The sequence below is a fragment of the Phocoena sinus genome, chromosome 2 (genome assembly GCF_008692025.1).
Source record: "Phocoena sinus isolate mPhoSin1 chromosome 2, mPhoSin1.pri, whole genome shotgun sequence".
NCBI classification, from domain to species: domain Eukaryota; kingdom Metazoa; phylum Chordata; class Mammalia; order Artiodactyla; family Phocoenidae; genus Phocoena; species Phocoena sinus.
In genome coordinates this window covers 26,310,553-26,454,731 of record NC_045764.1, presented here as the reverse complement: position 1 = coordinate 26,454,731, position 144,179 = coordinate 26,310,553, and the positions used below count along the sequence as shown (strand labels likewise).

The 144,179-nt window shown below is 37.5% G+C and overlaps 1 pseudogene; it reads left to right on the top strand.

Moving 5' to 3' along the window:
- The first annotated feature begins 47,055 nt into the window (after nt 1-47,055).
- LOC116748528 lies at nt 47,056-136,678 on the top strand (annotated as a pseudogene).
- The last annotated feature ends 7,501 nt before the right edge of the window (nt 136,679-144,179 follow it).

Sequence of the window (144,179 nt, the reverse complement as noted above, 5' to 3'; positions counted from 1 at the left end):
GGTACAAAATTCTATAGGTTTAGAGATAATGACAACGGACCCAATTTATATAATCCTGTATAACATCAAGGGAACTCTTAAGTTCTATTTTGTTAATAAGTAGAAGCTAAAAGGTGAAAACAGTTTCACATATTTTCATGTCCAGCAGTCTAAATAAAACCTAAAGGAAAGATTGATCTGTGCTTTATGTTCTTCCCCCACCTTTCTCAATGTCCCTAACAGAATTGATTTATTTGAACATCTAGTTTTTAAAAGAACAGTTTCTAGCAAAGCTTATGTCTATAGTAACCTTTGGCAGTTTGTCATTTAAAAGGCATGGTAACCCTTGACCAACAGATTTTACAACTGTTTATCTTTCTTTGAACCTTACACACATTGAACCCAATTTGCTGAGTAGGTGTGTTTTTCCCTTGTTCATGTTTTTAACACATTTTGGAAGCTGCTTTACTTCTTATGGTATGCTAAATGCTGCCTTTCGTGGTGTTAAAATAATAGAGTTTCCCCAAACAACTATATTATTTTTCATCACATAGTTTACATCGCATTATTTCAAGTCCTTTTTCCCATCCTAGTTTACCAATCCTGAGTTTGAGCTGCATAGCTGAGCCAGCCTTAGGCAGGTTGCAAATTGCACACCAAAAGCACCTGGGCCCAAGGTCACCGCTGACTGCAGGACCTCTGATTCATTCCTCACTGCAACAGCAGGGCCTGGGAACTCCTGCATTCACTCCAGGTCTTGACAGAGACTAAAGTAAGGGGTTCTTTCCAAGCATGCCATGATTCCAAAAACTTTTGTGCATTCCTAAAATGTTGAACTGTTTGAAAAGGCTCAATAAAGAATGAAAAATCTACACGCACAAAAGCTAGCATTAGTTTGGAAAGACAGAACATTCCAGGGCTGTCCTGTTTCTGACTCCAGTTATTGGGAAATCTATGCCTCGTCATGGGAGTAATTTTTCTTTGCCTTGCTCCCCGCCTCTCCAGCTCCTAGTCTTGAGTTATATACAGCTTGAGTTATATACGGCTTTGGTCATGGACTCAGAGAGACTCCATTACTGCAGACCCACACAGGCCTCTGAGGCAGAAGTTACCACTAGCTGGGTCTTCCCTCCCTTATAACATTTAGTTTTTCTGTTCTTCTATAACGTACATGGAAGAAAGTTGGAGGAGAGTATCTGTTTTCACATTTTACACATAGCAAAGTATGATGAATGGCTGAGGTATTTAAGTTCACATAATAGTTATCAGCCATTCAAGGTATACGGTGTCTTGACTTTCTATTTAATTCCTCACTAGACCATATTGGTTAAAAAAGACTCTATCATATGTTTTCAAATCATTAAACTCAGAAAAAAATTAAAATATCCCAAAAAAAATACTTGTAATTGTACACAGGAGATTCAACTGGCTACCAGAGTTTTAAATGCTTACTTGGATATTTTTGGCCATGTGTGAATATAAATTACATGCAAACATAGTCTTTGTCATCAGAGTGAAATAGCTTATTATGACTAGGAGTACTGAACTAACTTGTTACATTTATTTTATTTTGTATTTTGAAGTTGATGTTAATATGAATGTTGGAATATAAGCGTCCTTGTAATTGGATTACCAGACTATCTGAGTATTAAAAAAGATGTGAAAAAATTGCTTCCAGTTCTGTTAGGTTCAAAAAGATTTATTGAGATCCTGAAATATCAGACTTGCCAAAGGGGAGAATCATCTTCCAAAACTCATCTTTCTTTCTAAATTTGGTTGTCCAAAATCACTGCATTTACTGCAATTAATAAAAAATCTCTGGCAAGGCATAAGAGTGTTCCTGATGAAAGCTGCAAGTGCTCTCTCCCCAAAAGACTTGGAATGACACTAAATTAATATGAGGGAGGAAAGGAAGAATTAATTAGTACATGATAGCAGAGCATTAGGATGTTGATTTTATTAGTCAGGACCAGCGTTAGCCGAGTTTACTTTATAAACCTCAACCGTATCCTTCCCAGGTTCGTTCTCATCACCACCATAAATTGTATATATATTAACTGATAATAATTTGTCAGAAACAAACATAAGGGGCTCTTAGTCAGATGGTGACAAAAGTGTGGATGTGTATATTTCCTGTTATTAAAATGACCAGAGGAATATAACAGTGATGGGAGAAATTGCATCAGCATAGAAAAATGAAGTTCCCTAACATAAGCAAATGAAAATAGACACAAAGCAGGGCTCATAATATTATTGCCAGACATAGTAGTGTTCAAGGCAATAAACTTGAAAGGAATAATGAGGACTATTTTCTCTTGATAAATGTTACAATGCACATGAAATGTGGGGGTTTTTTGGTATAACTAGATTTTATTTTTCCTATATTGCCGATTTTATAATTCTGATTAAATAGAATAAATGCTGACCTGAATACGTTTTATGTGTAATATTCAGCTAAAATGAGTTTTATGTGGAATATTCTGGTGCTTTAATGCCCCCCTTTTTTGGAGGAATGGGTAATATTATTTTTTACAGGTGCAGAAGTAGGTGGTAGTGAGTAAGACCATTGAACTAAAGGAACTATGTACATGTTAGTCATTCACTCCACCCCTTCACAGGTACGGAACAATGGGTTTTGTTAAACTGTATCACATAAACGCATACAGAAATCTATTTAATTGTTACTAGCAAACTTTATTGGGTCAATAAAATTGGAAAAATCTGAGAAAATCATAAATTGTTGTGCTAAAAGGGCATGTATAAAAAATGTAGAGCAAAATATTTATAAATGCAAGGATAATATAGGACAATTTAAGCTACAAAATAATTAATGACAGTGATGAATTATAACTAATAAAATAAAACAACTATCCATGAGTCTCTCCTGATGTAAATAATCAAATAAATAAATAAATAGGAGAGAAGGGAAACTTTGCCTTACAGTATAATTCCACATATAAATAGAGAAGGAATGTGAAAATGGAAAATCACCATTTACAAACACCACACAATCAAATTTGTTTCAAGCAAAGATGATCATAGATGCTAAAATTAGTGGGCAAAAGTCTGAAGAGACACAGAGTATTTCCATACTCTAAAAATGTCACTACACAAGATACGTTTTAATAACAAAGGGAGAAATTAAAGTCGTATTTTATCCAAGTTACCATAGTGAACATTATAAGAAATGAGAGATATCAATGCCCATACCTCGTGATGTGAGGCACTGAGAAGGGTACACAGTCTGTGATATTCTGGCAAAAACATGCTTAACCTGAATTTAATCAGAATGAAACATCAGACAAACCTAACCAGAGGGGCATTCTAGAATATAACTGGCCGGTGCACTTCAAAGTGTCCAAGTCCTGAAACACAAATGAAGGCTGATCAGCTTTCCCCGACTGGAGGAGATTAAAGACCCAAACAACTAATAGGAACAGGGGTATGGGATCATCTCCTGGAGTAACAACAAAAAAAGAGCAACAGTTTGATAACTGACAAATTCAAATAATGTCTGTAGATTAGTGGATAGAATCTTATTGATGTGTTACTCATAATTAAAGCAACCTCATACATTCATGCCGATATTCTCATAATATAATCGTATGATACACAGATGTAGCATTAGAAGTAATTTTAAGCCCTCTTCCACAAGAGAAACCAATACATTGAAAAACCTTACTCCTGTTCTTGGACAAGTTCAAGTCTTGTGGGTCTGTTTCTCTACCTCAGTATGGGATCAATAACATAAATTTCTTGTTTTCAGTTTCAAATATATAAAAATAAGTGCCAAAGGAAGTTCTTGTAACGCAGTAGCACTCAAAAATGATAGTAGGGAGCGTCCCTGGTGGCGCAGTTGTTCAGAGTCCGCCTGCCGATGCAGGGGACGCAGGTTCGTGCCCCGGTCTGGGAAGATCCCACATGCCGCGGAGCGGCTGGGCCCGTGAGCCATGGCCACTGAGCCTGCGCGTCTGGAGCCTGTGCTCCGCAACGGGAGAGGCCACAACAGTGAGAGACTCGCGTGCCGCAAAAAAAAAAAAAATGATAGTAGTCTCTTCATTTTTTCTCCTATTTATTATATTATAAATCCTGATACCTCAATTTTAACCTACAACCGCTTATGAGATCTTCTTGACAGTCAATTATTATTGAGAGACTGAATATGCAAATGAACAATGGCCAGACCACACATGACAACAGAAGTCTGACCCACAACCTCTGCAGAAAATCACTCCAGGACTCCCAGACAGGGATGACGGCTGCCATCCATCATGTTTTTGCCACCATCTCAGGACCAACCAGAGAAAACCAATGTGCTCCTTCAATAGTCACATACTTCCTTTTCCTTCCTTTATTGTGATCTTAGACTATTTTCTACAATTAAGTCTATGTAGAGCATCAAATCCTACGTAGAGCATCCTACGTAGCATCAAAATCCTATGTAGAGCATCAAATAATGCACACAATTTTTGACTGTTCTCACATTAAAAAATATTTAATCTTTCATTTGCCTGTGGTTGTTTCCCCCCACCGTTTCTAAAGACAAATTTTTCCCGTAAAACTATACCTCCGAGAAATCTGATGATGCTGGCATAGTGTTCTGGACTCTTGCTGTGGCACCACGGCCAGCAGGATGCTCCTTTATTAAAAAATGTAGAGCTCACTTGCCAGCCACTCTCATAGCCAGAAGATCGAAAGCAAGATATTTTTAAACACAGGTTTTTATGAGACATGTATTTTATGGAATTACATTAAGACCAAATAATAAGAAAATCACTATGATGCTCTGAGCATGGTGTAGATTATCCTGGCTCTGGTTGTGCCATTCTGTTGGCTTGACAGTACCACCCTGTGCATGTAAATATATGCAATGGTCTGTGGAGGCACCATGTGGCTTGGCATGCCAGTTATCACTCTTCCCCCACAAGACGTCTTATCTGGAAAGGTCACTATGGCAGGAGATGGGCAATTGGTGGGAATCTATGGTAGAAGAAGACTTCACGAATCTTTCTCCAACTTTACAGCCTCCTCCTAGCACACAGCAACCTCTCCACAGACAGAACAAACAGCAGGTACTTAACAGGACCCATCTGAAAAGCTGGCCTTAGTTTGGTTTTTGGTAGGATTAACCTAGATGTAAGCTTATGTTCCTGTTCCTCATTTGGGATTTTGTATGTAAACTTAGAAACAACTTCAAAAATGTTCATTTACATAGAGGTCAGATTTGTTGGATTTTTCAACCAGTTCTAGATTGCAATATCAACTCCCCTCAACTTGTGATTTTCCTCTCCATTCTGCCTTCTTGAACGGTCATCCAGTTCACAGAGAATCATATCTTGGATTGTTTTTTTCTCTTTCTCATTGTCCAAATCTAGGTCCTATGTACATTCTTCTTCCTACTCTTTGCCTCCACTGCATTACTTACATTCACTGGGGACTAAATTTTACCAAGCATGGTCCAAAGTGCTGGAGATACGAAGATACACAATCCCTGCTATTCATAGTATCACAGTTCAGTCAGGAAGGTAGGCAAGGAAAGCAGCACCTACAGAGAAGAAGAACGGGGTCAAGGTGTACATAGGAGTGGAGCATTACTCAGATGGTGGGGACGTGTGGTCAGGCAGGTTTCCTGGAAGAGAGGCAGCTGAGATGAGCGTTAAAGGGTCAGTAAAGGATGGGGCAGAGCCAGCTGCAAGGAGAGGGACCTGCGTGTGCACTCAGGGCCCGCACTTAGAAAGGACCCCTGCTTGGCTTAATGCTCAGATGTCATCATCTTGAAATTCTTAGTCATTTTTGGCCAAGAGGCCCCACATTTTCATTTTGCATTCGGCTCTACAGATTATGTGTCTAGTTCAGGAATGAGGGAATACACATGGAAAGGCACAGAGGCATCAAAGAGCATGGTAAGCTGAGGCGTGGCAGTGGTTCAGTGTGACTGCAGGGAGGTGTTGGGGGGGCCTGACTAGGCAAAAGTCTGGTGAATAAGAGGAGAACCTAAGGTGAGGGCGGGCCACACTGACGGAGTGAGAAGAGGGCTGCACTAAGCTCCAGAGAGAATTTCCGTGTAAAGAGATAACAGAGGTAGAGACATCTGCAGAGGAGATAAAGGAAGTGTGGCCAGAGAATAGGGAAGGAATAGGAAGTGGAGAATTGGTGAAGTGAGACAAATGAATTTGGTCTCACTTGAGAATTTGGGTTTGCCATATGGAGGATATTGAACAAGAGTGGACATAATTATAGGAGTAATGAAGAAAGGTTTCAGTGGGTTCATGGCTATGCTGACGAAAAGGAAGAGATTAGAGAGGGCAATGTTAGTATTACAGAAGAGGAAGGGAAGGGAGTGATGATGGAGCAAGTTCCCAGGAAACAAGGCAGAGAGTCCTCGTCCCCTTGGACCTAGATTACAGGAGGGGAATCCCACTAGCATCTCCCCAGCATTAGCCCATATGTACATCTCTGACAGAATGGCCTCATCCAAAGCCACATTCAGTGGTGACTCCTCTGTCATGGCACTAACTGGCTCCCTTGACTCTTTACGTCTCTACTTTCCTCATCTCAGCATAATTTTTATCCATCCTTCACACTGAGCCCTTCCAAAGACTCTTCCTAAATGATGAATTTTTCTCACGACTCTTATTGTAACTGTTACCCATACTTCATAATCAACTAGAGTGAACTATCCCTAATGTACTGCATTTCTGCTGTGCCCACTAATCCTTCTGAGAAAAAACACACCATGTTTCTTTAGTCATCCTTAAGTTCTTCTGTGTCAGGCAACCTACCATCTTTCTTGTTAACACGGTTCAGAAACTGCATCAAGGTGCCCCGGGGAGCAAGCCAACTCGTGGGGGCACCGCAATATATTTTAAAACTTTTGAAGGAAACACAGAGATACTTGACATCTGTCAAACACTGCTAAGATACTAGCTTCAATAATTAGTGGTTTCAACATGAGATCACACTATATTACTTTCAGTAATGTCACATCTTTGCAAAGCAGAGGTTTGGGTGCTTGCTGTGAAAAAAGCATGTGCAGTGAAAATCAATGCAGATCGAGAAATGAGGATTAAGAAATTGTGCAATGCCCAACAGGTGTACATTTTCTAGTACTGAGTAATGGTAGTCATTTAACTATAAAATAAAACTATTATTTATCTTTCAACTTACGTGTATTATTTTTTCCAATGGCCACTAAGTTGTTAAGACATAAACACTTAATAAGATTTTTGGACTCAGCTACTTAGTAAACGGAACTGTGTTTATTTTGGAATAGGGTAATGCAGACAGAGACACCAAGGCAATGTGTGGATTGACCAAGCTTGAGGATCTCTGCCCTGTGTTTTTAGACTAGGGACCCAGACTGAAGCCAACTGTGGCTCTCTGGCCAGCAGTCCGCAGTGGATCTGCTATGAGATCACAGTCCAACAGTGGAGAGAGCTGCTGAAACCAATCAATCCCAGCAGGTCTGCTCTCCATAGGAGAGTCCACATGAAATGCACAGATGAGGACCCCGTAGTGGAATTGCCTTGGGATAGAGTGGGATCAGAAACCATGGTGGAGAAGCAGGAGGCAGCGAGTGTTTGGACTGTAGCCCTGCCTGTAACTAACCCACCTTCAGGACTGAGCACCAAAAAAGGAAGGAGCTGGCCATTCCACAGTGGGGCAGACCAGTCAGGGACAGGGAGAGACAGGGAAAGACTGACCCCTAGGAGCAGCCTGTGTAAGCTGTTTCATTACAGCTGCCCTTTTACTCTGTGTGTGGACAGATGATGCCCCAGGTCCAGACCATGAAAGTGTCTTCTTATGTTTCTTTATAAATCTTTACATCCTTATACTAACTCCTCCCAACACATAGATCTGCTGTAGCTAGTGTGTTCTTGACCTTTGCAGTCCTTAAGAGCCTAATTATCATCTTAGCACTTCGTATGTGTTGTTTGTTCCTTTAGTTGTTTTATATGTACTTTAAATTTCCTAAATTAAAGTTTTTGTTATCAGGAGACCTATTTTTATGTAAAACTCACAATATTAGCCACATATTTTTTTATTATAAAATATGATTTAACGTATAGCAGGCTGTGTACTTTTGAACCTTATCAATTCTGCTGCATTATTTTAAACATAAGAAAAATCGTGTCACTAAAAGTAAAACAAAAAGGCCAAGATGATATATAATGAGTCACATGACCACAATTCAGCCTTAAGGCTTTGATTCCAAAGCAGAGATTCCACTGCGCCATGGCGTTAAATGTGCCTACGGAGTTGTCGCTAATTGAGCCTTAACCTCCGTCAAAGGTATCAACTAAAATCCTCTTAACTGAATGTAACATTATGTAATGCAGTGTAGAATTTGGTAAACGTGTCTTAGCCCAATAACACTCCATCCCATAAAATTAACGTTTCAATTGTAATACAAATTAAAATATTAATCTTAAGAGGTATTTGCTCAGCATGGTTCCTAGAGCATTACCTGTTAAAGTATGTATTGAGTCCCAGGGAGATCTACCAAGGGAAAATACCAGTTAAGTATCTTCTCTTTGCCAAACTTATCAAAATTTTTTATGATTCTCTGTTATTAAAATATATATATATATATACACACACACATATATGTTTTCATTTTGTACGTTAACAAATCTTGTCATCTAGAATTTTTTGCTAGTTTGCTTATCATCTGCTCCATTATGTGTTCTTGTAGTCTGTGTATTCTTCAGAGAGGTTATTTTTCTTTAGAAACTCCATTGTCTGGTGGTGAAATGTATTATCCCCCATATTGTGGGAGCCAGATATTCACCAACCAGAGATCACTCATGATTAATGACACTCAGATCTGAAGAATGTTGGCTTTGCTTATTGGGCTCTTACGCTACTTGTGTAATTCACATTGTGTGTCCTGAGGGAGGGGAAGGCAAAGGCTGTATGAACATTTATGAAGACATAAATATATCTGTTCTTGTAGAACTGTTTCCATTTATGTAGACTGGTATATATTTTAGATATCCATTTAATGTCTAATCATTGCAATAGTCTGTGAAACATCTTTCTTACATAGGCAGCTACGCATATTTGTTTCCATCTTGTGACTATATTGCTTAATTCTCTAAAATGTCTCAGGGTTGCGTTGTCAGAATACTGTGAGACTCATGTAATTTAAGTCATGTGTAAGGAACACGTTTTCTAACATGCGCTCAAGATGGATTTGTAGTTCAGCATGAAAACACAAATATTTATCATTTTTCTTCCTCCATACTCTCTAGGTGAAATTTTTTTCTCATGGTTTTTAAATTAAAAAATTCCTTACAGCTCTGTTAAAAAATGTAATCACTAGTTCTGCATAGGGCAAATAACCACGATTTATATTATGTTACCATGGATTGGTCACATTTTCCAATTTATTGATTTAATTATTTTCATTTCTAAACAAACTGGCCTGAGATTGAAACTTGATGATAATTTAAATGTAGTACATGCTGGGTGTTCACTAAGAGGATTGTAGTTTTTTGATCAAAATATTTTATATTAATGTATGGTTTTGACACAGTTTATTTGTTTAACAAGTATTTATTGAGTACTCATCTTGTGTAAAGCCCTGCAGAAGCGTGCCCTAGAAAATGAGTAAAACCTAAACCTTACCTTCAAGAGAGATTAAAGATTCATTGTGAAAATCAGCAGATACATAAAAACATACACAAGATTGAATAATGGCATGGAGACCGGGGCACAAAAGGAAAATGTTGTGTGTGATTGAGTGAAAGGGGATTCTGTGTCTACCAAGCTCTGAATTATAGCATCATTTAGACTATGGAATAAAATATATGTGTAATATAATATAGTGTATATGCATATATGTGAAATAATGTTTATATAATATTATGTATGTATATTTTAGTTAAGATAAAAGTTTAAAGTTATCAAAATTCTACTATTCTACCAAAAATTGGGTTAATAATTTTATATATTTCATTCCAGCCTTTCTCCTATGAATTTAAGTTTTACACAATTGTAATTGAAGGCAAAATGTAACTGTAATTCTTTAAAAACTATCATTGGTATAGTGTAAACATTTGCACAATGTTACATTTCTTCATAACCATCATTTTGAATGAGAGCATAACATTTTTCTTCCAGAGGATGTACTATATTTTTTCTAATTTTCTTCTACTATTATTTATTTTGGTTGTTTATAGAAGTTCACTCTTTTATATAGCTGGTTTTGAAATACATAGTCATGCATATAGTTTTGTCCCCTCTCAGTTTAAAGCCTTTCCTTAGAAGAAGTTCCAAAAAGTGGGACAAATGTTATACAAACTATTATTGAAGTGTCACTCTTAAGCTGTGTGCTATCCTTTACATCTTTGTGTCATTTAGAACGTTTTCATAGCAGAAGAATTTCAAGGAAACCTACCAAAGCCAAAATATGTATTTATGCTGGTAGATTTTCAGGGCAATGGTTCAGAACTGAGGGGTTTATACTGTGACATAAATTTACTCCCTAAAGAGGGCATTGTAAGTGAGCACTATAATTTTATGAATAGATTCATCTCATCATGCAATTTTTATTATACTTTTAATATGTATAATGTTACATTTTTCTTTGGATGTCAGCATTATTACATGAATTTAAAAGTTCTGTGCTTTGAATTTTTAGAGTGAACATTTCAGTTCGTGTATTCACCTTTTTTTAATAAAAAGCTTCTTAAAAGCTTTTCTACAGCTGAAAATAATGAAATCCTTTCATAAAATTAAAGTGTGCAAATTCATTGGTAATATAAATAATTATTCTGCAGATGACAATGCGTAGAATCTTGTCTTCTTAAATTCCAGGTGTTTCTGAGCCTTACTTTCATCAGGTTAAACTCTTCGTAATTTAGAGTCAAATTTGCAAAGATAAAGCAAGTGGTTCCTCCTTGCAAACAAGTATATAATGAACCCTTATTTCAAATTTATACAGAGCTTTTGGCTACTAGGTAACTTTCAGGGTCACTTATATTAACATCAGGGAATTCCATTCTCCATACTTTCATCCCTGGCACAGTGACCTTGTCACCAGGTGGCTTCCTGTAGAGAGGTGAGCAGAGACACCTTCTCAGTATCATTCAAGGACATGTTAAAGGTCTTAGAGCAAAAGTGGCCTATTTTTTCATGACGACATCAGTATGATCAAAGAATATGATTTATTTTTCTCATTAAGTACATTACCCTATGAATACTTCAATTGAGTTTCCATTAGTTGATTTGAATCATTAAATGTAAACTACAAGAAAAATTATTCTTTTAAAGCTCATTTATTTAAATTTTTAATAATCTGTCAATGCTTCCCTTCAATTTCAGATATTAACCCTTAACATTCATAAACTGAGGATGATTAGCATTTTCTTTAGAAGGGAACCACTCACACCACCATTTAGATATTTTACTTATATAAAGTATTTTACCTAATTAAGTGCTTACTCATTAGCAATTATTCAGATGTCTCCAAATTTTTATAAATAATGCATTAATGACAAATGTAATTATTTCAATTAAAAAATAAAACCAATTCTGACATTGGTTCCCTAGTCATTTTCTTGGTTCTAAAGTGGCTCCAAATCTCCTTTAAAAAATTTTTTTTGTGTGTATTTAATATATACATACTATCAATGACCAAAACAACCAGAAGAACATTATTTTTACTTTGTTTTTTTCTGATTGAAATATAAAGTAGGTATGCGATGTGGAGTTTACATGTTGGTAAATTCAGCATGTTTCTCATATTTCCCTTGTTCCTTACAGAGTATGTCCACAGTTTGGAGGTTGGTCTGCTCTGAGCTTCTTTTATTCCTTTGAAGGCATGAGGCAGGGAGGGGACATGAGTGTTTATAGTGTCACCGTAAAAGTTTTCCACTTAAATTATGCAATTGAGGACATGTGATTATAATTTCTGCCATTACCAATCTACTTACACGTCGCTTTCAGCTATTTCAAATCCAGCTCCTCTTTGTTTCAGTCCCTGCTGCCCGGCCTAGCCAATCAAAAGTCCAGTGAAGGAGGTGTGGCCATGGGCTCTGTGCCCAGGACAGAACTATTTAAATAAATATGTGAATGAATCAATGAGTGAATGAATGGGAAAATGAATTGATATCCAGGAAAAGCAGATTTCAGAGAAAGGAAAATTATCAGGGATAAAGATGGGAATTACATAATGATCAAGGAGTCAGTTCTCTAAGAAGACATAACCATCATTAATATGTATGTGCATTTGAGAGACGTCAAAATACGTGAGGCAAAAACTGATTGAACTGCAAAAAGAAATACAGGAATCCACTATCCTAGGTGGAGACCTCGATACCCCTCTGTCAGTAATCAGCAACTCCGGCAGCCAGCATATCAGTGAGGACATAGCTGAACTCAACAACACCATGAATCAACTGGTTCTAATCAACATTGTTAGAATACTTCATCCAGCAATAGCAGATGACATATTCTTCCAAAGCTCACATGGAACATGTACCAAAATAGACCAGATACTAGACTATAAAACAGGCCTTAACAAATTAGAAGAGTATTAATTATACAAAGAATGTTCTCAGACCAATGTGGAATTAAACTAGAAATCAGTGACAAAAAGATAGCTAGAGAATACCAAAACATTTGGAGATTAAAAAACACACTTGTAAATAACACATGGGTCAAAGAAGAAATCCCAAGAGAAATTTGTAATGTTCTGAATTAAATGTAATTGAAAATACAGCTTATGAAAATATATGGGATACAGCAAAAAAGCAGAACTTAGAAGGAAATTTATGGCATTGAGTGCATATATTAGAAAAGAAGATCTAAAATTCAATAATCTAAGCTTCTACATTCGGAAAGTAGAAATAGAAGAGCAAACTAAATACAGCACAAGCAGAAGAAACTGAAGAAAAATTACAGCAGAAATAAATGGAACTTAAAACAGCTTTATTCATTTATAACAGCTTTATAATTAAAAAATTGGAAGCAAATAAGATGTTCGTGAATGGGTAGTTGGATAAACAGAATGTGGTACATCTATGCAATGGAATATTATTCAGTAATAAAATAAATGAGTTATCAAGCCATAAGAAGACACAGAAAAACCTTAAATCCACATTGCTAGTCTAAGAATACAGTATGAAGATCCATATGTGGTAGGATTCCAACTATATGACAATCTGGAAAGGCGTAACCATGAAGATCAGGGGTTGTCAGGGGCTGGGGGAAGGAGGGATGAGTAGGCTAAACAGAGGCAGCTTTAGGGGAGTAAATTTATCCTGTATGATGTTATAAAGGTGGATATATGGCATTTGTCAAAACTCCTACAACTCTACGACACAAAAAGTGAACCTTAACTATTTATGGACTTTGGTCAATGAAAAAGTATCAGTATTGCTTCCTCAGTTTCAGCAAAGGCACTGCACTCATACAAGATGTAATAATCAGAGAGACTTTGTCAGGGATGGGGGAGATTATATGGGAACTCATTTTGTTTTCTGTACAGTTTTTCTGCTAAAACTGCTCTAGAAAATAGTCTTTTTAAAATACTCATTGAACTCTACCCTTAAATGGGTGCATTTTATGCTTTTAAAATTTTACTACAAAAAAAAAGGTGGTGTAAACACTTGAAAAAAATGAATAATGACTGAATAAACTTTGACCAATTCTGTATAGCTCTTCTCTCAGTAACATTTTTACACTATTTCTTAATAATCACAGGCTTTTTGGTGAGGGGCGTGGGCGGGGGACAGGAATATGGAAAGGTTGATATATAGAGTGTAAAAGAAACTAGAACAAAGATGGATAGGAGCCGTACAAAAATTTTAAGTAAAAATTAGCTGCAGTTAAATAAAGAGAAAAAAACTATACACTTCACAGCACTCTAAAGGATTTGTCAGATTTTGAAATAAAATCTCAGTGTGGAAATGTAAGGAATAATTAATACTACTAATTTAAGCAATAACTATATCAGAAGATGCAGTTAAACATTCAGAAAATAGAAGTATATCTCAAGTGAGAAACAACCGGATGAACTTCTCACTGGAAGTAGTTACAGGAGCAGTGAGTGTGAGTTTGGGAATAGAAGTGCTGGATTCCTTTCTCATACCACAGTTTACGAAGTAGATTTGAAAATTGTTCAAAATCTCTGAGACTCAGTTTCTTATCCATACAAGGGGGATAGTAGTAGTACTTGCTCTTAGAGACATTTGAAGATTAAATGACATATAAAACATTTGACACATCTCTTATTTTAGTACAAAGTCAGTAAGATGTGTTATTATTAGTAGTAATATATTATCAGGAGTATTTCTTTTAATATGTTCCCCTACCCCTGAGATTTCAGGAAAGAAAGGATGAACCTTGTAGAAGTGATTAGCAAGGTCTTAAGACATGTGTATCAGTAGTGATTATAATGCAATTGGCATACTAGGTTTATAACACTGAGTTTTTCTGTCAGTTGTTCCACTTGAACTTGACCAGCATGATTTTTAAGAACAATGATTTCTCATCAAATTGCAGACAGTCATGATTTTTAGTTATTTATATTCAATGACACCTTAAATACTATAATATATACATTTAATTTCAGACTTATAGAAACTTTTTAAGAATAGTACAAAGAATTCCAAAAACAAAAAACACAAAAAAGCAAACAAAAAAAGAATAGTACAAAGAATTTCCAAACACCTTTCACTCCAAGTCTCCAAATGTTAACATATTACTACAATTGCTTCATCCATTTCCCCTTCTCTCTCTACACATATGTGTGCATATTATTTTTCTGAATTGTCTAAGAGGAAGTGGCATATATGATGATCCTTCTTCCCTAAATAATTCACTATATATCACCTGAACACAAGAGATTCTTTCTCAAAACCACAGTATAGTCATCAAATTCAGGAAATTAGCATTGATACAGTAATACTACTAATACACAGACTAGTCCAGCTTTGGCTAATTGTCCCTGCAAAGTCCTTTATAAACAAATAAAATCCAAGATGATTGGTTTCATTCAGTTGTCACGTCTCTTATGCATCACTTAATTTGGAAAAGTTGCCAAGTCTTTATATATTTCAATATACTGATGTTTTACAAGGATATTAGGCAATTATTTGTAACACGCCCCTCAATTTGGGTTTATCTGATGTTTTCTCATGGTTAGATTCAATTTACATATAGGCTTTTGGCAGGAACACCAAAGAAATGGTACTGAGTTTTGCTCAGTGCATGAATGTAAACACGTCACATAGGTTTTTCTTGTTGGATGAGATACTTTATGTAAAGAACTGGGAAAGCATTCCTTACATGTAAATATGATAGCTACTGCTTTTTTCTTCTAGGTTTTATTTCACATTTATGTAGAAATTTCATTCTTTCACATATCAGTCACAGACACATACTCTTCTATTGTATATTGCATGAGAATTTTATGTTCATATTTTATTTCAGTTGTAATGAAAGAATATGATTAGAGAGAATGAAAAAAAAAAGTATGTTTCAATCCAATTATTCCATTCACCTTCCTGTTTCTCAGGACAAATGTTTCTGCTTCATTGAAGTCACAGATTTCAAACTGAATCTAAAACAACTCCCACTGAATTTGCTCTGTTGGTGTTTAGACATCTTGTTTTCCTTATCTTTACTCTGGTTGATCAAGATATTTCAATACTATATTTTCAGAATGAACTGTAGTTAAAAAGCGTTTATCTTTTGGGCTTTATGTTAATTCCGCAATCGCATGTAATCCCGTATTAGAATTGCAATTTGAATATTGCTATTTAAGGTATGTTGAACTCCTTCATAATGTGGATGGGCACATAAAACATGTATATGCACATTACAACAAAACTGATATACTAATTAGGTTTAAAAAATGTTATATGTTAATGATACAGATAGTAAAAAATAGTCTTACCATTTTTATAGTAGAAGCCCGATTAAGACATTTGGAGTCAATGAGAGAATCTAGAACAAATGCAAGACACATTTTCAGTGTTCAATATATATATTTCAAATACATAAGCAAATAAATTACATAGTTAATCATGTTTAATTTCAATTGAGCAATAATTTTTCATGGACTGCAGCCAGGAAAATATTCCATAAGAAGAGATGTTGAGAATAGTACACGCTGACATTAGCAAACTCACTAAGAACATATAATTTTAAAAACTTTTAATCTTGATTTTTTTCTATTAGTTTATACATTCTTTTAAGGCAAGAACACCTTTTTATTCCACATTTATAGGAAAAATGTAGAAAGTATGAACTCACATTTGTTAATAAGGTTATCATAGAGGATTATTTGATAGCTGGGAGCTTTACACAAAAATAAAGATTCACCATACTAGATCTAGGTATTTCAACTATGGCATTTTTTAGATTTCCATTTTTTTATTCTTTAAGAGTTTTTATCGTGAGCTTCTAATACAATTACAACCTTAGTAATCTGGGCAAAGCATATCTATGTTTCTACTTCATCTATTTACATATCAATACTTAAAAACAATTTAAATGTCTCTTGTGTTATTATGCCTAGAAAACAGACATTGAAATTAAAGTGCGCCTTGTTTTTCAAGTAAAACTGACACAAGTCTTACCAAGTTCTTAATTTTCTCTGAGTGAGTTAAAAATGCCACAGCACATAAAATCATGTGAAATTTGGACATAATGGCTAATACATAATTTAATATTTTTTTCATTAGAAATCAACTTTCATTTTAAATTTCTCTTTTACTGGAAGGAAATACTATTCTCTGGCTTCCCTGGAATAGCCTGCTGGTTCTGGCCATGGATGAAATCTTGAAACTCCAATTAAAATTCAGTCACTCAATTGTGAGATTGGAGGAAAAGTCCAACATTTGCTCCTGTTTCCAGTGGCAAATTCCATCCTTAATTGTCCTGATCTTTTCTTGACTTGTGACTCAATATTCAAATCATACACCATATTTTTAAAATGTAAATTTCTGTAGTCATCCTATTTTAAACTATCTTTATAATGAACCAAGTACGAGTTTTAAAAATCTGTACTGTGTGGAGAAAGCCACTATCATGTTTTGACAAGAAAGTAATGAAACAATTTAACTGTTCATTTTGTAGTTGATTCATTGAGAAAATCAACACACTGGCAGGCTTTCCATAGCCGATTAAATGCCACAGCACATAAAATCATGTGAAATTTGGACATAATGTCTAATACATAATTTAATATATATCATCTCCAATTCCATGCTTCATCGTGTTTGTTATGAATTGATAACGCTTGTATTTAAATGGGCTTCCTTTTTTTTTTTTTTTTTTCGGTACGCGGGCCTCTCACTGTTGTGGCCTCTCCCGTTGCGGAGCACAGGCTCCGGACGCGCAGGCTCAGCGGTCATGGCTCACGGGCCCAGCCGCTCCGCGGCATGCGGGATCCCCCCGGACTGGGGCACGAACCCAGGTCCCCTGCCTCCTCGGCAGACGGACCCTCAACCACTGCGCCACCAGGGAAGCCTTAAATGGGCTTCTTTTTAGAAACTCTGTTGGAATCATGAATCACAATTGAGTATTTTTCTTATCAGAGCATCAGAGTAGTTGATGGTCAATATCCTCAATCTCCAGTCCAACTTCAGGCAAAAGTCATGTGACAGGAAGTACTATTAAAAATAGCATATTTAACTATCTGCTTCCAAACAAGGACAGAGCCAAATTACCGCAAAGATGGTTATGTTCTTTATGCTTTTTGTGAAAAAAGAAAAACATTTGTTAGTGTTTTGAACTAATAGTTAACATAGTTTTGAAAGATTTTTACACCAACCAATGTAATACTTTCTTGAAAATTAAGCATGTTGCTCAGTTTAGTTCTCAATAAACAAAAGGAAATAAAAAATCCGTTTCATCTGAACAATTATTTTCAATAGTAAAATCTACCAGCCTCTCCATATTGAAGCATCTTTTTGTTCCCCTCCCTTTTTTTCTGCCAGGCTTTTCCCCTCTGGCGTCCACTCGAAGTTTCTCTATATTTCTAGCATTGTCCAAAACCTAAGAGTCTTCCCCAAATATCCTCCCTTTGAATAAATGCCTCCAACCACACACTGAAGAACTATTTCACATTGTATTACCTCAAGTACTTGGTAATCAAATGCAAGCCTCATAGCCCCTCTTAGTTTTGTCTATGGGACTAGAACTAGAAGGTACTGGAGAAAGTTGTGGTGGTCTCACACAACTCACTGTACATATTAGAGTCAAAATCCATATAGATTGGTTCTTGAACTTTACTCCACCTGCAGCTCAGGAATACACCAGTAAAAACTCTAGTGTTCGTAATAGTCATCAGTTTACATATGGCAGGAAATTCCCAGATGCTGTTTTACAAAGGAAGCACAATTAGAGTACATTCCTTACATCATGGGCAAAACTGTTTACCTAGGATTAGTTGTTGAAAACAAAGCATTTTTTGATCTTGTATAAAATAAGTGTGCTGCCTTAGAAGGATGTGGTGTTAAGCACGATACAGATGTTAGGGAATGAGGGCAACCACAGAGCTCAGAACACTGCAGACATTTGCACTCGTGGATAACGTCTCTGATTTGACTGGCCGCATAACTTTTATTTATGTTTGCTCTCTTGAAATAATTTGATTTTTAGTTTTTAGATTTTCCTAATACACTTCCACTAAATTGAGACAGATTTGGAGGAAGAAACCATCCCCAGTTAACCTGTGGCTCCTTAGCTGTTGATACAGGATCTGGTAGCCAGTAGGTACTCAATACTTGGTGATTCCAGGAATAAAATGCATTTTAAATACACTAAAATGGTTTTTTTTCTAAAATCATGATAAAATATTCCCAAAATTTTTTAAAGGTCGCATTTTTTGGTAAAGCATGCTGTAAAAATGTATGCACGATGTGTGAATTCCATTTGTTTATTTGTAAGCATCAGAGTTTTGAAAAACTCATTTCTAGATCTTCATGAAGTCTTCAGTCAGACTTTGTTTGGCACACGCTTGGTGTCTGCATTCAGATGTGGCCATAAAATAGCCGTGCACAACCTCCACCAGCACTGCCATCAGCTAATTGCCACTTCAATCAGCCACCTGTCCCCCCAGAAGCTGAGCCAGCATAAATGGATGCTGGCAAATAAAACATGAAATTTCCTGAAGAGCCACAACAAGCAGGAGACATGTCCCTAGACCCAAATCATGTGGGTCTCATCAAAGCATAGCGTAGAATCATGAAACAGTAATAACAATGCAATATTAGCTCTGAAATCTAAATACAGTCTATTGCCTGTCAAGTAGACACACAATTTAAAAGGTAACATTTACTATTGTTAAATAAATATCAAGCATTAACAAAGTAAAATTAGCAGATTGAAACTCAAATAACAATTTTAAAACAAAAATTCTTTGGAAACGTTAAGCTTACATTAAATGGATGAATAAATGCAAACATGCATGAGATGTGAGGAAAAAAAATGAATCCATCATATGAGCATTTAATATATGCCCAGAATGTAGAATATAATGCCCTTAATTCCAAAGTAGTATTAGCATCTCTGTTAATGCTTTCTAAAAAACAAGCAAATATGTTACCTTGTATGAATTATTCAGACGATATTATAATAAGTTTTATCCTGATGGCAGGAAGAAACACCTTAGATTTCACAACCACTTATAATCATGACTCAAAATCTTAATGCTATCCTAAAGGCACAATCGTTTGAATGGCCAATTATCCACGTGTAGAATTTCTCTTTATCCCTCTCACCAGCTCAAACTTCAGCATCCCAAAAGAGTACTTCACAGAATGGAATGCCCTAAAATGAGATATTCTGCCTATGTTTTAGGGGTCACTTAATGGCTTTGCAAAAAGTACTTTTGACTCTGAACTATTTTTGCCTTATGTGCTGATCTTAAATTTTACCATTTTAAAATGGGAAACACTTGTGTTTTTAAAAAATCTCCAAATTTTCACTGGTGAAAGTCACAAGATTCTAAAGTCAATTATTTTGAATAGTTTAATTTTTTAATTTGTATTTATTTCATTTAAGTTGTTTTATTAAAAATGGGCAAATGTAATGTGTTTCTGGTAGTAAAATGGATGATCAGTAATATTCTTTTAATTTAATTTTGACCAACACACATTACAACTTCTGAGTTTTTTCCTCTGGAATTGCAGAATTATGGCTCCCTTTATATAGTGTTTTTTATAGTGTTTAACCTTATACAGCAAACAGTATCTCTCATGAGTTGCATATTCTTTAGTTGCTTTATGTAGAAATGGGACTAAAAACACCTATGTCACTGGATGTAGAGAGACAAATTTTAAAAAGATAAAACAGCTGACTGTTTAAAAAAGAATTCGATTTCTCACTCCCTTACTTTTTTAGTTGAAGGATGTATATTGGAAATCAGTGCAGATGAAGTCTTTCTAGAATAGCATCATATGAAAAAACAAGAAAAAATGAGCTTCCCTAATATTAATGAACATCAGTAGAGTGCGTATTATTTTAACCAGTCATTGTTCAGAATGGTTTACCTTAAATGCCTTTTTAGTCTTCAGAGCCTCCCTATGAGATAGATATTAACACTGTCGCATTTTACAGAAGAGACAAACGAGGGACAAAGAGAAAAGACGGGCCCGAAGCCACAGAACTGGATTCGAACCAAGGGGCCTGGAGGCAGGGCCATGGATGCAGCACCTCCTCATCTCGATACTGACTGGACGTCCAAGATAAGGAAAGTATCTCTGTTTCAAAATGTTGAGGAAAATCATGAGAATCGGAATCAGCGTTTCCTTCTCGACAGTTCACCATTCAGTTGTGGTTCCTTTTGTACTAATCCAGGCAACATTGCTTTCCAGTTAGTATCATGCCATGGATTCCGAAAGATCAAAGCATTTCAGAAATTCTGAAGCCCCATAGCAATGTAATCTCCTAGGAGAGGGATGGCCAGGGACAGCCTGAAAATTCAAGCAACCCCGCTGGGAAAAAATGAGAAATGATTACACTGGGCACAGGGGAAATGCCTTTGGCCAAAGTATTTCGTGTATACACAAAGGACAGATTACACCGCCTATTGCTCCGTCCAAAGCAGCACTCGCTGAGACACTCAGCTTCTCCACTTAGATGAGATGAAGAGCTGAGTGAACTCAGCTGGAAGCGAGGCCATTGGTTCCAGATGGTGTAGACAGTTCAGTCCTGGCGCTCCTGAGGCAGTGGCAGCGCACAGGGTTTACTCCAGGAGAAGCAGTAGGTGTTTGCCAGGGCGACCTTTACTTCTTTGGTGTATGAACAAAAAGCACATCAATTTCAGGAACTATCTCTGCTAACAAAGCAGAGCACAGACTTGGGGTGATTATCTGCGCAATCAAGCTGAAAAAGTATGCCTTTTACTCAAAGATGGGTTATTTTGAGCCCCGTCTTTAATAATCTGTTCAATTGCTTTGCTAAATTATTTCACTTCTCTGTAGAGCAAGCATTAAGAAGTTATTTGCTTGCTTGAGGGGTGTGTGTGTGTGTATGTGTGTGTGTGTGTCTGTTGAATGGTAGATGCGTCCCTATACTGAGTCTGGGTGCACTGTGAACATCAGGATGAATTGTGCCCCGGCCCTCTGGGCTGTAAGTCCTTAGAGACAGAGCCACAGGCCAGAAGAAGGACTGCCATGCTGCCCCCCATGTGGTGTTGCTGCCGCCACCTGTGTGACGACCTCTTGTGGTCACCAAGCACATGGTTACAACCACTGTGTGTGGGTTTGTTTTTTTTAGCTGTTTGTTTGCATTTTTAGTTTTTCAGCTTTACTGGGGTAGAAGTGACAAAATTGTAATATATTTATAGTGTACATCATAGTGATTTGATATATATATATACATGAAGGGATTCCCACCATCCGGTTAATTAACACATCCATCACTTCATATATTTATCCCTTATTTTGTTGAGAACATTTAAGTTCTACTATCAGCAAATTTTAATTTTACTATACAGTGTTATCTACAATGGTCCCCTGTTATACAGTAGATCTGTTTTGTAGCATTGTTTTTTAATTGAAGTATAGTTGATGTACAGTAATATTATATAAGTTGCAGGTATACAATATAGTGATTCACAATTTTTAAATGTTATACTACATTTATAGTTATTATAAAATATTGGCTATATTCCCTATGTTATACTATATATCCTTGTAGCTTATTTTATATCTAATAGTTTGTACCTCTTAATTCCTCCACCCCTATATTGCCCTTCCCCCCTTCCCACTGGTAACCACTAGTTTGTTCTTTATATCTATGAGTCTATGAATCTGCTTCTTTTCTGTTATATTCACTTGTTTGTTGCATTATTTTAGATTTCACATATAAGTGATACCATACAGTATTTGTCTTTCTCTGTCTGACATATTTCACTTAGCATAATGCCCTCCAAGTCCATCCATGTTGTTGCAAATCCCAAAATTTCATTCTTTTTTATGGCTGAGTAATATTCCATTCTGTGTGTGTGTGTGTGTGTGTGTAGCTTCTTTACCCATTCACCTGTTGATAGACACTTAGGTTGCTTCCATATCTTGGCTAATGTGAATAATGTTGCTGTGAACTTTGGGGTGCATGTATCTCTTCAAATTGGTATTTTGGGGTTTTGGTTTTTGTTTTTTAAAAATATATTTCTTAGGAAATGGAAGGAATACTTCATGCCCTGATGGAGGTGTATTTCTTGCTATGAGGGGAGTTTAAACAGTGACTATAAGAGCTTCAGTGAAGAGAAGTAAACATCCGCTTGGAGGGCTGGAAAACTGACTTCCCTAGTCTGTTCTGATTCCTAGATCTCTATTTCTGTACTTTCTGTTGGCAATATGCATATTAGTGCTACAATTTTTAGACGCCAGAGCAATAGTTTGGAGATTGATCATATTACGGCAGGTAGGATAAAAGGCCATGTAGCCACACCTTGACTGGAAAATTTGTTTGAAATTAATCACAGAACTTTTTTTTTTTTTTTTTTTTTTAACATCTTTATTGGGGTATAATTGCTTTACAATGGTGTGTTAGTTTCTGCTTTATAACAAAGTGAATCAGCTATACATATACATATGTTCCCATATGTCTTCCCTCTTGCGTCTCCCTCCCTCCCACTCTCCCCATCCCACCCTTCCAGGCTGTCACAAAGCACCGAGCTAATATCCCTGTGCCTTGCGGCTGCTTCCCCCCAGCTATCTACCTTACTACGTTTGTTAGTGTGTATATGTCCATGACTCTCTCTCGCCCTGTCAAAACTCACCCCTCCCCCTCCCCATACCCTCAAGTCCGTTCTCCAGTAGGTCTGCGTCTTTATTCCTATCTTACCCCTAGGTTCTTCATGACATTTTTTTCCCTTAAATTCCATATATATGTGTTAGCATACGGTATTTGTCTTTTTCTTTCTGACTTACTTCACTCTGTATGACAGACTCTAGGTCTATCCATCTCATTACAAATAGCTCAATTTCATTTCTTTTTAAGGCTGAGTAATATTCCATTGTGTATATGTGCCACATCTTCTTTATCCATTCATCCGATGATGGGCGCTTAGGTTGTTTCCATGTCCTGGCTATTGTAAATAGAGCTGCAATGAACATTTTGGTACATGACTCTTTTTGAATTTTGGTTTTCTCAGGGTATATGCCAAGTAGTGGGATTGCTGGGTCATATGGTAATTCTATTTGTAGTTTTTTAAGGAACCTCCATACTGTTCTCCACAGTGGCTGAACCAATTCACATTCCCACCAGCAGTGCAAGAGTGTCCCCTTTTCTCCACACCCTCTCCAGCATTTATTGTTTCTAGATTTTTTGATGATGGCCATTCTGACTGGTGTGAGATGATATCTCATTGTAGTTTTGATTTGCATTTCTCTAATGATTAATGATGTTGAGCATTCTTTCATGTGTTTGTTGGCATTCTGTATATCTTCTTTGGAGAGATGTCTATTTAGGTCTTCTGCCCATTTTTGGATGGGGTTGTTTGTTTTTTTGTTATTGAGCTGCATGAGCTGCTTGTAAATTTTGGAGATTAATCCTTTGTCAGTTGCTTCATTTGCAAATGTTTTCTCCCATTCTGAGGGTTGTCTTTTGGTCTTGGTTATGGTTTCCTTTGCTGTGCAAAAGCTTTTAAGTTTCATTAGGTCCCATTTGTTTATTTTTGTTTTTATTTCCATTACTCTAGGAGGTGGGTCAGAAAGGATCTTGCTGTGATTTATGTCATAGAGTGTTCTCCCTATGTTTTCTTCTAAGAGTTTGATAGTTTCTGGCCTTACATTTAGGTCTTTAATCCATTTTGAGCTTATTTTTGTGTATGGTGTTAGGGAGTGATCTAATCTCATACTTTTACATGTACCTGTCCAGTTTTCCCAGCACCATTTATTGAAGAGGCTGTCCTTTCTCCACTGTACATTCCTGCCTCCTTTATCAAAGATAAGGTGTCCATATGTACGTGGGTTTATCTCTGGGCTTTCTACCCTGTTCCACTGATCTATCTTTCTGTTTTTGTGCCAGTACCATACTGTCTTGATTACTGTTGCTTTGTAATATAGTCTGAAGTCAGGGAGCCTTATTCCTCCAGCTCCTTTTTGCGTTCTCAAGATTGCTTTGGCTATTCGGGGTCTTTTGTGTTTCCATACAAATTGCGAAATTTTTTGTTCTAGTTCTGTGAAAAATGCCAGTGGTAGTTTGATAGGGATTGCATTGAATCTGTAGATTGCTTTGGGTAGTAGAGTCATTTTCACAATATTGATTCTTCCCATCCAAGAACATGGTATATCTCTCCATCTATTTGTATCATCTTTAATTTCTTTCATCAGTGTCTTATAATTTTCTGCATACAGGTCTTTCGTATCCTTAGGTAGGTTTATTCCTAGATATTTTATTCTTTTTGTTGCAATGGTAAATGGGAGTGTTTTCTTGATTTCACTTTCAGATTTTTCATCATTAGTATATAGGAATGCCAGAGATTTCTGTGCATTAATTTTGTATCCTGCTACTTTACCAAATTCATTGATTAGCTCTAGTAGTTTTCTGGTAGCATCTTTAGGATTCTCTATGTATAGTATCATGTCATCTGCAAACAGTAACAGCTTTACTTCTTCTTTTCCGATTTGGATTCCTTTTATTTCCTTTTCTTCTCTGATTGCTGTGGCTAAAACTTCCAAAACTATGTTGAATAAGAGTGGTGAGAGTGGGCAACCTTGTCTTGTTCCTGATCTTAGTGGAAATGCTTTCAGTTTTTCACCATTGAGGATGATGTTTGCTGTGGGCTTGTCATATATGGCTTTTATTATGTTTAGGAAAGTTCCCTCTATGCCTACTTTCGGGAGGGTTTTTATCATAAATGGGTGTTGAATTTTGTCGAAAGCTTTCTCTGCATCTATTGAGATGATCATATGGTTTTTCTCCTTCAATTTGTTAATATGGTTTATCACATTGATAGATTTGCGTATATTGAAGAATCCTTGCATTCCTGGAATAAACCCCACTTGATCATGGTGTATGATCCTTTTAATGTGCTGTTGGATTCTGTTTGCTAGTATTTTGTTGAGGATTTTTGCATCTATGTTCATCAGTGATATTGGCCTGTAGTTTTCTTTCTTTGTGACATCCTTGTCTGGTTTTGGTATCAAGGTGATGGTGGCTTCGTAGAAGGAATTTGGGAGTGTTCCTCCCTCTGCTATATTTTGGAAGAGTTTGAGAAGGATAGGTGTTAGCTCTTCTCTAAACGTTTGATAGAATTCACCTGTGAAGCCATCTGGTCCTGGGCTTTTGTTTGTTGGAAGGTTTTTAATCACAGTTTCAATTTCAGTGCTAATCACAGAACTTTTAAGGTAAGCAGACTTTTTAGGAAAATTAATAACGTGATATTACTGATTGTAAATGGATGTTGTCTGTGCATATACGCAAAATAGTTCTTGCTAATGGCTTCCGGGTCATTTCAGTCAATTCCTAAGTTTTGCCAGATCATAATTCAATTTCTATTTAGTGTTCATTTTGACATATTTACTGGCTGTGTGAATTTAGACAAGTTATTTAATATCCATGATCTCAGTCTCCTTGAGAATGGACTGGGGAGACTGGCACCTGCTGCATAAAGTTCTTGAAGGTTCCATGTTTTATCTATGTCCACATTCCCTAGCACAGTACCTCTGAAATACATGTAGTCAATAAAGCTCTATCCCTGTGAGTGTGATTGTCTTCAAATCCATTATTATCTGCTCCTGTATGATCACTGTAAAAATGAGGGAGTGTCTCAAGATATTCTGCCTTGGATTATACCTCAATGTATTTTAGTAGAATAGTACTTCTCAATTCAAAATAAGTTACTTTGCCTGACTTGTTTCATTTTATTTTCCAATACTTAAACTCTTTTGCTTTTCAAATTTTATATTTGCAGGTATTTCTTTGTCCTCTCCATTAGTGAACAGAACACAATTTATTTTGAGAGAATGTTATTTATGGATAAAACATTGAGACTAATACATTTTTCCCCTTTTTAAATGAAAAATTATTCATATCTTTTTGATTGTGTACGACTCCTTATGCAACATTTCTGCTTATTGTTGAAGATAAAAGTTTCAGCTACAATTATTCTCTATAATTCCCTTTCTCCTTGGCCAAATACCAAATTTGTTAGATTATGATCACTTTTTCTGTATATAATACTAATCGCCAGCTATTAAGATCCTGGTTATGATGAGGTAAATTACTATTCAATACTCATCTTTTTTTATTCAGTTTCTACTGTGAAGTATGATATTTACTATTTTCATTATGCAAGTAGAAATTTACTTTTAAGGATATAATCATTTATTTCCTTTGATCCACTTCTTAATAGGCAGCGGTAGCCTCAGGGTATTTTTTTCTCATTCTATTTCCCTCAAAACGTGTTGTGTCTATTAAATCTACTTCTCAGTTTCTTCCAGATTCTCAGTTCTACAAATTCCCTTTTACTGAGCAAAAGATAAAATCTTTCTTTCCTGTGTGATGACTTAAATTCAGCAATGGGGACTTCTCTGGTGGTCCAGTGGTTAAGACTTCACCTTACAATGCAGGGGGTGCGGGTTTGATCCCTGGTTGGGGAGCTAAAATTCCACATGCCTCAGGGCCAAAAACCCAAAACAAAACAGAAGCAATATTGTACCAAATTCAATAAAGACTAAAAAATGGTTCACATCAAAAAAAATCTTAAATAAATAAATTCAGCAATGAATTTTATATCATAGTTTTCTTTGCTTATTATATATTCACAGTGCTATAAAATAAAGAAATAGGAAAGAGAATTTCTTGCAAAACTGTTAAGTTAAAATACAAAGTAATAATCAGTCCTTACCAACAAATCAGTGATGAAAGGGGAGCACCTCTTCCTTTTCATAACTGTGGAGACTGGAGAATTGGACTCCCAGTTAATTGTATGTCTCCTGTCAAGTCCTTCCCTTTAAACTGATGCTTTACAGGGGACTACTGAACTCTTCCCTGGACATCACAAATCTAAATTAACCTGAAGTACAACAGAGGTTTTAGGAGTTATATCACAAGTCTGGAGGAGAATTTGAAAATATCTCTATTTCAGGAAGGCTTATCTTAATTATTTTCTTATCAGTGTAAGCATAACATTTTCAAACAATGAACGAGAAGCCTAAAACTTAAATACATATCAGCTGGCTGCTCCTGTCCATCTAGTTCCCTCCACAAAATTCTAGACACCCGTCCCATCCCCCACCCCGGGACAGAGAGATTTCTCTAAGTAGCATTTTGCTTTCCCATAATGCCATTTACTAATTCTACCACCATAAACCTACCATAAAATGATCAAAATTTCTCTTTTATACAGTGAAATACTGCATTACATGGACTGGCTAAACTCATGGGTTAGAAAATGGAAACAGTGCAATTCACCGTTTGGCTCATTGGTGAAATACAAAATATGTAAATATCCATAACTCCCAAAGCAAAACAAAACCAACAAAAAAGAAAATAATTGCAAATGCAGGTTTATTAACTTCTTCAGGGAAGGTCATGGTAATGCTACTACAATGGATGGAAGTAATACAGGCAATTATCCCATCCTATCAGAAGAAAAAAAAGTTAAGCAAGTTGTCTAACTGAATTGACTGGTTAGATGACTAAGTAATTATTACTGTTGTATTTAGACAGACCCATAGGAATAGTTAGGAATTCCTAACATTCCATTTAGACTGAAGAGACTGAATAATGTTTCTTCCCTTTCCTGTGGCTAGTGCGTTGAAAGCCAAGTAAAATATTAAACTGAAAATTCTCTTTAATCCACATCCTTTACACTACATGATTCAAATGAAATGACCTCTTCGCAGATCTGGTCTCTCAATTTAAAATAAAGGTAATGAGGGCTTCCCTGGTGGCACAGTGGTTGAGAGTCCGCCTGCCGATGCAAGGGACACAGGTTCGCGCCCCGGTCCGGGAAGATCCCACATGCCACAGAGCGGCTGGGCCCGTGAGCCATGGCCGCTGAGCCTGCGCGTCCGGAGCCTGTGCTCCGCAACAGGAGAGGCCACAACAGTCAGAGGCCCACGTCCTGCAAATAAATAAATTAATTAATTAATTAATTAATTAAATAAAGGCAATGAGATACCTATTCTATTCCATGTCTTTCAGTTGAATAGAAGGTAAGCCAGGGAAGGGGGACCCAATGGCAGATTCCAGAGAACTGGGACAAGTGAGTGCTCATCAACAATTGTCTGTTAATAAACCACCTGTGATCATTGTTTACAAGTTTAGTCTAATTCCACAAATGTAGAATAAAAAAAATTCAGAAACGCACTTTAATTTTTAACTCATGTTAACGGAAGAAGCAAAAGCACATACTTACAAAATATCAGCAGTACCATAAGATGGATTTAATTTTAGTGTTTATGGCCCTTTTTTAGTATTAAGTTAGCATAATATGTTAAATTTGTTTATTAAAAAAAACTAGTAAGAAGACAAGCCACTAACTGGGAGAAAATATTTGCAAAAGACACATCTGATAAAGTACTGTTACCCAAAATATAAAAAGAACTCTTAAAACTCAACAGTAAGAAAAAAAAAAAGGATTAAAAGTGGGCAAAAGACCTGAGTAGTCACCTCAACAAGGAATATATACAGATGGCAAATAAGCACTTGAAAAGATGCTCCACATCATATATCATCAAGGAACTGAAAATTAAAACAACAAAGAGATAACACTACATAACTATTAGAATGGCCAAAATCCAAAATACTGACAAACAGCAAATGCTGGCAAAGATGTGGAGCAAAAAGAACTCAGATTCACTGCCGGTGGGAACGCAATATTGTGCGGCTACTCTCAAGACTGGTGGGGTGGCTGGATCATATAGTAATTCTATTTATAATTTCTGAAAACTACCCTATTGTTTTCCATAATGGTTGCACCATATTTACATTCCTGCCAATAATACAAGGGTTCCAATTTCTCCACATTCTCACTAACACTTGTTTTCTGTTTTGTTTTTTACAGGCTCCGGACACGCAGGCTCAGCGACCATGGCTCACGGGCCCAGCCGCTCTGTGGCATGTGGGATCTTCCCGGATGGGGGCACGAACCCGTGTTCCCTGCATCGGCAGGCGGACTCTCAACCACTGATCCACCAGGGAAGCCCAAGTTACTCAGTAATTTAAAGCAAATCCCAAACATCAGATCTTTCTTAACCATCCTTGTCTTCTAAAAAGATTTTTCTCTTTTCAACATGCAGAAATCCCATGTTATTTCCAGGTATTCAAAATATAATTCATCCATACCATTAATACTTTGTAAAACTACCCAAATGGATGTGGAAACGTTTATAATAGCTATAATATTTTTAATAAATATCTACGTCTTTTAAAAATGGTACACACAATACATTTTGCTGAGTATAGAAGCTGGAACCAATGAAATTATGAACAAATTTTTCTTCCCATGGCAGTTTAAGCAGTTCTGAGTCTCATGACAATTTTGAAGAGGTTGAGAATAGGAATGTTTGGTGATAATTGAAACAGATCATGTCTCATTGTTTTCGGTTTCATGTCAGTTTCGAAAATGAGGGGATGCCAAGGCCTGAGGTTCTCTGGTCATAGGGAAATCCAGTGTGCATTCCTGTCCTGAAGGATTTTAGGGCTGACATGATTTCCTTGAGAATTTTCGATTCCAGATTTCCATTTTACAAATGCATATTTGTATTATATGTCCATGTGTGAGTTTTCTTCCTATTTGGTAGAAAATTGAGGTAACATTTAAATATTTTAATCTAAAATTACTGTATATATTTTTTCATTTTGGAAGCAGGAAGAGGAAAGAAGGAAAGCAGTAAGGGAGAAGGTAACTTTCTTTCACAATTCCAGTAGAGCCTTGTAATTCAAGATTTGTGAAAACAACTGTAATCTTAAAAAGTTTCAAGGTCATAAATGACAAAGAAAGTCTGAGAAATATTTCACACAGAAAGAGACTAAAGAGATAGAGCAATTTAATGCAGCATGTCATCTGCATTGGATCTTCTACTTTCCCAGGGGATATTGGAACAGTTGGCAAAACTTTGATGGGTCTCTGGATTAGATGGTGATAATGTGTAATGTTAATTTCCTGATTTTGATGTATTTTGGTTATGTAGGAGAATGTCCTTGTTTGTAAGAAGTAGCCACTAAAGTGTTTAAGCGGGATGGGACATTATGTTGGCAACTTATTTCCAAATGATTCAGGGGAAAAAAAAAGAGATTCTTTGCTCTAGCCTTGCAAATAACTTTACATTTAAAATTATTTCCAAGCCACAAATTAGACAAAAAAAGATAAACTAAAGTTATTTTATTAGACAAACAAAAGAACAATTTGCAAAAACAGTGGAAACTTTTGTTTATCAAAACTTTTAATTAAAATAGGGAAGGTGATTTATTTCATTCCAAGGCAACTAACCTTAAGTGGTATTATTACATACCTTTATTTTGACTTTGTATTTTATAAAGTCTGCAGATGTCTAGGTCAGAACTGTCTGATAAAGGAAAGACATTTATTAGGTATTTATTCCATGTTGAAAGATGATAAAAAGGTTGACTATTCTGTTAGAAGTTACTTAACAGAAATCTTGATATAATATCTGTGTAATTCTTGTTCCTTAAGAACATCTTGTATTAAAGCTTTATCATGCAAAGCTCAAATGAACCTTGGAAGAGAGATACCAAAAAGAATATTGGGCTTCCCTGGTGGCACAGTGGTTGAGAGTCCACCTGCTGATGCAGGGGACACGGGTTCGTGCCCCGGTCTGGGAAGATCCCACATGCTGCGGAGTGGCTGGGCCCGTGAGCCATGGCCGCTGAGCCTGCGCGTCCGGAGCCTGTGCTCCGCAACGGGAGAAGCCACAACAGTGAGAGGCCCGCGTACTGCAAAAAAAGAAAAAAAAAAGAATATTAATACATTTAGAAGTGTTGTGAGCATCAGAGGAATGCTACAGTCTGTCGTAGATAATAGGGAAAAAAGTGTGGTTCTTAAAATAGGTGATTCAGATTATAGTAAATTAGCAATTTTCCATAGCTTGGGGTAAGCATGATAAAACCTTTCATGACAAACCTTTCATGACAAACCTTTCACGTTTTCATTCTTACTTACCACCAAATACTAATTCACAGTCACTATTAGACAGCAAAAATTATTTGATGAAGACATTGCTTAGCCCATCAGAAATGTGTTACTCAATTTTCTAAAGCTATTAGTGCTTTGAGAGAATAAATCCCTTGAGCCTTTTCCAGCTTCTCCCGTGTTGGCGTATTTACGTCACATTTTGAATTACTTTGAAGCTATTCAGATGTTTTAGTCGCTTATAAATTTGCTTTCCTGAACATTTGTTTCTGTGCTGTTCATTGTGATGGATGTGAGTTTTTTGAGGATAATTTAAAACGTGGGATTACTTATTGATTATTCTCATGGTCATTTGCACTCATGATTCTACGATAATTCTTTGTGCACAGAACCCTTTTGTATTTTACTTACAAGTTTTTTTAAAAAAACATGTTTATTTATTTTCAGAATGAAACACTTGGAGAAGAACAAAGCAAACCCGAAGAGCAGATGCTTTGAGTGATTTCAGAGACCCATCTGGAATGAAGGGTCTTAGCAAGGACAACCTCTGTATGTCTGCTTCACTCTTCTCTCTGCAGCTGGCTTCCCCTGTCTCCCTTAAGGCTGCCAAAAGCTTCCAGCATGGTAAGGATACAACCTTGAGAAAGAAATTGCATCGGTCTCTTAGCCCAGTTCTAAAGTCCTTGGGAATGAGCTGTCATTAGCCTAGTCTAAGTCAGTTCATGGCAGCCAAAATGCAAGACCATTACACATGCTGGGAGTCACCCATGTGACCACGTGGGTTTTCAGAAGGGTCAGTTCTCAGTAAAAGGATTGGGGGAGGGGAGTGGGCAAGTAATCCAGCAATTGCTTGTTATAATTATGATGGAAAACAACATTAATAATTATGGAAACACATCTGATTAACTAAAACACCAATTTAATAGCATACCCAAAGCTCTATTTGTATTAAAAGTAGATTCCTATCAGGACAGAACATCTCCAATTCCACATTTCTTCAAAGTCAAAGTTAATTTCAATGCTTATTTGAGTATATATATGGTACCACCTCAAAAATCTGCAAGAGACCAAATGTTGGATTTGATGACCCGGAAATTCATACCACAAAGCACAGTCAATTTTGTATTTCCATTCCTCTCCATCCTAACAGAAAGCAACATCTGGATTGAATTTTTGTGTGTATATATATAGTTATATATAGTTATATATATATATGTGTATAGAGGCTTGGAATATAATAAATGTCAGAACTGGTCTGGATTTGACAAGCAGAGCTAGAGATCTGAGTTTCCTAAAATTACAGCATGTGCCTTCCTAACAGTCTTTGTAATTCATTCCAGAGTTCAGCTGCCCCTTCATGTAATAAGCCTGGCATGATTTCTAAAAAGACCCTTGTACAAGGATGACTTGCTCAATTGTGAGTGAGGATTTTGAAGTACATACCATGCTTTCAACAGGAAAATACATTTAGCGTGTTTATGGGGACAACTCTTCTCCACTGTATTAGAAAGCAGATTCAGAGCAGAATGGGTCTCATGCAATAGCACCTAAGCAGGTGTAACACTGGTACTAATACTTCTGTGATGTTTCTGTCAGTGCTGTTTCTACACAGAAAAGTTACATGCCTTTACTGGGCGTACTTGCCATCAGGAATGGATACAACTTCCAAAATCAGCACCTGTTTCCTCTCTCCTCACGGGCTTTGAAATCCTACTAAATCTGCTGTCAATTTCCTTTCTGTTTTTTATACTCAGTGAAGTGGGGAGGTAAGGTGATAACAAGATAACAAAATAAATGAGCAAAAAGAAGCTCTCTTTAAAATAATGCTACCTATTTTTGCTAAAATCAGTACTCTACATGTATTCTCAGTTATATATTTTTTATTTCAAATTGGAGCAAATATTTCAGTACAGTAGAATTTAAGTTAGAATTTTTTAACTTTAATACAGTATTAAGAAGCAATATTGGATTTCTGGAAGTGTCAAACTATTTTCAGGAAATGCAAAAAAAGTGTCATAATATAGTACCTTGAGATGTTGAAATAGATTTGCAGATCCCCCAATTCATAAAATCACAGAGTCATCCATCCAGATCCTTTGACTTTTAGCCTTTCATTTGAGCTGTGTATTCAAAGCAAGAGCTGTTTTTGGAAGATTCTTCATGGAAGACCTTTCTATTACTGAATTCCTGGTAAAACTCTGGGCTTCCCAAGCATCAGCAGAGCATCCCTTCTGTGTGTAGCTTGTGTGTTTCCTACTCCAGGATAAATGTATCTTTTCAAGTCCAAAGTGAAGATAATAGCTTGTTACCATACCCATATCCATAAACAAACTTTCTGAAACTAAGGGGACTCTGGTTAAACTTTAATTTCTATGATTATATTATTATAGGCCCTATATTCCATTTTTATATGCCCCTAATTTTATTTCAAATATATATTAAGGACCTCAAATGGGAACAATTTTAAAACGAGGTTGTCGACAGTCAAATTAAGTCAGCATCATGAATGTATTAGGACTTTCAAGACATTTTCAGACAGCTGAGTAGGTTCCAGATCAACAGTAAAATTAAATAAGACGTGTATGAGAAAATGTGGATTGGACAGTGAGCTATGATAAGCTCCAGAAGTCTCTGGCTGTCCACCGCAGCTTCCGTCTTCTGAAGCAGGAGGAGGTGGATGAGGCTCGGTGACTTCCCAGCCATGGGAGGTGAGGGCACCTTGCAGTGTAGTAATAGTCTCAGGACTCCACTTCTAGAGTGAGCCAGCCTGACCCGGCCGCAGCTCTAAATGAATCCACTTGGAGAACTTGGGCAGGTTGCACGGGCTCCCTGCCTCTAATGTGGAAACAGTAATTGTACTGACCACCCAGTGTCATTTCAAAGTTATAATGAAGTAATGCTTGGAAATCACAGTGTTAGACACGTAATGCATGTGAAATAAATGTTCACTGTTGTAATTATTCTGAAAGTCCCATCTCCTCGGCTGGCTGGCTCAGAGCTCCTCAGAGATAGGCCAGAAGCAATACACCATCAGGCTAACACCCCAGGTCAAAATAGGATGCACTTTCCTATAAAATGACCTTACATTGTCAAAGCAGCCCTGAAAAACATCAGGACTCAGCTTCCACCAGGTGAATTCAAGGAGTTCCCTGTATTCTTCCCCTAGATTGTCAACTTAGTCAACAGTAAAGAAAGGTCAAGGGATAAATGCGTGGGTCATTCTTCCAATCTCAGAAAAAAACCCAAGCTCAGACAACAAGAGTAAGGCTCTACTGCTTTTGAAAACAGTCACATCCCGGAAGGTAGATTGTGCCAGAATAATTAAGGCCAGATGCCGAAAGTTTCTTAGTCCTTGTAGTGACTTGACTTAAAAAAGTATCTGCTCCTTCTTTTGTCTTTCCACAGCCTTTCTGAGCCTACCTGAAAAGAAAAGATTTGGGGTCTTGGTTGGGAGATGATCTTTCCCTCAACGCAGGACCCGATAGATAATTCCTAGATATGTCAGATCTGCTCCAGCTTTGTCAGGTCATGTGCAAAATAAATAGGATTTCTCTGTAAGGCCTGATGTGGAAGCTGAGGGGGAAGGGAGGGTTAGGGAGGGTGTGTAAACTTGCCTTTTTTTCCCTCCTTGGTGATATGCGAACTTGGCTTTGGAAGATAGACTTCCCAGGGCTATGCAGTAAATTCATACTCTGTAGGTGCCCACAGTTCCGGGCCATCTTGAATTCCTCCATTTGAAATGCATGTTGCAAGTCTCAGAGGTGAAGTGCATTTCATCTTTTGATCCAGATATTTCAGTCCACTGAAGCCCTGCCACCTGCAGAGAGAAAACATCTCACCAAATCCTCATTGGAGCTCCAGTACATACAGGCTGGTGTCTCCCTGTTAAAATAAGCAAATTCTTATCAGTCAGCATCTGTTTCCCTTTTTTTTTTTTCCAAGAGCCTGTTTACCAGATTTTTCATTGAGAGACTTCCCCATGGAGTATAATTCACTTCGTTTTTGCTCATTCATAAGATTTGTTTTTTATATATCTCCCAGCTGCAACTATTTTAGGCACATTTCTGGAGACATAATTGAATGTGAGTCGTTTGAGTGAAGCAGAGCTGCAGTGCAATACTGAGGCAGTCTGAGCTCTTTTGAAATACAGTAAATGGACACAATACGTATTTGTTGGTATAAGTACGTGATTCATTTGGTGAAGAAGTTTCTCAATAATGTCTTCTCCACGTCTATTCAAAAATGAAGTGGATTGTTTTTTAATATGCAAATGTCTGGAAAAGACTGTTTAGTTTCTTTTTTTCCTCCAGAAGTTGCCAGTGCAAGGAAAATAATCTAGACAAAGTAAACTCATCACTTTCATACAACACAAAATCAAATCTCTATTGCCAGGCGTTCCCATGGCAACTGCCTTCCTAAGCAAACTTCTCTACAAAATATACAGCTGTTATTTTATCTCGTTGCTAAGTTCCCTTGACAAAACCACACTATAATAACCACTCACATATATGTGGTTAAAGGAGATAAAGCTCCCATGGGCCTCACATAGCTTATCTTTTAAATGATAACTTAGGAATTCGACCTTCCATCTTCAGCACCATATGGGTCTTTTTTATTTCTTTGCCTTGAAACTCTGCCATATTAGGAAAAATCCATACAAATCTTTAATATATCTTACTGTTACTTGTGTGAGTAGAATTTTTTCTTTGTTTTTTTTCATTATCTAACAATAGAAAAGTATTTTAAATTTCCAAGTTTTCATTAAATGAGGTGATGATGTGTTCTAACATTTTATATCTACACAGTAAATATGTTTCTATCACTATTTATTCTCATTTTTTAGCATTAGCATGACTGAACTAGTCTTTGGGTACCAATTATTCTGCCCGTCTCTAGAGAGGAACCAGTAAGAAAATTGAACTCATTTTATCAAACTGCCAGGAGAAGGGACGGACTACTTATTACATGTCCAACCATAACATATTTTAGCACCAGCGCAAGCTGTAAATAAGCCAGAAGAAAAATAGGCCCAAGCCCTAAAGGAAAGTCAGATTGCCATGAAATATTCAGTGAGATTCCCTTCTCTCACTAGTGAGGCGGCCCGGGATAGCAGGGGAGGGATGTTCCATATCTCGCAGGAGGAGAAGGTCAATGAATGACGTCCTCTTGACAGTAGAGCTCGGGGCAGTGACACTATTAGCCTGCTGCATTTCTCCATTACTTTCCTTTGAAGTAATGATTTTTTTTTCAGCTTAATTTCACTGTATTTGACAAGAAAACTGGTTGTTGATGCTCCTTAAGATTATGCTATAGCTTTCAGAAAGATTCACTTTTGGCAGTGTTAGAACATAATATTTTATTTGCAAATGAGAGCCAAAAATAGCTTATCCCCACAGTTTTTTCATAGAAGCAAAATGCAAGGAAAATCCTACTTGTAATTCCTTATCCAGGTCAAAGTTGGGCATCGAAGCTCTACTTTCACTCTGGAAATGGACAGAGTGGCATTTTCCCTCCACAGTCTGTCTCTGGATCCATACCTATATGCATAAATTAAAAGGGACCCTAGTAACTTCATCTTTCTGGAAATACACACACACACATTAGTTTTGTCATTGTCTCACATGGATTAAGGTGAAATCATGGTTTATATGAAGGACAAACCTACCTTCAAATTCACATCTGGATCAGTATTCTTTCAGATTCTTATTATTTATTTATTTTGAGAAAACATGTAACTTCTTTTTCTTTTTTTTAATTTTTATTTTATATTGGAGTATAGTTGATTAACAATGTTGTATTAGTTTCAGGTGTACAGCAAAGTAATTCAGTTATACATATACATGTATCTATTCTTTTTCAAATTCTTTTCCCATTTAGGTTATTACAGAGCATTGAGCAGAGTTCCCTGAGCTATACAGTAGGTCCTTGTTGGTTATCTATTTTAAATATAGCAATGTGTACATGTCAATATAATAATAACATTTATATAATTTATATACTATTGTTATATAATATTTACACACTGATAATATATTATATACATACTATAATATTCTCCCATGCACTTCAGTGACATTGGAGCCTTGACAGGAGGAAGCCCCAGTCCTAGTGAGCAAATCCACTGTGATGCCTGTCAGGTTCTGCAGGAAACTGTTAGAGAAATATTCTGGAATTGTGTCTATCCATCTCCATTAATTCCAGAATGCAACCTCTTCCTCATTGTAGAAATTAGAAGTTTCCATATTTAAGAGAGTTAGGATATTTCAGAGTATTTCATAACTCTGTTTCTGACCACAAGTTTACTATTATCAATGTAGTCTAGAATTTATCAATTTAACCTGTAATTTGACCGTTTATTTCCCAAATGCTACATCACACAATTTCCAAAAGTATAAATTGGCTCAGGGTTTTCCCAATTGCTTGTGTGCCCTCCACTATACTCAATAACAATGCAATCTTTCATTCATTCATTCATATATTCATCCAGTATTCAGTACGAACTATGGGAAATACAAATGAGAATAATCCAGGGTCCTTGCCTAAAATTACAACCTAGTTGAGAAGGTATTATCAGCAACTATAATGCAAAGAGAAAAACACTCTCATAAAGTGATGAGCGCAGTGCTGGAGAATGCCACAGGAGAGACTTGGAGAACACTCGTGGAAGATGAGACCTAAACCAGGTGTGATGGTTAAGTCAGATCTCAATAGACACAGAGAGAAGATGGCACTTCGAGGATGAGGGAGCAAAAGCAAAGTGGTACTAAATGTCGGGAATATTCAGGAAGAAGAGTAGAGTCCAGTGTGGCAGAATATAGGATGTGCGAGGTTATGGCAGAAGACAATGCAGAAAGGAAAGGCTGTTTCCAAATTGTAGAATGACACAAACACCAGTATCGTGTGTGCAGTGGGGATCCATTGACTGTTTTTGAGGCATGGAAAGTCCTGAAATACTTAAGAACATAAATGCAGTAGGAAAGGTGATCAGAGTACCTGAGTTGGAGGCCAAGGCTATGGAACTCAGTGAGGTTAAAATGATGCCTATGGGAGGGCCCTGGAACTGATAAGAAGAAGGTTTCGATTAGAATGGGTTTGAAACCCACAGCGGTTTTTTACTCGTGTTTTCTTGGCTGGAACAGAGATCGAGGGAGTCACAAATGTAAAAATATTTCTAGTTTTGATATTTCTCAACAATCCTTCCTAGAGATAGTGTACACTCACAATGAGAGCATAGCACCTGAAATAAAATATCAGACTATGTTTCACCTAACGTCTTTCACAGATCATTGGTGATATGCACACCACCCCTTTAGAAACAGTTTACTGTTGTTTCCTTGTACTGCAATTCACATTTTATGCTTAGTAGCTTTTTATGTGTGTATATGCTGTTTCCCCCACATAAATGATCTATTGCCAAAGGAAGATAAACGTCCTGATTGGGAATGATCACTTGGAACCTTGATGCCACAGCATAAGTTTTAAGGGGTATATTAATGAGTTCAGAATTGGGAATTTTGAGCTTTGTCATATAGGCAAGAGAAACATGGAGATAGGAGAAAGTTGAATATTTGGGTCTGGACTCATGGAATGAATATGGCTGAGAATAAAGGTCACCAGTTTTAATAATTGTATATATTACCTAACACGAAGTCTTATACATAGGTCATCATTAAATGCTTTGACTGCTAATAACATCAGTAAAAGCTTGTGGTTCTGTAAGTCAGTTTTAAGTATTGATGTTTTATTGATTCAGAGAAACTTCATGTAAAATCTCTGTTCAATGCCACAGTACTCAAGATGTAGACATTTACAACCTCAGAATAGTACCCTCGAGAGAAATTTGCCAAGAACTAATAATCGAGATGCTATACAGTCAGCCAACTGTGATCTTTTTTAGACAGTAGAGCCATGAAATATGTTTCCTATTTCAGGACCTACAATAAAGATTTTTTCACTATTGTAATAGGAAATAATTCTGTTCACTACATAGCATGTCAAGAGGAAATTTATGTTTGAAAAATATTTCACATTCTGTGTATTTTAAAGAACATCTAATTCTCATTTAAGGCATTGGAAATGTGCAATGTAATAAAAAATAATAAATTCATATTAACCTTACTGTTACTTTTTTCCTAAGGGAAATTTAATAAATGTAAAAGGGATAATGGGGAACCATTCATGCTCTTCCTAACATTAATTAAATTAGACGAAGATCAATTAATGAGATATAAATATATTATAAATATATTCATGTATGTTTAATATACTTTTTTTTAATATGATGAGTGCAAGAAATCATTTAGATGCAGTTGGTTATGGATACAGAGAAAAAGTTTCTCAAGGCAATGTAGAAAATGAGAAAATGAGATGGACATATGAGACAAATTGAGGAACTTATTGACAATCTAGTTTCTAAAAATAATTTAGTGATAAAAGTAGCGATATTTTTATGGAAAAATATATTTTCTATATTTATCTTCCATCTATCTATCTATCTTCCATCTATCTATCTATCATCTATCTATCATCTACCTATCATCTATCTATCATCTATCTATCATCTATCTGTCTATCTATCTATCTATCATCTCTCTATCTATCATCTATCTATCGTCTATCTATCATCTATCTATCATCTATCTATCTATCTATCTATCATCTATATATCATCTATCTATCATCTATCATCTATCTATCATCTATCTATCTATCTATCTATCTATCTATCTATCATCTATCTATCAAGACCTGCATACAGAAAAAACAAACCCTTGGCAACCACCTCATAGATACACATCCAAGGACATTCAAGCATTTATTTTCCTCTCGGTTTCCAAATTCACACTCTTCACTATTTAGAAGTAGGAAAACTGATACCTGGATCCCTCAGCTGTTACCCTCACCTGTTGTGTGATGCTAGTCAGGCCTCTCCTTCCTGTCATATATAAGGTTAAATTCAACTTCATGTGTTGAGGTGTGGAGAACACCCTGAATATATGTTTAAATGAATTCTAGACAGATATTTAAATGTGATTTAGTCTTCATTGTATTTGCTCCTACTGTTCTTCTTTTATTTCTCTGAATTTAATTCTCATGGCATACATTTAAAGTAGATGGCCAGGGCTTCCCTGGTGGTGCAGTGGCTGGGAGTCCGCCTGCTGATGCAGGGGACACGGGTTCGTGCCCCGGTCCGGGAAGATCCCACATGCCGCGGAGCCGCTGGGCCCGTGAGCCATGGCCGCTGAGCCAGCGCGTCCAGAGCCTGTGCTCCGCAACAGGAGAGGCCACAACAGTGAGAGGCCCACGTACCGCAAAAAAAAAATAAAAATTAAAATAAAATAAAATAAAGTAGATGGCCAGTACATTCAGGTTTGGCAATGAGGATGCATAGAGAGTATCATTGTTATAAAATAAAGTAAAAAAAAAAGCAATAGATTCTCATTAGCAAATGGTTCCTCCGTGGGCAAGTAGAAGACTGACAAAAGGTCCATAGCAGTCCTTGTCATAATAATTAATTAAACAGATAAAATAAATATACTGGATGAAATAAACACTTTCAGAATATTAAAACAAATGTCAAAAGAAAGAGTGCATGAGCAGGCAGAAAGGTAGGTACCTGGAATCGTCTCTCATCCTCCATAGCCAAATACTTGCAAGCCCTGCAAAGAGCCTGCACACCCCTTTCCTCTGCTGCTTAGTTCAGAACATCACTCTTCCTCTTTGCCTCTAATCGCACCATTTCGTCAACCTTCTAACTAGACAATGAATGTCTTTTTTTCCCATTACTTTTAAAAAAATGACTCAACACTATTTAAAACACTTAAACAGACCCACTTCCTCCAGGATGGAACCCATCCCCTCTGGGTGGCTCATGAGGATTTTCATCATCTGATTCCTGGAATTCCTGCCACTCTAGATGGAGACCACATTCTCCAGCCTTACTGAACTAATTACTTCTCACTGAGTCTATCTTCATCTCACATCCCTACTTCCTCCCACTTAATGTTTACTCTCCTTCTTTTTCCAGGTAACTCCAAGGTTAAGACTCAGTTCATGAGTCACACATTCAAAAAGGGAGTTTGTGCTGTCTGTTCGTTTGAACACCTCTTTCAATGGGCTTATGTGTGTGTATATGCAAGTTTATCCATATCAGCATTACAGTCTACAACTGACAAATCATGGTGTTAGAATCAGGTGGGTTTCAGATGCAGACAAGAAGATGGAGTTTTGTGGTTTTATGATGACTGTTGTTCAAAGTTGATTCATGGTCTATTTTTAAGCCTCTGGTTTCACCTCACAATTATGTTATAGATTTAGAAATACTTTGTTGTGATGTTTACACTGTTATACATGATTGTAATTTAGTACCAAGAAAGAAATTATTTTTCTTTGAAGGACTATATCTGAACAAAATCTAGATGAGCATTTGTTTCAGTATAACAAGTCTAAATTGAATTTTTTGTCTTCTTTTTCTTTCCTTCTTCTCATTAATTTGACTGCACATCAGTGAGGAGTGTGTTTAAACAATCTAAAATAAATAAATTAGTTGTTTGGATTAATTTGGGGAAAAGGGAAAGATTACACAAATGAGGAAAAACAAGGCGATCAAAGCAGTACATGTCCAAGAGTACATAAACAAAAGAAAACAAAGAAAGTTGGTGAAATGATCAGCAGGGTTATGCAAGAAATAGGGAAAAATCTAAAATAACTAGGAAAAAACACAGAGATATATATTTGTTATGAAGAAAAAATCTGAAATAAAAGCAAACTGTATGCAATGAGAAAACTTAGAAAATGGAAAACATTGTTAATGTAACAGTGACAAAATTCTGTTCTCTCTCACAGGATAATATATAAAATATTTAGAAGATATTTTCTTAGTAATAGAGAGTGGGAAATAGAGCAGAATTTCGTTTTGGCTTATTTTTAGTGAAAGTTTGAATAAGATGTGTCAAATTTCTTCTCTTAATTGTTTTCCAGGATATCTAGCGTTCATGGTCAGGGATAAATGGCAATTTATTGTTAACTTTAAGTGTTTTGTAATTTATATTTTTCCAGAATATCTAAGTGTCTCTTAATGTTCCCATATATGAGTTGTATATGACCCCATTTAACACCCATGATCACATATATTTTTCAAAGTGTTATTAACTGATAAATCTCTGGAGACAAGAAGAAAATGGGACACAGATTGAGTGCTTAATTAATATATTTTTATTGAGTGAATTTTATTTTACGGTCATACTCATTTAATCTTTGACATTAACAGTAGTAAAGGCAACTCCCAGAAAAAATAAAGTAACAAAACCACACTTCTTTTTACTTCTTTCCTGAAAAGAAATAAGATGGTCAGATAATTTTATTTCTGTAGTGATGAAACAAAAACACTGCTCTAAGCATGCCCAGGAGATTTTCCTGTCATGAGTCACATCAGTGACAAGGCATTGTACCTTTAAGAAATTGATTAGTACCAATCACTTCAGAAAGACAGTCTGTTCTTCATAAGGGCATGTTGAACTGGACAGTAGTTTTACTGTTGCCCAGGGTTGCCCACACTTGCCACACGTGTCTTCGAGGGATGCTTTAGTTAAATCTTAAAGCACATATTCTGTTCTTCTGTGAGAGAGTTATTGTATGTTTATTTATTTATGTAATTTTTGCTCGTTCTAACTTAGATGTTATATTTTTTGCTTTGGATGCACATAACAGATATAACTCACACTAACCCAAGTACAAAGTGGGTTTAATGTAAGAATGCCTGAAGACCGAGAAATTCAGTCTCATTCAGGCATCTCTCAACAGAGACGAATCCAACTCCTGAGCTACATTTCCAATTTCAGTCTTGAAAAACATAGCTAATGAATCGTGTGGTCCAGTTCACCTTTCTACCCATGGTCATAGCGTTCTGGCTGGTCTGCTTGTTGGATGCCCACTCCTAGTGCAATCCACTGAACCGAGGGTGAGTTCATTCCTGATGCATAAACTATGGCTGGAAAACAAGAACGGGTGCTGAATTTAATTCTCATGGCATACATTTAAAGTAGATGGCCTTAGCAGGTTGGCCTTAGAGAAGAATGTGAGAAGAACACTTCACTGTCATGTATATTGAATACTAGAGGTGGCGTGGCTAGTACTTGTTGAGTACTTGTTGATGAGATATACCCATTTTATTCACTCATCTATTCCACAAATATTTGTTGAGTTCTGCTCTCAGCAGGCATTGGATTAAAAGCAGGCAAGCCACCTACTTTCCTCACTCCTACAGTGTTGAGTAGAGGCAGATATGAATCAACTAAAATATGATCAAGATAATTGCAGATGGTGATAAGATGTATAAGGAAATAAACAATCATATTATGAAGGAGGGTCAGCAAACTTTTTCTTTAAAGGGCCAGGTAGCAAAGATTCTAGGCATTGCAAGACATATTCTCACTGTGTCTGCTACTCCACTTGGTCATTGCAGGGTGAAAGCAGCTGCAGGCAATATTTAAAAATGAGTGTGGCTGCATTCCAATAAAATTTTGTTTACGAAAACAGGCAGTGAGTGCAATTTAGCCCGAGGGCCATAATGTGCTGACCCTATGTCATAGAGAATAACAGAGTGATGGTGGCTCTAGACAGTATAAAAAGAGACCTCTCTGAAGAAGTAATATTTGAGCTACTTTACAAAAGGTGAGAAGGAACCAGTTATAGGTAGGACTGCAGGAATTGCTCACCAGAAGGAGTGACAGGGTAAAGGCCTTGGAGGGAAAGAACTTGGAACATTTAATGAAGAGAGAGGAGGCTGGGATGACTGGAGTTTCATGAGAAACTGAGAAAACATTATAATTAAGTTTTGAGAGATAGACAGATGTCAGCTTATGTAGCTCATCAAACTGGAGACAAACCTGAATAACCTGTAAGAATCAGAACCAGGTCAACCAGAACTAATGGGCAGTCTTCCTGGAGCATTGATATGTATAGGTCTGTATGTATCCCCCTTCCTGTCCCTTCATAGGATTCTAATTCCTTGGAAAACAATCGGATTGTCGTTTAGTATACATGTTGAGTCACAGTCTACAAGACTGCACAGAATCGAGGAAAGGACATTTCCCAAAGTGAAACTGAAGGAAGGATATATGGTGGGCTTGCAAGAACACAAATGCATACCCACTGCTGCTCTTTAGAGAGTGCCCAGAATGGTAAAGAAAACTTTGATCTTCATTATACTTATTTAATATTTATTTAACCCTTATTGATGAGCAGATGAAGCCAGAATGATGATGCACTGAACCATTCTTTGTTGTTAAATGACTTTCTTTATCCCTGAGAATATTCTTTGCGCTGAAATATACGTTGCTTGAAATTATAGCCATTTCAGCTGTCTTTGACTCAGTAGTGCCTTGGTCATGAATAACTTTTGTATTCCTGTAAATATTTTTGAGCTGTGTCCCAAGATGCAGTTTCATTACTTGGTCATAGTTCAATCTTTTGGAATCTCACTTTTGATTCTTGATAGGTAGGACCAGTGTAGCATTTTTTTTCTAGGTCTAATTTTCTCTCATTCCTTGAGGGAAAACCCTGATGATTACTCGACCCAAAGCCTTGTGAATGATAAGATTTTCCACTTTGGTTTTGGGGAATAGGAAATATTTCTGACTCTGTGTTTTCAGAAATTGCTTTTTCTAGACCTCGCAGGTGGTTCTTTCCCCAGCCACGAGTCCTTTCCTCACCACGTGCACTGATGATCAATACTCAGTGGAAGTTCAGGATGGACCCTTTGCAAAGCATCAGAGCTGTCTCTCTGTCAACCTGTCCTCTGGTGCTCAGTCCTGTGTACTTGAGCTGCCTTGGCCTCTCCAGGTTTTGTTTCCTTAACTCGGGCAGTAGGTCGCATCCCTCTGCCTTCCCATCTCGAGCTTCAGTCTGGAAACTGTCTCTAAGCAATAAAGGACAGCAATCCCGGAGCTTACCTCATCTTCTTCCTTTCTCTTTAGGATAGCTCTACCGTGATGCCTCCTGCCCTGTTCTTAAAAACTGTTGCTTCTCATGTTTTGCCTATTTTTAAAATTGCTTCAAGAGGGAGGGTCAGTCTAGTCCCTGTTACTCCATCTTGGCTGGAAGTGGAAGTCCTCAGTTGCTATGATATTTTTTCTCTATTTTTCCATATATACCCCCAGGCACTTTCATTTGTACACATCAGTTCCTAGGTGATCACATCACGACTTTTAATGAATATTGTAATCTGAAAAGTTTGAACAGTTTCCTAGAACTCTCCAAAGGTGCTGAGAGACCAGCATTTAGATTCCAAGAGGGAATGAACGAATAATAATGTTATTTATTGATATGTTTGCAAAAAAATCACTTCTAGGTTAAGCAAAATTTTCATTTTAATAAAGAATTGAAGATCTTAAAAATGCAGCTGTCAGTAATTATTTCTATAATACCTGCTTGAATAATTTATTTAATAACGTTTCTTTTGGGTCTTTTATACCAGTTTGTATAGATGACAATTTTGTCTTAAAATAAGAACTCCCTGGGCCACTGTTTGAAAATGGATGGCACGTCTATTATATGCTTTATCGTAAGATAATCCAAATTGATAGTGCAGGGGAATATAAAGATGTACATTTTGTAAGAGTCAACTTAGTGTCTCGAAATTCCTTCTTCTCCAGTCCTCTTACTTCTAGCATGAGGTGGATGAACGCCTTCTCCGTGGAAGGACGGAGGTCATTTCTCATGGTCAATCTCAAAAAAAAGTATTTGAAATCGCTGAATAAATTTTAGAGTGTTAGAACTAGAAGGTATATCAGCTAATCTAGCGGATCATTGATTATGATATATTTTACCTAGTAAGCTTATAAACCACAATGCAGATTTTAATAATTAAGCAAGAAAGAAATTATTCAATATATCATCAAATGTAACATTCCATCATGCATCTATATAAATTATTGAATAGCTCCAGGAATGGAATTTTTAATAAATTATATTCAAGGATACCATGTTGGTATCCTCATAGGAAATAAAAGTGTTTAAGACAAATAAAAAAAATTTAATTTTTGTGCTTATTTTGTAGGCAATACACCATTTTTTAAGAAAATGATGATGTGATACTGATCAAGGAGCTCTATTTTAATGATTTTTATTGGTGTTGAACACATTTAATAATTTCACCTTTTATATATATGTATATATATCTTATATATATACGATATATATGTATTTTAGAACATTAAAATAAAATTACCTTGTTATTTTGAAATACTTTGTAACTTTTATATGTTATACCAGATGTTTAAATATATATTATATATACTGTTTACTTCTCAAATGTTATTATATATTCATCTCAATTTTCAAATTAAATAAATGCATTTCACTTATGCATTTATCTTGTGCAAATTACAGATGCATCCAAAATATTAATTAATCGCATGGATTTTTGCCTATGTGTCAGTTAGCTATTGCCATAAAATGTCATTTAAGAAACCATCCCTAAATTTAACTGCTTACACCAGTCATGCATGGTTATAGCCAAGGCTCGGAAGACATGCCAGGCTTGGCCAGGTGGAGCTGCTGGTCTTGACCGGGCTCTATCACGCATCTGGTACTTAGCTGCGGATGGACTGGTCAAGGTTGGGCTGGACTGTGGTGTTCTAGCTCCCTTCCAAGTGTCTCTCATTTTTCTTCTGGGGTCAGTAAGCTAGTCTCATGATAGTCTTTGCAGGGCAGTGGTAGAAATGCAAGAGAACAAGCTTGACTGTTTCTCCTCAGCCTGTCATTCTCTCCCTGCTGTTCCCTCTTCCCCCTCTCTTTCCCCTTCCCCCACCCCCCTCCTTCTCTTTCTTCTTCTTCTTCTTTTTCTCTCTCTTTGTCTTTCTGTCTGTGTCTCTCTATCTCTGTCTGTCTCTCTCTTGATAAAATGACATTTTATTTTTCTGCTAAGTTGACAAATTCAAGTAAAGATGATAGCTTTTGGCCTAAGCATTTAAGTAACATTTTAATAATAATTTTTAAAACTCTCCCTTCAAAGATTTTCTGAAGTAACACAAATTTATTGTATTATTTACCAAGGGTCATTTTGGCTCCACTCTACCCGTTGCTTCAAAAGTAATGACTTAAATGAATCTTGCTCTGTACCCATGAGCTAGTCAGGTTCTGGAGGCACATCAAAATGTCTAGCTTGAGCTGCCAGTAAACTGTGCTTCATGTGGCTGTGCTGACCTTTGCCCACCCAAGTGATAATTTGCTGTCTTTATTTTTATTTTATTTCTGATGGATGCTAACTACAGCCAACATATATGATACCAAGTTGCTCTTTTTGAAATTGCTTTCATTTTTCAAAAACCTAATTGGCATCACAGGCATGTTTTCTTCCCAAACTCCTTCTCCACAGTTCCAAGTATATACGGTCCTACTCATTAGTTCAGGAGTCTCTATTTGCCACTTAAATTTCATACATTAAATTTTTAAAAAGCACAATCATTGTATTTTTTTTTTGCTATTTTAGATTTTTCAGGTAATTTGAGAAGACATACATAGATGGTTATCTTAAAAAAAAAGATTCCTCATTTTAAAAAATTACTAATAAACTTTCACCTGACTAGAGAAATTAATAAGAATTTTGTATAGATAGGCTGATTTTCTTCTACCATTTAATTTTCTTGAAGGGTTGAAGATAATCATTTGCCTGGCAAAACTTAATACAAAGTAGTTTTGCTATAAAACTGCTAAACATAAGGATAACTCCTTTCATAGAAACCTCTTCAGAAACATAATAATTTTCTTTCACTTCAGAAGATACTGTGTTGGTGATATTTCAGTGAGGTCACTTAATACTCAGTGGCTTTGCATTCCCAGTATCCCCCCTTCCCCCAACCAATAACAAAAGCAAAGTTGAGTGATTAAGTGGTTACTTTTAAGGTATTTCAATTTACTTTGAGCACCAGTGCTCAGATACTAATTAATCTGATCAGGTAGAAATAGAGTAAGGGATACTTTTAACATATAGTCATCTCATTAGACCTTTCCTAGAATTCATACTGATAGACATGTGCTATATTGAACCTGAACAAAAGTTCCTTAATTCATTGTTTGCAGAGCCGTGGTTTATATCCCGTTCCAGATATTAGATTTGCATTGCAATTGAATGAGGTATAATCCTGATACATGGACTAAACTGAAACTAATGTTTAGTGAACTTGTGTTACACATTACTGCATTCTGCTCAATTCTTTACATCTACTAAGTCATTTAATTATCATTATAATTCTAGGGTACTCCTCTTTTTGCAGATGAGGAAACTGCAGACTGGAGAGTCCAAATTATTGGTCTATCAAAACACAGCCAATAGGAAGTAGTACTAGGTTTTCAACCAAATCTGCCTAATCCAGGAGTCTGCTTTCTTTCTTTCTCTCTCTCTCTTTTTATTTAAATCGAAACTTCCCCTTTTATTCTTTCCTTGAGTGCACATATAATGCTTGGATTTGTGGCAGCCTTCATGTGACCATACAATAAGCATGAGAATGAAAAGCCAATATGCTGAGGACGGTAGTGAAGAAGATATAAAGAGTCTGGATCCTTGATTGCATCATTAGGCAGCTAAACAAACGCCAGCAGCCACTTACCACTAGATTGCTTTCTTTCTATTACGTGCTGGGACTATAGTGACATTTGCTCTTCAGTTCTTTTATGACTGAGGCAAGAAAGCCTCACAGAATAGGAATTTTCAATGGCAAGATTCATGGGCCTCTTACTCCAGCCTACACTTTCTAGTTTTGCACCTGTGCTGGTCACAGTTTACCTGCTCAGCCTCCTGCACCACGCCTCCCCCCACAGACCTCTGAGCCTCACTTCCACATCTCCCGAGCTGCTGGGCAATGGAAATGCCACCCACACATCTCACCTGACCACCAGCCTCTCTCATCTTCTCCTTCAGAAAAGGTCCAAATTATTTATCCACGGCTCTTTGTTCTCGCTGCTGACATGACAATTAGGCATCTTGAGGACAGTGACCAGGTCTCAAGGTGTTTATGAAGTTCCTCTCAGGGCATGTGATAGTGACTTAGTGCCCCCAGGAAAAATAAATGTAGGACTAAGAACTAGAGACCTCAAATTTCAGTTGGCCAGTAACGTACTGTATTCTAATATTGTAGTTACACTGCAGTACAGTGTGAACTGCTCCGGTCTGCTCACACAGGGACTTGTTTCCATAGTAAATCCTGCAGTGCTATGTGATCCACGGTTGGTTGAATCTGCAGATGCAGAACCAGGGATGCAGAGGAGCCGGGGATGTGGAGAGTATATGCGGGTATCCGATTGTGTGGAGAATCAGTGCCCCGACACTCAAGTTGTTCGAGGATCAACTGTATATAAATATACTATAATATATAAGTTGCCATAATTATAATAGTATAATTCTATACTAACACATTTCAATCACTCTCGTGGGCCCTTTCTTACTCACCATGGTACGTGCTCTCTGTGCAACGCCCGGCTCACCCATCACATCAACACTCTGACAAGTGTCAATATCCCCATTTCACAGATGAGCTGGAAGATTAGCACATTAAGTGAAATTGCCAATGACACAGAGCTCCTCAGCAGGGAAGCAGGGATGTCTGATCTAAAGCTTAAATTCTACTCCACTGAGTTTCGTTACCTCCTGGAATAGCAAATAGGTTCAGGGATGTCAAACACCGAACAGCCAATAGCAATGGTAGCAGTTTACTCCCAGATCCTGCAAGGCCAGTATTTATTTTACCTCCTCAGGGTGGCCTTCCTACCATGTATATCCTTGTAAGTCATTTAGAAGATGCTGGCTTGAATTATTGTCAAAGGAAAATGGTTCTCAAAGGAGCAGAAATTTTTTCTTCCATTTCCAACTTAGCAATCAAGATATTCCACAATCAAGATGGTCTGGGCTAACATTAAAAATCTATATTTCACTTATTTGCATTTATGTATCTTTATGTAGACCCAAGCATCAGTATTGGGGAAGCTAGAACGTAGGAAATCTACAGTACAGGCATTTTGAAACTTGTATTTGCCCACGGGCAAAAGAATGCAGCCACTCTCATCACTCACGTTTTTAATGGCTTGGCTCTTATTTGGAGTTTGTGCTATAAAGTGCAGGGTCATCTTGTCACTCTGACCTTGATTCTAGTTTTCAAACCTAGTTTTAGAAAGTTGCTTTGACGGGAGCCTGAACTATTCCATTACAGAGATTTCCACCTATAATTTCTCCAATAAAACGACTTCAAATGAATCACAGCCATTCTAACAATTTGTGGCCATGCCCCCTTGGCCATAATTCAGAACATAGCACAGGGCTGTCACATGACTTTAAGGTTAACTATTTCTTTAAATATCAGGTCAAAAAAAGCAAGGGCTGCATAAGGATCAGGATGGACATACTCATTTAGGCAAGCAGGAAAAGTTTTTATAGAGAATTAATCACTGCTAATAATTAATGATTCACACATGCATTAACTTTGTGATAAACCTCAGCCTTGCTTTGCCAACAAATGATAAATCACTTTAGATGTGACAGAGTCATTAAAAATAGATTGCTACTGTGTCTATTAAAATTTCCATACTGTCCCTTTGTATTTGATTATCTATTTTTTTCCTCCAGCAGTCACTTCAGAGTATCATTTGATTTTTTTTACACATTTCTTGTAATATTGTTTGTAAACAAGGTTACTAAGAAGGTTTTAAATTACACCAGCTTTTTCCTTATAAGGTTTTAGATCTGAATAAAAAACTATCACTATGAGTGAATTCCTTCCTAAGAGCAGCTCACAAGAAGCTGAGAGGATGTGATGGTCACCACTGACCCAGCAGCTCAACGATGTGAAATCCCACATCTTGGTGACACCCTCAGCTCTCTGGATGTCACTACTTCCTGGTCCCATCAGAGCTGTGACACCTTCAGGCATCACCTCTGTGTTCAAGGCAGGAAGAGGTGGAGAACTTTGCCAGCCTCATCTCCACATTATATGGGCAAAGCAAGAGAAGCAATGCTCTTTCCAGTAAATTTCTATTCCTTTTTAGGACCAGCATCAAGTCTCTCAGCCACCTTGTAACTGAAACGTTTAGAAAGTTTGCACAGGCATGGTGAAAATAATTATTTTATTCATTCAAATATGTGTTTAGGATCTACCACGTGCCAGCCACAAGGCTGTATGTAGCCTTACCTAGATGACCCTTGGAAGCTTTCTCAGCTTAGGGGTCTGTGAGGACCTTGCTTTCTTTGGTTCAAAGTAGTGACACTGAGGGCTTACACATGGAGATCCCATAGAGGCCAATGTGGGAAAATGAATTATTCATGGCCCTGCATTAGTGTCTGGGAGGATGATGAGAATGTTAACTGTAGGATTAGATGTGTGGCTTTAAGTACAAAGCAGGAGTACAAGCTACATGACTGAGTCAACACCTTGGTGACCCAAGATTCACGTTCAGTTTTTCTACTCAAAAGCAAAACTGCAAAATTGGCAATTTCGGGTGCAGATTTCAGACTTCATCTCAGTTTTTCTGACTCTCCAATTACATCTCAACTTCTTCACCAGTAGTATATATTGCTTAGTTATTTATAAAGGAATACAGAAAACTTAGAACAAGTCAGCAAAGCTATCAGAAAAACAGATGCTGAAAACAACATTCGACTGTATTATGGACTGAATGTATCCTCCCAAAATTCATATGTTGAAGCCCTAACCCTCAATGTGATGGTATTTTAAGGTAGGGACTTTAGGAGGAGTTAGATGAGATTAATGAGTGTGGGGCCCTCAGGGTAGGATTAGTGCCCACACCTTATCTTGGACATCAGCTTCCAGAACTGTAAGAAATAAATTTCTGTTGCTTTAAGCCATCCAGTCTGTGGTGTGTGATAGTAGCCCCAGCTGCTAATGTAGGCTGGGTTAGATACTCTCTAATGAGACATGCAAAGACCATCACGGTTTGTTTGGGAAGCTTTTTTTTTGTGATTGCTCTTGTTCCTTTAGTCAACAAGTGTGCCACTAAATGTTAGCCAAGCAAGTGTATGCAGCTTTCTACACAAGCATATAAAAGAGAAGCATCCTTCAGGGTGGGCTCGAAGTTTCAATCCTAATGAAAGATACTGATTAAGGAAAGCAGCCTATGAGAGCTGGTGCCTGCTTTATAGATACGTGGTTAACATTTTAAAAAATTGATCCATTAGTGTGGCTTGATTTAAATAACAAAAGTTGGATGAGTTTCAGGGAATGTTTGGAATAAATTAGGAGGGGAGAATGCATGTTTAAAAAAATAGTTTTATTTTAGATATTAATTGTAGACATCTTTGAAAAGGAGTCATCATTCACTTAATACATATTTATTAAGCACCAGTTATGCACAAGGCACTGTTTCAGTGTCTGGATTTATCATTAAACAAAATACAAAGATATAGCTAAGGGAGACAGATGATAAATAATAAATATGAAAATGAGTAAATTATGTACTATATTATAAGTTAAAGAAAAACTAGTAAAGCATGATAGGGAGATTAGTATTTCTATGGTAGTTATGATGTTGAAGAGAATGGTCTTATTGAGAAGGTGAGATTTGAGCAAAGCCTTGAAAAGGTATGGGATTTGCCAATTGGGTGTCTTGAGGCGAAGGCAGAGAACCAAATGCACGTAACATAAATTGTATGAGTTATTGTAACCACATTTATATTGTATGCAGTCTACTGAGAACCCCATTAGAAAGCTATGGAAACCAGAACAACAACAAAATTTAATTTTCAAAAATAAAAATTTGATTAGGAAGCTAGATCAGACAATTGAATTTTAAATGACATCTAAGAAACATCATGAAAGTATTCATGCTTTCAATTTCCGCTACACTCAAGTTCCATGAGTGTAAGAGAAATCTGTCTACTGGTACCACTTATGACCAATAATTATTCTTCTTTATTTTGTCTTTAGGGAGGTATACTGTAGACATCATGGGTGTTTAAACATTTGGTTAAGGTAGAATCATAGAATTTTGGAGAAGAAAGAAATGCAACAGTTACACTTATTTTACAAGGGCAGACTTGTTACCTGCTCTTATGAAGAATACATTCTAATAGAGAAGATTGACATTAATCATATAGTTTCTGTCAAGGGTGCATAATACTTGGAAGGGAAAGAACAATTGTTATATGAAATTGTACAGTAATGAAGAAAACTTCACAAGACAGGAAAAGCTTCCCTGGGTATAGATCTGCCTTAAAGTCTCATGGACAAAAGGGTAATAAATAGCTAAGAGACGATGGCCTCATGGCAGAAGCGAGCCTGGCGTGCTCTAAACCCTAAGTGGCTCAGCACTGCTGTAGTGCAGGGGTGAGGGGGCAGAGATACTAGATGGAGCTAAAGGGCAAACAGGGGCCAGAGTTGGGAATTTTGCTTTATTTTTCTCTAAAAGTAATGAATGGCCATCAAAGTCTGTTAGTGGTGGACTGGAGTGTCTCAAACTTGCCTTTTGGATAGATGCTCTGATTGAAGAGTGATGAATGTTTTGAAGAAGGTAATGAATTAAGAGGGTGAAGCCTATAACCTAAGGTGGAGATATTAACAGTTCAAACTCAGGGAGCAGTGGAGGGAATGGAGAAAAGTTGACAGATTTGAGAAATGCGTAGGAGAAGTCAATCCAGAGAGGTTTTGTACATGTGGTGCGCAAGGGAAAGGATGATTTCAGGTCTAGGATGCTTCCAAATTTCTAGCCTATGGACCAGGATGAAGGGTGGAGCTGCTGATGTAGGGATTGCCCTTAGCTGATGGCCGGGCCTTGACCAACCAGACTCTAGGATCTTGTGGACATTTGATGGCTTAATGGTCAGAGAAGATGGTTAGTGTATGCAGATGTGTCTAAAAACCTTTGGAACACACTGAAAGCAATTGCATAAGTCGCAACACTAAAGCCCATCAGGCCAGGATCAGAGGAACTTGCTGGAATGAATGGATTTTATGGGAATCTCCCCATCTGTGCTGCACTAAATGTTCCAGTTTTCTAACTTCTTTCCCTGTCGAGAACCACCTTAAACATTCCTCAGAGGACCAAATTCCTAGGAGATGAAGTGAAACTAAAAAGAAAAAAAATTCAGGACCCTGAAAGCTGTGGATTTAGTGGGATCGGCATGTGCATCTTTGCAGGCATGTGTCAAAATACAAGTAGAAACCAAGCTGCCGATTTTCCTCATTAGTAGATATTTGGAAAGTTAATCTCTGATTTTGATTGGGGAAAGGAGGGAGCATTTGAAAGCCCCATTAGTCTTCAGTTGAGGTGAGATGCAGCCCAAGTAAGCTTACTGGTTAGACGTTGGTGGGTTAATCTGGGGAAGAGTGGGAGCTGCTTTTAAGGATTCAGTTGGGTGGATGGAATTAAATTTGTAACGGTATTGCCAGTGTAAAGTGTTGCCATTGGATTTAGGATATAAAACACACCAATATTTAATGCAAAGCATGACTAAGTCCATTTTGTCTGATCAGAGTTCAGCAAACACACTGCAATTATTCTAAGATCAGTAATATGCTGCTATAAATAATTATATGATTAAAGGAATGACTGTTGATTATAGCACATTTGCATTTCTTTCCAAACTTTTAGTGTTGGAAACCAATAGATGACTGGATGCCAGTCCTCAGGACAGGGGTGACCTTAGCCAGGTCCCTCACTCCCCGTGTCCTCAGCTTGGCCATCTGTAAAATGAGGCAATGATGGCACCTCCCTCATGAGATCGTCATCAGGTCTGAGACAATGAGGAAAACACTCCAGCAGACAGCGCTGATGATAGAAATGACAGCCACATACGAAATTTAAACTTTGTAGGAACCTTTTTAAGAGCAGAGAAAAAGACATCCAGGTAATTAATTTTAACATTTGCTTTGCTTAACTCAATATATGCTAGCATTCAACACATAATGAAAATGAAAATTATTGCTATATTTTACATTCTGTGTTTTTCATACAATGTTTTCCAAATCCAGTGTATATTTTACAACACATTTCAGTTTGAACTACACACATTTCAACTCCTCTGTAGCCAAACATGGCTAGTGGCTACCCTATCACACACTTAGAACAATGCCTGGGGCTTAATAGGAATTAGGCTACTAGTATTTTATTTATTAATTTTATTTAGCTAATATGCTTGCCTAGTCGATGTTTTAATAACTTTTAAAAACCCTAAACTTGTAGTGTAAATATTACATATTTTTAAATTCCTTCTATGACCTTCCTTCCTACATAAGCACACACACACAAACACACACACAAATTTTAAATAAAAGGGGTTTTAGTTATAGTTTGTATTTTTCTTAAAGAGAAAATAAAATTGAATTCTAACTTAACATAAATGAATTTGTCAAAATATCAATGTGGAATTTTCATCACACCTGAAACTGTGGATTAAAAATTTTAAATTTGAGACATTTCAGAACAACTAACATTTCACTAGAGGGAGTTTTAGGTCCCCATTTTGAAGAAGCAGAGCTATTTGTATAGAGTAACTATATTGAGCTAAAATTTCAGAAGATAAATTTAGCATTTATATATTAGTTTGAAATGTTTCATCCTAGAGGAATTAAAATATGCTTATGATACTTTTGAATGGAAATGTCAAATAGGTTGGCTTTTTCTGCATCACAAATATGTAGAAAATAATTTTTCTCTCTGAGACAGGTATTTTTGTCATTGTTTAGAAGATCGATAGCCATTGGTATTATTCAAGGTAAATAAACACAGGGCTTTTTTTTTGGACTGCTTCTTTTGACCATCCAGGACCTGTCCAGCCTGAGCCTGAAGGGCCATCAGAATGTCCAGAAACAGGTCAATATCCTTATCTGAGGGCAGCTAACCTTAGAGTTAAGGGAAAGATAAATGCTCTCTGGACACATACATATTCAGTTGAAGAGCATTTTCCAAGTAAGAAAAGTAAGGATGCTTGGGTCTGATCAATAATAATGTCATATTGCTCATATCAGCTGGGGGAAGTTTCACTGGGTCCCCAACTTTCTTGTCATTTCTGGTTCTGTGCTAGTGGGCTCTCTTCCATAGTTCAGGATTTGGAATGGAATCAAGATCCTTGGACGATAATGCCTCAGTCTGACTCTTATGTTTAAGAATGAGTGTTGGCACGGTGGGGTAGGTGGCAAAGCTGAGACTCAAACCCAAGTCTTCGCCCATTTAGTGAGGGGTCAGTCTCCCTGTGCTCCAGTGCTGCCGAATGCATCCTGAACTGGGGTGTGATATATTTCAGGGCTGTGTGTGTGTGTGTGTGTGTGTGTGTGTGTGTGTGTGGTGTGTGCGCCTGGGGATGGGAATGGTGTGGGGATGCATCTTAGTCAGCTCAGGCAAAGTACCACAGACCTGGGTGTCTTATCAACAGCAGACATTTATTTCTTACAGTTCTGGAGGCTGGGAGCCCTAGATCAGGGCACCAGCATTGTTGGGTTCTGGTGAAGGCCCTCACCCCTCAAAGACCTCACTTCCTAGTACCATCACCTTGGGGGTTAGGTTTTAACACATGAATTTTGAGAGACAGAAACATTCTACAGCAGGTGGGGACAAGACCTTTAAGGGTTAAAGTGTGCTTCAGAGCAAAAGGAATAGCACACGTCAGGAAACAGTGAGAAAGCTATGATAAATATTACAGGCTCCAAGAAAGTAATATAAAAACTTGTCATTTTCATAATATTTTGGTTCTGTTAAATTTACCTAGATATCTTCAAATGATCCAATTGACCAAAAAAGAACTAATGTATACATTTTAATAAATCGAAATGAACTCAAGTTTCATAGAAATTGTCTCCAACAGAAGCATCTGCCATAATACACAAGTGTCGGCTGATACTCGAGACCTCTGTCTACACTGCGAATAAGAACTCTTGCCTGTCTAACCAACCATGTGATTGTGGGAATTAGAAGTCTCCAATGTGGCAAGATGGTAGATTCCTTTTTAGGAGTTTCATGAAATTTAAAACTGCAACCATAAGACCATCAATTTGAGCAGGAAGAATGGAAGCAGCTTCCCAAAGAAGCCAGCCCTGCCTGTCTATTAGAGTATTTATTTGGCCTTTGGATTCCTAATTGTGTGTGCAAGACATGGAAAAACCTGACAGCAGTTTAGGGAAAAGCAATGAAAATGATGAAGGGGCTGTTTGCATTGATTTATGAAGACACGTTAAGTGAATGCAATATGAATAAATGTCCTAAATGACGACTGGGGAAAGACAGAATAAATGTCTGCAAAAATCTGCTGGGTGTAAACCCTGAAAAGGGAGATAGATGAGGATGCAGAGGAATGCGATAAGGAATAATGAGATGGAATGGGGAGACTTTCCACAAAAAGAAATTGTAGTCATTTTCTTCTCCTGAAAATTGTCCATCAATGAAGAAGCTCGATACCGTGATTAGAAGCTCTCAGACTAGACACAGTCAAGGCTGCGGAAATATATTTTAACAACGTGTGCAAGTGAGTGGGGAAGGCGGTTGATGTCTCTGCCGGGAGAGAGGGGAGCCGGGCGATCGTGCTCACAATGCAGTCACGCTGGATCCACGTTTTCTTCTCTCTCCTGCGGGAAAACAAGCAGGGATTGAGAACTTCTGGGTCTTGATTCTGCCTCGTGTACCTGCACTTCTCTCTGGACTCCCTTAAAGAAGCACAGAGAACAGCTCTGCTAAGCAAGCAGCCTTGTATAAGGTTACTTGTTTTGCACGCTCACTCCTCTGACCCAAGGGGCGTGAGGCGTAGTATTAATGAACTGACATAAGGTTCCTTTCTTTTTTTCACTCGTATCCTCTCCCGCCTGTCCTCCCACCCTGAGATCTGAGTCTCTGTAAGAAATAGAGAGGCGCTAGGGGAGGGGGCAGAGCATTGGAGCCAGAGTCTCCTCAGCCTCCTTAAATAAAGTGGGGAGCGATGTGGCTGATAATTTCTGACTTCAGCGGAGACAAATAATGAAGTTTCAATAAGGCCTTAACAATTAGCATCGTAACCACCATCGTGTGGGAAGCGAAACGTTAGATTAGTTATGCTTGTAGGAAGTAATCAGCTAAGAATTACTGCACTTATTTTTAAGTGGTCATAGAATTACCCTGTTAGCTTCTATTGAGACTTCAACTGAGAATCTCAGCCCGAGTCCATACCACAGCCAAAAGAGGGCAAAGTATAATCATTAAAGTGTATCTTTGGATTCACTCTTAAAATGAAAGCGTGATGATTTAAAAAGAAGTTGTACTAATGTCTGTTTAAATGTTTGTAGCTTATGAGGAAAGACGAAAGCAGCCCCTACATCAATCAATTTGTAGTTAAATGTTTTGAGCCAGAAAATTTTGTAGAATCCAGACAGGTCATAATTCTTTGTCACATTTTGCTATCAGCTGTGACCCTAGCAGGAAACTTTGAGCAAGTAAATAACTAAAAGGTATCATTTCTCAGATGGCTTATATGAGCCATGATTAAAATGGGAGATTCCCTCGTCGGTGAGATAATCATCAGCTGTATGTTGCCCAGAGTTATTGGATTTTGCATTTTTTATATTTACCATTTTTATTCTTAATATTATGTTTCTATTATTTTGTCCTGTGGGTGGGATAGTTGAATGCATAGTGGTCAACATTTTTCCTTTAAAAGGTAACTTTCACGGTTTTAAGAGTGTTTCTAAATAAGCTAGAAGAAGACATTATGAGTGAAATACATATGGTTTTCTAAGAAAAAAAAAGATATTTTAGAATTTGTTGTGAAACAGGAAAACGTGGGGAATCACCCTTATGGAATTAACCCCGGGGAAAAAGCATTTACGAAATTTAAAGGAAACAGATTCTAACATGTACAACATGAAATAAAAATACAAAACTATTTAGCCATTTTTCCATCTACCCATCATTTATCCTCAGTGATGATCTAAAGCTATTAGTTACCAGTTGCTCTAAAGCCCATATGACATTCATTTTGAACTTTTAGGTCAGGAAAACTTTCCCTTGCAAGCCAGAAGAATCCTACTTTCATGTGAACTCTTGGGACAGTATACGTACTTATGCAGAAACTCTCCTTTAATTTCGCATGACTATCTAATTAAATGAATGAAATCCACTTACATTTAACCATATAGTTTCCAGGGATTTGAAATCTTGCTCAGGGCTCTTGAACTTTAATTCAACGTCTGGCTATATTTAAGTCTCTGGTGTGATTCTCTGAGTGTCTACATATCTAAGTTTGTGAATGAAAAGAGACTTGTTTCTATACAAATGAAAATGAAGAATTGATTTCTTAATGCCTTGAAAAGTCCAGTTCTAATATTGTTGAGCTCTATTTAATGTCCTTAAGTAGATGGATAATCAGCCAGTTTGCTACGTCAGATTATAAAATATTCTTTTTTTTTTACTGAAGATTTTTTAAATTGTATATTCTTTATTTTTAATTAATTACTTTATTTTTTAAACATCTTTACTGGAGTATAATCGCTTTACAGTGGTGTATTAGTTTCTGCTTTATAACAAAGTGAATCAGCTATACATATACATATATCCCCACAACTCCTCCCTCTTGCATCTCCCTCCCACCCTCCCTATCCAACCCCTCTAGGTGGTCACAAAGGACCAAGCTGATTTCCCTGTGCTATGCAGCTGCTTCCCACTAGCTATCTATTTTACATTTGGTAGTATTTATAAGTCCATGCCACTCTCGTTTCGTCCCAGCTTACCCTTCCCCCTCCCAGTGTCCTCAAGTCCATTCTCTACATCTGCATCTTTATTCCTGTCTTGCCTTTAGATTCTTCAGAACCTTTTTTTTTCTTTTAGATTCCATATATATGTGTTAGCATACAGTATTTGTTTTGCTCTTTCTGACTTACTTCACTCTGTATGACAGACTCTAGGTCCATCCACCTCACTACAAATAATTTCATTTCTTTTTATGGCTGAGTAATATTCCATTGTATATATGTGCCACATCTTCTTTATCCATTCATCTGTCAATAGACACTTAAGTTGCTTCCATGTCCTGGCTATTGTAAATAGAGCTGCAATGAACATTGTGGTACATGACTCTTTTTGAATTATGGTTTTCTCAGGGTATGAGCCCAATAGTGGGATTGCTGGGTCATATGGTAGTTCTATTTTTAGTTTTTTAAGGATCCTCCATACTGTTCTCTATAGTGGCTGTATCAATTTACATTCCCACCAACAGTGCAAGAGGGTTCCCTTTTCACCACACCCTCTCCAGCATTTATTGTTTGTTGATTTTTTGATGATGGCCATTCTGACTGGTGTGAGGTGATACCTCATTGTAGTTTTGATTTGCATTTCTCTAATGATTAGTGATGTTGAACACTCTTTCATGTGTTTGTTGGCAATCTGTATATGTTCTTTGGAGAAATGTCTATTTAGGTCTTCTGCCCATTTTGGGTTTGGGTTGTTTGTGTTTTTGATATTGAGCTGCATGAGCTGCTTGTATATTTTGGAGGTTAATCTTTTGTCAGTTGCTTCGTTTGCAAATATTTTCTCCCATTCTAAGGATTGCCTTTTCACCATGTTTATGGTTTCCTTTGCTGTGCAAAAGCTTTTAAGTTTCATTAGGTCCCATTTGTTTATTTGTGTTTTTATTTCCATTTCTCTAGGATGTGGGTCAAAAAGGATCTTGCTGTGATGTATGTCATAGAGTGTTCTGCCTATGTTTTATGCTAAGAGTTTTATAGTGTCTGGCCTTTTATTTAGGTCTTTAATCCGTTTTGAGTTTATTTTTGTGTATGGTGTTAGGGAGTGTTCTCATTTCATTCTTTTACATGTAGCTCTCCAGTTTTCCCAGTATCACTTATGGAAGAGGCTGTCTTCTCCATTGTATATTCTTTTTTTTTAAATTAATTAATTAATTTACTTTTGGCTGTTGGGTCTTCGTTTCTGTGTTGGGTCTTCATTTCTCTGTGAGGGCTTTCTCTAGTTGTGGCAAGTGGGGCCACTCTTCATCACGGTGCACCGGCCTCTCACTATCGCGGCCTCTCTTGTTGTGGAGCACAGGCTCCAGATGCATAGGCTCAGTAATTGTGGCTCACGGGCCTAGTTGCTCCACGGCATGTGGGATCTCCCCAGACCAGGGCTTGAATCCGTGTCCCCTGCATTGGCAGGCAGATTCTCAACCACTGCACCACCAGGGAAGCCCTCCATTGTATATTCTTGCATCCTTTATCAAAAATAAGGTGACCATATAAGCGTGGGTTTATCTCTGGGCTTTCAATCCTGTTCCAATGATCTATATTTCTGTTTTTGTGCCAGTACCACACTGTCTTGATTACTGTAGCTTTGTAGTATAGTCTGAAATCTGGGAGCCTGATCTCTCCAGCTCCGTTTTTTGTTCTCAAGATTGCTTTGGCTACTCGGGGTCTTTTGTGTTTCCATACAAATTGTGAAATTATTTGTTCTAGTGCTGTGAAAAATGCCAGTGGTAGTTTGATAGGGATTGCATTGAATCTGTCGATAGTTTTGAGTAGTACAGTCATTTTCACAATGTTGGTTCTTCCAGTCCAAGAGCATGGTATATCTCTCCATTTGTTTATATCATCTTTAATTTCCTTCATCAGTGTCTTATGGTTTTCTGCATACAGGTCTTTTGTCTCCTTTAGGTAGGTTTATTCCTAGGTATTTTATTCTTTTTGTTGCAGTGGTAAATGGGAGTGTTTCCTTAATTTCTCTTTCAGATATTTCATCATTAGTGTATAGGAATGCAAGAGATTTCTGTGCATTAATTTTGTATACTGCTACTTAACCAAATTTGTTGATTACCTCTAGTAGTTTTCTGGTACCATCTTTAGCATCCTCTATGTATAGCATCATGTCATCTGTAAACGGTGACAGCTTTACTTCTTTTCCGACTTGGAGTCCTTTTATTTCTTTTCCCTCTCTGATTGCTGTGCTAAAACTTCAAAACTATGTTGAATTATAATGGTGAGAGTGGGCAACCTTGTCTTGTTCCTGATCCTAGTGGAAATGGTTTCAGTTTCTCACCATTAAGGACAATGTTGGCTGTGGGTTTGTCATATATGGCCTTTATTATGTTGAGGAAAGTTCCTTCTATGCCTACTTTCTGGAGGGTTTTTATCATAAATGGGTGTTGAATTTTGTCAAAAGCTTTCTCTGCATCTATTGAGATGCTCATATGGTTTTTCTCCTTCAATTTGTTAATATGGTGTATCACATTGATTGATTTGCGTATATTGAAGAATGCTTGCATTCCTGGGAGAAACCCCACTTGATCATGGTGTATGATCCTTTTAATGTGCTGTTGGATTCTGTTTGCTAGTATTTTGTTGAGGATTTTTGCATCTATGTTCATCAGTGATATTGGCCTGTAGTTTTCTTTCTTTGTGACATCTTTGTCTGGTTTTGGTATCACGGTGATGGTGGCCTCATGGAATGAGTTTTGGAGTGTTTCTCCCTCTGTTATATTTTGGAAGAGTATGAGAAAGATAGTTGTTAGCTCTTCTCTAAATGTTTGATAGAATTCGCCTGTGAAGCCATCTGGTCCTGGGCTTTTGTTTGTTGGAAGATTTTTAATCACACTTTCAATTTCAGTGCTTGTGATTGGTCTGTTTATATTTCCTATTTCTTCCTGGTTCAGGCTCAGAAGGTTGCACTTTTCTAAAATGTGTCCATTTCTTCCAGGTTGTCCATTTTAATGGCATAGAGTTGCTTGTAGTAATCTCTCATGATCCTTTGTATTTTTGCAGTGTCAGTTGTTACTTCTCCTTTTTCATTTCTAATTTTTTTTGATTTGAGTCTTCTCCCTTTTTTTCTTGATGAGTCTGGCTAATGGTTTATCAATTTTGTTTATCTTCTCAAAAAAACAGCTTTTAGTTTTATTGATCTTTGCTATTGTTTCCTTCATTTCTTTTCCATTTATTTCTGATCTGATCTTTATGATTTCTTTCCTTCTGCTAATTTTGGGGGTTTTGGTTCTTCTTTCCCTAATTGCTTTAGTTGTAAGGTTAGGTTGTTTATTTGAGATGTTTTCTTGTTTCTTGAGGTAGGATTGTATTGCTATAAACTTCCCTCTTAGAACTGCTTTTGCTGCATCCTGTAGGTTTTGGGTCATCATGTTTTCACTGTCATTTGTTTCTAGGTATTTTTTGATTTCCTCTTCGATTTCTTCAGTGATCTCTTGGTTATTAAGTAGGGTATAGTTTAGCCTCCATGTGTTTGTATTTTGTACCGATTTTCTTCCTGTAATTGATATCTAGTCTCATAGTGCTGTGGTCGGAAAAGATACTTGATACAATTTCAATTTTCTTAAATTTACCAAGGCTTGATTTGTGACCCAAGATATGATCTATCCTGGAGAATGTTCCATGAGCACTTGAGAAGAAAATGTATTCTGTTGTTTTTGGATGGAATGTCCTATAAATATCAATTAAGTCCATCGTGTTTAATGTATCATTTAAAGCTTGTGTTTTCTTATTTAATTTCCTTTTGGATGATCTGTCCATTGGTGAAAGCGGGGTGTTAAAAGTCCCCTACTATGACTGTGTTACTGTCAATTTCCCCTTTTATGGCTGTTAGCATTTGCCTTATGTATTGAGGTGCTCCTATGTTGGGTGTATAAATATTTACAATTGTCATATCTTTTCTTGGATTGATCCCTTGATCATTATGTAGTGTCCTTCTTTGTCTCTTGTAGTAGTCTTTATTTTAAAGTCTATTTTGTCTGATATGAGAATTGCTACTCCAGCTTTCTTCTGATTTCCATTGGCATGGAATATCTTTTTCCACCCCCTCACTTTCAGTCTATATGTGTCCCTAGGTCTGACAGCATATATACAGGCCTTGATTTTGTATCCATTCAGCCAGTCTATGTCTTTTGGTTGGAGCATTTAATCCATTTACATTTCAAGTAATTATCAATACGTATGTTGATATTACAATTTTCTTAATTTTGGGGGTTTGTTATTGTAGGTCTTTTCCTTCTCTTGTGTTTCCTGCCTGGAGAAGTTCCTTTAGCATTTGTTGTAAAGTTGGTTTGGTGGTGCTGAAATCTCTTTGCTTTTGCTTGTCTGTAAAAGTTTTTGTTTCTCTGTAGAATCTGAATGAGATCCTTGCTGGGTACAGTAATATTGGTTATAGTATTTTCCCGTTCATCACTTTAAATATGTCCTGCCACTCCCTTCTGGTTTGCAGAGTTTCTGCTGAAAATCCAGCTGTTAACCTTATGGTGATCCCCTTGTATGTTATTTGTTGTTTTTCTCTTGCTGCTTTTAACATTTTTTCTTTGTATTTAATTTTTGATAGTTTGATTAATATGTGTCTTGGCATGTTTCTCCTTGGATTTATCCTCTATGGGACTCTCTGTGTTTCCTGGACTTGATTGACTCTTTCTTTTCCTATATTAGAGAAGTTTTCAACAATAATCTCTTCAAATATTTTCTCAGTCCTTTTTTTTTTCTCTTCTTCTTCTGGGACCCCTATAATTCAAATGTTGGTGTGTTTAATGTTGTCCCAGATGTCTCTAAGACTGTCCTCAATTCTTGTCATTCTTTTTTCTTTATTCTGCTCTGCAGTAGGTATTTCCAGTATTTCATCTTCTAGGTAGGTCACTTATCCATTCTTCTGCCTCAGTTATTCTGCTATTGATTCCTTCTAGAGAACTTTAAATTTCATTTATTGTGTTGTTGATCATTGTTTGTTTGCTCTTTAGTTCTCCTAGATTCTTGTTAAACATTTTTTGTATTCTCTCCATTCTATTTCCAAGTCTTTGGATCATCTTTACTATCATTATTCTGAATTCTTTTTCAGGTAGACTGCCTGTTTCCTCTTCATCTGTTAGGTCTGGTGGGTTTTTGCCTTGCTCCTTCATCTGCTGTGTGTTTCTCTGTCTTCTCCTTTTGCTTAACTTACTGTGTTTGGGGTCTCCTTTTCACAGGCTGCAGGTTAGTAGTTCCCATTGTTTTTGGTGTCTGTCCCCAGTGGCTAATATTGGTTCATTGGGTTGTGTAGGCTTCCTGGTGGAGGGGACTAGTGCCGGTGTTCTGGTGGAAGAGTCTGGATCTTGTCTTTCTGGTAGGCAGGTACATGTCTGGTGGTGTGTTTTGGGGTGTCTGTGACCTTATTATGATTTTAGGCAGCCTCTCTGCTAATGGGTGGGGTTGTGTTCCTGTCTTGCCAGTTATTTGGCATAAGGTGTCCAGCACTGTAGATTGCTGGTCGTTGAGTGGAGCTGGGTCTTAGCGTTGAGATGGAGATCTCTGGGAGAGCATTCGCTGTTTGATATTATGTGGAGCCAGGAGGTCTCTGGTGGACAAAAGTCCTGAACTCGGCTCTCCCACCTCAGAGGCTCAGCCAGAGCACCAAGACCCTGTCTCCCACACGGCTCAGAAGAAAAGGGAGAAAAAAGAAAGAAAAGAAAGAAAGAAAGAAAGAAGAAAGTTATTAAAGTAAAAAATAATTATTAAAAATTTAATAAAAAAGGAAAGAAAGAAGAAAGCAACCAAAACAAATCCATCAATGATAACAAGTGCTAAAACTATACTAAAAAAAAAAAAAATGGTAAAAGCAAAGCTATACAGACAAAATCACACAAAGAAGCATACACATACACACTCACAAAGACAGAAAAAGGGGAAATATATGTACATCCATATATAAAAAAAAAGGAGGAAGAGAGCAACAAAACCAGTAAACATATCTACCAATGATAATAAATTCTAAATACTAAACTAAGATAAACATAAAGCCAGGAGCCAATTAGATGCAGAAAGCAAACCCAGAGTATACTGTTGCTCCCAAATTCCACCACCTCAATTTTGGGATGATTCATTGTCTATTCAGGTATTCCACAGAGGCTGGGTACATCAAGTTGATTGTGGAGCTTTAATCCGCTGCTTTTGAGGCTGCTGGGAGAGATTTCCCTTTCTCTTCTTTGTTCACATAGCTCCCAGGGGCTCAGCTTTGTATCGGGCCCCGCCTCTGCGTGTAGGTCGCCGGAGGGCGTCTGTTCTTCACTCAGACAGGACAGGGTTAAAGGAGCCGCTGATTTAGGGGCTCTGGCTCACTCAGGCCGTTGGCAAGGGAGGGGTGCAGATGCGGGGCGAGCCTGCAGCTGCGGAGGCAGTGTGACGTTGCACCAGCCTGAGGTGCGGCGTGCGTTCTCCCGGGGAAGTTGTCCCTGGATCACGGGACCCTGGCGGTGGCGGGCTGCACAGGCTCCCAGGAGGGGAGGTGTGGAGAGTGACCTGTGCTCGCACACAGGCTTCTTGGTGGCGGCAGCAGCAGCCTTAGAGTCTCATGCCCGTCTCTGGGGTCCGCACTGATAGCCGCAGCTCGCGCCCGTCTCTGGAGCCCCTTTAAGCAGAGCTCTGAATCCCCTCTCCTCGCGCACCAGGAAACAATGAGGGAAGAAAAAGTCTCTTGCCTCTTCGGCAGCTCCAGACTTTTTCCTGGACTCCCTCCCGGCTAGCCGTGGCGCACTAACCCCCTGTTCATGCAGCCACCCCCAGTCCTCTCCCTGGGATCCGACCTCTGCAGCCCGAGCCTCAGCTCCCAGCCCCCGCCCGCCCCGGCGGGTGAGCAGACAAGCCTCTCGGGCTGGTGAGCGCCGGTCGGCACCGATTCTCTGTGCGGGAATCTCTTCGCTTTGCCCTCCGTACCCATGTTGCTGTGCTCTCTTCCGCGGCCCCGAAGCTTCCCGCCTCTGCCACCCACAGTCTCCACCCCCCGAAGGGGCTTCCTAGTGTGTGGAAACCTTTCCTCCTTCACAGCTCCCTCCCACTGGTGCAGGTCCCGTCCCTATTCTTTTGTCTCTGTTTTTTCTTTTTTCTTTTGCCCTACCCAGGTACGTGGGGAGTTTCTTGCCTTTTGGGAGGTCTGAGGTCTTCTGCCAGCGTTCAGTAGGTTTTCTGTAGGAGTTGTTCCACATGTAGATGTACTTCTGCTGTATTTGTGGGGAGGAAGGTAATCTCCATGTCTTACTCCTCCGCCATCTTGAAGGTCTTCTCTATAAAATATTCTTGACACAAGTTTAGGGTAATGTTTCAGTCAAATATAACTATCAGCTAAGCAAACATCAACATTTACTGCAAAAGAGGATGGCACACTAAAACACCACACTTTTTCTCCAAAAGTCTCTATATTCCTGTTATCCTGATTCTTTTATGTTCCCATCTCTTCTATAACGTTTGCCAAAAATCAAAGCACTTACTGTGCATAAATGTGTGCATTGAAACAGTTGCTGTTTACAAAAAGGTTAACACGTGGGCTGTTGGTTTTCAGGTTTTATTAATAATGAATAATCTTTTCTGTCTTACACATTTGTGTGTGTGTGCGCATGTGCGTGTGCACACGTGTGTGTTTTAATATTAACTTTGCCAGAGTCCTTTGGTGAGAAGAAGAAAAGGCAATGAATTACAGGTTCTATAAATTATTATCAGGACAAATTCCCTGTACAAGGGCATTTCCTCATGTGAGCCAGAAAAACTACTTGGTGTCTCAGGTTCTACCTTCACAAGAGGCATGGGATTTGCTTGTGGCATGTTGAGATTGATTTAATAAGCATTTGTAAAATAAAGTGTGACTCTTACAAAATGGTCATAAAGTAGAAAAGCCATACCCACCAGTGTAAGGCTGTGTATCCAGCCCCATGTGGTTATTAAGGTAAAATTTCTGCATTCAAAGAGGGGACTTGCTGTGACAAAGGCTAGGGGCCAGCATGTCTAAAAGCACTGGGTAAGGGCACTATGTACTTGAAGAAAGACTCCTCCACGGTGGCTGAGCTGGGGCTGCCCACGCCAGGGGTCATGTCCTTCTACAGCAAGGTCATATAGTACCACACGCCCACAGTAAATGTGATATGAATTATCTATGTTTGCAGACAACTCATTTCTGCTTCCTGTGTAGCAGACATCCAGAGAAACAGTGTATCGCAGAGCTGCAAAGAGATAATAAATTTTAGATGTTTCTAATATTCCAGAAAACAAGGTCAATGAATGCTCTCTGGGTTTATCTTTGTATTTGCCTTGTGAATTCCGTTTTGTTTTTCCAAGGATCCTCAGCATCTTATATTTTTGAAAGGATGAGGATAGGAATTGGAAACCCACAGAGCAGCAGGATTACCTGAAAGCACATGCAGAACACTCTCAGAGCTGTTGTCCACTGTGTTCTCTTTGTCAAGTGTAGATAAATCACGTGTTGTCCTGTAAATTGGGTGCCCAAGGTCATGTGAGTGAAAGAAAGCTCCCACAATGGAACAGTGGAGGCCCAGGCTTTAAGCCTGAGTCTAATGGCCTCAGCACCACTTACTTCAGGTAGCTGACCACCTGGCCACCAATTCAGACAAAAGAGATTGCAGAGGGGATAAAAGCAAGACCTGTGTAATGGATGCACAGCACTCACAGGTTCTGCCTGGATGATAGGAAAGCACTTTGTGGAAGGAAAAAGACCATCTTTTGGATAAAAGATCTTTCTGTTGGCCAGATGGAGTCGTTTTTATCATAACAGTTCACTCTTGGCTAATTGTCCTTCATTTCTAAAGAGCCTGCCATTCTTGTCTCCATTTTCTCACCCAAGTGCCATTTTCAGATTAGTTTTTACTCCCTCAATGACATTTCAACACTCATGTATATTCCTTCTTCTGTATTCACTTTTGTAATAATAGCTCTCGGGACCTAAATAGGGCCCAGGAACTACAGCTCCACGTGTGCAGGAGTGAAGGAGTCCTCTCTAAAAGCACAGAACCTGGACTGTAAGGGAGGCTCGCATCCTAGAGAGCGAAGAAAACCAGATTGTCTTCTGCCTCTGTTGATCAGGTTACAATCGAGGTCACTTGGCTGCTTTCTTGTAGGAAGGAATCATTTCTAGGACCTAATGTACAGTGCGGTGACTATATATATGGAATCAATTCTCAACGCATTATGTCAACTCAGACGGAAATTCTAAGCAAACACGTTTTGGTGTGTGTGTATGTGTGTGTGTTACTTGAAAATAGGTGCAATAGAGAATTATATGACTCGCCCATTGGAATACAGAGTTTAAAGGGAAAAAAATGGGAAAGTTAAAAGGACACTAAAGCATTAAAATAATGATGATAGTGACAACCAATGTATATTATTAAATATAGTGTCTCTCCTAAGCCTCAGCTCAGCTTTGCAAGGGAGGTTTAATCTCAACAGTGTGCACTGTGGGGATAAACAGCTAATATGCCACTGTCGGTCTCCTTGAAGAAACAGTGACGTCCATGAGTTTGAATTCTTTAGATTCCACATATAAATGAGATCATGCCATGCTTGTCTTTCTGTGTCTGTCTTGATTCCCTCAGCTTAAGGTCCTCCAGGTTCATCCATGTTGTCCAAATGGCAGAATTTCCTTCCTTTTTAAGGCTGATTAATATTCTGTCCTGAGTGTGTACATATATATGTATATATAATATATACACATACCACATAGAATGGTGGTTGCTGGGGGTGGGGAAATTGGAAGATGCTGGTCAAAGGGTACAAAGTTTCAGTTATAAGCTGAAGAAGCTCTGGGAATCTAATGTTCAGCATGGTGACTATATTTAACAATACTGTTTTGTGTTCTTGAAATTTGCTAAGAGGGTAGACCTTAAGTGTTCTCACACAGAAAGAAAACGCTAATTGGGTGGTGATGAATATATAATATAATATAATGTTATATAATAGCTTGATTATATAATCATTTCACAATATATATATGTTAAAACATAACATTGTACACTTTGAATATACAGAATTTTTGTCAATTAAACCTCCATTATATAGTATTGTTGTGGAGATGCTAGCAATACCTTGGTAGAGTAAGAGCAGGGAGAGGACAGCTCTGGGAGCTAGATGTGTTAGAAAAGATCTGCTACACAGAGCCAGAGGACCCACCAGCTGACTGTGTCCTAGGAGGGCCCAGAGAGTGTTCCAGCCCCACAAGCAGTAAAGGAACCCAGAGGCTATTTGTTTGATGACCAGTTCACCATCACTGCCATGTGGTCAGCATGGCAGTGGAGTGGGATACTGTGGACCAGAGGCCCCCCAGCATCCATGGGAGTGGCAGGATTCTGAAATGACAGAGGCCAGGTGGTAGCCCTGGCAACAGAATGGCTACTAGTGGATCTGTGGCCAGGGCTGTGAAATAGATGGGCAGCCAATTAGAGAACTGCTTGGCTAACAGAAAAAAACAGGTCAAGAGTGGGTGAGCCAAAGACTTATGTTAGTTACCTCAAAGAAAAATAATGATGTAAGGAAGGAAGAAAATCTTTTTTCCTCTACCCTCCTTGGTTCTCTGTCTGGGGAGTCTATAGATGAGACTGACAAAAGACAGATTAACAAGAGAAAAACAAAGATATTTATTAACATATGCAGAGCTCATATCCACAGGAGAATTCAGCAATGAGTAACTCAAAAGGGTGGTTAGAACTTGGGCTTATATAGCATCTTAACAAAGGAATAATACATTTTTAGAGAAGTGACAAGACAAAAGAAAAGGACTTTGGGTTTCTAGGGTAGCAAATGATGGGAAGGTAAATATATGGGGGAGTTAATGGGAGATAAGGGCTAGTTAGTAAGGTTTGCTGTGTGGATTCCTCTGGTGCCGGCTCTGGGCCGATCAGGGTCTAGAGTTGTCCCTGGTGGTTAACTTCTGTCCTTCCTGATAGAGACGGGAGGGGGACACCTTTATACATTTATGTCCTGTTTTTAGGCAAATGGGGGAGGACAGCTTTTCTTGTATCTGTTTCTTCTCACTTGCCTTCAGCTCAGAATAATCCCTCTGCCACAGTGGCATATTCTGGGAGGGTGCATTCTGCTGTCCCACAGAATGAAGTAAGGAGTCCCAGGTGTTAGTCAAGAGTGTAGGGACCTGTGCGTGGAAATGGGCAGTGACATCCTCTTGAAGGTAAAGAACAAGTTTACACCTTGCACCTCTTATCACAAGGAATGAAGCACACTGCTTTTGTAGAAAGCAAACCCTTTGGGTTTGGAGCCAGTATAATCTGAACCTGGAAATACTATGCCAACCCATTATCAGGTGCCTGGGAAGGATGCCTTTTTGAGAAGGGCCTAGAATAAGAGTTAACCTTGAAGCATGTTCAACATGCAGTTAAAGAACCCCGCCCCCCACCAGCTTGAGCCAATGAAACAGCAGATCCCATTGTTGGGAGGGACCTGTGGTCCATACGCATGCTGCGTAGACCTCTGCTCAGCCTCAATTAGAGCATCACAGTGTAGACCTCTAGAGTCCTGAATCCTAGCTGACATTCTGCAATGGAGAAGCTGTGATTTCTGAGTGTGATAGAGGAAGTGGTGCCAGCAGGGACTTTCGATGCCCTGTCCTGGGCTGGCAGGGTTAAGAGCTGTAGCACCTGATGGCAACAAGTCTGGCGGCAGTGTCCTTATGGCATGTTTGAATTTTTAGAAACCACTGCTTTACTGTTTCATAATTAATGAAAAACATCATAAAATTATGCATAACTCAATACTTTAAAAATCATTGTTTTAAAGAAACATGGCATGTTTCTCTGTGTTCCTGGCTCTGAAGATTCTAAGCATGGCTCTGAGCACCTCTTGAAATTCTATGGACTATACAATATTTGTACAACAAATTCCTTTACAAGCCTAGGCCATCAGAGCTGGTGTCTGCTGCTTGTCACAAAGAATTCAAACATTGAGCAATGGTAACGATGATCCAGCCCTTTGCTAGGAAAGTTCCCAGGGGATGCAGGAATAAGAGCTGTCCCAAGACTGCTCTGATGCTACTGGTATTTTAGAAATCATATTTTCTACCGCCCTTATTTTGCACATTATGGGATGAGTCTTCTGGAAGTATAGTTTGCTGGCATTTTCATGAGTGCGCCTGGTCTTAGTAAAAGAAGCCACGTCTCCCAGTGTCCAAGCCAGACCACTCTCGGCCCCTGACTCCTGTGATGCTTCTGTATCTCTGCAAACACACAACCAGAAGTGACTTTCCCTTGTTCATTTTACTAACCTCCAAGATGAAGTCGAATATTATGCAAACGGAGGTCATTCCCCTTATGTCTGAAAAATAATGGTGTTGCGTGTGTCTTGGTGGCTATCGAACTCCTTATAGATTACTTGTACGATAAGATGAAAGACTTTAACAATTTTGCAGTAATGATAATTGGGTCAAGGATAAATCAGGGAGTTAATCAGAAGGGTTTATTAATCAGCACATCTCCAGTGGAGCCATTGGGACTGATTAATAACTTGGTACACAAAGGGAATGTGAAGTTTAAAAATCAATGACCCAATCGACAGCACTGTGTCTTCTGCATCAATGGCATTGAAGCTGTATTAGAGAAATTTCAGATTATTAATCATTAGCCCAATATCCCTGAATAGAAGCTGACCAAAGTAATATGTACCTAGGGAAAAACAGCTAGAAATGCCCTAGGAAACTTTCTATGAATTTGTTTATGTTAGAGCAGAAGACTGTCTCTTCATACCGATATAGCTGTACTGTCTAATTTTAGTTTTAAATAGCAACAGCAATTAGTCCACTAAAAGAACCAATTGCTTGCAAATTTTCATATTTAAACATAAAGCCATTTTTAAATGACAGTACTGAATAACATTTCAAAGTCTAGGCAAACAATGATTTTTAAAGTATTGAGTTATGCATAATTTTATGGCATTTTTCATTAATTATAAAACAGTAAAGCAGTGATTTCTAAAAATTCAAGGAAAGAATGAAAGGAATCATTACTTTGAAAATTATTTTTATAAATCAGAGAACATTACCAAGAGTGTGATTATAATCAAAGCCTATCTTAAATAACCTATTTCTTATTAACAAACATCATTCTAGGCATGTATGCTAACTCACAATGGACTTGTAATGAGAGGAGCATTTTTTCATGAAATCTACTCCTGAAGATTACAATTATTTTCACTGCTCAAAAATGATAAACTTTCCCCCTGCAACCCAATTCAAACCCATTCCACTACTGCCCTTCCTTTTTTGAAAATACCTCAGGTGTTTAGTTCACAGCAATAGAATGAGTGACCATCATACTTGCATTCATTGGCTTGCCAAAACTTCAGATTTCTCAGCATTAAAATGGTCCTTTTGGTGAAAAGCTGTTCTTCGAAGGCCCTTCTTTCTCCTTAATCGGATTTCAGAGTTTATGACCAAGAACTTTGGAGCCAGCCAGACTGGGTCCGGTCTAACTCTGGTCTTAATTAAATGTGACCTTGGGTAAACTGCATACTCTTTTAAGCATCAGGAACCTCACCCATACAAATAATTGGACCACATAATCCATCTCTCTAGCTATGGTCAGGATTAAATAAAATAAGCCTGTAAAGTAATTACTCAATAAACGTGTGCTTAATGTTTGTATTAATATTTCATTACCATGAATAAAATAACCATACATTAGAGAAATGGCATTTTATGACCCTATTCTCCATAAACAATGGCCAAGTAAAGACACAAGGATAAGCAACTGATAACAAGATAGTTAGGATGGGCCTCTAGTCAGGAGTACATCCTGAGTTCTTTTAAATGTCCTAGTCTTTAACGTCTGCCTCCAAAAGGGGCAAAAGAGAAAAATGAAGGATGGAAAAACAGGATGTTGGTGCTTTAAATCTGCTGGAAGTCAGGTCAGCTGGTCTAGCGGGGCAGCAGCAACAATGGTACTGCCTCTTTGTACCTCTGTGATCAGAAGCAGCAATCCCAGCAAGACCCCTGATAGTTAGAGTACAGGGTCCTTTTTTGCCCATCCTGGCTCCTGCTTGCTGAGTGCAATTTCTCCTGGAACACCTGGACAGGTATCTACTAAGGAGCTGAGGGTGGAGGATGGGTAGCTGCTACTGTGCTAAGAGCTGAAATTGACCGCAAGTGACTGCAATTCGCCATCCAGTTCTTCCCCTGGAAGTTGCAAGCCTTCAATAGAGCTCAGAGTTCCAAATAGTTACATCAGACAGATTCTGCCAGAGCAATTATTGTCTGGATGGGGAAATAGATTCCCGATGCTTCCTACTCTGCCATCTTCCCAGAACCCTCCCTGAATGATTCGCTTTTAATTCTTACACTTGTTATCCTTTATACACATAATATGAACAAACATAAGGATAATAAATGCAGAAATTGCATGAAATAATGCAGTCCCATTTCTTTTCATATTTTTCTATTGGATTTGAAAATTATTTTTAGTAAATCACGTTTTTAGTATTTAAGGAGATTTGTAAAAATGATTTTAATTTTTAAATAATACTTAGTCTGTTAGAAATGCCAGTGAATTGGATCCTTTTTTTTGAAATCATCTTTTTAGAGCATTAAAAAGGATTTAATTTAGCTTAGTTTTGTATGACTTTCTTAGAAGTTTTTCCACATTACATGGTATTTAATTTTTTATTATTTTTACATTCTGAACATAGGGAAAATAATAATCCCTTTTCTAAATTGAAACCAAAAGAATTTTAGCTTCTTAATTCAAAAGTGTTCTCAGGTATATAACAAGCTTATTGTAAGTCTGAGCTCTTTCCTGTTTACCTCTCATTTTAAAAAATTGATGGCCCTGGGCTTCCCTGGTGGCACAGTGGTTGAAAGTCCACCTGCTGATGCAGGGGACATGGGTTCGTGCCCCGGTCCCGGAAGATCCCACATGCCGCGGAGCGGCTGGGCCCGTGAGCCATGGCCGCTGAGCCTGCGCGTCCAGAGCCTGTGCTCCACAACGGGAGAGGCCACAACAGTGAGAGGCCCGTGTACTGCAAAAAAAAAAAAAAATGATGGCCCAAAAAATGCTCAAATTTTAGTGTACATGGGAGTAACTGGGAATTTTGTGAAAATGAAGATTCTGATTTGGTGGGCCTGGGGTGCAGCCTAGGGTTCTGGATTTCTAATAAGCCCCCAGATTATTCTGATGCTATCGTTCTGCAGACAACACATTAAGAAGTATAATATTACCTCAAACTGGTTACCCTCTGGAGAGAAAATAGGAGAAAGCTTATGTACCTGTTCAGACATTTGTTTCCCTTCACCCACTAAAAGTAAAGACCAGATAAGAGTATCATCATTCTGTCCACCATCCACCCATCTATCCATTCATCCTTTTATCCAGCTACCTACCCATTCATCCTCCTATCCACCCATTTATTCACCCATGTATCCATCCATATTTCCATCTACCACCCATCCACCAATCCATCCTTCCTTCCATCCACTCATTCATCCATTCATCCAAGAGATATTATTGAGCATCTTCCATGTACAAGGGACTGTTCTGGGCCCAGGCATCAAAGTCCATATCATAGTGAACCGTAGCTTCTGATAGGGAAAAATAGAACATGAATACCTAAATAAATACATGAAAAAGATAATTTTAGAATTTGATGATTGCCATAAATAAACTTAATCAGCAAAAAGCAATGGAGAGCGATAGAGGCAGTATATCCACCACTTGGGTCCCCAGGACTGGGTTTGTATTTGTATAAACTTACACAGATGACTTGATGGGTCAGGGCTACATATTCGTTCTCTTACAGCCTCCTCTTTGAAACGCAGGAATGATTGAATGAGATGATCCAAGGAAGGACTTGGCAACATGCTGAAAGCACTCGGTAAGTGTTAACTGTTATTATTTTCTGAGGAGATATTTGCGAACCACACTTTGCAGTAATACAGAGAAAAGCCTCTCATGCAGAATGAGAATTTACGAAAATGTTAAAACACCTCATATACCCAGAGATTAGAGAGCAGTGAATAAATTGAGAAGCTCGATGTTTCAAAAAAATGTAGGGTGAATATGGCTGGAAATGAGATTTTGAAGGTAGTTAAGATGATAAGAGTTGGATAATGAAAGAGAATTGTGTCTCATACGAAACAGTTTGGCTATTGTCCTGATCTATAGGACCATGGTTTTCAGGCTCTAGTGCGTAAAATAATGAGGGGGGCCTTGTGCTCACCCCAGAGCTTCTCATACATTTTGTTTTAAGAAGATTTTGAAGCAAATATTCCGCTGGGCAGGAGAAAGCCAGTACTGGCAGTTTTTAAGCCAGTTTTAAAGCAGTGAAATATGTAAAATGCTATAAGCCAAAATGTAATAGTGCTAATATAATGATAAGCTGTACGAGAAAGACCAAAGATTTACCTCGAGCAGAGCATAAACAAAAATAAGTTCTATGACCTGAGAGAGAGTGATAGAAAGACATTTTGAGCTGACCGGATCAAATTATAATATCAATTGTTAAGAAATGATACTTTTATAAGTAAAAAGAACAATGGGCCAATAGTTAAAACCAGCAGAGAGTTCAAATAGAAACTGTCTTGTACACAGAAAAGTTCTAGAGATATGTGGTCTTTTCTATGATATGTGGTCACCTGAAGGAAACTGGGCAAAGGCACAGAATATGAGCTGACCTCATGTCTTCATCTCAGAAACATGAGAATCACCTTTGCAGGTTTGAAAATAATCAACATTACTTTCTGGTAATATTTGAGAAAATCAGTTTGTCAGAGATACTTTCTCCTTCCCCACATCAGAGATCCTGAATATAACAAGGACATTTACTTGAGAAGAATAAAGTGGTTTTGGAGAAGACAAAGATGAAAGAACTCAGGAATCACCTTCATCTCTGGGTACATCGATTGACTAATAGAACACAGGACACATGGAAACGTTTAACCAAGATGTCTGGTCGAGTGTAAAAGAGCCATTGAATGTGTCTGGCAGAAGACCTTCCAGCCTGCCTGAGGATGAATCTGCCACCTTTTTCTTCATCAGGACAAAAGTGGCCACCATTTTAAACTATCTACAGAGAAACCTATGTGTGAGTGTGCTTTTCTGTATATGAATCTTTAATGCTCTGACTTATAAATACCTCGAACTCAGATTTCTGTATTCACTAGTATTTCAGGCAGATTCTTGCATTTATAGAAATCATTTTTTCCCATTTTATTGGGTTGTGGCAGTAGTATCTTTGCTTTTGGAGGAAGAGGATTCTGATACCAGTGTGGTAGATAGACTGGAAATGCAAGAGTGCTGGTATTCTGATAAAGCAAAGAACAAAAATCAGAAACAAAAGACCAAGCCTCAATTTGTAGTGTTTGTGGATTTCCATATGTAAATTATCCCACTATAGTTAATTTCAAGCTAGCAATTATTTGACACCCAGCTCACAAAATTCATGAACATTCAGTATTGGGTTCCTCCACGACAGCCCAAGCTGTCGCCAGGACTCCACTGGACAGAGCTCCTAGCCAGGAGGACAGGTAAGAAGCTATGAAATAACACAAGATATTGAGGACTAGTGGTAAGTGACAAAGCTAATGGAATGGCATTAGAATGGGGGAAAAACATCTAGAGTTGATAAACACTTTTGAGTTGGATAAAGTTTGCTAAAACTAATAGATAAAGTTTGGTAATTGACAGAATATTAGAATAAAGAAAAAAGACAAAGCACAGGACAGTACTACAGTATATGTTTTTAATGTGAAAGATTGACTGGATGGTGGTGACTGTGATTGTGAAAACGGGGCAAAAAGTTTAGGAAAGAAGGGTGGTCGGTTTTATTTTCAACATCTTAAATTTTTTAAGCACTACGTATGATGGTCTAGGCTTGGGAAAGAGGACTCAGCTATGAGATGCTTTAACATATAACCAGCATAGAGATATTTTAATTACTCGGAAAACTTCTCTCTCTAGCAATTCTAATAAACATCTCTACGAAAACATATTCAATGTACTATTAGTGTCCTTCTTTAAGTAAATTTACTCTACCCTTTATGTTCTGATTTAAAATTAACGGTATCAGGACTTCCCTGGCAGTTTAGGACTCCGCACTTCCGCTACAGGGGGCGCGGGTTCAATCCCTGGTTGGGGAAATGAGATCCGGCATGATGCATGGCGGAGCCAAAAAAAAAAATTTTTTTTTTAATAAAATTAATGGTATCGTCTACTAACCTTTCAAAGTAGATCTTGAAGGTGTCCTTGAGTTTTTCATCACCGTGGTGTCATTCCATAAAGTGATCATTACTTCCTTTGATTCTGTAAATAGTCAAGGATTTACTCTCTTCTCTCCATGTCAACTGTACTATTTTAATGATCACTCATTTCAGCCATAACCATTAGTTAGGGGGTCTGATTACACCCCCTAGCAATCAGTTCTTCATGTCTCTTCCACATTTAACTTCTTTTAAAAGTCACAATGCCCTTGTTAGGAAAGTTGTGTTATTTGGAGCATAACAAAATTGTGGCCAGGATAACACAGGAAGGGGACGTGAGCTGGCGTTTTAGGCTGGAGGAGAGTGGGCTGGGATGCAGGGGCATAGGATGATGGAGAGGGAGGAGATGCGGTGGTTGTCATCAAGCATTAAAAAAGGGTGCTCTGAACGAGTTATCAACCTGTGGGTCCAAAGGAGCAAATCTGAAGTGCTCGGGAAGGACAATAGCGAAAGGATTTTGGTTTTGTGATGGGGGCTGCCAATCAGAGCTAGCAAAATGTGGATGGGAGGGTCTGGTCAGGGAAGGTATTTAGAGGGTTGGATAATCAGCCAGGAAAGTCATTTTAAAAGGAAATGAGTAGACAAGCAGTATTGGGCTGAAGGACTCTTAAAGACCCATTTAGATGGAGAGATCTATGATTCTCTGAAGTCAGCTTTCTCTACAAACTGTTCGTTTTACCTGGTGAAGATGTTTGTGCTTTTCCCAAGCACTTTAAGGAAGTCTTGGTTTGTGAGCCAGTAACACTAAAGAAACATTAATATTCTCTTTGGCAATAGATGTATGTTGACTAAAAGAGCCTTGATGCTAACGGAGAGAATGTGGGCTTTCTAGTTTGGTCCATGCAGATAGTTCATTAGTTCTAAATTTAGACATAAGTGCTAGTGTTGGAGTGACTCCAAGCTTGACTAATACATCGGAAGATGTCCTTGTTAGAAAAAATAAATGATGGAGAATTCTATTTTTCTACTTTGTGTTTGTGGGTGGAGAGGGAAAAACATGCTCTTTTATATCAGCTGATTCCATCTGTTCATGATTATTGAGTAGATGTGAAATTTAATGATGTTAAGTTCACAGTAGGTATGCAACTGATGATTTTACATTACAAAATAGTTCTTACTTGGCAGAAGTGAATCAGCAAATTTTCAGAGCATACTGATTCACATCAACTGCTGTATGTCAAGTTCTCCAGAAATGGAGCAGTGGCCAATGATAAGATGTCATCTTGTTTCAGCAAAGTTTTCTTGAACACCTACTAGGTTCAAGCATAAGTAAGCAAAGATGAACAGGCTGCTGCGTTCAAATTTCTGCTCTCAAGGAACTTAGTCTTGACTGAGAGACACATTTCAATGAGTAAGCAGACATGTCACTATTACTGCTCAAAAAGCCTCTTATTTGGCATCAATTCTCCCAAACCTCTTAAAAAATAACTGCATGGATAATTCAAAATTTTCTAAACTACATTAAGCATTTAGCATTATGCTTAAAACCATTAAATAACCTTAAATAAAATAGAGTTCTACATTTCATAGATTCTCTCTTCACTAATATCAGAATAAATAATAAAAGATAATTTGTTAGAAGTTTTATATATTTTAATAATTTATTTAATAGTAATAAATTATTATTATTTAAATAAGTTAATTATTTAAATAATAATAATGAATTTAATGATTTATTATTAATAAATAATATTAAATATCAAAAATAGTCCAAGATAGTTAGATTTTAATTTTTATTTGGAAAACACAATTATTACCAATAGAGATGTTGGTCAAAGGGCACAAACTTCCAGTTATAAAACGAGTAAGTTCCGGGGATCAAATGTGCACCTTGGTGACTATAGTTAACAATACTCTATTGTATACCAGAAATTTGCTAAGAAAGTGGGTCTTAAAAGTTCCTCTTCTCCTTTAGTTTTTCTTTTCTAACAGGACTCCTATGATTCAGACGTCAATGTTTCCACTTATGAATGCTTATCCATTTCCACTATTTTTGCTAGGCTTCCTCACCTGCATCTTTCACCCCAATCATTCTGCAGTTTTACCCATCTTACTTCTCCCCCCAGTGCTTGCTTCCTTTATTTCAACTCCTACCTAATACTTCTGTCCAATATTTTGTAAATTCTTATTTCTATTTCAGATGAAAAATAACCTTCATCTTCTTGAGAATTTTTTATCATAAACTCCTTGCCTTTTACAAATATTCAGGCTCCTATGGTCTATGTTGGTTCATCCGTTGTCACTTTGGTCATAGTTGCAATCCTCAGGATTTTAGTTGTTGGCATTTGAGCTTGTTCTCTCTGGGGATCTCACCACCATGTGAGACGCGTGTAAGGTGTGTCAGGGAGAGACCAAAAGCAGGTGGCGGTCTATGACCCTCCAGGTGAGATTAAGTAGAGTGGAGAGGAAGGGCCAAAGCAGGATGTGCAGAACCACTGCTGATAACATATCTCCATTATGGTGGACCCGTCCAGCCACTGTTTCATTTTTAAACTTTTCAGGGGGTGCAGAATCGACAGGCAAATTTCTTTAGTTTGTGTTCCTCCAGCTTTTTTTCTTTTGAAGGGGGTATTCTTCAGCAGTGAACTCCCAAAGGCAGCTGGTCAACCTGTTCTCATCAGCAGCTTACCCTAAGATGACTTCTTTCCAGTTTATGTAATAATTGGACAGCAATAATCAAATAATCATCCTGACGTAGAACTGGGGACAAGCAACAGCAGATTTTTTTTTTCTCCTGCAATTTGTCTTTTTCCACTGCCATTTCTAGACAACAAGTGTCACACCCTGTTCCCTGCAACCCATACACACAACAGCTTACCTCAGGCCTTGCTGTCTCCCTGGGTATTTCACTGTGTGTGTGTGTGTGTGTGTGTGTGTGTGTGTGTGTGTGTACATGCACACACGCGTGCATGCTGCTCAGATCATGTTTTCCTCCAAATTTTGTAGCTTCCTCAAGGTTGATTTGGGGAGAGAACTAGTCTAGCAGCCTGTGCTAATTCACCATTTTGTCCTGGTTTTATCTCCTTGAAATACGGATTCCATTGTTTTATTCTTCTGTTTGAAAACATCCAAATATGGTCCTTTCCCAATGAATCCAAACTCCTGGGCAGGATTTTTATAACCTCGACTCAACCAATTTTGAGCTTTACAATCTGCTGTTCTCTGTCATTTACTGTGTGATCTGGTCACCCACATTTTCTGGCATTCCCTGATAGGCCACAGTCTGTCACATCCTCATGCCTTTTCAAGTGCTATCTGTAATTTACAATATTCCATTCTCTGTCTCTCTTTTTATTTGGCAAAATTATACTCAGTTTTTAAGATTAAAGTCAAATTGTTCATTCTGTGAAATATCGCCTCTTAGAGTAATAGAATTATTTTTTACTTTCTTGACGTGGTGAGAACATGGAAAGAACACCAGCATAACTTTCTTGCTTAGTTTTTAGATATTGTTAAACCTGAACTATTGTTAAACTGAGCTGTAAGTTTACTTCTGTTAATGCATAAGCACCAGGTAGATTCAGCTCCTTAATTCATAAGCACTAGTCTCTAATCTTATAAATATTTATAACTTTTGCTTGAAACCTGATCAGTGTATCAGCATGTTCTTTAAAATTAATAGCCAAAGACCAAAACTAGGCAAATACTGGATGCCTGAAGGTAACTCATTTTAATAAAAGAAATATTTTAAAACATTAAAATAGACTCCTTAACTATTAAGTTGCCTCAGTAACTCCTATCAGTAATAATTCCAAATAAATTCACTTCTCTGTGAATCTCCATGCTGGCTAGATGTAGCCATGATCATTTCTTACCTGTGCAACATCAAATAGTTGCCAAATGATGCACCTGTTCAGGCTCTCACTCCTTACAATTCATTTTTGACACCACAGACAGTGTAACTTTTCTAAAAGAAAATTGTGATCATTCCACTTCCTTCCTTTGTTTTGTTCTGTGGTCTCAAGTGCATTGAGAATACAATCTTCAAGGACTTTAATGTCTTGAATCTACACCCACTGGTTGAGTACAATCTAGACATACAGACATACTATAAGAGATCAAAACTCTTAGCAACGTTCTGCTTCGGAGGCCTTTGCACTTTCTCTGAAACTGAACTTCTGTCTGGAATGTTCTTCCCCAGATATCCACGTGTCTGGCTTCTTATAATAGAAGCCAGACTTAATATCTGATCAATTGCTAACTTTTCCAAGAGACTACTCTGGAAACTATACTATATCTGGCTTTTCCATGAGGACGCTCTGTGATAATATCACAGTCCAGCCAGCCCCTTCCTTGCGCTACATCCAGGTTACATGGCGGTGACCCTGCTCACTTGCTTGTTTACGTGCTTGAGCTGTTTTTTACAGCTCAAGATAATCCATAAGAGCAGAGAAGAATGGGTCTTTATCATTCTAAAACCAGGGCCAGCCACAGGAAATACCACATAGATAGTCTCAAAGTCTTATTAAAATATTTTTTGTTGAATAAATAGGTGATACTTAATTACTTAGAACTTCTGTGAAAGCAGCTTTTCACTATCTTTTCAATATATTTAATGATGACCAGGATTTATTCTTCATATTATCTATCTTATTTTCTGGGACAGCAAAAATATCCAATATTTGGGGTATCTATTACACTAAGTAGTGAAGAGCTGGTAAGAAATGAAATACTGTGACTGTCTTATGTAGTAGTTTATCCCTAAGTGCTTCCCGTGATATCTGGAATAGGAGGCGATCAAAATATCATGTGAATAAATATGAGATAAATTATAAATTATTAAACATTACTTTTTTATTTTATTGAAGTATAGTTGATTTACAATGTTGTGTTAATTTCTGCTGTACAGCACAGTGACTCAGTTTTATATATATATATATATATATATATATATATATATATATATATATATATCTTTTTTCCTATTCTTTTCCATTATGGTTTATCACAGGATATTGAATATAGTTCCCTGTGCTATATAGTAGGACCTTGTTGTTTATCCATTCTATATATAATAGTTTGCATCTGCTAATCCCAAACTCCCCATCCATCTCTCCCCAACCCCCTCTCCCCCTTGGAAACAAGTCTAAACATTATTTTTTCAATTTAATATAGAATTCATGACCAGCAATCACTTCAAATTGTATTTGTTCAGAAGTACAACCAGGGATTTTTAGAAACTTCCCTGTAGTTGCCCATGAAGTTCTGTTCTTCTGATGAACAACTTTCTTGTTTAATATTGCTTGTCATATTCTCCAGCCCTGTATTTGCTGTTACTTCATCTGCTATTAAATGATGCAACACTATCTGATGTTTGTCAAATTCAAAGCTGAACTATGTCCATAGCACCCTTTCTTCTCTCTTGGATCATGTGAAGACCCAAACTGCCAGGCGCCCTCCTGGCTGCCACATGTAGATTGAAATGATCCATGAAACTCATGTCTGACAATTTTTGTTGTTTCTTCAAATGTTTTCTTTCTTTCTAGACAGGGACAGAGGAGCAGGAGAAATGGAGCACATTGGAAATAGGTCCTGATTGTGCTCAATGATTACAACACAAGGAAGCCCAGCAGCTTCAATAGGGCAGATCGTTCTAGTACTTTTCTTTTGGAATTCAGCAGCAAGTTTAACATTTATAACTTGGGAGTCACTTTTTCTTTAACATACAAAATTCTTTATTGATGCACTCTGGACATAGAAAATGTTCATTTATCTTCCATAAGTCTGTGATTTATGAGAGGAATAAAATACGTATTAATCATTGGAATTCAGGATATGAAATAATTTTTCAAGTTGCTCAGACGAGCCCATCCGGTGAAATTCTATCATCAATTGTAGGAGATGGAAGAACCTTAGCCTTGAATGTCAATCTGTCTTGAGACACAGTTTTAATTTCAGCCTCTACCAGTGCATCAGTGACTTGACAGTGAGTTATGAATTTCCACTCCCTCAGCTGGACAAGCTGCCCACAGATTTTCTGATAACAGGACCATATGCTGGAGAAATTATCATAGATGAATGTGATTGTTTTAATGAACACAAAAATCTCTCTTCTGTACTATGTGAAAATCGTGTGTGTAAAATTAGTCATATGACATAGCATAGGAACTGTATTCACTGTGCATTTCTCTCTGTTGAAAAATCTTGCACTACATACTAAAAATCAATTTTCATCAGTGGAGAAGAAAACCTGTGTAGCAAAGTAATATCATTCTACTAATAATTCCCATAGGCCAAAGGCAGACACCACTGCCAGTTTACTCCCCAAAGTGACAGTTTAAATGGCAAGAATGCATTTAAATACACAATTTGATGTGATTGCTGTAGAAGACAGAAAGGAAAATCAATTAAATGTATTGTCCGACACTGATGAGAACACAGAAAAGTAAAATAGAATGACAGGATTTATTTCAAAGGAGGAATTTGAGGTAAGTACCTTTTAATGACTCCTCGTTCTAATAGAAATCAATGGCTGAAAATATTTTAAAAAATAAAACAGATCAACTGATGCTGAATAACTTGAGGAAGATGTATTAAGCTATGCTAATGGATACCTTCTACAGCCTTTAAGGCATTAGAAGTTGAAGTTCTCAGTTTGTTTGTACATCCTGCCCAGGTCTATATATATATACCTCGAGAAGACATTCCGTGTTAAGGGTAAAATTGGACTATGCATGTGCAGAATTTAACACAGTGTTTTGTGCGTACTAGGTGCTCAAGATAAGAAAGGTATTATTGTATTGTAGTTACTATTAATAAATTACTTTGCATACCATTTAATGCCAAGCTATTCAAGTAACTACATATGAAATATCCTTCTGAATGTAATTTCTTTATTAAAAGGTACTGGCTCTAAACCAGTGGTCCTCGACTGAGGGTGATTTTTGTCTCTGTAGAGATGATATTTGACAATGTCTGGAGACGGTTTTGATTTTCTTGATGAGGGAGGAGGTTGTCACAGGAATCTAATGGGTGGAGGCCAGGGAGCCTGCCAAACATCCTGCAGTGCCCAGGACAGCCCGGCAATGACGAGTGACCCAGCCCAAAGTGTCAGTCGTGCCAAGGCGGAGAAACCCTGCTCTAAATCATGCATGGGACTTCTTCTCTTTCCGTAGCTGCTGTGGCAACTGGGAAAAGTCATAATGAAAACTTGAGAATACCATTTCAGTTTTTCTCCCTTCCCCTCATCAATGCTACAGGAAAGCTGAGTCAGAGGATGTAATAAAAGAGGAACTACTTTAAGAGAAGAGGGGAGAAGCAAATGAACAAGTGAGTTGATTTGCCAAGAAAATTGATTAATACTTCTTCCTCCAAATTACCATTGTGACACAATGGACTAAAAGTGAATGTAAACATTTAGAAAGCAAAAATTCAGAAATCTAACCAGGATTCACAAACACGGTAACCCAACATTGGCCCTGAAGGCCTATGGGAATATGGAATGCACAGAAATGTAACCTAGAAATTATGCATATGGAAATCCAAATTGGAACACAAAGGTGATTATTTTTTGAATACTACTGCCTGCATGTACTGACTTAGTCTGTTCTGACTGCTATAACAAAATACCACAGACTGGGTGGTTAAATAACAGACATTGATTTCTCACTCTTCTGGAGGCTGGAAGTTTGAGATCAAAGTACCCGCAGATCCAGGGTCCGGTGAGGACCCACACTTATACTGCAGAAGGATGCCTCTTGTGTCCTCACCTGGTGGAGGGAGCTCATGTCTCTCATTCCTCTTGTAAGGGCACTATTTCCATCATGGGGGCTCCATCCTCATGACCTCGTCACCTCCTGGAGGCCCCACCTCCTAACACCTTCACACTGAGGATTAGGTTTCAACACATGAAGTGGAGGGGGGGGCACTACATTCAGTCCATAGCAAGCACCATGATCAATGCCATAATAAAGAAAAAGTAGACATTAATTCCAGAACCCTTCTGTATATTATTATTTATATAATTACTTTATCCTAGATTGTAAATTTCCTCACTGAGTGTTCAGTAATTCTCCATTTTTCTGCTCTGTCAACAAACTCATATCAGTACTGTTAGAGATAATTCTCAGCCATGTGGGTACCACATGATGGTTTTGCCAACCAACATGATTCGAAACATGCTAGAAAAAGCACTCTCTAAAGAATGCTACATTTGCAGCATCTGTTCCAGGTTGTGTGTACAGACAACTCTCTTGGCTAGATTTTTCACACTCATTTGTAAAGCTGACTGTTATTAGCTACAGACAAAAAATATTTTTAATCAATGCTGCTCATGAATTTGGAGATGATGGGTGTACAAGAACCAAGAGGAGAGCAGAGACACTTAAGTGAAAAACAACCTGAAATAATTTGTAAAAGTTTATGCTCATGGTGGTGGGTGCCAGCAAGGTCTCCATCAGAGAGCAAGTGAGGGAACAGATATAACAACTTGTATACAGGATGGGTTACATGGGGTTTGTAGATTACGAGTACCTGCCCCATCCTATATTTTGGAATAACAAAGTATCACATAGACTATGGACATGCTTTGGTGAAATAGTAAACCATGAGTATTTTCAAAATGCAAACATTAGAGAAGGATTTTAACAATTATTTTAACTTATGGGCACACACGCATATATTTTTAATCTCGCTTTGTTTCCAAAAAAATAAATAAATAAAAGCTTTGTGATGGACTAAACAACCTCACAATGGCATTTGTTCCCAACGGTGCTCCGGTGGATCAGCTCACAGACCCGATAGATGTTGTCAGAGCTGATGAGATGCTCAGGAAGACAGAGCAGTGATAAAAGAAAGGCTGAGGGTGAGAGAAAGAGGAGTGTGGCCAGAAGCTCTCCAATCTTTCTCTTCTGTGTAGGGAGGTCAAAAAGTCTACCAGGCATGATGAAAATTTTAATTAAATATGTTTAAATTCGAGTTCAAAATGTAGTTTCACTATCCACTGAACTCTTTGAAGTCTCCAAGAAGATAATAAATCTCGGTTGCCATAGGAATTTCACTCCCTGAAATGTGATTAAAAGCAGTTTTTTGTTATCTAGCAAAACTCATTATATGGATTAGTTGTCAATAATGGTAGAGAGGTTTCCTGTTTGAGGCAGTGAGTAGGAAGGAAATTGGCATTTGTTGAGTGGCTAGTAATGTCAGCCATAATTACTTGTTTTTTAGGCATGATACCACTTGCTTCTTTTTGCCATAATTGCAGGTGAGCATTACTATCCATTTTATACGTGAAGAAGTTGATGCACAGAATATTTTGTACAGGATCACGTAGCCAAGAAAGCAGAAAGATCCAAGGCTCTGAAAGCTTGAAGTTTACTCCACACTGTTTGCTTTCTCCAATAATGCTGAAAGAAATGCATGGTTTACTTTCTAAAATAGAACTATCAAAATTTAAACATACTATTTGTTGCAGGTCGGAAGGATTCTACAGAGCAACAAAATCTTTAGACACCATTAAAGCAAATTTTAAAGATATTAAACAAATTTGCTCAAGGAGCTCTAACTGTTCTAGAATTACTGGGAAATATGACATCATGGATTGACCATGTCTATACACAAGCATTTTGGCTTCAACAAAGGGAATTTCAAGAGAAAGAAATCCTGCAAATGCAATATCTGCTTCCTTGGTCCTGAGGTGTTGTTTCTTTGCTTTTAGCTTTATACCATGACATCATTCTAATCAGAAATGGAAGGACGCCATGCCAAATTTAGAACATACTTGAACTTTGTGATTTCGTACATTAGAAATAAATTCCAATCTTTAGAAGTCAGCTGGTGAACTATAAAATAAAAGAACATTACTTCCTTTTTCCAAGAAAAGTGCCTCCCAACAGTTTCTTGGACATCACATTGCCTGCACAAAACCACACTTCCATGAGCTAAGCGCAAGTCAATTAGAAACACATGTACTATATTGTCCCTGGATCTAAGGGTTACAAAGGACACACTCAAAGGCTATCATGATAAATGCACCAATCTGGGGATCTGAGTACACATAAAATGGGCTAAAAACTAACTTAACACCCTTATGGAGTATATGTTACTTGTGTTCACCAATTAGAATACTTAGTGCTCATGTTACTGATTTTTGTAAAACCAAGTCAGTACAATTTAAGATAAAACATTCCTTTGTGGCAGTTCTTCCAAGCAGCAAAACCACTGCAAAATGGGAAAAACAAAACAACTCGAAAATATTAAAAAATCCTACTTTTCATATAGGCACTTCCATTTAGGTTTATCTGCAAGGTGAGACAGAATGAGATATTTTGTATATTAGAAATAAATGGTTATCAGGATTTGATGTTTGTCTTAGAGATACTAAATTGATCTACACTTGATAAGTAGGGTATAACACGGTACAAATACAGTAAGAACTTATAACACTGTTGTATTTAAACATCAACACTTATCAACTCATCAGCACATCTCCCAAGAAGTTCACACTCTGATTTATTTCTGTTATTGGGAGCTGACTGTAGTCGTTTTCATTAGTAATTGAGAATGCATGTATTCCCAAAAGATTTACCTTAAAAATCTGTATTTTCACAGGATTTAGAGTGACAATAGCTATCATTCTCTTGATTTTATTTTTGTGTGTAATTTTATCTCTGATCAGTAGTTCTGAAAAAAGTTAAAGAAGTTATGCAATCCATAATAGTATGTCCCAATTCTCACTCCACATCTTGACATCAGCACCCCAATTGTATGATAGCATCTTTGACAAACTCTGGGCTTTACTCACCTCACAAGGCATCATTTCAGAAGCAGTGCAGCCAGCCTGGTGGATTTCATCAGCCGTCACAGACTGGTGCAGTTCCAGGGCCACATTACCGTGTTTCAGTGAAGAGCAATGAAACTTTGAGTACGTGGATGATTTAAAACCAATCCAATCTTTCATAACAGCACCAATTTTCCTTTTATTTTTTAAGTCTCCAAATGATAAAGATTGGTCATTCAGTTGACTCTAAAGAGATCAGTAGATTGTTTTTCTAACTGATGTTTCCTTCTTAATTCGGGCCTTGATGCTTTTCTTGTAATTGGCACAAAACTTTCCCTTCAGTAGGAGCCAGGGGACTGTGAGAGCTGCGGCTTTTGTACATTTCTGTGCACCTTGGCTTTGTTGAGACAGGGCTGTGTTACGATGACATTAAGGAGGAAAAAACAAGCTGTCCTGAAAAATGTCAGTCTCACTTGTAGTCTGTTTTTGCACCATGTACTGTAACGACATTCCCATCCACACAGCACTGGTGATTTCCCCTCTGGTGGGTTCTAGCCTTCTAGCTACTTGGCAATAAATAAAGTCAGAGCAGAGAGAGAGAGTACAATTAAAAATTAACTGCCCCCAATTTGCTCCACACTGCTTTCATCTTTGCATGCTTGTTTGATGAGGTGCTTCTCAAGTGTCTTAAATTGCAATATAAAATAAGGCCTCCAGGGCTTCCTTGGTGGCGAAGTGGTTGAGAGTCCGCCTGCCCTTGCAGGGGACGCGGATTCGTGCCCCGGTCCAGGAAGATCCCACATGCCGCGGAGCAGATGGGCCCGTGAGCCATGGCCGCTGAGCCTGCGCGTCCGGAGCCTGTCCTCCGCAACGGGAGAGGCCACAACCGTGAGAGGCCCGCGTACCGCAAAAAAAAAACCCCAAAACAAACAAACAAACAAAAAAATAAGGCCTCCAGTGAACAAAAGCTCTAAAATAAGGAGGAGGAGGTCATCCACCTTGGTTGTCCTCAACTCTTCCTTCCCAAATTTTTACCTCTTAACCTTGAAGCAGTTCCTAACTCCTGGGGGGGATGCTGGACTAAGGAAAAGCTGGTGCTACCATCACCAGATCGAGAATCCAGGAGCCCTGATTTTTCTACTAACTCCTAGCTTGTTATGGAAACGTTCCTGGCCCTTTAATTCAGCCAAGACAAGGTTAGACAGGTTCCAGAGTTGTGCCTCAACAACTGAAAGAGAGAGAGGTGGTGGGAGTGGGGAAGTGGGGACAAGCATACAAAACAGAGAAGCAATTCACTCATACACATTTCTAAAATAATTATTGGTCATAAATGTGTTCAGTTCTATTCACCAAGGTTGACAGGCTATTGCTCCTGCTGAGAGCCCAGTTCTAAAGGAGAGACCAATTCCGAGCATACTTGGACTGCAACATCCCAGGAAGGACTAGCCCTTTATCCAATGGCAGGCTGATTACATTAGACTGTTGATAATGTAGAGGGAAACTCTTTATTTTATAATATTGATATGAATTTTCCTTCACTTGCTGCAACACTTCTGCCAGAATCACCATTTGTGGACTTTCAGAAAGACTTGTTAATCACTAACAATAAACACCTCATTTTATAGCAAAGAAAGGAGACAGGGGCTCACACTCAAGACATTGACTAGCATTGCCAGCTGCCTCTTATCGTAAAACAGGTAACAGAATGGTAGACCGAACTGCTGAAGGCTTGGCCAACCCCACTTTGAGTTGGGGTTGTGGTCCTAAAATATTCTGTTTGACTCTCAAATCCACAGTCAATGTATTGTGTTGTGGACGCCATAGGGAACAGTGAGAAAGAGGTGAGAGCAGCCCCCTCACTATTACAGTAATAGACCACTAGTAAGTGTTTTGCTTTCCATTCCTATACTCTTGGGTCTTAACAAGGTTTAAAGGTTAACATTAGCCAAGAGAACAATATTTCACCAGAGAACACATACACAGTCCAATCAAATTGTAACCAGGACCGCCCACATAGCCAATCAGGACTCCTGGTACTGTTTTTTTTTTGTTTCATTTTTTTTTAAACATTTATTTATTTATGGCTGTGTTGGGTCTTCGTTGTTGCACTTCAGCTTTTCTCTAGTTGCAGAGAGCAGGGTTTACTTTTTGCTGTGGTGCACAGACTTCTCATTGAGGTGGCTTCTCGTTGTGGAGAATGGGCTCAGTAGTTGTGGCACATGGGTTTATTTCCTCTGTGGCATGTGGGATCTTCCCAGACCAAGGCTCGAACCCATGTCCACTGCTTTGGCAGGCAGATTCTTAACCACTGCACCACCAGGGAAGTCTAGGGCTCCTGGTACTGTTGGAAAACAGATGAGGGGGAACCTTCAAGATGGTGGAAGACTAAGACATGGAGATCACCTTCCTCTCCACAAATACATCAGAATTACATCTGCATGTGGAACAGTTCCTACAGAACACCTGCTGAATACTAGCTTCCCAAAGTAGAGGATCAATGCCGACCAGCACTCACCAGCCCGAGAGGCTTGTCTTCTCACCCACTGGGGCGGGCGGGGGCTGGGAGTTGAGGCTCGGCTTCGGAGGTCAGATCCCAGGGAGAGGACTGGGGTTGGCTGTGTGAACACAGCCTGAAGGGGGTTAGTGCACCACAGCTAGCCGGGAGGGGGTCCAGAAAAAAGTCTGGACCTGCCAAAGAGGCAAGAGACCATTGTTTCGGGGTGCGCGAGGAGAGGGGAATCCTTCTCCGTCTGCCCACAGAAGGCAGAGCACAGCCTAAATGAGCTCCACAGATGGGCGCGAGCCACGGCTATCAGCTCGGACACCAGAGACAGGCATGAAACTCTAACGCTGCTGCTGCAGCCACTAAGAATCCTGTGTGCAAGCACAGGTCACTATCCACATGCTGCCCCCCGCCCCAGGAGCCTGTGCAGCCGACCACCGTCAGGGTCCCGTGATTCAGGGACAAATTCCTCGGGACAACACATGGTGCGCCTCAGGCTGTTGCAATGTCATGCCGGCCTCTGCCGCCGCAGGCTCACCCCACATTCCAATTATAACTACAGTACCCCTCCCTCCCCCTGGTCTGAATGAGCCAGAGCTCCCTAAGCAACTGCTGCTTTAACCCCATCCTGTCTGGGCGGAATAGAGGCCTGAGGGTGACCTACACACAGAGGTGGGACTAAAACCAAAGCTGAACCCCAGGAGCTGTGTGAACAAAGAAGAGAAAGGGAAATTTCTCCATGCAGCCTCAGGAGTAGCAGATTAAATCCCCACAATCAACTTGATGTACCCTGAATCTGTGGAGTACCTGAATAGACAAGAAATCTTCCCAAAATTGAGGCGGTAGACTTTGGGAGCAACAGTAGTCTTGGGGTTTGCTGTCTGTGACTGACTTGTTTCTGATTTTATGTTTATCTTAGTATAGCTTTTAGTGCTTCTTATTATTGGTGAATTGTTTATTGGTTTGGTTGTGCTCCTCTTTTTTTATTATTATGAGGATTTTTATTTTAATATTTTTTTCCTCCCTTTTCTTCTGAGCCTTGTGGCTGAGAGGGTCTTGGCGCTCCAGCCTGGTGTCAGGCCTGAGCCTCTGAGGTGGGAGAACTGAGTTCAGGACATTGGACCACCAGAGACTTCCTGGCCCCAAATAATAGTTGGTGTGAGCTCTCCCAGAGATCTCCGTCTCAAAGCTAAGACCCACAGGGAGACTAGCTCAGTGCTTTGTGACCACCTAAAGGAGTGGGATAAGTAGGGTGAGAGGGAGAGGCAAGAAGGAGGAGATATGGGGATATATCTATATGTATAGCTGATTCACTTTGTTATAAAGCAGAAACTAACACACCATTGTAAAGTAATTATACTTCAATAAAGATGTTTAAAAAAAAAAGCTAAGACCCAGCTCCACCCAACGGCCAGCAAGCTCCAGTGCTGGATGCTCCATGTCAAAAAACTAGCAAGACAGGAACACAACCTCACCCATTACCAGAGAGGCTGCCTAAAATCATAATAAGGTCACAGGTACCCCAAAACACATGACCAGATGCAGTCCTGCCCACCAGAAAGACAAGATCCAGCCTCATCCACTGGAACACAGGCATTTGTCCCATCACCAGGAAGCCTACACAATACACTGAACCAACCTTAGCCACTGGGGGAAGACACAGAAAAAAACGGGAACTATGAACCTGCAGCCTGCTAAAAGGAGACCCCAAACACAATAAGTTAAGCAAAATGACAAAACAGAGAAACACACAGCAGATAAAGGAGCAAGGTAAACACCCACCAGACCAAACAAATGAAGAGGAAATAGGCAGTCTGCCTGAAAAATAATTCAGAATAATGATAGTAAATATGATCCAAGATCTTGGAAATAGAATGGAGAAAATATAAGAAACGTTTAACAAGGACCTAGAAGAACTAAAGAGCAAACAAACAATGATCAACAACACAATAAATGAAATTTTAAATTCTCTAGAAGGAATCAATAGCAGAATAACCAAGGCAGAAGAACGGATAAGTGACCTAGAAGATAAAATAGTGGAAATAACTACTGCAGAGCAGAATAAAGAAAAAGGAATGAAAAGAATTGAGGACAGTCTTAGAGACCTCTGAGACAACATTAAACACACCAACATTAGAATTATAGGGGTCCCAGAAGAAGAAGAGAAAAAGAAAGACTGAAAAAATATCTGAAGAGATTGTAGTTGAAATCCGTAATATGGGAAAAGAAAGAGTTAATCAAGTCCAGGAAACACAGAGAGTTCCATAGATGATAAATCCAAAGAGAAACATGCCAAGACACATATTAATCAAATTATCAAAAATTAAATACAAAGAAAAAGTATTAAAAGCAGCAAGGGAGGGGCTTCCCTGGTGGCACAGTGGTTGAGGGTCCACCTGCCGATGCAGGGGACACAGGTTCGTGCCCCAGTCTGGGAGGATCCCACATGCCACGGAGCGGCTGGGCCCGTGAGCCATGGCCGCTGAGCCTGCGCGTTCGGAGCCTGTGCTCCACAACGGGAGAGGCCACAACAGTGAGAGGCCCGTGTACCAAAAATAAAAAGCAGCAAGGGAAAAGCAACAAAACATACAAGGAAATTCCCATAAGGTTAACAGCTGATCTTTCAGAAGAAACTCTGCAAGCCAGAAGGGAGTGGCAGGACATATTCAAAGTGATGAAAGGGAAAAACGTACAACCAAGATTACTCTAGCCAGCAAGAATCTCATTCAGATTCAACAGAGAAACTAAAACCTTTACAGACAAGCAAACCTAAGAGAATTCAGCACCAAAAAACCATGTTACAGCAAATGCTAAAGGAACTTCTCTAGGCAGGAAACACAAGAGGAGGAAAAGTCCTACAATAATAAACCCAAAACAATTAAGCAATGGTAATAGGAACATACATATCGATAATTACCTTAAATGTAAATGGATTAACTGTTCCAACCAAAAGAGATAGACTGGATGAATGGCTACAAAAACAAGACCTGTATATGCGCTGTCTACAAGAGACCCACTTCAGACCTAGGGACACATACAGACTGAAAGTGAGGGGATGGAAAAAAGATATTCCACACAAATGGAAATCAAAAGAAAGCTGGAGTAGCAATTCTCATATCAGACAAAATAGGCATTAAAATAAAGACTTACAAGAGACAAAGAAGGACACCACATAATGATCAAGGGATCAATCTAAGAAGAAGATATAACAATTGTAAGTATTTATGCACCCAACATAGGAGCACCTCAGTACATAAGGCAAATACTAACAGCCATAAAAGGGGAAATCAACAGGAACACAATCATAGTAGGGAACTTTAACACCCCACTTTTGCCAATGGACAGATCATCCAAAAGGAAAATAAATAAGGAAACACAAGCTTTAAATGACACATTAAGCAAGATGGACTTAATTGATATTTATAGGACATTCCATCAAAAACAACAGAATACAATTTCTTCTCAAGTGTTCCTGGAACATTCTCCAGGATAGATCATATCTTGGGTCACAAATCAAGCCTTGGTAAAGTTAATAAAATTGAAATCATATCAAGTATCTTTTCTGACCACAACACTATAAGACTAGATATCAATTACAGGAAAAAATCTGTAAAAGGAACAAACACGGAGGCTAAACAATGCACTACTAAATAACCAAGAGATCACTGAAGAAATCAAAGAGGAAATCAGAAAAGTACCTAGAAACAAATCAAAATGAAAATACGATGACCCAAAACCTACGGGATGCAGCAAAAGCAGTTCTAAGAAGGAAGAGTTTTTCTTTTTTTTTTTTTTGCGGTACACAGGCCTCTCACTGTTGTGGCCTCTCCCGCTGTGGAGCACAGACTCCAGACGCGCAGGCTCAATGGCCATGGCTCACAGGCCCAGCTGCTCCGTGGCATATGGGATCTTCCCGGACCGGGGCACGAACCCGTGTCCCCTGCATTGGCAGGCGGACTCTCAACCACTGCGCCACCAGGGAAGCCCTAAGAGGGAAGTTTATAGCAATACAATCCTACCTCAAGAAACAAGAAACATCTCAAATAAACAACCTAACCTTACACCTAAAGCAACTAAAGAAAGAAGAACAAAAAAACCCCAAATTTATCTGAAGGAAAGAAATCATAAAATCGGATCAGAAATAAATGAAAAACAAATGAAAGAAACAATAGCAAAGGTCAATGAAACTAAAAGCTGGTTCTTTGAGAAGATAAACAAAATTGATAAACCATTTGTCAGACTCATAAAGGAAAAAAGGGAGAAGAATCAAATCAAGAGAATTAGAAATGAAAAAGGAAAAGTAACCACTGACCTGGCAGAAATACAAAGGATTATGAGAGATTACTACAAGCAACTATATGCTAATAAAATGGACAACCTGGAACAAATGAACAAATTCTTAGAAAAGCACAACCTTCCAAGACTGAACCAGGAAGAAATAGAGTATATAAACAGACCGATCTCAAGCACTGAAATTGAAACTGTGATTAGAAATCTTCCAACAAACAAAAGCCCAGGACCAAATGGCTTCACAGGTGAATTCGATCAAACATTTAGAGAAGAGCTAACACCTATCCTTCTCAAACTCTTCCAAAATATAGCAGAGGGAGGAACACTCCCAAACTCATTCCACGAGGCCACCATCACCCTGATACCAAAAGCAGACAAAGATGTCACAAAAAAAGGAAACTACAGACGAATATCTCTGATGAACATAGATGCAAAATTCCTCAACAAAATACTAGCAAACGGAATCCAACAGTACATTAAAAGGATCATACACCATGTTCAAGTGGGGTTTATCACAGGAAAGCAAACATTCTTCAATATACACAAGTCAATCAGTGTGATAAACCATATTAAAAAATTGAAGGAGAAAAACCATATGATCATCTCAATAGATGCAGAAAAAACTTTCGATAAAATTCAACACCCTTTTATGATAAAAACTCTCCAGAAAGTAGGCATAGAGGCAACTTACCTCAATATATTAAAGGCCATATATGATAAACCCACAGGCAACATCGTTCTCAATGGTGAAAAACTGAAAACACTTCCTCTAAGATCAGGAATAAGACAAGGTTGCCCAATATCACCGCTATTATTCAACATAATTTTGGAAGTTTTAGCCACAGCAATTAGAGAAGAAAAAGAAATAAAAGGAATCCCAATTGGAAAAGAAGAATTAAAACTGTCACTGTTTGCAGATGACATGATACTATACATCCTAAAGATACAATCCTAAAGATGCTACCAGAAAACTAGTAGAGCTAATCAATGAATTTGGTAAAGTAGCAGGATACAAAATTAATGCACAGAAATCTCTTGCATTCCTATACACTAATGATAAAAGATCTGAAAGTGAAATTAAGAAAACACTCCCATTTACCACTGCAACAAAAAGAATAAAATATCTAGAAATAAACCTACCTAAGGAGACAAAAGACTTGTATGCAAAAAATTGTAAAACACTGATGAAAGAAATTAAAGATGATACAAACAGATGGAGAGATATACCATGCTCTTGGATTGGAAGAATCAATCTTGTGAAAATGACTATACTACCCAAAGCTATCTACAGATTCAATGCAATCCCTATCAAACTACCACTGGCATTTTTCACAGAACTAGAACAAACAATTTCACAATTTGTATGGAAACACAAAAGATCCCACAGAGCCAAAGCAATCTTGAGAAAGAAAAACGGAGCTGGAGGAATCAGGCTCCCAGACTTCAGACTATACTGCAAAGCTATATGACAGTATGGTACTGGCACAAAAACAGAAATATAGATCAATGGAACAGGATAGAAAGCCCAAAGATAAACCCACACATATATGGTCACCTTATTTTTGATAAAGGATGCAAGAATATACAATGGAGAAAAGACAGCCTTTTCAACAAGTGATGCTGGGAATACTGGACAGCTACATGTAAAAGAAGGAAATTAGAACACTCCCTAACACCATACACAAAAATAAACTCAAAATGGATTAAAGACCTAAATGTAAGGCTAGACACCATCAAACTCTTAGAGGAAAACATAGGCAGAACACTCTATGACATAAATCACAGCAAGATCCTTTTTGTCCCACCTCCTACAGAAATGGAAATAAAAACAAAAATAAACAAATGGGACCTAATGAAACTTCAAAGCTTTTGCACAGCAAAGGAAACTGTAAACAAGACAAAAAGACAACCCTCAGAATGGGAGAAAATATTTGCAAACAAAGCAACTGACAAAAGATTAACCTCCAAAATATGCAAGCAGCTCATGCAGCTCAATATCTAAAAAATAAACAACTCAATCCCCAAATGGGCAGAAGACCTAAATAGACATTTCTCCAAAGAAGATATACAGATTGCCAACAAACACATGAAAGAATGCTCAACATCACTAATAATTAGAGAAATGCAAATCAAAACTACAATGAGGTATCCCTTCACACCAGTCAGAATGGCCATCATCAAAAACTCTACAAACAATAATTGCTGAAGAGGGTGTGGAGAAAAGGGAACCCTCTTGCACTGTTGGTGGGAATGTAAATTGATACAGCCACTATGGAGAACAGTATGGAGGTTCCTTAAAAAACTAGAAATAGAACTACTGTATGACCCAGCAATCCCACTACTGGGCATATACCCTGAACAAACCATAATTCAAAAAGAGACATGGACCACAATGTTCATTGCAGCTCTATTTACAATAGCCAGGACATGGAACCAATTTAAATGTCCATCAACAGATGAATGGATAAAGAAGATGTAGCACATATATACAATGGAATGTTACTCAGGCATAAAAAGAAGTGAAATTGAGTTATTTGTAGTGAGGTGGATGGACCTAGAATCTGTCATACAGGGTGAATAAGTCAGAAAGAGAAAAAAAACACCATATGCTAAAACATATATGTGGAAAAAAAAAAACGGTTCTGAAGAACCTAGGGGCAGAACAGGAATAAAGACACAGACATAGAAAATGGACTTGAGGACATGGGGAGGGGGAAGGGTAAGCTGGGACGAAGTGAGAGAGTAGCATTGACCTATATACACTACCAAATGTAAAATAGATAGCTAGTTGGAAGCAGCCGCATAGCACAGGAAGATCAGCTCAGTGCTTTGTGACCACCTAGAGGGGTGGGATGGGGAGGGTGGGAGGGAGGCCTACGAGGGAGGGGATATGGGTATATATGTATACATATAGCTGATTCACTTTGTTATAAAGCAGAAACTAACACAACACTGTAAAGCAATTATACTGTAATAAAGATGTTAAAAAAAAAAAAAAAGAAAGAAAAACAGGGCTTCCCTGGTGGCGCAGTGGTTGAGAGTCCGCCTGCCGATGCAGAGGATACGGGTTCGTGCCCTGGTCCCGGAAGATCCCACATGCCGCGGAGCGGCTGGGCCCGAGAGCCATGGCCGCTGAGCCTGCGCGTCCGGAGCCTGTGCTCCACAATGGGAGAGGCCACAACAGTGAGAGGCCCGCGTACAGCTAAAAAAAAAAAGAAAAAACAGATGGGAAATGTATTTGTTCACAGCGCTTTTCGGTAGCATAAAATACATACTCATGTATATGTAAATATTAAAGCAGATGCAAATTACATATATAATATAGGTATATATTATATTAGAGACATTATATATTATAGGATTTATATTATAATATAAGCACGACTTGAAGAAAAAGAGAGAAATGCATTCATATATAAATTATTTGTTTAAATAAATTTTAAGAATAAAAGACTTAGTACTTAGCTGTCTGTTTCCCTAATGAGTTCTACCATTTATTAATAGTCTGGCTATAGGCAATTGACTTAATTGCTTTTGACTTGATTTCTATGACTGCAAAATGGGACAGTGGTAGTAGTTATCTCATAGGGTTATTAAGAAATCTAAATGACACAATTTATATAAAGTCATAATTCATGTGAAGTGATTAGCACCTCTTTCCAAAGAAGTGCTCAGTAAAAATGATCTATTATGCTCATATATTTATAGATATAAATTTATGCACAGATATGCATATACATATCAAACATAGATGATAGATATAAGTAGAGTGACGATTTATCATGTATTTTTTCGAATATTTTGTTTCTAAAAAAATCACAGTGGAATTCTAAACCTTCCTTAATACTTTTCAATTTAAAATTTACAGTTTAAAAATGACAGGCATGAAAGTAACAAATTGTTTTCTATATATGTAATTTATTCTCTGAACAATGTCAAGAGGAGCAAGCAAATATATTAATGTTTATGGAATGGAAATGTTAAACCTTTAATATATGCTTAGCTACTTTACATTCTTTGTATCATGCCCAGGATGATTTTTCATTCTGCACTCTAGATTCTTGTTAAGTATTAGTAATGATGTTAAAATTATCATTTCTAAGTGTTTCATAGAGTTATACATTTTGTCAGCCATCAGATTTTCTCATAGTTTTAGAATTTATAGGGCAGATTTTGCTAGGAACACATCTATAACCATTTTTTAAAAATGCTTATATGGCTTTTCCAAAGTGTAGGTTGAAATTGGTGCAGATTTTGTTTTAGTAAATCACTCCCCTTGAATGTCATTATTGGGATGACAGCTCTCTTAGCCCAGCCTTCTAACCCACAGACTGCCTTGGTGTGGGAACTGCAGGACTATAATTAATCCTGAAGCAAACTGAAATACCCGTGATCATTTCATGGAATGTATTTTAGCTGTATAATTCCTCCCACACTGGTGTTCAGTCTGTGCGTTTTCCAAATATGGTTGCCAAAGAAAAACCACTGATGAGAATAAGCTTGAAATAGACAAGGTCAAGGGAAAGTAAGTGAATTTAAAAGTTTAATGAGAACCAAAATAAGTTAATGGAGTTAGGAATTCTTTGCCAGTTTTTGGCCAATTGCAATTAATCAAGCCAGCTGTCATTAAGACTGAGAAGGGGGAATTTCCTGTCTTAAAAAATTTTAGGGCCACACAGACACTGAATGAAATATTTTAAGAGTTATAAACTATCAAAACTGAAAGAAAACATTCATATTAAGTAGTCAAAACCCTCATTGGACAGATACAAATACTAAAACTTAGAGATGTGAAGTGATTTTCCTAATAGCCCTGCATGTTATCAATAAAATCAGGACTAAATTCAGGTTGAGTTTTCCATCCAGGGGTCCACATGATACACTAGACACCAGACATATATCTACTGTGCTATTGTAGCCATAGCTCAACATTTATAAAGCTAATTTCAGTGAACATGATTAAATTAGCTTTAAAAAGTGGAGGTAGGAGAGGGAAAGCCTTATTTACGGTGCAATCCCAACTAATAAATGCAGACAGAATGATGGAGGTACTAAAATCACCAGTTTGCAACTGCGACAGTAATAATTGATCCAGGCAGGAGCCATCAATGAATGCTAAGACCATTTCGTAAAAGTTTGCTGGGATCAAGATATTTGAACAGCCTCGAGGTATGTCCCCAAAGGTAGCTTATTCATGACGATGGGAAAACGTAACTTTGCAACAGAGAAAGCTGACAGATGCCACCGTAGCCCCGTGACTACAGTTCATATCCACTAGTGGGACAGATACGTGTCTCCCAGTGTGGTGAGCTGAGGGTGTTGCACAGCTCAGGGAGCATCTCTGCCAACAAACCAACGACATAGACCCCTGAGTCTCACATAAGGAAGCTGTTAGAAATCCGCAAATGAAGGGACAGTTTGAAAACATTCCTCAAAAACCTAAATGTCATAAATTACAAAGACTGACGAGTTGTTCCAGAAGAAGACATGGTATCTAAGTGAAACGATGGACACCAGATTGTGTGTTGACTTGAAAAACAAATGCTGAAAAAGAACTTTAACAGAACAATTAGTGAACTATGAATATAGTCTATAACGCATACCGGTGTTGTATCATGGTACATTTTCTGAATTTGATAATCGTATAGTAGGTGTGTAAGGTGACGTCTTTGTTCTTAGGATATAGATGAGAAAGTCTTTAGGGCTGAAGGATTGGGATGTCTGCAACTTACTCTTTATGAGCGGACCATAATAATAATGAGAATGATGTCATGAAGGGGCAGGAGGAGGAGGGGAAGGATGACAACTATATACACGTACCTTAGGAGAGAGAGAGGAATTAACGGGTGAATCTAAACGAAGAATACATGGGTGTTCGTTGAACAACTTTTGCAATTAGTCTGTAGGTTTGAAATTTCTTCAATAAAGAGTGTAAAAATATTTTCATCATTACAATGAAAATTGAAAGTTTATCTTCATACTACTATGCACAGTAAGATCTTGTGGATTATTTCTGTTTCCTCTGTGCCATGCTACCATTGCCACCATTTCCTAAAAATGAAAAAAAAAAAAGAGAATACTGTCATTATTAATCTGCACTGCATTGGGAGTTGGAATATAATACTTTTATTACAGACTCTATAACGTTAGAATGACCATATACTTGGTCAATTTAACTTAAATCTCTCATTAGCTATTATGATGGTGAATTTTATCTGTATTTTGACACTGTATGTTGGTGTCAAAAATGAACATGGTCACCTTCATTAGTCAAAAGTCCAGTACAGTGGGAGATAGAAAGTTTGAATGAGTAAGAATTAGGATGAGAGTTGGGAGAAGAATCAATCAAGCAGAGTGAAGAACATGGGATAAGATCCTGCAAAAAGAGAAGGCTTCGTGTGATCCAGAAAATAATAACAGGCCATCATGTTGGAACTATGGCATAACTGATTCGAGTGGTTTTAGAGAAATTGGTTCCCCTTCTAAAGATTCCAGCTACAGGACCAGCACTTTATGGCTATGCTAACATAATGTAACTGTATCATAAGTGCCATGGGAAGCTGCTGAAATCTTTGAGGTCATCTAGTGAAATGAATATATTTCAGAAAGAAGTGAGGTGCTATGTGAGGGATGAATTTGAGGGTATTCTGTGGGGAAAAGGAGGACTTTGCTGGGGCATCCACAGAGAGAAAGGTGGCGTGGGATGGGGTGGGGGGAAGGGAGACAGAGTCTTGTTGAGAAGCAATATATTGTGGAGATTATTATGGAGAACTGAGTAAGGATGTCCAAGAGTGAAGACCTAAACAACTTTGACGGAAGGGTCCCCTAGGGGGTGAGCACTTCCAGTCACTGCCTTTCTGGAGATGTCTATTCTCTCCTCACTGGATAGATCTGATGAGCATAACTTCTAGGAGGAAACTTATTTTCTTTCAGAGCTGGAAGGGCACGTTCTATTTTATTCCTGGCTTCCAGTGTTTGGGAGGCCTGAGAGGAATCAATTTTAATTTCTCTTTCAATGTATGTTGAGGTGGAGAAATATCAATATAAATTTGTTTTGATTTCTCTGTCTCCGTAGGAAACTTGCTTTTTATTTCTGTAAGCTATTATAGTTTTTTCTTCATCCTTAGTATTTTCAGATTTCACAAAACATGGCTTTATTTAGATCATTGCATTCATTTTTTGGGGTATAGGGCAGTTTCAATATGGAGATTTTGAGTTCTTCCATTCTAACAATTTTTCTTGTACTATTTTCTTAATATATTTGTCTCCATCATTTTACACACACATACACACACACACACACAGATATAAGTAGGGCTTTGAACATAACTGCTTGATACTCATTTTATTATATACAAATATTTTAAAGCCATTTTTCTTCTCTTTATTTTTGTACTAATTCAGAGAAATTTTCCTGCTTTTACCATCCCACCCTCAATTCAGAGCATCAAATTTATTCCCTTATTCTAAACTCCCATGGCATCTTTCATGTGTCATGATTTCCCCTTACTTTTACTTTCCTGTTTTTTATTTGGTGGAGGCAACCTTTCCTCTCAATCTTCCGTGCGTATTAATCATAGATTGTTTGACTCCCTTGGTTCTCAGCCTGGATTTTCCCTTACATTTTCCAACTTCATTTCCAGTCATGAATGCTGGCACCTTTCCAGTCTGGCACCTTTAACTAGTGAGGCTGTGGTGCTTCCTACCTTTTTCGGGGTTTTGCAGTTTTATCTGTCTTAGCTATGGAGATTGATTGAGCCGTGGACCTGATAAGTCACAACTTATAGTTCTTCCAATTTCATTTTCCGAGTTTCAACTCTCCCTGTTTCTCTTTGCTTTTGGATGCTTCCCAACATCTTCAAATATAATTTTAATTGATTCATTTAGTGATTGTTCACATGATCACTTCACTCTTCTCTCTTAAGCAGATGCCTGATGTGGTTTGAACAAACAGATGATACTAATTTTTTGTTTAATTTTCTAGTAGTCCTCTTTAGATAAATTACACTAAAAATAAAGTTGAAAACACTACAGTGATTTGTGCTATAGCATCTTTGAAAGGATGAAGGTTAAGAAGGGAAAATGGGTCCTTACTGAATTCAATTTTGCCTAGAGTCATTTGCCAGAAAATAAATTAAGTAGCATTTAAAGGGTAAATTGTTATTGAACTTGAGTGAGAGGATTGAGCAGGTTAAAAGTAAAATTGATCCTTTCCCATAATGATCGAAACATCTTTCATATTTTGTATCTTGTGTCATGTTAGCAGGGAAATGTTTGACAGTCCTTTGTGCAGTTAATCCATCGATACGAGGGTTTGTCAGATGCAGAAGTCAATGTTTTATGTTTACAGAGATAATCAGGTTAGGAAACCTTTTCCAGAATGGATTTTGCTCACATTATTCATCAGATTCCCCAAGTGTTCCCATGGAAATGCCACATATCTGTTTCATTCTATTTTATAACCAGTTTTCCATTTTGTAGCTATGAACTATTTCAAATTGGTATTTACTTGTATTTTGAGGATTTATAGAGATGTATAATCCCCCAATAAAAGAAAATGAGTCACTTTTATGATTTTAGTCTGTGTGCTTAGTCCTCATATTTGAATTTCAGACACTATTTTAAGGCTGATCATTGCAAGTTTTTTCTTTATCATGATGAAGAAAAATAAGCCTATTTTCTATAATTAAAAATAAAGCCAGTTTCATATGTGTATTTTCTTCTAGACTAATCAGAGACATAATCACCCAAACTGCTATGACTGATTAGGATTTCTTTTCTTACAAAATGTTTCTAAATAATGGCCATTTTATTTTAATTTTATGTTATTAAGTGAATATCATAGATTTTTTAAAGCTATTGAATTTGTTTGTGCTGGCAACAAATCCATCATTTCTGATTTCAGCAACTCACCCTATGTGGCAACCACAACATTCCTAGCTATAGTCCTAGATTCCATGTAATTTAAAACTTTATATTCATTTGCTAATCATCTGCAGATTCTTCTATGGTTGTTGTTTCATCATGTAGTTGGCTCATTTACATTGAGACATTCCTGGGTTTTTTTTAATTGAGCATTTCTTTATTTCCCAATTTTACTTTTGTTTTTAATGTTATTTTTGTTTCAAATGTGCTTTTAATTTCTAGGTCCAATGTAACTTATTAGAGACATCTAATTTATTAACTTGTACTTATTTTTTTAAAGTTCTACTCTCTTGAATCACTTATATTTTCCTCTATTGTTTTTAGAATCATAGGATTTTAAATTCCAGGGCCATCTGAATCTTGCTCTCACCTATCCATGTTAGGGGAAAAAATACAGTTGGATGGGGGTGCATCCTTCATGATGAAGTATGGTATTGGTAGCTACAGATATTTTTCATCAATATTAATGGTGTCTTAGATAAGAGTACTTGTAGAATATAAGAAAGTGATATTCCACATGTATACAATGGAATATTACTCAGCCATACAAAGAAACGAAATTGAGTTATTTGTAGTGAGGTGGATGGACCTAGAGTCTGTCATACAGAGTGAAGTAAGTCAGAAAGAGAAAAACAAATACCGTATGCTAACACATATATATGGAATCTAAAAAAAAAATGGTTATGAAGAACCTAGGGGCAGGATGGGAATAAAGATGCAGACCTACTAGAGAATGGACTTGAGGACACAGGGAGGGAGAAGGATAAGCTGGGACAAAGTGAGAGAGTGGCATGGACATATATACACTACCAAATGTAAAATAGATAGCTAGTGGGAAGCAGCCGCATAGCACACGGATATCAGCTCGGTGGTTTGTGACCACCTAGAGTGGTGGGATAGGGAGGGTGGGAGGGAGGGAGACACAAGAGGGAAGAGATATGGGGATATACTTATATGTATAGCTGATTCACTTTGTTATAAAGCAGAAACTAACACACCATTGTAAAGCAATTATACTCCAATAAAGGATGCTAAGAAAAAAAAAGAAAAGAAAGTGATATTCCAAGCCGTGCTAATTAGTGATTTTCAAATAGCTACTATTTGTCATTCTTCTCTCAAGGGTATTTGGTTTATGTTGCAATAGCCAAGACATGGAAGCAACCTAAAACAGAGGAAAGGATAAAGAAGATGTGGTACATATATACAATGGAATATTATTACTCAACCATAAAAAAGAATGAAATAATGCCATTTGCAGCAACATGGATGGACCTAGAGATTATCATACTAAGTGAAATTAAGTCAGAGAAAGACAAATATCATATGATATCACTTATAGGTGGAATCTAACAAAAAGATAGAAATGAACTTATTTACAAAACAAACAGACTCACAGACTTAGAAAACAAACTTATGGTTGTTAAAGGAAAAAGGTAGGGGTGAGGGAGAAATTACAAGTTTGTGATTAACATATACACACTAACTGTATATAAAAATAGATAATCAACAAGGGCCTACTGTATAGCACAGGGAACTCTACTCAAAACTCTGTAATAACCTATATGTGAAAAGAATCTGAAAATGAATAGATATGTGTATATGTATAACTGAATCACTTAACTGTACACCTAAAACTAACACAGCATTGTAAATCAACTATACTCCAATATAAAATAAAATTTATTTTTAATTAAAAACAAAAATATGTTTTAAAAATTAGGTCTCTGTGGTTGGAATCCAAATCTTGTACAGGTCTCCATGCTTGTAATCCAACATGAGTCCCAGAAGAAGGTGGACCTTTATTGTTTGGGTAGCTTGAACCCCAAATCTGGACAAGTTATGTGTGTGTATTGGACACTGTTGTTACTTACTTTTTTCCCCGATATGACATACATGATAAGGAAATACCACTCCATCCTCAGTTTGAGGGGTAGTGTCTGAATAGGCTTAGCAGACCAGAGCAAGCTCATCAGCTCTGCCACACCTGGTTCCCAATCCCAGGCTTATACCAGGCAAAACACAGCAAACCCTTGTTACATCTTAGTGGTTCAGTGTTGGGCACAAAACTTACTTTGGCCTAAAATGTCCAAACTAAAAGACTTTTATTCCATGGTAAGGAGAAACATTTTCTCTCTTCCTCTGAAAGTTATAATGCTTTATACTGGAAGCGTTCTTTCCACTTTTTTGGTTTATCTGATGTCAGATTATTGACATACATAAGAGTTCATGTTTTTTTTTAACCATTCCACGTTCTGGATTTGTCTAGTTGTTTCTCATAAATAGGTTCAAGTTTAATGTATTTTGGGCAAGAATACTCCATATGTGATTGGTGTATTTCTGCAGTTAGGGGGTCTCCGAGACCATCCTCACTTCTGACACCAGTTGCGAGTTCTGGATCCCCAAGACCACTGTCAGATTTGGTAATTTGCTAGAACTCACATTGAAAGCTGTAGTACCCACAGTTACGGTTTATTACAAAGAGACATGAAGACCAGCCAAGCTAGAGGGGCATGCGGCAGGGCCCAGGAAACCCCCTGCACAGAATCTCCAGTTTGCCTCTCCCAGTGGGTGCACCTTGTAATGATAATCTACATATTTCCCATTTTATTCATTTCAATTGAATGTTTGAAGCCTTGTAAATGTTAACCCTTGGTCTCCAAACCATGTTCTTTGGGAGAAAATAAAAACATGACTTATTTATGTTTCATCATCAGGGCAAAATTTTCTTGAGTTGATTTAGTTCTGTTCTTTGGATTATAATGAGTTTTACACAAAATTCTTTAGAGAACTTAAATAAACATCATATACACTAAATTTTAAATAGTATGTATCCTTAGTAATACAAACATATCGCAAGCAATATGAACGTACCTATAATATCCTTGGTACCCATTAAGAACATGGTGATGTATGTTGTTCCTACATTTTTCTTCATTATTTCAGGTAACTTTTACCTCTTCTTCTCTTTCTTTTCCAGCCTCCCTAATCTGATCTATATTTCTCTTAATAAAATACAGGAATAATATCATTTACTGCCAGTTGGAATGCTAACCTTATTTTAAAATAAAAACATTTTTTATTGAAAGCAATGCCTTTTCGTGGCTGGATAGAATTTCAGTGAAAGGTTAAATTAAAGACATTTTTCCCACTTCTTGGAAAAACACATCCTCATGAGTATTAACTTGCACAAGGGAACAAATGGAAACAAATGTAGAAATAAAAGAGATAATCAGATTAAACAACTCATTCACATTTTCTCTAACTGTATGAACTCACGAGGTTTAGATACAAATTTTAGCTACCACTGACTGATCAAGCTAATCAAACTGACAAGCAAAACATCTTTTGTCACATCATAAAATAATGCTCTCTTGCTTTGATATGACCTCTCTTAATTATAATTAACATTTTTACATCCCTGGTAAGAAACTCACATTTCACAACAAACACAATATAGACAAACTCAATTCAGAGGAAACTAGAACCATCAGGAGAGATACAAATAAAGTGTGTTGCTGATGACAAATCTACTAAGGGTTTTCAATCAAATCGGCTTCTTCTAGCACAGATACCTTTGTTTACACAATGTCTTAATTTATTACTTCAATTTATTTGCTGGCTTATTTTATTTGTAGGCTTAGTCTAATTTTAACACTGTCAAGGATAATTCAAAGAGTATCGAGTAAGTCTGCTTAGAAGAGAGAACTTACGTTAATCTTTTCTGACATTAATAGAATTAGACCTTATTAATTCTGACATGATTTATTTCATATTGTGTAAATACTAAGTGCAAGCATCATGTTCTCATTGAAACAAGTGTTTTACATGCCTCATATACTGCAATTTAAAACATGAATTGAAAGTGAGCCTTGAAAACAATTTGAAATTACATAAATCTGTCAAACTTAGAAAGATTATTACTGCCAAACAAGAACTACTGAATGCTGACAAACAGTGCTCAGGGAAGTATCTGGAGAGAAAACAGAGGTTTGTCCCTCTTGTAAAGAAATAGAACAAATGCTTATAACGCTTGTTGGGCTTGCCCCTGTGATTCAAGCACATATTCTTTGTAGGTGAAAAAAATTCTTCTTAATATGCCTATGTGTGTTTAATGCACACTTATTTTTCTTTTTTATAACAGGAGAACTAAAACTCAGGTAAATGCGTGTTTGAGTTTTGTTTTGTTTTATTGGTTTTCACTCGGGAGGACAGTTTAATATAAAATTGTGTGGCTTGATGCAAACAGGTTGTGCTTGCAAAGGGTAAAAAAATTTATGGCAAAAAGAGATTTACCTGCCTTACTACTTTTACCCTGTTTACCTGAGATTTCATGTCATATGTCCGGACATTTTTTTTTTGTTAATGAAGAGAAACTACGCTTAAGATTTTTTTGTCTACATCTCTGATTGCTTAAGTGAGCTTTTTAAAGAAATGACTGGGAACATAATGGGGGTGTCATTTCTACTCTACTTGTTACTAAACAGCAAAGTCTCATTTTTTACTTCTCTTTCCCTTGACTCAAGCTGATGTCACCAGCTGATTAGCCAGATGATTTAGGCCAAACAGTTGGTTGACAGTCCTTTGGAGAATCTTTAAAGCATGAGAGTGTTAGAATTACATCTTTTGGGGACGTGATATATCTCCATCTAAGTTGCAGATGTGTGGAAATCGTTTGAACTACTTTTTAAGCACACAAAGATGAAAAGGAAATATTCATATTGGCTTCCTTCAAATATGTGACTTGATCTATGATTCGAAGAATTTTTTTAAAACTAGAAAAGATGCTAGGCCTTTGTTCTTCTGAAACAAGAGCAGAGATAGCATTTCTCTTAAGCCTCAATTATTTATTTGCCAGAAACATATGGGGAGAATTATTAGACAAAGCTTTCATATTTCTGGAAGGATTTATTTTGTAGCTGCCAATTGGGATGTGAATTATACAGCTTAATATAGTACGTGAATGACTGAAAGTAAGTGAAAGGATTTGCTACATTTGTACATTTTATGTAATATCCATTGTTAACTTGAATTAACACACCTTATGCAAAGTCTTAAAGCATACACCACATTAGAGACTGTTTATCTTTGAAAATCATGCAGGACTACTTGACAAAGCATTTATGTATTTAAGACTGACTTTAAGAAGTTTGTTTTTTTTCCCTCTGTGTTTCTGTGTCACTTCTTCCCTTTACACAGTAATTTCTAATGCCCTTGATTTCTACCACATTTTAGGAAATAAGCGATGATAATGAAGAGGAGCTGGTGTTGTTCTCTCCTTACATAATTTTAAATGACCTTTGAGGGACTGGTCGATGTTGCAAAGCTTTAATCACTCTTTCAGATAGTGGTTTCTATACATCAAGTTTGGTTTGTTTTCTTTTAACTTAAAGCTAGGAGTCTTCCTGTAGACATATGCTTTCATTTCTCTCGGGTAAATGCCTAGGAATGGAATGGCTTGGTCATATGGTAGATTTATGTTTAACTTCTAAGAAACTGCCAACTATTTTCCAAAGCAGATGTAAGATGCACCCTTTTACATGCCCACCGGTAGCAGAGGGGAGATCTGATTGCTCACATCTTCATGCACAGGTGGTGTGGTCACTCTTTGACCTTAGTCATTCAAGTGGGCATGTAGAGGTGGGTTTTTTTGGCGTTTTTCTTCTTTTTTTGTATTTCCATAATGGAGAAATACATTGAACATTTTTTCATGTGTTAATTAGTCATCCATATATCATCTTTAGCAAAGGGTCTGTTCAAATCTTTCCTTTTTATTTCAAATTATGTTATCCTGTGGTTATTGAGTTGCAAGAGTTCTTTATATATTTTAGAAACAAATTTTTTCTTGGACATATATTTCACACATATTTTCTTCTAGTGTGTAGCTTACCTTTGCATTTTCTTAACAATGTCATCTGGAGAGGTTTTAATTTTGGTAAGTATACTTCAATGATTCGTTTTCTTTCATAGTGCTTTCTTTTTATTTCATAATTATGAAATATTTGCCAAACCAAAGAAAACATGTTTTCTCTTAGAATTTTTATTTTTTTCGCTCTCACATTTAGATTTAGGATTGTTCATAGCAGCTTTATTTGTGATAGCCAAATTGTAAACAACCCAAATGCCCATGAGTAGATTAATACATAAGTAAATTGCATATCCATAAAGAGGAATCCTACTCAGAAAGGAAAAGAAATGAATCATTGATACATGCAACAAAATAGATGAATTTCAAGATAATTATACTGAGTGAAAGAAGTGAAACGAAAAAATAGAGTAGATGATATATAACTCTGTTTCTGTACACATAGAAAATGCAAGCTAATCTAAAGTGGCAGAAATCGGATTAGTTGTTATCTGAAGATGGGTGAGCAGGGGGTGCAAGGAAAGATGTGTAGGATGCATTACAAATGTGCACAAAGAAATCTTGGGGGAGCAAGATATGGGCATTATCTTGACTGTGATAATGATTTCACACTTAAAATATGTGCAGTTAATGGACTATTGATTACACTTCAATAAAGCTTAAAACATAAATAATAAATAAATACAAATTTGAATGAAAAGAACAAACTTAACACTGCATTGATAGCCTTAAAAGTGAACCCAGCAAGGATTTGAGGACTTACAGGATGGCAGATTTTGTACTAAATGTTTCATATAATTTATCTTATTTATTGTCCACAGCAATCCCATAAAACTGGGATTAATAGACGTGAGAAAAATTAGCACCAGTGAAGGTTATTGACTGTATGATATCAAATAGCTATGAGACATCAGTGGATTGGCATTTAATTTAAATGTTAATCTTTTAAATTCTGTCAGTTCCTTGAATTATGAATCAGAACCATGTTATATTTGTACACAAGAGATACCATTAGTTTTCTGACCTTGATTCTTGCTAACTGTATCCTAGTCATAGAGGTTTTGTAGTACATAATTAAAAGCTAAAAAAAAAATCATAGCAGTAGGCTGATAACCAACTTCCATGTTACAATATCATATATCAGAATGGATATTTCTTAGTCAAATTTCTGTTATGTAACCAGACATCTCCATTGCTAGATGTAAACATGTTATCTGTCATATCACACAGGCTGGCTTGAACTTTGAAGTAATAAAAACTATGAATTCTTGAAATATGTGAACACTTTTATTCAATTTATAAAAGGCAAAAGGAAGGAAAGAACAGAAAACTAACAGATCATAATCAGGTATTAGGGGAAAGCTATGAAGATCCGATATGAACTCCTCTGACTCCTTTCTGGCTAATAGTTATCCAAAACCATTCTTCAACTGGAGAGTGTTTCTCCTCCAAAAAGAAGGAGAAAGTGTCCAATGGGTAATATATTATGGCTTTAGTAGATATTTTGGTAGAAATCTTATAAATGGTTTTTCCCCCTGGGAGGAGTTGAAAGCAGTGTCTGAGGGAGACCCTCTTTGTTCTAGGGGTTCGGCCAAGAGTGGAGTCCCCAACGACTGCAGCTGGTGATCAGCCCAATAATTCAAGTGTAGCCTCGACCAACACAGAAGAGGAGCGAGACAGCACACAACGCATTCCATGGATGCTACCGGAAAGGGAATCCTGGGCTCCTTTATTTAAAAATAAAATAAAACATGAAAAGTCAAGTATGGACTATATTAACCATGAATGATGATATCCAATAAAATAAATAACTGTGTGATTTATTACTTATTCTGCCAGGCCTCACTTTCCCTTCCATGCTGGAACTAGAGCTGATAAAGGAAATGAAGATGCTGAAGATCATTGGGGGGATGTGAGCTCATGGGAACATTCATTTCGTATCCTCATCTGACAGTGGCCTTTCGTTTCTGAATGTTCTTCTTTTTCTCTTTTCTTTTCTTTGTTTATTCAAGAATAGTTGATTTACAAAGTTGTGTTAGTTTCAGGTGTACAGCAGTGTTGCAGATATATATATATATTGTTTTTCAGATTCTTTTCCATTATAGGTTATTACAAGATATTGACTCTAGTTCCCTGTGCTGTACAGTATGTCCTTGTTGTTTGTTTATTTTATATACAGTAGTGTGTATCTGAATGTTCTTTAGTGTCTCCTGAATCTTCTGGGAAATGCAGCTTCAGAGAGAGAACTATGTGAAATGTGTGATATTTGGGATAGACAAGTTCGTTTTACCAAATTTACATCTGTTCGATGTTAGTTGAGGTGACTTCAGATAACAGATGAAAATTTCAGAGATGTCAGGTTTGGCTATGTAAAAGGGAAATTCACCCCAAATACTGAATTTCCATATAGTTTTGTTCAGCAAGGTGTATATGAAAATGGGCATTATCACTGAAGATAAAAATCAAAGAAGCCCAAAGCAAATATTTCATAAAACATCCTTCCTACTGAGGAAATGGGTGTCCAGTGTCATGGTAAGAAGTAAGGCTTTGGAGAGTCCTTGGCTTGCCCCAGGCTTGCTGTTTCCTGCAGGTTGCTGGTAATAGTCACATTGTCTATTTTGAGAGTGACCTCAATTTCATTATTACTTTCCAGCAGCTCTGGAAAGGAATCACAGCAGTCATTCTCACGTTTATAGATGTGGAAGCCACAGTCCAGAGAGAGCATTTGACTCATTGATATCATGAGGCTGATGAATGGGGTTAGCAGGCATTAGTACCCAGGTCTTCGGGCAACCTGTTTCCTGTTCTTCCTCTTTCCATCAGAGACCATTGGACAGAGACACACGGATCATTAGTGCACGGAATTGATGGTTCACAGTAATTAGGGAACACAGGACGTGTAGGTGTCTACAAGTGTATCTCTTTGTAAAGGTGAGGTTCTACATACCTTCGAGACTATTTTAGGTTGGGTTTCACAAGAGGCAGACTCATACGAAGACTTGAGGGCCAATAGTTTATATGGGGGGGAGCAAAAGCAAGCGCCATCAAGGGAGCAGGGAATAGAGACAAGGAAGGGAGGACACGGAGCAGCGGTCCTTGTGGAGTGGACCACTTCTGTGGACGACCACGCTCAGTTCTGGGGTGTCTCTGGGAGACACTGAGGAACACACCTCTGGACCACCCGCCTCGGGCAATGATACTGGGATGCTTGTGCTCCAGACCCCACCTACCATTTCCCAGCATTTGAGGCTATCCCCAGGGGCTCTAACATCCCAATGCTTCCCCGGGGAGCCGGGCTGGAGCCGCAGCTGCTTTGGGAAGACACGGGAGCAGAGGCCTAAGGATGCACCGGGAGCATCTCCCACAGACACCACTGAGAGTGGACTGGAAGGGTTTGGGGCCAGATGGCTAAAAAACTGCAGCAAACTCAAATGTCTTCCTAAAAGGATAATGTCCTCTACTGCTCTGAATAACTTTCCAAACTCTAATCAAGTCAAGGGAGTCAGATGTCCACATGTTGTCCCAGAGCAAACCCTTCTCCTGTGAAAAGTGTGTCCGCCACCCCACAGACAAGGCTCAGGAGAGGGTGCTATGGGCTGAGTGTCTGTGTCCCCCCAGTTCATGTTGAAACCCTGTCCCGCAAGGTGATAGTGTCAGGAGGTGGGGCCTTTGGGAGGTAATGAGGTCATGAGAGTCAACCTGCCACGATGGGATCAGTGTCCTTATAAAAGAGACCACAGAGAGCTCCCTCACCCCTTCCTCCAGGTGAGGCCACAGTGAGAAGATGTCGTCTATGAACCAGGAAGCCAGTTCTAACCAGACGCTGAAGCTGCCTCTGCCTTGACCTTGGACTTCCAGGCTCCAGACCTGGGAGAAATCAATCTCTGTTGTTTAGACACTTCCAAGCTGTGGTATTCTGTAATAGCAGCCAGAATGGACTAAGACAGGTGAGTAGGACTGACATATTTAGGGAAAAGAATCTCAGGCAGGGGGATCAGTATATGCCAAGTTGTCCAGTCTGTCATGGCTAGATCACAGGGGCTGGATCAGGAAATTCACTTTGGGGCAAAGTGGAATTCTGCATGATGGGCTTGCCAGGTTCTTGAACGTCAGAGTAAGAAATCTGAATTTATCCTTGCAGCAAACAGAGTGTCAGAGAAAATTTTTGTTCTGGAGCGAGAGTCTTAGAAAAAATATGGAAGCCTATTCCTGACACGATGCCATGTCCCCGGGAAAGAGGAGGTGTGAAGAGTGAAGAGGATGCTTTTACTCCTAGTTGATGTCACCCTTGTCCCCTGTTGTTTAGATTAAAAACAAACAAAAATTACTTCAAGGTCCTTCTTTAGCAGCGATTGTGGCAGCCAATGTGTGCAAAGTTTGGGTAGTTTCAAAAATGATATGAACTATCATTTTTAAATAGTATTATAAAATGAAAGAAGTGATTAAAAATAAATTCGAAGTAGTATTAAAATGTTAAATTCACTTGGAAGCCTGGATGGAACAAATGTTCATTTGATGAAAATCTTTGCTGAAGTCTAGTGGATATTCACTTGAATGTAGGAATTTAAGTGCTGAAAGAACATATTTCTCCCTGGGTCCAAAAACAACACTGGTGGAGAAGTTGAATAATAACAATCATGATAATAATGATAATTTCCATAGCATAAGGTAAGCAAGGCTAGGAGTGAGTGGTATGGCATTCCTATTGATTGAAAGTGGAAACGTTGTAGAGGCTATGAAAAAAATGTTACTTTGAGATAAACATTTACATGTCTTATAATCAATTTTATTTTTTGGAAAAAAATGGATAATTTTATTATCATTTGTAAGTTGAGAAAATTGGAGGAAATTAGATTTATCTGGCGTGAAGAGATGGTTATTATTTTCGGAATTAAAGGAATACTGTAAATGTACATTTAACAGACTGCTAATCAATTCTGCCACATAAATAAAGCATGATTACGTTCATCTGGAATGAAAGAATGGAAAGGGTTTAAATAGCCATGCTTTTAAATAGTCGCAGCTCTCTCCTACCAAATTATTTTCAGTTCTATTTGATTTGTCCAACTCAAGTCCTGGGATGTAAAATATATGAATGGATCACTCTTGGAGCTACAACAAACAAAGCAGTTTCCAGTGAGATTATGAATATCGTTCCCCAAATTTTTATCAATGAACCAAGGGCAGGACAAAAGCTGCACACTTGGATAAGCTGAGTGCAGCATTTATGGTGCCTTTAAATTATTGTACAGATTCTTTCCCTCTTGTGTTCCGAGTGCTTGTTCCTAGATTTGACAGCGATGTAAAAATCAACTTAATTACATACATCTCATTTTCTAACTGTATTAGCCAGGAGCTGTAGAGTTTAATAAACATTGGGGCTTATGTAAAAATAAAAGAAATACTTTAAAGTGCTAATAGAATTCAGATGAACCTCAGGTGCTTGTAATTAGTAAAAGACAGTAAGCATCTTATAGGTACATAGGTACTTGTACTGAAACAAACACAATTGCTTAAATACTGAAAACAACTTAAGAATGAAACCTTGAAATAAAAAAGAATGGATTCAGCATTGTAGTTTAGACCTAATCACTTTGTATCCCAACTGTTGTAGTTTCCTCTAATTCATCTGAAAATAATGTTTTTCTTCCAACATTTTATTCTTTAAATATCTGTCTCACAATTATTAGATATTTCTCTAGAACTGGTCTTGAAAATCATGTTCCTTTCATGCTTAGAATATTTCTGAGACTGTTCATTTGCAAATATATTAGGAAGCACATTCTCTAATTTGGAATTCCAGGCCATCTACATCTGGGGTCACAACAGGTCCAGTTTATGTGCCCACCTGCCTCCAGCCTTGCCCTGGACGCCTGCACTATAGTATCACTTAACCTCTCAATACCTCCTGGTACCTCAACCTTCAGGGATGCTTGGGCTTCTGCACCTGGTCCCTGTGCCAGCCTCAATGGGAGTCAGCTGATGCTCTAGCACCCACGTGCTCAAGAGGCAGGTGAGGCCACCAGGACACACAAGGAAGTGCCATGCAGTGGTATCATCTGCAACCAATGAGTGACAGGAAATGAAAGAAGAGGGATGTAGTGGCCAAGGTTCTCCAGAGAAGCAGAACCAATAGGCAATATACAGAGATATATAGAAGCAGATGTATTATGAGGAATTCACTCACTCAATTATGGAGGCTGAGACATCCCACTACCTGCCACCTAGGAAACTGATGGTGTAGGTCCAAAGCCCTGAGAATCAGGAGCTCTGATGTCCAGGGTAGGAATAGATGGATGTCTCAGCTCAAACAGAGAGAACTAATTTAACCTTCTACTACACTTTTGTTTTATTCCTGCCTCAACGGTTTGGATGAGGCCCACTCACATTGGGAAGCAGATCTGGTTTCTTCAACCCACCAATTCAAATGCTAATCCCTTCGAGAAACACCATCACAGACACACTCAGAAATCATGTTTCTCCAGGTACCTGGGCATCCTGGAGCCCAGTCAGGTTGACATATGAAACAAACCATCACAAGGGCAAACAGAATTATTTGTCTTTCCCTGTGCCCCCTGACCCCAACCAAGGGAGTCAGGAGTCCTACCACTTCCCAGTGTACACAGGCTTCCCCTCCCATGATATCCTTGAAGCCACACTTGGGACAGTAATAGGGCACGTCTGCTTGTCAGCCTGACTGCCCCCCCAGCTCCAGCAGTAACAAGTACCCCTTCACCCTGGCCAAGCCAGGAACTGAGACTCCGCCTTCACCTTAGAAGTAACAAGCCAGACCCACCCTTCTCCCAGTGGTGTGGGATTGCTGCTAACAGAATATTTAAGTAAGATCCATAGCCTCATAACACTACACCCAGAGTGTCCCAAAATTCAACCTCCAAATCAGTCACATCAAGAACCAGGAAAATCACCATGTGAACAAAAGGACACAGATGGTAGAATTATCTGAAAAAGAACGGCCAACAGAAAACTACTGCAATGAAGCACACTTGAAACAAAATGAAAAAATATACCGTCCTAACGTTGAACCAGAAGAAACAGATTTTAGACCTGAGAAATACAGTAACAAAGAAAAGATTCAATGGGTAGACTCAGCAACAAATTGGCGAGAACAGAGGAAAGAGAGTCAGTAAACTTGAAGATAGAACAACAGAAATGAGCCGGTCTGAACAACAGAGAGAAAATAGGCTGAAAGACATAATGAGCTGAGCCTCTGGGACATGCAGAATTCTGACAAAAGGTTTAATATTTGCCTCACTGGACACCAGAAGAGGAAGAAGGTGGACTGAAAAAATACTCAAAGAAATAATGGCTGGAAATTTCCCAAATTTGGCCAAAGACCAATCAACCCAAACAGGATACATCATATTTAAACTTCTGAAAGCTAAGACAAAGAAAAACATCTTTTCCTGAATGAAGAAAACTAAGAGAATGTGTCATACCTACACTCAAAGGAAGTTCTCTCAATAGAAAAGAAATGATGAAAGAAGGGACCTTGGAACATGAGGAAGAAAGGAAGCACTCAGTAAGTAAAAACATCGTTAAATACAATAGTCTTTCCTTCTCCTGTTGTGTTTTCAAAGTCATATTTGACAGGTGAAGTGAAAATTATGATGGTCTGAGGTGCCTCTCAATGTACGACATAGAGGAAATATCGCAGACAATTATATTATAAACTGGGGAGGGTAAAGGGATGTTTTCTACCCTTACCCTCTAACTGATCCAACCATGCTGGAAAACAGTTTTGGAATCTTTTCCCAAATTAAACGTATATTTAGCATACGACCCACCCATCACACCCCTGGGCATTGATCCCAGAGAAATGAACACCTTTGTTCACACAGAAACCTGTACGTGGATCTTCACAGCAGCTCCCTTTGAAATAACCAAAAACTGGAAACAACTAAAATGCCCTTCAATAGCTGAATGGTTAACAAAAAATACTGGCCCATTTATTCCATGGAATACTATAAAAAGGAGCACACTTTTTTCTAGTTTAATGGATTTTATTTCATTTTTATTGACATATAGTTGATTTATAATATTATATTAGTTTCAGATGTCCAGCATGGTGACTCAGCATTTTTGCAGATTATACTCTGTTATTCGCGGTGGGGAGGGGGTGAGGGGGGGGGAGGGAGAGGGTGTGTGTGGCCTGAACTCTGCTGTCCTGGAGAAGCATCATTCAACAACCTTCCTCTCTATTTCTGATTTCTGCTCTTTCCTTCTCTTCCTCCCTCCCCCATTTCATTCCTTTTTTCTTCATTTTCCTCTTTCAGTGTTGGAATTTTCAGTGTTTAATTGTGGTTGCAGTCATACAGATGGAGTATGTGACTGGGCTCTAAAACTTCTTACTATCATTCAATTTTTATGTAATGCTCAAGTGCTAGGTCTTGGGAATTTTATTATTAGCCTTGAAATTATCAGCATTCAGCATTTGCGTCTGCTTCCAAAGTATAACGATGACCGAAATGAGGTGCACCAATAATTCATGTGTAGGAATGGAGTGTGTAAGTGTGCTGGCACCTATCAGGTGATGTCAGTGGTGGGGGTCACTGAAAGGGGCTTGATTTGGTGGATTAGGAAAGAACGGTGAACAAAGTCACCGAAGAAAACTACCTCCCTTACGATGACAACCATGCCCATGTCTTTGATCGTGCTTTTCCCATGAACCCCATCCTCCCAGCCCTACGGTGTCTGCCATTCTGCTTCTCAGCCTCTTGGACACATAGTCTGCTTACCCGAAGATGCTTCTAGCTGTAAAATCACTCCATATCCCAGCTCACCTCCAGTGTTTCCTTGTTATCTCATATCTTGGCATCGTAATTTTTCATTGTGTTGTTAGATCTTTGATAACTTCTGTCTGACTTTTAAGATTTTTCCCCAGTTTTTATTGTCCTCTTCATTAGAAGAATTGAATATCCGAACCCACCATCCCCATATGCAGAACTCCCTTCTCTACTGATTTGAGATGACTTTTTAAAAAAATATACAATGTTGTATAAGTTTAACCCAATTTTTAGATTTTCCTTTCTGTTCTATAATTTTTTTTTCTGTTTATACACATGGCAGTAACCAACTGCTTTACTTATTGAGGCTTTGTAATATGTTCTAATAACTCTTAGAACGACCCCTCTTCATTGTCCTATGATTTTTTATTAGTCTTCATTATTCCAGTTTTTTGTATTTCTGCTTTTTCCCCATGAACTTTAGGACAACGTTAACTAATCTCTGCCAAAACTCTGTTGTAATTTCGGGGGAATAATCTTATATGTACATATTGAAAGAAGACAAAACATCTCTGTGATATTGGATCTTGTTGATGGACATGTTCATAATTTTTCCATCCTTTAAAAGTTTTCTTCATACAGATATTGTCATTTTTGTTATACTGATCTTACATAGTTTATCTTTCTGATGTTATTCTGAAAGGAATATTTTCCCATTATTATTTGGTGTTTGCATAAATAAAAGCTGTTTATTCAGTATGTTAATTATATAATACCAGATTTGGGTTGTGGTGCAGTCATTAGCGGTAAAAATTATCTTGGCTTTTGATTTAATTAACAAACTTTTCATTGTTAAATAATTATAGATTCACAGGAAGTCGCAGAGATGGTACAGAGAGGTCCCTGTAGCATCGTCCAGTTTCCCTCCATGGTTACATCTCACATAATTATAGTGTAATAGCAAAACCAGGAGGTTGACTGGGTACAATGTCTATGTGTAGTTCTATGTCATTTTATAAAAAGTGTAGTTTGTATAACCACCACTGCAATCAAAATACAGACTGTGCCATCACCGCAAAGATCTCCTTGTGCTGTGCTTTTATAGTCATGCCCTCCCACCCATCTCCACCTTCCTCAACCCCTAGCAAACACTAATTTGCTCTCCATCTATATAATTTTGCCATTTTGAGAATGTTACATAAATGGAAACGTGATATATGACCTTTTGAGATTGACATTTTTCACTCAGCATAATGCCCTTGAAGTCCACATGAACTGTTATATGTATAAAAAGTGTGAGGATTAAAAAAATTGCGAGATACACTTGAAGAAAATGTCCAGAACTAAACACGGTAGAGAAAAGAACGGGACAGAAGCAATATCTGAAGAAATAATTTTTTCTTCTTTCTAATAATTTTCTGAAAAGGGAAAAAGAAATCGAGCTGCCAATAAAAGAAATAATACTGTTGTTGTATATGAGCAACAGCATGATAAATATGTAATTTTTAGGTAGTGCTTTATAACATCATGATAACACAGCTGAAACCACTGAGATGAGAAACCGTAAAAGCAACCAGAGGGGGAAAAAATACAGATTATTTTCAAGTGAACAATGATAAAATAAATACCTGGCTTCCAGAAGAAAACAATAGAATCAAGAAAACAACATGTTTGAAGTTCTGAAAGAAAGTAACTCCAGATCCAGAATTATATATCCCGCAAAGAAATCCTTTTAAGATGAAGGTGAAATAATAGTTATTTAATAGTTATACAAACAAACCTAATCCAGTTCATCATCCTTAAATTTTCACTAAAGGAAATAAAAAAAAGTGTCCTTCTGGCAGAAGGAAAGATTTCCAAAATGTTGGTTTAGAGATGCAGGAAGAGTGAAGAGAAAAAGGTAAAGATTTGGGTAAATGAAGTAAGGATTAACTACATAAAATTTTTTTAAAACTTCTGGAATGAAAAATGAATTTAGAATCAAAACAAACAGCAAAAACATAGTTTGGGTGAGGGTTAAATTGAGTAAGAGTTGTAAAGTCTTTGTGAGTATCTTGACTGACGTAAAAGTGCCAATTTATATTAGGTATTAATAAGTCAAGAATGCATATTACAGTGTCTCTGACAATCATTAAAATAATAAAAATAGATAGTACAATTAAAAAGCTAATGGGGGAGAGAGTAACAGAACAATCTAAAAAACTTAATCTCAGAGAAAAAAAGAACTTAGAAATAACAAGTGAATAGCAAGATGGCAAATCTAAACACAAATATGTTAGTTATTAAGTATAAAAGGACTCCAATTAAAAGACCAAAAATTGTCAGGCTGAATTAAAGCTCGTGCATGCAGACGCACACACACCAATTCTATGCTGTTTACAAGAGATTCACCTAAAGATTACATGAAGATTATATAAGATTATACAAAGGTTAAGGTAAAGTGATGGGAAAAGACCTATCACGGAAACACTATAATCAAAAGGTCTTGTAGTTAGATTAATATCAGGCCAAGCAGACTTTAAGGCAGGACATAGCACTAAAGAGGGGCATTTCAAAATGATAAAAGTTCAATTCACCAGGAAGATGTAATAGTTACTAATTTGAATTCATCAAGCAGTATTGCTTCAAAATATACATGCAAAATAAAGAACAAAAATATGGAGAAAAATTCACATCACAGTAGATGATAGCACACCTTTCAGAGTAACTGATAAAACACGCAGACGACAAAGATGAGCCATAAAGACATAAAAGATATTGGCAAAGCAGACCCAACAGATGTATCTAGAATATTATCTCCAATGTCTGCAAAACACATGTTATTTCCAATATGCACAAAACTCTTACAAAAATAGACTGTATTCTCTGTAAACCAAGTTTCAAATTATTTCTAAGGATTAAAATAATACAAAACATGCTTCTTGAAGATAGATGAGTTAAGCTAGAAATCAGAAAACAAAACAATTCCCAAACCTTTGGAACATACATCATATATTTCTAAATAATCCATGGCTCCAAGAAGAAATCAAAATTAAATTTGGAAAACATTTTGATAGAATATAATTTTAAAATAATCTGATTAGTTCAAAACTTGTGGATATGGCTAAAGACAGGATTATGGATTTGGGGTTTTTTTAATTGTGAATAATATATAGAGAGTATAAAGATATATTAGAGTATGTTAGAAATATTATATAGATATTTAGATACATCAGGAAAAAAGGAATGTACAAAATCAATGAGCTAAACACTCACTTTAAGAAATTAGAAAAATGACAGCAAACAAAACTTGAAAGGTGAACAATGGGAAAAAAAGAAAAAGTGAAAGAAGTAATTAATAAAATAGAAAATAAACAGACCCCAGAGACGATCACCAATGCCAAAGTTTGGTTCCTTTTAGATACTACTAAAACTGGTAAATTCTTGGTGAAATTGATCAAGAAAAAGAGATGGACAAACAACCATTATCAATAGTGAATAAGGACATATTACTATGAGTAACATGAAAATGCACTTATTTAGTTATTTATTTTTTTAGATTGAAGAATTTATTTTTTGGTGCAGAAAAATTAAGTCATTATACTAAATCAAAACTCAGCTAGTTAGCAATTCATGAATGCCAGTTTTAAAGATTGTTTCTAGACAGCTTCATATATCTGTTTTGTTTATTTGAAGGTTAGATTAGCATTAGGGTCATATTGAAATATGCAGTAGAGGGTATCCAGATAGGTAAAGAAATCTAATCACTAATGATGACAATAATAACTATTAACATTTGATATAAATTATGATGATCTGTGCAGTGGTGAATCTATAGAGTAGAAAGTTTGAAAGAATTAAATAGCTGAGTATTATATGAAAAATCTCTAAAATATATATATGTAGATATATATATATATGTTTTAGGTTAACAAAAAAAATCAAGGTACAAGAAATGTGTAGTTTATGAAAACATTTTATTAAAAAGGTCTAAAATAACATTATATATTCATATCTGCTTTAATAGACATATAAAAATTCCAGAAAAATGCAAAAGGCAGGGGTTAGTCTTGTGGGGTTGAAAGTGAGAACCAGATGTCTTGGGGACAAAGTGGCCATAAGACTTTTCCCAGTGCATCTTTAAACATAAACATAAAAGACATGATAGATGTAAATCTATATATATATATTTTAAAATGCTGTGCATTGCATAATTTCAGTGCCCTTCATATCAGATTCTAAGTGCATGAGATCCTAGAGGGAAGCATCCCCTAAAACCTCCTGTGAATGGGATATGAAAGGGCATACTCAAGGTCATGCACTACAGCAGGCCTGTTTTAGATCCATGTGATATGTTACATATTTTTTAAAATTACATTGGAAATAGAAAATAAAACAAAATGAGTTAAAATTGCAAGAATTGGAAAGAAAGGAACAAAGCAGTCATTATTTGTAAGAGATATAATTGCCTCCGTAGAAAGGGACAAAAAGTCAGCAAAGATTGAACTAATGTTCTTTCAATTTGCTATCACCGCAAACAGGAACACTTCAGTACCATATTGTTAATTAAAACAATTCAAGCTAATTCAGGCCACACTGAATTCTCGGAACTCCTAGAGTGGGTATAGGTCATTCATTTTTAACACTTTGCTGTGTGCTTCCTTGAAGTATCATAGAATGGTGTCATATGTTAGTTTGACCTGTCTCCTTGGACAGCAGAATCCCAGAACGCAGAGATTCTATTTTATGATTCTTTCTTTAGCCCCATGGACTGTCTCAACTTGTGGGCAGTTTGTGTTGAATAAGTGTACTCGTCTTCAAGTGATACTTGGGTTGAATAAATAAATCCAACAGGACATGGACATCCTAGGTTTTGTGAACTGTCAAGATCATGCTGTCATGCAGGACAAAGTATGTCCCCAGACCAACAGCATCAGCATCAGTTGGGAACTTAGAAACACAAATTTTTGGAACCCCAACCCAGACCTACGTAATCAATGGGTGGGTTTTACTGAGACCCCTAGTTGTTTCTGATGAATGCTGAAGTCTGAGGGCTCCTGGTCTAGGAGTAAGAGTATCACAGAGAGACAAGATGACAGATATCTCAGAAAGTTAATGATCTGGAATCACTTTTTCCGGGCAGTAATTGTTTGCACCAGTTCTCTTTTTAGTAGCCTTGTACTCATCTAATTACTTTGCAGAAAGTTGCCCTTGACTCTCATGTCGTACATTTAGGGTTAGACGCACACACCTGCGAATTTCCCATGGAGCGGCGTTCCTCAAACTCTGCTGGGCAGAGACTGCCATGTGTAGGGCTTGCTGAAAACTCTGCCCTACCCTTGGAACTTAGAGTCACTGGATCTGGGGTCATCTCTAGAATTCTGCATTTAAAAAACAAAATAAGCCATCTAATGAATCTGTAGCAGGTGGACAGGGGACCACATTTGAGACCTATCACCCTGCAGCACTGCTATACAAGTTGTGATTGCAAATCAGTGGTTGGCATCATCTGAGATGGTGTTAAAAATCCAGACTCAAGAGTCCCATCCCAGACCTATAGATTCAGAAACTTCATTCTAGCAAGATACTCAGGGCATTTGCTACGCATATTAAAGTTCGAGATGCCCTGTTGCAGGCAATTCGTGAGAACACTAGGACCCATGACTCTGTGTGAGAAAACACTGGCCAGAGGGAAGGCGAACTAATTTCCAAACAACTATTTCCGATTGCCATTTCTAGCACTCTGTTGAATGACACCATTCTTACTCTACTTCACTTCTGATTACTCTTTTCTCCTTGATGACTGCAGTTCTAGAAGAAACCTAATACATACTATGTTTATAACAGTACACATATAAATAGCTCTAATGAAAGCTCAATGGAAAATATACAGCATTACAGATGAAATTGATGTAATTAACAATAAATTATGTGGAATCCTTTATGTTTTAGTAGATCAAAATAAATTAGTTGATTGTAGGAAGTTAATAATTAATTTGAGACGTTTATGGCAAGTTATTGACCCAATAATGTATTCTGTTTTCTTTCTAGATTTTAATATTTATATAATTTAGCAGTTGTTTTTTTTAAAAGGGGAATATTTTAAAGTCTTATAATTGGATCTATTTCTATTAATTTATAGTCAAGTGGAGTACATTTATTTAAGATTGAGAAATACCATTTGCATTGCATTAACATTTTGCTAAGAGAGACAAAATGTTGATACTTATTAGTATAAAGGAGCTTATTAGACTTTGAAGACGTGGCTTTGAATTGATTTTAGTATAAGCGAAACTTCATTTTTTAAAAAATATGGTTATTTGGATACTTAGCCACTTTTCTTGTTTTCTTTGTAGTTTTTTTTAAACTCTATTTTTTTTTTTTGCTTGTGATTTTCATAACTTATTCATCTTTTTCTCTGTATTTATACCTTAGGGACTGTCCTGCAGCTCTTGGTAGTACTTAATGATTAAAAATATCTAGATGTCTCAGAATTAATGATGCACTTAGAGTCTCTAAATATTGCAGAAGGCTTGCCTAAACTTGGGCAGAAACCTGGCCTCCTGTGGGGTGTTGTATGGGCACACATCCCTTTGGAAGTAAGATGGGATATAAATAAACACATGCGTAAATAGATGTGGTCTGATGGAAAAAGCTACAGGCAGATTCTTCATCTAAAATTATACACATGACTATCTGACATTCCATCACTATAAGGCATTCCTTCAAGAGACTACATCTTCAGAATCCCACATGCCCTTGAGAGGGATACACCTTATGTCGTGCTTCTGAGCGATTGTCTTTAGATTGCAGAGAGTGTGAGAATAAGCGTCACTGGGAAGGGATCAGCAACCTAGCCAGGGAGCCACAAGCATGCCAAACGCAAGTTCTGACTATTTGCTAAATTTTCTAACTCAGAGATTTTAAAGACAAATGAAGGTCTTTTATTAACAGAGAAATGTGCCTTTTTAAATTTGCATTTACATAGAGAGAAAAGCCCAGCAGGGTTGTTTGTTTTCAAATTAAAGAAGCATAAGAATAAGTTATATGACATCTGGGAAAAGATGGGGCCCCTGGCTGGCATGCAGGCCCTCCGTCCACTAGACTCGAAGACCTGATTATCCACTCGACTTTGCTAAGTATCTGGTATATTTTGGGTGATTGGCTTTGTCTCTCTGGGCACAGGTTTTCTCACCTCTACAGCAAATAGGACTAGATGATCCCGAATGTCCCTGCACTGCGTTTGTCTCCCAAAGAATGAAAACAAGTGAAAAAGAAAATGAGTAATTCAAATTTTCTCTTCAGCTCATTCTAAAATTACCTCCTCAGGCTTACAGATCTGGAGTTGTTTTCTATAAATCAGTGAATTAAAAAAAAAATTATTGGAGAAAAGGGAAAAATAATTTAAGCAAAGCAATAAAACCATTATTTCATGTTGAAGCTCCAGGCTTTGTGGGTTTTGAATAGAATTTAAAGCTGGATAAGTATTTTATTTCTGACCACGCATTAACCCATTCTTTAAAAGTGACTTCCTATTTTTTGAAGGAAGTCACCGCAAAATTTATCATCTCTTTCAGATACTGTACTAAACGCGTTATTAACTGCATATGAATTTCATTTTTAAAAGTAGGAAATGAAATGACTGCTAAGTTCTTGCCTGAAGAGTTGAGAGCATCCTATATAAACTAGTGAATCCCATTAGAATGAATTTCACAATGAATACACACGTGAATAGTAATTATTGATAGAAATACAATAAACCCACCAACCTTCAGAGTGCCAAATGGTAATAATGAGTGAGTACAGTTGCGCCTGGATGAAATTAGCTAAAAATATGATTATAGATGTTTATAAATATAGATTTTAGAAGGAAATTTATATTTCAAATAATTTTCTCTGAACAAACCATACTTCTTTAAATATCCCCAGTATCCATATTTTTGCCTTTTTAATATCTAAGGCTCAAAGATGATAATGATGGTGTTTGGTTATCTATAGAGTGAGTAAATGCTACTTAAGGTGATAAAAGCAAAAAAATTCAGGAGAGGAGATGATGATAAAAGCTGTATTTGTGTGTCAGGTGGAGCTACCTAGGAGATGCTCTCTACATCGCCCTTAGAATATTCTCTATCTACTTAGCCAATCAGTCGTTCTTTATAATAATGTTAAATCACTTAAGCCATAACTAATAATAGTACAAAACTTGAAATGAATTTATAGGTCCACTCTTTTAGGATTTGGCAAAATGAGGAATCTTCCTCACCAATGGACTGAGAGTTTCTATGAGACAGACATTTCAGGGCACCAAGAGATGGAGACTCATTTCAATGACTTGATAAATGGTGCCTTTACAAAGCAGTTTTAGGGACTTTTAGTTTTAGGGACTCCCCAGCTCAGGAGAGAGTCCCCTGCCCCCACCACAAAACTGGCCTGCCCATCAATCAGGCAGGTGGTCACAGGGAATTATCCACAACCCACAGTTCAGTTTTATGGAGAAGACCAGATGACCGCTCTTGAGAGGTGAGTGCTGGTGAAGGGCCAGCAGACCCTACTAATCACACGGATTATTTACAATTCTCCATTCACAACCCTCTCAGTTAATCTGAGGAAAGTGCAAAGATGACATCCACCTAAAACTCTCTTAACTTAATGAGGCACTAAGAGATTGTATTTTTCACTGTTCTCTAATGGAAACATAGAACAGAAGCTTATACAATCCCTTAACAAAGAGATGCTACATATTTTACATTTCTTTCTTTCTTTTTATAGAAAGCCTGTGGGAAAGAGGTACATAGATCTTGGAATAATTTACTCAAGAGCAACCGACAAGGCTCAACACCAATTAATTCTGATTTTGAATTTTTTAAAAAGTGACATTTTAACATGCTGAGGGCCAAGTTTGTTTTGCTGTCATTTCAATGACAACAAAATGTATTGGCTAGTCTTCATAACAACTTCTTAGAATATTAGTATATTATAGTGAGATCTTATATTTTATATATGTGATACAAGAAAGAGATTTTCCTAAGTAAGTGTTTATAAAAATTACTTGTCAATTCTGTTACTGGAAGAGCAGAATCTATGACTGGTGATTAAAAACATTTTTTTTCCATACCATACCTAACACAGACTATGAACAACTGTGTCATATTGGTTTGGAGGATTAATTGTGAGAAGAACTAACTCATCTATTGGAACCAGTGACTTACTAGAAATTTGTAACTTCCACCCTTGACTTTCTCATTTTTTACAACAAAAGTTCCAGAAATAGCCTCATATGACCAAAAAAACAGATTTGCAGTTCAAGGCAAATTGTTAGCCATTATTTTTCCAGTGGGGAAAGAAAAAAGTGAAGAACGTCATATATTAACCTTATTGTACAGAGCAGCTGGAATATTAAGATGTAACCTCCTAACTTAATCCATTGATAAGGACATTCTTTTGGGTATAAAGAAATTAGAGATGTAGAAAGTATGCAGAAATCAGGGCTTCAAAGAATCTTGCAGTTTGATGAAACTGAACACATTTCTTTTGCTGAATTGGCAGAATCATAAATCAGTTGGTTGAGGGTATACATAATATGACTTTTTTTTCAATAAGAGGATTCTGGTGGTTGGGTTGGCAGGTTTAAAATTTGATTTTGAGATAAGACTTAGAAATTATAAAAGTCAGATTGAATTTCCAGCAGATTCCACAGTGATGGAATATTCTATCATCTTCTTGACCGCCTCTCTTGCAGGATTTATAAGCCTCCCAGCTTGTGGGCGGGCACAGCTGGAGCAGGAATTGTTGTGTCCACCTGATTATTTCTGGAGTTTCTGGTTCTTTCCACTTAGCTTCCTGCTGTCACTTTCTGAAACAGCTTTCACAGGTGCGTTAGCCCATGGACAGTTGTTTACTGCTGAGCCATTCTCTGCTAAAATGGGCCAGTAGACCCTTTGCAACTGAGAACCAAGGACATGAGTAGAGTATTTTCATTCTAACCAAAGTTGGAGGCCATGGATTTAAAGCCGTGTCAATGTGCATGTTCTCATGGGTGTTTCCTTTAAAACTACATGCAGAACCTTAGAGCAGGTATTCCTAAAATTCTTGGTTACTGATGTTAGTTAACTATACTGAGTTCTTTAAAGGGCACTGTCCTTTGAGCCCTCCTAGACCACATGCTTAAAATCCAAATTGCTTCTAAATTATTTAGAACTAATATGTCGCAATAATATTAAAAACAATTTCTTAGAGTTACATAGCTATCTTCTAACGACAAAATGCCTGCAACCCATTGGCTCCCTTATTTACAAAAGTATGAAAAATGTTGGTTATTGTGTGAGGGAAATAACACAATTTTGGTGTTGTAACACTGCCAGGCATTCATGATACTCATGTGAGCCTTAAAATTCATGTCAACTGTGTATTCGTTCTGAAAAGTCATAAAGGCATAGAGGAAATATTAAGGCTACATTATTGATGAATGATTATATAGCAAGCTTATGTAAAAGTGCATGGCATCTATTTTTGACCTGAGACCTGTAATTCATGGAATCACATTCTTAAAATATTTTATTGTGCTCTGATAAAAATGTCCCTCAATGAACACACTAATGTGGGGATTTGGCTCTTCTACCTGCCTTTGCAGCTTGAGAATCAATTTAAACGAAGAGAAAAGCACACTTGTAATAACTTCTTTCTCTATCTAACAAGCTTATTGTGTGTCTTGGAAATTAAGAAGCTTCTTATATTCCTACTAGTGAAATGACTCTCAAATTCATATAACATTTGTGTAAATTTACTCAGAAGAATATATTATGGCTCATTTTCAAACTGCCTCGCTGTTGGGATGGTATTGGGCATAAACATGGATAGAATAAAATGCATGGAATATACTAAAATTTGTCATGTAAATATCTTATTTCACTGGATATAAAAGATAGAATTGTTATCCTGCCAGTGAATAGAAAAAATAAAACATAAAATACTCTAAGTTGGATGCCCTCCATCACCTTCAGTCAAATTACATAGACGAGTTATACAGTTACACAAGCTGATTTTTTTCATACTTGACATTTGAGTAAAGCTACTTACTTTCTCACAATGTTAAAATTTTATTTTGCAGTTACCTATACTAAACATGATGGAAGATATGACTAAAGTAAAATAGAATTTAAAATTAGCTAAAAACTCATAAAAGTTTGGATTGGGTTTCCTAACCTCCTTGAAATCAAGTACCCTAACATTTTAATTAAACAGAGAAATTTCAACATACTGAACTGAATCCTATTTGCCTAGTCAGGGAAGGAGATATTAGGATGCTGGACTCACTAAATTATACTGGTTTGGTTGTACATTTGACATACACATGGATAATCTGCCAGGGGAAAATTCTAACAGTGGGAAAAATATTTTAGTCTCATAAGCAATGAATTTGATATTCAATTTTGTTGATAACAATTCAAGTCTCCTGTCTGATACATCCAAAAGAATAAAGATATAGATGCTTTAGGTGGTGAAGGTGATGTTACGTCCTCTGTTAGAATGTTCTGTTACTTCTCTATGGATTTTCAACAGCCTTTGCACATCCTCAACTTCCAAATATCTTTTACATTATCCAAGGTCAGAAAAACCATATGACTTTATAAAGATCAAAGAGTGAAGCCAGAAACCCCACACTTTTAAAAGTAAAGACCAACTCACCAGTACATATTTTAGCATCAAGTGCATATGGCACACGCTAACTGAAAAAATTTATGTGGCAAAGTTAACCTACTTAGAAGTGGAATAACATGTCCTTTAAGGCAGAAAGGACAAGCCCATCTTCCAGTGGGAAAGTGGTACAGTTAGAGACATCAGGGGAAGAAACGAAAGAAACTGGATTACAGAGACTCCAAACGACAGGTAGGAGCAGTACAAAATGGAGAAATTAAGTGAGAAATTAACCTCCAACCTCTGAGGTCATTCTTCGTATTGAAATTCAGTTGTTTTAAGGAGTCCTTAATGCTAAAGACATGATTTTCTCATAGCCAAGGGGGAAAGTTCAATTACTGTACCCATGTAATCATCCATTTTAAATCATTTTTGTGTAAAGATCGGGTGTATTGAATGGATTTGTCATACTCAGAATGAAACTGGTGCAAATGAAATTCCTGTTAAGGGGCATTAGCTTTACTATTCTCTCATTTGCTATAAAAGCCTTTAAGTACCAAAATTTGGGATAGACTGTGGCTTATTATCAGTCAAGTAGGGGAGGGAGGTGCTTCCTGACAGGTTTAAAAGCAAGTGGCTTTTTTAGTCTATAGTCTAGGGAAAAACATCAGTCTTCCTCTTGTTTTTAGGGTTAATTAGATACTATTCTTTTGCTGTTCTAACTCATTTGTTTTCTAGATCCTACTGCCAAATATATTTTAATGGTATTTTTTAATGTCAACCTCATTTTCCCTGTCATTACCATCCATGGGCTAATCAAACAATTATCTTGTCATTTATTTTATAAGACATTCTATAAAAAACCCATAGAAGGGCTTCCCTGGTGGCGCAGTGGTTGGGAGTCCGCCTGCCGATGCAGGGGACGCGGGTTCGTGCCCCGGTCCGGGAAGATCCCACGTGCCGCGGAGCGGCTGGGCCCGTGAGCCATGGCCGCTGGGCCTGCGCGTCCGGAGCCTGTGCTCTGCAGCGGGAGAGGCCACAACAGTGAGAGGCCCGCGTACCGCAAAAAAAAAAAAAAAAAAAAAAAAAAAAAAAAACAAACCCATAGAATCCTTTCAGAATTAAGGAGATACCATTATATTGATCATAAACATATTTTATTGAATATTTCACAAATAATTTTAGTAAAGAAGCAAAAGTCTATGTAAATAAAAGGAGTATCTAAAAATTATTGAAAACATTAAAAGCTGATGTATGTTGTTATTACAGCTTTAGAGATCCTGATAAAGTGATCTATGAGCAATTTTAAACTGATGTATTTCAACAGTTGCCCGGTATAAGTTCCTTAGATTTTGACCATTAAATTATCATTTCTTTACTATTTAATGTGATCATTCAACATTATTAATGCCTGATGGGAGAATTTTTCACATACTGAGGTATGGGAAAGTCATTCTGGCTTATACACGATTTGGCTTGAATTTTATGCTAACCAGAACAGACTCTTACAGCCTGTCAAACAAGCATCGTACATCTGCTTTAACCATTAGGGAAAAGAATGCATTTTAAAATCAAAATGGAGTAACTGTGGTTCAGGCATTCAAAATGGAGCTGGGTGGCCATAATTTCAGACACGTTCCTGCATCCCTGTGAACATGAGTTTTCTGACCTGTGTCAGACTGAAGGACACCACCAGCCGTTCTCAAAACAGTATCTGTGAATAGCTGCCAGCTGCAACCGTATGATCTCAAGGTCTCCCCTTGTAACTATGCAACCATTTCAGACCCCAATCAATCCTTGCTTAACAAGCACCCTTACTGCTTGCCGGCTCCAATTATAATTCTTGACAAGCAACTTACGTAACTCTGTGGTTTTTGCCTTTATAAGCCTCGCCTATTTTGTAGTCTGGAGAACACGATTCAAGTGCTTCTTGGATCTGTGTCTCCTGGGCTAACGTCCTCAGTTTGGCAAGAATAAAACTTTTCTATTCCTATTATAGATTGTTTATTGATTATTTCCATCAACGTACCTAAACCTAACATTCCCCTTGAAAGAAAAATTTACCCTCGTTTAAGTCACTGTGATGGCTTTGGCAAAATTTTAAAGAATCAAATCATGAAGGTTAAGAGATAAGGACTTCATCTACAAGCAACGAGATTTTGTTGATTCCCTCCTACTCTGGGGAAAACCCTTAAGCTTGTCTCTCCAGTCATTCTGACCAAGGACAATGTGACATTTAGGGAGGAAGTCTGCTCCATTGGAAGCAGGCATTTTTGCCTCCCCAGACTGGATTTCCACTTGGATCAAAGACCAGTCTACACTGTCTTGGCCACGTTCAATTTTAAACATGGCTTCTGTCATCAACAGTCCATCGAAACTGAAAGCACCGAAGGGGTCCACCTATAGCGTGTCCTAAGACCAGGGTCTATTTTGGCTTCCTGGACATGGGCACCTGCTGTATTTCTTCAGTTTGTCTGAAATTCACATCAGGGACTCTTTCTTAGTTTCTTACTCCCCTGGAACTTCTAATTTTCAGGGTTCTTCTACATCCTTCTATTCTTATCACTCAACTCTGGTGTCCTCTCCTGGCTTCCAGGCCACACATCTCCAATCTGCATCTTCTGCCAGTCTCACTGCTGAGCAGTGGGTGTTCGTCCAAATGCTGGCAGGCCAGCTCCACTAGGGTTTCCATCACAGACATCTCAAACTCATCACGTTCAAAACAAAATTGTCATTTTTAAAATTTATTTTGAAAAAATTTTTTAAATCTATTTTACTGAAGCATAGTTGATTTACAATGTTGCATTCGTTTCTTCTGTACAGCAGGGTGTCTCAGATATATATATATATATATATATATATATATATATATATATATATTCTTTTTCATATTCTTTTCCATGATGGTTTATCACAGGATATTGACTATAGTTCCCTGTGCTATACAGTAGGACCTTGTTGTTTATCCATCCTATATATAATAGTTTGCATCTGCTCATCCCAAACTCCCACTCCATCCCTCCCCCACCTCCACCCCCTTGGCAACCACAAGTCTGTTTTCTATGTCTGTAAGTCTGTTTCTAAAACAGTGATTTTAATCTCACCAAACCCGTGTCTCCTTTTGGGTCTCCCAACTTCCTGAAGGAACCCATTAGACATTAAGTTGTCAGAAAACTTCTCCTCTCCTATTCCTACAGCAACATGATAAATAACAAGTAAAATGGTACAACCTCTCTGGAAACAGTTTGGTAGTTTCTTTAAAAACTAAGTATGTGGCTACCATACAAACTTGTAATTGTACTCCTAGACACTGATGGCAAAGAAATGAAAACTTATGTTCACACAATATCATCTACACAAATATTTATAGACACTTCATGCTTAATAGCCAAAAATTGGAAGCAGGCCAAATGTCTTTCAGTGGATGAATGGTTAAATTGTGGCACATCCATACCATAGAGTATAGTCAATGAAAAACCAAGCTATTGATACAACTTGGATGAATCCTTATCTGAATTATGCTGAATGAAAAAAAAAAAGGCAATCCCCCTAAGTTATATTCTATATGATTCCACTTACACAACATTCTTGAAATGACTAAATTATAGAAGCAGAGAACAGAGGGCTGTAGGAAGGCAGGAAGTCATGTGATGGGAATGGTCTGTATCTTGACTGTATCAGTGTAAACATCCTGACGGTGATACTTTGCTATAGCTTACAGGTAGATTATCACTGTAGATAATACAGGTAGATTACATTGTAGAAAGATTTACAGGTAGATTTACATTGTAGAAAGCTGGGTAAAAGATACCCGGGTTCTCTTCATATTATTTCTTACAACTGAATGTGAGTCTCCAGTCACTTCAAAATGAAAATAATTTTTAAATTTAATTTAAAAATACATAAAAATAAATTTGTCAAACCGTCTCATGAGTCGGGAGCCATCCAAAACACAGAAAAACATACAATAAAGATTCTTCTCTATTCTTGTTGTTTTCTTTGACCCTAACACAATGCTACACACTTTCTTTGTATTTTAAAACCAGCTTAGAGCACAGCTGGGATACCTGAGCTCCAACTTTGTCATGTAAAGACCAGAGCATGTTTGAAGTCTTCATTCAGAAAAACAATGCAAAATTGGCATCCATCCTGGTCAGAAGATGAAACTATTTGCGCCAGAAATGTTAACAATGAAGTTCCCTTCTTTGACAACAACGATTTTAATGTGATTGCAAATAAATTAAATTTGCAAACAATTATTTTGTGTTATCACCTGGACCTTAACTATACAAGGTGGCTGTCCATGTCCTGGGGAGTAAGGGCATATTTTCATTTTGTAGATTAGATCAGTACCTCAACTTGGGTGCACCTAATGCAGCTTTAGTCAACAAAAGTTTCCTTAAGGCTGATAAGATTACAATGCTAAGGAATAGAAAACCACTGCTGTGTTGTAACAGCTGGTACAGGTGTTGACAAGACAAGAACTTCCTATTGTGGGAAAAATTTTTCATTACATTGCAGCAAGTAGAGAAATTGATGTAGTTCAATTACTCAAAAACGGCTCCATTTATGATGCAGTATGGAATTTGTACTATTTACCGTGTCATGCCCGCCAAATGTGATTCTGCATTTAAGTTGGGACTGGTTGTCCTAAGGCAGACTGCGACAGCCCTTGTGGACACATGTTAGTAGCATCTGAACTTGACAATCTGAGGAGATGAAGGAAGTGTAGGATATTGCAAACTACAAACTCATTTCTAAACCCGTCTCCTCTAAATATTCTAAATATTTTCCTTGGTGCCCAGGTGGTGAGCACATTTTAACGATCACCTGTCCTCTTGGATAATGTGTTAACACTGGGTACGAGATTTAGCATTAACCCAGCTGTATCTTGCACAATTAGGATATACCTTCAAATGCAGAAATATGACAGGTTTCTTGGCAGCCATTTTTGGATGGAATATTTACAAGAAAGACAATAATTTACCAAGCAGTTCTAAGTGAAGTCCCAGTGAAGAATATAAGCTTGCAACATCTTATAAGTTTTAAGAAATGAACCAGTCACCGATTCTGAACTGCATGAAGAAGAACCATCCCAGAATAAGAAACCACCACCTGGAAGTGAAAAGTCACCAACAAAAACAGTCGTTAATAATTAAAGGATGCATGAGGCTGAGACAGCAGAGAGCAAGAGGGGACAAGAGTCCAGATTTGACTCCTCTCCCACCTAGCAAAGCCACCATGAAAGACAGCCTCTCAGTCACCTCCCAGAGACCCTGAGACAGAAAAACAGACCCAAAACCTAAAGAAGAAGACGTAGGCAATTGAACAGCTGAAAGAACAAACAGTACCTGGAAAACAGCTAGAAAAACATCAACGGGAGAAAATGCAGCAAGAGAGAGCCTTTCTCCACAAGCCAAAGACGTGGAATTGGGAATTTAAGATACACAGAAAGCGAGCAAGTTACCAGAAACCAGTGCAAATATTTCTTCTGTTAAACACACTGACATCTATGGAATACCTATGTGCTCATCCTTAATGTTCATCTATAACAATTCATTCAAGATTTTTTTTAAAAAATAGAGCAAGAAACCTAAAATACTTAAGAATAAATCTAACAAGTAATGTCCAAGAACTCTACACTGAAAACTATAGGAAAATTAATTAATTAATTTTTTAAAAAGTTGCAGAGGGAAATTAAAGAGAGCCAAAAGTATATCATGTTCCTGGATGTGAAACCTCAATATTCTAGATGTTCATTCCCTCCAGAACATATCTACACATTCTGAGCAATTAAATAAAATTCAGCATGAATTTTGTAATAATTGACAAGTTGTAACTAAAATTTATATGGAAATACAAAGAAGCTAGAAGAACCAAAGTGATTTTTTAAAAACAGAACAAAGTCAGAGGATTTACCCCAGCCGATTTCAGGATTTATTCTAAACCCCAAGTCAACAAGACTGCACGATACTGGTGACAAAGTAGATCTAAGGAACTGAAGAGAAAGCTGAGACAATAGTTTGTCGACTTTGGCTCTATTGATATTTGGGGACAGATAACTGTTTGTTGTGAGGGCTGTTGTGTGCATTGTAGAATGTTCAGCCACACCCCTGGCCTCCATGCACTAGATGCTGGGAGCACCCCTGAGTTGTGGCAGCTTAAAATGTCCAGACATTGTCAAATATTCCCTGAGAGGCAAAATCACCCCCCAGTTCAGAACTACTGGTTTAGAACTACTGGTTGACCTACACATACATGGTAAATGACAAAGATACCAGATATTTCAATGAGAAGTGCAAAGTCATCTCAACAAATGATAACAGAAAATTACACATAGATCCTTCACTCATGCCATACACTAAAACACTTGAAATGGATCATAGGTGATAATATAAAACCTAAAACTATAATATCTAGTACAAAAGGTAAAAACAAATTTATTTAAATACCTTATGATCTTGGGTAAGCGCACACACACACACACACACACACACACACACACACACACAAACGAATCTTAAAAGAAAAACGACTGATAACTTGGGACTTCATTAAAACTAAAACTATTTTTCTTCCAAAGAATTATGAAAATCACACAAGAAAATCAAAGGGGAATGCACAAACTGAGAGAAAATATTTGCAATACATATATCAGACACAGGACTAGTCTTCAGATTATATAAAAATTCTTATAACTCATTAATAGGAAAAAAATGACCTGATAAACTGGGTAAAAGATTACACGGGTCCTTCACACTATAAGATATACAAATATCACTCCTCTCCAAAAAAAGAAAAAAACACACAAAACAGATACCACTGCACACGTTCTATAGAGTGGCTGAAAAGATTCACAGGAGGATATAGAATCCCTGGGTGTCTCATACACTGTGAGTGAGAATGATAAAAATGCTTTGGAAACAGTTTGACATGTTTTTAAACACTTTAAACACACACTTACCATAAGAAGCAGCCCTTCTACTACTAAGTATTTACCCAAGAGAGAAAGAAATATATGTCCATAAAAGAGTTACACCTGAGTGTTCATAGCAGCTTTATTTCTAATAGCCAAACACTGGAGACATCCCAAATAAGATTATAGGTAAACAAAATACAGTATACTTATTCCATTGAAAACTACTTAGCAATAAAAAGCAACAACCTCCTAATACATGCAGCTTGGATGGATCTCAGAATAATTATTCTGAGGGGAAGAAAGGCAAAATCTCATAGCTGCTCTACAATTCCATTTGTATGAGATTCTAGGAAATGCAACTAATCCATCCTGACAGAGAATAGATCATCGGCTGCTGGGACGAGGGTGGGGGGTGAGGGGAAGGATGGGGCAGGGGCCTGAAAAAAACTTTTGAGATGAAAATGTTTGGTATCTTGATTATGACTACAGTTTCACAATGCATACCTGGGTCAAAATTCTTCAAATTGTATAATTTAAGTATGTGTAGTTTACTGCAAGTGAATTATATCTCAATATAGTAGAAAAAATAAAATTTAAATTGACATACATTTTAATCCACTGGAGCAAATTATAGTTTTATTCTGCAGCTTTATTTTCAGTTTTTGAGCAAAGCTCAGATCATGAAATTAGCTCAAGAATAAGATTATTCATGAGTGTCATACATTCCTTGGGGTTACTTTTGGAATTCTTCCCCATCATGTAATACCATTCAGGATTCTAGCATGGTCAATGGCTGCTCAGAGAGGGCATGTGTTGTCTCAAAATTCCTATCACACTTTCTATAATAAAAATATCTGGTTAGAAAAATATCATTTGGAATGTTACTAGCAGCCTTTAAAAATAAATGCTAAAGGAAAAATACAAAAATAGGCACATTTTCAGTTAAAAAATTTCGGAGAGAGTAGGTGCTAAAAGCAGAAATCTAACTAGAAGTTAATTGATTGCCATTTAATATTTGACATTGTTCTTAACTTGTGCATTAAGAGCCTTGTCTAAGGGCTGAAGATGATTTACACCTGGAAGATACTAGCTGAGTCCACTGATATTAAAATGAAAGAAAGATTATATTTAGGAATATGATAACATTTGTTGGATATGAATTGAACATAAAAAGTGGAAATTAATTCTTAGAGTCTTTTTTTTTTTCAAAAACTTGAGAGGCAACAGGTGGATAGATTCCACATTTCAAAGCAAATGTCTTGACCGTGATAAATGCGTGTGTGAAGTGCCATATTATTAAAACTCTTCTGTAGGGTAAATAACATTTCATTGCACAAATTAGAGGCAACTTAATTTTAAAAATCTGGAATTTGGGGCTTCCCTGGTGGCGCAGTGGTTGAGAGTCCGCCTGCCGATGCAGGGGACACAGGTTCGTGCCCCGGCCGGGAAGATCCCACACGCCACGGAGCGGCTGGGCCCGTGAGCCATGGCCGCTGAGCCTGCGCGTCCAGAGCCTGTGCTCCGCAACGGGAGAGGCCACAGCAGTGAGAGGCCCGCGTACTGCAAAAAAAAAAAAAATCTGGAATTTGGTGGGAAAAACAAATCATACTAACATCTAGGACATTTTACTGGGATCCAGCCATTTATATATAATATCCTCTGCAAGTCATATGTGACATCTGAGATCTTGAAGAGAAATTGACTGCTGAGCTACCAAAGGAAAAAAATTAAAACCCATAATGTGAATTACTAAGGTTTGCAACCAACTAATCACACACATACACACACCCCTCAATAGCACTAATAACTTCTTAACATAAATGGGATTTCCTTCAAGATGAGACGTTGAGATATTCTAAAGTGCAGCAGTTATCTACTACAAAATGTGTTGCATTTAAAAACCACCTCAACAAATAAGCTTTTATTTAGCTTATGGCTTTGTGGATTTGTGGTTTAGACTGGCCTCAGGGGACGTGTTTTCTTAGAGGGGCTCACTACATGTCAGGCAGTTGACGGGCTCTGAGATAGGGTTGGGGGAGTGTCTGTGCCCCATGTCGTTCACCCTCTATCAGGCTACTTTGGACGTGTTCCCCTGATCATGGCAGAGACGCAAGTGTGAGGGAAGCCCTCACTGTGACACCTTAATTTATCTGAATGTGACAACAACCACCGAGTTTAGAAGCAGACCCTCCCCCAGTCCAGCCTCAGATGAGACCACAGCTCCAGATAATGCCTTGACTGTAGTCCTATGAGGTTCTCCATCAGATGAGCCAGAGTCCACACTGAGGTAGGACCAGGACCATGATGAGTGGTAACCAGGGAGGTGTCTTGAATTCTGAGACCTATACATCATCACACTGGAGCATCAGGTACCTCATGCCCCCCTTATTTTTCCAGAGAAAAGAAAAGAACACATCATTTTTAGTGATTTTTAAACTTTTCATGCTGTTTCTCCCAGAGCTTCATTTTTGTTGGTACGTTAATGCCTTAAATTGATGGGATTTTTTGCCATTACTTCTGCCAATCTTGCCTTAGGTAACTGTCTTTACTCATTGCTTGTATGTTTGCTGATGCTGTGCTCATTGCCCTACACTGGGTTTTGTTTTATAAATAAATAAACAAACAAATAGTTTACTATTTGCTGGCAACCTGATATATTTCCTTACCAGGTTGACAGTAAATAGTCTGGATCTTTCAATTCTTCTGAATTCCTCATGCAGAACTGGGTTCAAGTTCATTCAAGTGTCCCTAGACACTGTCACACATAAAACCATTCTATATTACTTAAAATAAAAGTAAAGTAAAAAAGGTAACCCAAAAGAAAGTTGTTTTGTTTGGGGGTTGTTTTTCTTTTACTTTTCAATATCAAGGAATTGTCCCTCACAACTTAGACTTTCTCCTTGGAGAATAGAGCAGACTTGTTTCTTCCTCCTGAAAATTTCAGTCCTGATATTTGGGGTCCTTATTAGCAGTACCAAGAGTTCAACTCACCAATTCTCTCAAGAGACTAAAGACACCAAGTAAGTGAACATTCAGTGGCCAGCCCTGGCTCTCCAAAACTTTTAGGGTGGACCAATAGGCTTTTACTGCAGACTTTTACTGCACATGAAATAAAAATAATATTTAGCCTAGAATATGAGCTATCATTACTTTGATAAATATGAAGATATTTATTGAACTATTTCCCAGTGTCCTTTACAGGAAACATTGCATCCAAAAAAAAAAAAATCCTCTAGGGTTTCGTGACCTTTCAAACCTGGGTTTCTAACCCCTATTCTCCTGAAATATTGGAAACTGGGGACAAGGGGGTAGCTGATGCTCATGATTAGGGTTGGGTAGCAGGTTCAATAGTGTTCAATAACCGCAGCAACAGCAATCATAGCCGTGACAATAGAAATGATCAATGACCTGCCTTCAGGCATAATGCCACTGATAATTGATACCCTGGTCATCATTGAGGAAGGGTGTTGATTTCTGTTTTGTATAATATGCTCTTTTGAAGGTCACAATATTAAACTTTTACAATCTGTTTTGTGTGTGTGTGTGTGTGTGTGATTTTAACATTAAGCATTTCATACTTCCAAATAATGCCAGCTTTTTAATCAGTTTTGATGGGAATCCTTTTGCTGCCACACCAAAATATACAGGAAAAAGTAAAAAGTTGCTGTTTAAATTCATAAACCCTAATTGTAAGACTACAGCTAAAACATAGATCAGAGTTTGGTGCTTCACCGTTTTCAATTTCCACTGGTATCAGCCCTTTACCAAGATTAATGATACTTATAAAACATTATCCTCGCTATTGCAAAATGTCCAAGTATTACTAAAATAAACCCTTCTCTTACCATTTATTGGGATTAATTTTACCATTCTTTCCTCCCTAATTACTTTTATAGGTTGCTTCCCTTGTTAATTTAATGAAGGGAGTCCTTTTGTTTAATACAGCTGAGTCAATGCAGTAAGAATTATTCTCTATCTAATCAATGTCTACTAGAAATAAACTAGAAGTAATATTGCTGTAAATTCTAGTGCAATACATTTCCACAGGCTTGAACTTTTTCTAAGTTTTCTTTTGTTTCTGTTTTATACAGAGTATATACAAAGTATATACAAAATATACAACAAAGTTGAAGAAATTTAATAGCAATGACACAAATATGGCATAACCTACCATAATTGTTATAAGTTTACTATGTTGTGCACCTCGAACTAACATAGTGATGTAGCTCTATCATACCTCAACTTAAAAAAATATATATGAAGAAGGGGGGTGGTGAAGGGACGGACTGGGAGTTTGGGATTGGCAGATGCAAACTATTATATAAAGAATGGATAAACAACAAGGTCCTACTGTATAGCACAGGGAGCTATGTTCAATATGCTGTAATAAACCATAATGGAAATGAATATATATATATATATATATATATATATATATATATATATAACTGAATCACTTTGCTGTTACAGAAACTAACACAACATTGTAAATCAACTATTTAAATTAAAGGAATGTAGACACTGGGAGGAAATGCATGCAAAATGCTAATGATGGTTTTCTCTGTGGGTGGGGTGAGGATGATGGGTGATTGTTAATTTTTACTTTGTGCCTTTATGTATTCCTACCTATCTACAATGAACATATATTGCTTGTAAAATTAGAAAGAAAGCAATAAAAGTCATTAAAAATGAAAAAAGCATCAAGTTTTAAAAGTCCAATATCAACTAATCCATAATATAAAGTGAAGATCTCACTAATACCCTTCAATAGATATTTTTCTTAAGTTTATTAAAAGTATTTACCTTGATCTATCTTTTAAAAAAAAGAGTTGTTATAAGAGTCGGATGCATCTCATCTTTATATCTTTCACAGAAATGTTACTAAGAATGAAGTTCATTATGTCACAATATATCCACCTGTGAGCATCTCCCAGGAAAAAAATCTATGTAGTTCTAGGACCACAAAGCACCATACTTCTCCTGAATAACAGGCTTGCGTTTAACCTTATAGACACTATTAAATAAGTGGTCTGATCTGCCCAGAAGCTGAAAGACAAATCTGGTTCCAACTAATGCAGTTCTTCTCCTGCCTTGGCTACAGATTCAAACCACTTGTAAAATTCTTAAAAATCTCACATTCCAGTACGAGGTCCACACCTCACAGGACCAAGCAAATCAGACTTTAAGGATGAAGGGGTCTGGGAATCTGTTTTTTTAAGCTGCCTAAATGATTCTAATCTGCAACTGTGGTTGAGAAACGCTGACACTGAGTATAACCCATCAACAGGAATGCATCTTAGTCACATACTTATGCCTGTTATGTGTCTCCACTTTTGTTTTATCATCAATTTTAACATGTTATCTTGCTGTAGTTTATACACTCTTACAAGCTGCCTTACATAATTTTCAGAATCAAATAAACAATATTGTATGATTGATTTGAACAGAGAAGATTAGGTTCAAGAAGAAACTTGGCTTTGGGTCTTGAGCTCAGAATACAGAACACAAAAATCTCTATGCTACCTTATCTGTCAATAAATTAATGTAGAAGATAAATACTTATATATTTATTTGAATTTTACGTTGTCAGTTTTTATGCTGGGTAACATTTTTTTAAATCTAAAATATGAATACAAAAATACCATAGGGTGCTTCTTAATAAAGACTGCACTTATACAATGTAACAAAATGGAATTGATCCATTGGAATTGATCAAAATGGAATTGAAAAGATAAAAATACCTTACACTTCATAATTGATACAAATGAATCAAGAACTCAGAAAAGAATAGTCTCAATTATTAATTCTTCCCATTCAATAATATCTTTGATACTGCATAAAACCACAGATGTACTCACTTTACCCCATATAGTAACAATAAGTCAAGAAAGCTGCAGCTGACAGAATATAAAATTCATGAGGACAGAATTTGGGTCTAAATTTTACTGAAATATCCCCAAAATCTAGAAGACTGATTGACACAGTAGATGCTCGATAAACATTTGTTATAACTGAGATGCATAAAATCCCTAGATGAGCAAACCTAAACACAATAAGTGATTCTTATTTTTTAATCCAGATATTCATAGATATATGCATATAAATATTTATGCTTAGGGAC